Raw genomic sequence first — 124,542 nt, 5'->3', positions numbered from 1 at the left:
TCAACACTAACCAAACACAGATGGGAGTTATTGGCACATAGCTCCATGGTTAGCAGCAGTAGGGAGTCAGCCTTGGACCTAAAGATCCAAACTCAAATTTCCTACAGCTTGAACACTTAAATAAACTGCTCCCATGACAAGTTTATTTTAATTAAACGGCAAATGAAAGGTTTGGTGGTAGATATGATAGCTCAATCTGAGAAGACCACACAGATCTGCATCACTGAATCAAGACAATTAATGCTGCAAGGGAGATCAGGGCAGAAATATGAGAACAGGTCTTAGCATAACATCTACACACTCCCAGACAAAGCTCCTTCAGCTTTGTTTACTTTCCTTTATCACACTCATCATCATCCTGTTCCATCTGATGATGGTACCATCTGACTGCTACATGTGCTACATAAGAGAGAACACAAAATGACGCCCAAACACATGAAGAAGTTGACAACAAATGTTCTTTAGATGGACAGAGTTGGTTGATGTGAACTTACAGTAGAACTAGTTGAACTCTATGACCTGTCATTTTCTTCCAGGAGTATGTTTTTTCAATGAGGAGTAATGATCTTATGACTTTAAGATCAAGAACTTTGCTCTTTGGGTCAGCAAAGATTTTGACACAAAAACCAGAGAAATTAGCTAACAGTTTCTGGATGGAGAACCTTCCACACAGCAGGTGAAGCAAGTTTAATCTGCTTACAACTTATTATCATTTATTTATTATGTCTCTCTTATTAACAGATGCAGCTGAGTTTCCATTAAAGAAAAAATGCTATTAAAATCACACATGAAAAAGTTTGTTCATGCAATAAGTCATTAAAAAACAGACTCCAACTACTTCCTATTTTCTGCTTCATGGTTTCCGTCAGTAGTAACATCCTGTTGTTGATAGTGTGATCCTGTGATGCTGAAAAAAGTGTTTTTAGGGAACAAGCATGTTAAATACCCAAAATTTACTATGTTTTCCTAATATTGCTTTTTCCATCCATCCATTGTCTAAACACCCTTGTCCCTAATGGGGTCGAGAGGGTTGCTGGTGCCTATCCCCAGCTGCATTCCGGGTGAAAGACGGGGTACACCCTGGACAGTTCGCCAGTCTGTCTCATAATATTGCTTTTTTTGTCACCTATTTACAAATTACTGTTTGAAGCAAATCTAAAATATTCTAATGAAAATGGAGCTTGGTAAGCTAACATACCAAGGAGCGAAGCTAAGTCACATGCTATCAGTTAGCATCTGCAAACCAGCCAATCCAAGAGATCCTTCATTTTCTATGCAGCTGATTGGCTGTTCCCAAAGAGCAGCTTCTGCAGTAGTGCTAAGGTGGTTTCCACTGTGTGTATTACTGCATATTACCATATATTTGGTGTTTAACTATGAAAATACAGAGTAATAACCGTTTTAAAGGTGGATCTCGAGTATTTGCACAATTTAGATATTTGTGGATGGTTGTAGTCCTGCAATTACCAGAGATAAGTATTACAGACTAAAAGTGCGCCAAGAAAACTTCTCCTTCACCATTAAACCACAACCACCAGCCTGAACCGGTTTTGCAAGGAAGGGCGGATCCCTGCGTTCATTTTGTTTACGCCAAATCATAACATGTCCGTTTAAATGTGGCGGCTAAAATTGAGGCTCATGGGATGAGGCAGCTTTTTTCCAATCTGTTATTCTTCAATTTTGTCAAACTACATGAACTGTTAGTTCATGTTTGTCCATTTCACAACTTCTAAATACCTAAAAGCATTGAGTTGCTCCCATGTTGAGTCAACATTTGTGGTAATAAGAACAGAAGTACCTAATAAATCTAAGAAAGTATCCAGTCAGTGTTGTACCAGGAATATAAAAGTCAGATCTTGCATCCAAAATGTGATTTTGTAAACTCTGAAACTGTGAGAATGATTCCAGTTGAAAATATTTTGGACCTTTACAGCTTAGTGTTACTTTCCTGCTGGCTGCAGGTTTCCTTTGTTTTGTTTTTTGATGGAAACACAAGTTGCAACAACTCGAGTTTACCATGTGGGAATGGAGAGGAAAATAAAACATGGCCATGTTTAGACAAACAGGTACAGATTAGCAATCAAAGAGAAATCAATGAAAGCACGAAAAACATTATGTTTGGCTGTTTTAAATGTCAAACTCAATTTTCTTTGCTTGGATGAATCCTGATGTTTTGAAAGTCAATTAAAATATGTAATTCTTATGTTTTTATCAATTTTTATGTTTGTTTTTGCTTTGTGTATTAAGTAATTTATTGGATAATTTCATTTTTATACCCTGTGATAAACCATTCACATAATACAAAACACTATGTGTTTTGATCAGCATTGTTTTAAAACAACAACACAATTGTTTATGTGCTGCCACGTAAAATGGGACTTCAGATGAGGACACAGAAAGCAGAAGTGGGTAAACAAAAAGAAGAAATCAACTTGACTGTTTGTATTCAAAAAGGACTTCCAGCCAGTTAGATTCAAGAATGAGCGGGAAAAAAATAAAAAGAAAGAAAAGAGGAATGTCCAAATGATGGACAACAGTGGCCTCTGGCGGTGAAACGTGTAACTGCAATGTAAATAATTACATTTAACAAATTAAACAATTTTCACTCTCACTTCTTTCACGATTTTGATTATTTTCATAAAAATAGTTAAATTTTCCTTCCAATTATTTTAAAACCAAACATGTTTTACAATATGTTTTAGTTGTAAGATAAAAAAATAATGCCGGAATAACAGGTTAAATCATATACAACAGAGGCCAATATTTACATAACTGTTATATGTCTTTATTGAAGTCATATTTCAAAACTAAAACAATTTTTCCCCTGGTTGTCGGTCTGCGCAGATGGAGCGCTACTGCCCCCTGCTGTTTGTGAAACTAACTCTACACTACTATATAAAATACGGCTTAAGAATACACAGTAAACTGTGAGGATATTGTTAAAATGCATCTATATTTAAATATTCCAAAATGAAACATAAGTACAATAATTATGCACTGAATGCTACTAAATGGAGAAAATGCTAAAATAAGTACATAAATAAATAAATAATAATAAAATAAAAAAAATACTAAACATTTGTAATAACTAAGGCAGAAAAACAAGACATCAATGCGAGGGCAATGTAGTCCACACCTCGGGCAGATAGCCAGATCATCACAGGAAAAACACTGAGACACGTTCAGCTTCCTTATAGTGTTTAGTTTCATTTTTAAGAGTATCTAGAGACCCAATCATAATATGGAACCAAAAACGTGTAAATAGAAAAGATTTACTGAACCGGACTAAGTTTTAGTGACAGAAGGTTCCAGAAGGAAACACCAAAAGACTGCTCCAGGTGAGGCTCGAACTCACAACCTCGGCATTGCTCTGCAGTGTACTGACTTATAAGTACCGCGCGCTAACCGATTGCGCCACTGGAGCCTACAGTGAATGGTGGGCATTTGGGGATATAACCAGGCTACCCCTGATGACGTGTAGCTGTGTTGACACGTTTTTATGTAAAACGTTTTCTTTTCTTATTATTCTACCAACTTACATGTAAATACTACATCACACAAACGTTTAGAGTCCAGAGGAATGCGTCAACGGAAGATTTTTTCAGTTTTTTTCTGTACATTATCTGTTCGCGGGACGACATAAAACCCTCCAAAATGGGTATTAATACAAACAGAGCCGTGATTAAACTTAATATAAAAGAAATAAAGATTGCAGTTGGTCTCGATGAACCTCCAGTGTGCGTTTTTAACCACGTGGAAGTTCTCTGCGTGTTCACCAGTGGCGTGTTCTCCAAAAAAATGGACGTATGCTCTGAGAACGCGCACGTAAACGTGGTGCAACAAAACGTAGGATTTCTTCACTAAACTCGTCTTTAAAGTGAGTGAAAGTTGGATTAAACTGTATTTTCGGTATGTTTTGGAATAAAAATATTTACAAATAATAGTTACAAATGTACATTTTTACTAGATTTGCGTATTCAGGCCAATCTCCCCATAAAAATTATTAAAACATATATTTAATTCACCAATTCAACTCAAAAAAGTTATATGAATTCCTTAAAAAAATAAATATTAGTATATAAATACTTACTTTAGAATCCATTTAGTCTACTTAGATAATTGTATATTATTTCACCTTTCATCCTGGAGTTAAAATATTAAGTGTATATTATTTTTTGGAAGACTTTACACAACTATTTGTTTCAATTTATTTAGACTCTGATCCCAGTTTTTACAAATTGTGAGCTGTGATCAAATCAAAATACTTCAATTTGATAACATCATTTGGAAAGACTTCTGTATTTTATTGAATTCTGACTTTTGGGAATGATATACTCACAGGCTGTCATTCACAGAGGCAAATGGAAAGCTGGGAAACAACTTTCACTGAAAATAACTGTACTATTATTGGATAGCTGTATATTTGACAGAATATATTTATATTTATTTATTTCCAAAGCAAGAATAGCAGGATTAAATGGCTGTAATTATGTTCACCCTCTAGTGTAAAACCAGTAGACCAGTAGAGGTCCTCATTCTCCATTGTTTTGATGTGACATTTCTCACCAAGTACCAGTAAAACAGCTCCAAATTCTCAACAATTACCTAATCTAGTGAATGTCCTGATGCAAGAAACATAAATTTAGAAACTTGTTTGTGGTGTGTGCTGATAAAATAAAGGAGCTCTGGATGAGATTTCAGTGATCATGTTTATGTTGCAACATGTAACCATGGGTGTGCACATACAGAGGAATTGTGCATAACAAAGAAATAAAAATAATAATGCACAACAAGTCAGTTAAGAAACATTTATAGACTGTAGAGTCTTAGTTTTATTGCCAAAAAATAAACAAAATTACTCCTTAATATTCTTTCTTTTTTTCTAAAAACATTACATTCAAGAATAATTTCAGCGACTCAAGTGTTTATTTTCTTATAGCTCAGAAAGTTAGAACAAACAGCATATAAACAGTAAATAGACATGTACATTTTGATGCATTTATTCTTTAAAAACAATTTAAATCAAACACAACTGTAAGAAAATACTAAGTCCTGCAAGCCAAGTAAGTGCAAATTAAGTTTTTTTATTTTTTTTATTTTTTTATTTACTACTATTTTCTACTCTCTTGACCTCTTGTTTGACCTCTTTCCTGTTTAAAGGTACAGGCTGTTTTTGTGGAGTTTGCATGCTCTCTCCCTGTTCTTGCATACTTGTACTCTGGACGGAGATAAAACGTTTCAAACTCAACCTGAGTTGTTTTGTTAGCAGTGGTGGATCAAACTATTTAACTGAGTGGTTTGTCAGGGAATTTCTGTAGAGAAAATGTATATATATGTATATATTACAAGAATAAAGTCGTAGAGTCACGAGAATAAAGCTGCATGGGAAGTAAGTCTCACCATGTACCAAAACAGAGAATAAAGTAGAAATATTAGAATAAAGTCAGTAATGCAACTTTATTTTCATAATACTACAACTTTATTCCCATATTATTGTGACCTTCTTCTCATAACATTATGACTTCTTTCTTGTACAAGTTTATTTTAGTAATTTTATGACTTTATTCTTGTAATTTAATTTTTATTATTATTTGTATGGTCCTAATACTTTGTCATATTTCTGTAATGTGATACTCTCTGAAAATATATTAGTTTTATTTGAGATTAAAGACATTTTAAAAAAATTTTCCACAAATTTCAGTCAACTAAAATAGCACAGTAAACTATTTAACAAACAGAAGTAGAAAAACTAAAGGAAAAGAAAAGCAACTGGAAAAAAAGTCTAGCTAGCATTAGCCAATGAAAAGCTAGCATGTAGCTTTGCTACTCTGGTGTTATGTTCTGTTATTGCATGAAAAGGACGGAAGGGGGAGCTCTGGAGATGTATAATGCTGTATGTAGAGAAGAAGAGAGAAACGCGGGAGAGTAAAGAAAGAACTGAAGCTGAACTACGTCTGATGCTGCTTATTTCCTACCTTTTCAATATAGCAACACCACAACATTGGCGACGAGGATGTCTATTTCTGTGCCTTTACCTGTTCCGTTCATGCCATGCCCAGGTGAACCAGCATTGCCATTTCTAACATGGTTGAAAATGTTCGACAACTACATGCTGGTGATAGCTGCGTCGGGGGATGCCTGGCCTGATGCCAGAAAGCGCGCGGTCCTACTTCATGCCCTGGGTACAGAGGGCCAAAGGCTTTTCTACACCCTGCCGAATACCGGAGACACGTTTGCTACTGCTATTGCTGCCCTAAAAGAACATTTTGTGCCGAAGGTGAACGTTATTGCTGAACGTCACAAGTTTCGACAACGAGCGCAGAGACCGGATGAGACGGTAAATCAATTCTTAGCTTCTTTACGGGAGTTGGCTGCTACCTGTGATTTTGGGAACATGGAGGAACAAATGCTACGTGATCAACTGATCGAGCGTGTTGTTAATACTCGCATAAGAGACAGATTATTACTTGAACCGGACCTAACACTTGTTAAAGCTACTACATTGGCGTTGCAAATTGAAAGTGGATTAAGGGATGCTAACGTCCTTTCTGATGCTACTACTGCTAGCGCTTCCGCTCCAGTGAGGGCGCATAAAAGCAACCAAAGCCAAGCCGCCGTTGGGACACGAAGAAGAAGCCGCCGGATCCTGCTCCTGCCACGGCTCAAGCTGCTGGTAACCGTTCCTGCTTCCGCTGTGGATCTTTCAACCACCTTGCTAACAAACCTTCGTGCCCTGCTGCTAAAGTGTCATGCAATAAGTGTGGTAAAGTGGGACATTTTTCACGAGTGTGCCGTTCGACTCAAAAGGAGGTACGTGAAGTCATCGTTAATGAGCCCACAGTTCTTTACATGAACAATACAGTGCAAGACAAGATCCTCTGCACAGTTCAAGTGACTGTTAATGGACTATGCAAAGATGTTGAGCTGATTGTGGATACAGGCTCATCGGTGTCTATTATACCAGAGAACATTTACCACACCCACTTTTCAGAATGTGCGCTAACTGAACCTACCTTTGCTCTTGTTACCTATGCAAAAGAGAGAATTTCTGTAAAAGGGTGCTTAAAAGCTAACATTTCTCATGATAGTCATTCTACTGCAGGTACTCTTGTTGTTGTTGAGTCAGGCGCTGCTCTTCTTGGCTTAGATTTGTTTCAGGCATTACAAATGAAACTTGAAGGAAGAAAAATTGTTACTACTAGTACTCTTCCTACTCCCACAGTTCAAACTGCTGTGCCAGAGACTGTATCAGCACATGCTCCAGAAGTATCAGTTCAGGAAGTTGGCTATGCTAAAAACTTTATACATAAAGTACATATACTGCCAAATGCTGTTCCAGTGCATCAAAAACTCAGGAGACTTCCATTTTCAGTAAGACAAGCTGTTTCAGAGGAGCTCAAAGACCTCCAGGATAAGGGCATCATTGACGATTGATGCTTCTCCTTGGGTTTCTCCCATAGTCGTGACACAAAGGAGAGATGGGGGAAAGCCACGCATGTGTGTTGATTTAAGGGAGCCAAATAAAGTCATTGTTGCTGATTGCCATCCATTACCACACATGGATGAACTGTTCTCAAGTCTACGTGGGGCTACTGTTTTTTCCACGATTGATCTAGCCTCTGCCTACCACCAAATGCCTCTGCATCCTGAAAGTCGTGATATTACAGCGTTTATCACTCATGATGGACTTTTTCGTTTCTGCAGAGTTCCGTTTGGCTTAGCGTCTGCCCCATCAGCGTTTCAAAAAATGATGTCGATCATTCTTAAAGGTTTGCCAGGTGTACAAGCATACCTGGATGACATCATCTGCTATGGCTCTACACAAAGAGAACATGATGAAAATTTAAGCAAAGTGCTTCAAGCCTTGACGCCGACTCAAACTAAACATGCACAAATGCAAATTTAATCAACCTTCACTGAACTACCTGGGTCACACCATTTCAAAAGAAGGTCTTCAACCGGATCAGGATAGAATCACTGCTGTGATCCATGCTCCAGCTCCGCACGACACGTCTTCTCTGAGATCATTCCTTGGTCTTGCATCATGGTATAGTAAGTTCATTCCAGATTTTGCGACTGTCATTGAGCCACTACGTGCAGTGCTCAGAGACTCCACAGTTTAAGCTTCAAGTGGACAACAGAAGCACAGTTTAGTTTTGCTTCACTTAAAGAAATGATAGTCAACAGTCCTGCCTTAGCTCTGTATGACCCTGAGTTAACAACCTATGTTACTACTGATGCTTCAGATTATGGGCTGGGCGCGGTGTTAACTCAACTGCATTCGGATGACAGTGAGAGAGTTGTCGCTTTTGCATCCAGAACTCTTTCTTCTACAGAGCGCAAGTACTCCACGGTCGAGCGTGAAGCTCTTGCCTGCGTTTGGGCTGTGGAAAGGTGGAGAACCTACCTCTGGGGTCGTCGTTTTGTTCTTCGTACGGATCACCAAGCACTCACGACTTTACTCACCTCTAAAGGTTCTGGCCGTGCTGGACTAAGGATTGCCAGATGGTCCGCTCGACTTCTCTGCTTCACGTATGACATCACCTATCGTCCAGGACATCAAAACGTCACTGCTGACTGCCTGTCCAGACTACCACTAACTGCTGAAACCGAGGCAACAGAGGAACCTGACATGATTGCAGCTGTTTTTAAAGAGTCACTGTGTGCCATTTCTCTTCCAGAGTTCACTTCTGCCAGTGAAACCTGCCCAGAACTGTCTCTACTGCGCAACCAGATTGCAAAAGGTTGGCCTAAATGCAAAAAAGGTCTTCCGGAGAACCTTGCTCCATACTTTCAGATACGACATGAGTTGTCAGTTCATGGCTCACTGATATTGAGATTGACAGACCGACTAGTTGTCCCTGCTTCTCTGCGTACCAAAGTTGTTGATTTAGCACATGAAGGACATCAAGGCATTGTCCGTACCAAGCAGAGACTGCGTGAACTTTTCTGGTGGCCACAACTGGACAAATTTGTACATTCTGTCATTGCTTCTTGTGTTAACTGCCAGTACAGTGATAAGGTAGCCATAACTGCTCCTGCTCCACTTACTCCAGTTGAATTCCCTAGTAAACCATGGGAAAAAGTTGCAATAGACATTACAGGTCCATTTGAAAATGCCACATGGGACTGCCGTTATGCTATTGTACTTACAGATTACTACAGCAAATGGCCTGAGGTTGCATTCACTTCTACTGTTACTACAAATGTCGTCATTCGCTTTTTAGCCACTGTGTTCAGTAGAGAAGGTAATCCGATGTACCTTGTCTCAGATAACGGTTGTCAGTTTACTTCTCATGCATTTAGTAATTTTCTGAGAGAGAGAGAGATACAGCACTTAAGGTCCAGTGTATACTACCCTAAAGCAAATGGTGCTGTGGAAAGATTTAACAGAGTACTTAAGGACTGCATACAGACATCTGAAAGAAGTCACAGCTCATGGAAAGACGCTGTAACAGAATTCCTGCACAGTTACCGAGCTACTCCTCATGCAACCACACGAGTAACCCCATTTGAGCTACTGAGAAACAGAAAGATGCGCACAAAGTTAAACATACTCCCAGTAGAACTAAAATGCAAAACACATACCCAAATACAAAAGAGGGTGAAACAAAAGCAAAATAAAATGAAAGAATACACAGACAAGAAAATGAGAGCTAAAGTACCAACAGTCAAAGTGGGTGACACTGTTCGTGTCCGCAGACCAGAGCACGTTTCCAAAGGATCTTCAAGATTTACAGAACCACGGACTGTGATGAAGAAACTTGGGCAAAACACTTTCTTACTAAGCTTACAGACGCAAGTGGAATGCTTCAAAACTTGCACACTTCCCAAAACAAACCTTGGCTGGTTCAGAACAAAATAGCGATAATGTATTTGATACCTTTGCACTGCCAGAAAATATTAATGAATCTGCTGCTGCACTTAGAAGAAGTCAGAGATCTAGAAATCCACCAAGATGGTTGACAGGCTTTGTAAGATAAAGTGAAAATTTATGTAAATCACTACTGTTCAGACTGATATTAGCATTCTATAAGACAAGTAAAGATATACTACTCTTCTACTAAAGTAAATACAAAAAAAAATAATAGAGGTTTAAATGTTTATACTGTGATTCTCATCATTAACAGTGAAACTGCTAATTTTGTTCTAATGCTGACATTCATTTAATGTACTGTTGCTGCCTTTTCTTGTACAAGTTTATTTTAGTAATTTTATGACTTTATTCTTGTAATTTAATTTTTATTATTATTTGTATGGTCCTAATACTTTGTCATATTTCTGTAATGTGATACTCTCTGAAAATATATTAGTTTTATTTGAGATTGAAGACATTTTAAAAAATTGTTCCACAAATTTCAGTCAACTAAAATAGTACAGTAAACTATTTAACAAACAGAAGTAGAAAAACTAAAGGAAAAGAAAAGCAACTGGAAAAAAGTCTAGCTAGCATTAGCCAATGAAAAGCTAGCATGTAGCTTTGCTACTCTGGTCATGTTTGTAGGATCTTTGTTGTATTTTTAATTTTTGACAGGCCATATAAAGAAGACTTGTAGTTACTGAGTAGTCAGAATATCACCTGCGATAAACAACTCTTTTAATACCCTTGGATACAGAGAAATAAGATCAGATTGTTCCGACAACCAGGATGGAGGCACCGCACCGTCACTGTAGTTTTTAATGATCTTAATAAGACAAAAACTCCTCAATTTTCAGAAAAGTTTTCATTGTGGTTCATCTGTACACTGCTTGATAGATATTTAAACCACAGTCATGCTTGCTTTATGCAGTTATTTTAATAATATTTTTATGGTTATTTACATTAAAGACAGTGTTAGCATGTCTCCTGTAACAATTAGCTCTTTACACAAACTAGAAATCTAGCGATAAAAAAATAGGGAATGCAGAAATCTTAATATACTTCTATTGTTATATATGTAATTACTATTGTATTAGACAGTTCTCTGGTCAAATATGGTGAGAAGTTAACAAGTTTATTAGCACATGTAGCTTAGCATGTGTTTCAATTGAAAAAAGAGGTAAGGTGATTAAACTATTATGGCCTTCCTGTTTAGAAGTATAAACATTTATGAAATAATTGTCTTATCCAAATGTGTCAGTGGGTTAAAAATTTAGAAAAATAAAATTTTAGCTTAAAATTATAAAAGTTGTTTCATTTTAAAAGGTGTCTCGGAGTTGGTCTCCCTTTAGCAACATTTCCTTGAATTGCATGTCTCATCAAATTTATGTGGAAACTTTCAAGGGAAAAGCAAATCATGTATTATAAAAATTGCAGCATTGAGATCAACATCTTTTAGTTTATTAACACAGTGTGACAAGCTGTGACACAAACCGTCTTAGTTCTGCAGTTTTTTAAACTTCAGCAAATGTTCTTTTGTGGATCAGCCGTCATTTTTATTGGTTAATTTCTTATTAAAATATGTTGACAGTAAGTCACTCGCTTCAAAATATGTAGAAACAAATAATTTGGTTATTTAGAAAAATACGTCAAATCTTCAGGAAAATCAAGCATCAGACTAAAGTTTGAACTTTTACAAATACAGAGTAAAAATAAAACAATATTGAATGGTTTTCTGAGAATTTCTCCTTAGAATTAGCAACAGAGATTCTCAGCATTAATAGTTTTGTTGAAGAAATTGTCCAGCAAAAAGGTGGGAAATTCATAAATATATACTCTGCTAAATTAGCACACCAGAACAATCAGAACTACTTTTAATTCATCCCGTCTTAGCAGGTAAAAGTTGTTACCTACCAACTACTCATCATTCCACCTTAAAAATACCAGCTATGCTTTTACTAAAATACCACTAATTACAAAAGTAAATGCAGATTTTATGCATTGTACTATTACAAGATCATCAACAGTTTATCAGCAGTCTGTACTGCTGATAACATTCTTCCCGAGAATTACAACAACTAATATGTTTTATAGTGCATTGAGACGCTTGGAAGACACCAATCAATGACGCACTGTAAAACATCAGCACTAAAGAAAAAGTTCTGGTCTGGTCTGGTAGAAATCTGCTGGATTTGTTCTGTTCTGCCATGTTAAATTAAGTATTTTTTATGGGTAAGTTGTGAGTAAAAGTGGCTCTTAGGTATCCATGCTGCATGTAGATCTGAAATCCCACGAAGAAGAAGAAATCTGTTGTTTCCGTGGAATATGGCTGTGGAAAGAAATGAGGAAATCAGTAAATGAGTATTTTCTCTTTAGAAACACTTAACGTTAAAACCTATTGTCTGCACAAAGAAATATACTTTTCCCTCTTTGTCTGAAATGAAATCAAGCAACACATTTCCTGGTTTAGGCCAGTTTGGGCTTGTGACAATAATGACAGGGAAACATTTTTTAAGGTCAGACGTTGGGCAACACTGCCTCTTAACAAGTCTGATGATGTAATTGTTTTGTAAGGCTCCAGATTTTTGTTGAGCCACAACATCTGAGTAATCTGGGGGTATAATTGTGGGTATATTTTAAGACGGCAACAGTTTGTTTCTTTCTATGACATCATGGGGAAAACTGGTCAGGGTCTCAGGAAGAGAACAGTGGACGACGGGTTCATCAGATGCATGAAGGTGCCAAGTTTCTCTTCTCACCATTCTTGAATGAAATTGTTCTCTGTCTTTGAGATATGCTATAGTCATAGGATACGCTTTGGTAAAAGATGTGCGGATACATCATACAACAAAAAAGCAAAAGGCCCTTTGAAGGTTCTGGCTAAAGCTAGTCAGTGTCCTAAATGACAGTGAATCGAGACTAAAAATGAGTCTAAAGCATGATAAAAGTCAGATCGGAAATGCGCTCAGGGACGAAACCTTACTTTTTAGATTCTTTCTTTTGTCTCGTGACTCTGAAATTGATTTTTGTTTGTCCATAATGACCAACTTTACATTTAGCACAAAAAGAAGGAATTCAGCAAGCCATGCTAATTGTGGCATACATGCATAACATGAAGTGCTGCAGGAGGAACTGGTCCACTTCATATGATAGATATTGTTAAAAGGTGTGTTCCCATTACAAATGTGCACAAAAAGTGTCAATATTCCACTAATGTCAAAAAAGAAACAACTAAAATCACACGTGAATAAGATTGTCCATTTAATAACTCAATACAAACAGGCAGCACCATGATCCTCCAACTATTTCCTGTCTTTTTCTTCTTTGTTGTTTCTGTCAGTAGTAAAATCCAGTTGTTGGTCATGCGACTCGTGTGATGGAAAAAAAGTGTTTCCATTTCTGTTTTACAAAGTAAACAAATAAATCATCTCATCCCAGTATCAATATCTTTTTTCAAAACCAAGTTTTTTCATAATTGGAAAATAATCAGTATTATGTGGAAACACTGAAGCACTATCTCAAATACAAATACAATAATTTTTATAAACCTGACAGAAAAACAGAGGAAGTTTAGTCTGATTTATTGCATGTAAAAATCGGTTTCCGCTCTTTTCAATCAAACAAAACCTCGATTGTTATCGTCTTTACCTGTCAGCGGTTATAAGGTGCTGTCTTCGCTGATATTTCTCTTGCATTTGAAGGAGTTCTTCAGAATGTCATGAAAAACAGAGCTGGAGAAGAAATAGATGACGGGGTCCAAGGCGCTGTTGAGGTAGGTGAAGCCAATGCTCACCATGAAGAGATTGATCCATAACTTGTAGGTTTCACATTCTTCTGGGTGGAACATCTTTATGTAGTGCCCCACCAGGCCTGTGATGACGCCTGGCATGAAGCAGAGGATGAACACCATATTGATGACCATTACAGCTCGGATGGCGCGCTGCGCTCTCGCTTTCTCCATTTGAACCCTTCGTAGTTGGCAGGCGATCTTCACAGAGCAGAAAATGAGTAAAAACAAAGGCAGGAAGAACTCTAGGATGTAGGCTACATAGTGCATTTTTATTGCCGTAGGGAGGACTTCATAGGAGTGGAAGCTGCGACACATTTTCTTCTTTCCCACCGGATGGAGGAGGTCGATCGTCAACAACGGAATACGATACAAAATCACAATGAGCCATATCAGCGCTGACAGCTTGTGTGCCAGAGTGGAGGTCAGTCGACTGATGGGGTGATGCGGATGGACCACCTTCAGGTAGCGGTCGATTGCCACGGCCGTCATGAACGAAATGCTGGCAGATCGATTGACGGACAGCATGTACAGGTTAATGCGGCACCAAACCGACCCAAACTGCCAGTCGTCGCCTCGGAAGTGGGTGTCGATGCGGAAGGGCACGCTGAGGAAGAGCAGGAAGTCGGCCAGACAGAGGTTGAAGAGGAAGGTGACGTGGGATTTCCAGAACCTCATACGGCGACAGAAGATCCACAGCGCCAGGATGCTGCCTGGCAGTCCCACCAGAGTCTCGATAGTCAGGAAAATTATCACCAACACGTTCGCAACTTCACTGTTCCCAAGACGGCAGGTCATATTTCCTCCTGAATTCATTCTGGCAGAGTGTCTTTGGATCTTTCCACTCGCTGAGCAAGTATGTCCACAAGTGGGTTGACACTGCCAAGGAAAAGAATAAAAACTGATTAGAGTATTATTATATTGTAGGGGTGCCCAAAGTCAGTCCTCGAGTGCCGGCATCCTGCACATTTTAGTCTTATCACTGGTACTATCAACAACCTTTTCAACATGTCAACGTTCTTCTTAGGCCTTCTAAGGAGCCATCATTTGATCCAGGTGCGTTAAATCAGGGAGAGAACTAAAACATGCAGGATGCCGGCCCTCCAGGACCGACTTTGGGCAGTCCTGTTATATTGGAAACAGTGTGGAAGGGTTCAGATTATTTTAGGAATGACAAAACACTACACAATAAACTCATATACAAACATGTAAATGGGTGAATGATGTAGCAAAGAAACAACTTGACACAAAGACATAGAAAGGGTTGGCAAAGGCATTTAGAAGAGATGCGTAAGTGTTTCACACCAGATTGTCCGGTAGATTTGGACCAATTGAGGAGATAAATTGCAACATTTGTTGCATTTTCATCTGCTGCAGTTTGAATTTTCTCTGCACTGTGTCAAACCAACCAAATCGTTTGAAAAAACAGTTCCCCTCCTTGCCTATGGTGGCACTGCTCCAAGGACCACTGAAGGAAACAACATAAAAACCTCTGAAGAAGACACTGGGTGAACATCCTTCTTTACAAAATGTAAACAAAAATGAAGTGGTATCAGATTTTAGTGATTGAAGGATTTTTTTTTGTTCGTCTTTGGTAAAAAAAAGAAAAAAAATGCTCATTCTCTAGCAATAGACTTGTGCGTTTGCTTGTGTTTACCCAGAATGCCCTGCACTGTAGTCCACTAACTGCTTTTGGAGCAGTTTCTCGTCCACTTGGTGTTCACATATGCATTCAAACTGCACCAGAGTTCACTTGAATTGAACCAAGACTGAGGTTTTTAGACAAACCAGAGTTCGCATTTTTGGTCCATATTAGAGTTTGATTCCGCATTCACACCTCCCCAAACGAACCGGACTTTCTAGGCAAACAAAGTGAAGTTTGGTTAAAGCGCACCAAACATAGCTGATGTGAATGAACGCACATTACATGCTACAAACATTATGAATTTATTTGTATGAACCCTAATATTGTCTGTTGCTCTATGAAAGAAACTATGACCTAAATCAGTTCATCTGTGATCGGTCAAAGTGGGCAGAGGATGAACACTCACTGTGACAGCTGAAAGCTAGGTAAGATGATCCGACACGGCTTGGTTCCGATCAGGATTTCTCAACCATACCTGGATTTCTGATTTCTACTTTTATGGAGATTCTTTAGTTCATGTTTTGTTTTACAGAACTAGAACTGGTTCCATTGTTTGTTTCTACCATGTGAGACCATGGTGAGACCTTTCATAAATGCCACCTGATATTCAGTTCCCCTTTTATGTGCTTTCTACCTGTTTTTCTAGGTTTTTTTTTTTTTTGCTGATTCATTGTGTCAACAAAAACAAAATGAAGCATTTTTATTTACAATGGTTGGCGTTTTTATTTTCTCCACCTGGTTTCAATTTTAAGGCACTAAGAAGAGTGAAACAACCTTTTTTGGATCTAATCTTAACATTCAGCCATTGAGAGTAGTGGTTTCCAAAGTGTGGGGCGCGCCCCCTAGGGGGGGTGCCATGCCATTGCAGGAGGAACGCGGGAAGAGGTATGGATGAATGAAAAAAACAAAAAACAGTTACACAAAAGTGTTTCACTGTAAAGATGGTTTGCAGTGTGTTTTGTTGCAACCTGAAGTGTGAAATAAATTTCAGTGGCGTTTGAAAACAAAATATGTGCAAAGGTTTATGTCTGGTTGAACGATGTGTGTGCCCAGTTGATTTGGGAACCACTGATCTAGAGTATGTTTAGAAAAAAGTTTAAGATAATAGAAAGCCAACAGTAGTTCTTATTATTAGCCTCTTATTACAGCCAAGGTATGAGACTATAATAGAAACATATTTCATTGTCCTTTATTGTGGGGAAATTTCAGTGCAACAGATCGTTGAGGAAAATGTGGTTTTTCTCAACAACCTCTGTAGAGAGCTCGTTCTGTTCTGGGGAATATTTTGGAGATGATGGTGCAAATAAGAATTCTTCATAAAATAAAAAATAATTACAACAGAGTGTCTTCAATCAGAGGCTTCTTCAGAATTGCTGTTATACTGACTGCTACAGGAGATCATTCCTGCCCACAGCCATCCAAGAAACCCAATGAGTCTTGATAATATTTAATTTCATTTAAGGATTAATAAAGTTTTTTTTTAACTGAATTTGATTTATTTGACCATCATGAATGCAGAGTTTACTTGAATACATTTTTTTAAATGTACTTTTAGGAGTATTTTTGCTATGCTTCACTTTTTAATTTTACTTGAAGTATCGCTACTCTGCCAGCTGTGAGTAACTTCACTAAATGCTGAACCAGACTGTTTTAACCAAAATTTCAGCAAACACACTTATTTGTTTTTTTTTTTATTGAAATAAACAGATTTGGAAAAAAATATTTTGTTTAAATTCTAATTATGTTACTTATATGAATTATTTTCATTTTGGTCATTAGAAATACCCAAGTGTCCACAAAATTTTATAACACTTGATGATGTAATTTTTAAATATTCAATTATTAACATTTTAATTGGTTATTCGGTATACTTTTTCCAGTTTTTTTTACTCTTGAATAGTTTCTTTTTTTTATTTTTGGCATCCACCTCTGCTTAAGTGTAACCAACACTAAAAGCAAGCACAAATGTATATGTTGACACAACAACAAAAAACACAGATGTCAGCACTAAACTCAGAAAGTTGAAAAGATTATTTATAAGTAGAGAACATTTTTAGCCAATGGCCAATTTTCCCAAAAGTGCTCAGACTGACTGATGCTGAAAGAAATTGGATAAAAACCAAACAGCTTCTTCTCCGATTACACAAGATCCAGATTAAATTTAAAGTTTATGACATGAAAATTAGAAAAAAGAAAATGTCTGGCTTGTTTAAGGATCTTCACTAGAAAAAAAGTGAACACAAAAACAACACATCAGCTCAAAAACCTCATAAACTCTCAAAGCACGGTGGTGCACGGTTAATGATTTGGGCTTGTTTCACAGCCAATGTGCTCTAGAGTCAAATGTAAGATATTAGTTGGAGCAGCAGCTTACGCTAGTGTGTAATCATTTTCATAACAGTATAAACAGTAACAGCCTGCAGGTGCTAATAATATTTCTATATTTATTGTTTCTCTTCAAAGGAGACAAATGTAATAAAATTAATGCTTAATCTTCTTTATTAATTTTCTAATAAAGAAGATTAATTATTAATCTTCTTTATTACATTTTGCTTCACATTTTGCTTTGTTTTGCTTCACTGTTTAAGTAAGTGAAGCAAAACAAAGGGCTGCAGATGCCAAAAGTCTAAACAAAACACCAAAACTATTTCCAGAAACCAGACATGCCCATAAACACGTACACAGAAAAGGAGGAAAATGGAGTGAAAGGAAGAGCTGTTAGCACAGACACTGAAGTAGATAGTGACTCAGAGCGAGACAGGAGTCAGACAACCACAAAGATAACTGAGAAAAAACAAAACCAGAGCCAAGATGGCGGCAAATACACAGCCGAACACGAAACGTATCAAAGCAAGGGAGTTCAAACTTTCTGTCATGGGGGCCAAAATACAAGAAAATGTAAAAAAATAAATAAATATCGTACATATTTTGTAGGAAAGGGAAATTAGTTATTGCAAATCCGAAACTTAAAACGGATTTTGCTGTGTTAAAGCAAAGGCATCTACTTTTTTGGGAGCTCAATTAATCAACTTTATTCTTGTTTATTAAACAGGATTTGGGTCACTTTCTTTCAAAACGATAGCTACATTTAACCAGATTTAATAAATTAAACAAAAGCTGATTTGGGTCAGCTTCTCTGTAAAAATCTCCAGATAAACGTGATTCTACTGATTATAAAAGCTTCATTATAAAAAGAGAAATCCTTTGTGCCAAACTTTACATTTTCCATTGAAGTGGAAAATGCTTGGTAATATTTTCTTTCCACAACATCATTGTATGAAAATCAATTTGGATATAATTGTATCCTGATTACATATAAAATAGTCTCCATTTGCATCAACCATCAAATCTGTATAATTTTTGAATTGCACTAGGTGGGCCTTACCAAATTACTGACATGGCCACAAATGGCCTCCGTACTTCACTTTGGACACCAATGTCTTACAATCTTACAAGAAAAAACAACAACAACACAGTTCATGAATCTATGGAAGACTAATGGCATAGATTTATGCGGCGCTCCCAACCAAAACCGACCAATCAAAGCCAGGAGGCGGGTCTTAGCGCTGTCCATCAACATCATGTATGGGCTGATAAATGTACTAATGGCAGAGAAATTATTTAATTTTACAGGAAAACCATTTATGAATCGTTATTGTGGTCATGCTAACTAGCTTTAGCACTAGCTACAGGCTCTGCTAGCTGCAGGAAGGTGATTGACAGCGCTAAGACCCGCCTCCTGGCTCTAATTGGTCGTTTCTAGTTAGTACAAGGAGGAGGCAGAGGACCTCCAATTTTTCTGTCTCACATCCAACTGTCATAACACCATGACAGTTTCAACAAATGTGTATAAAAAATTTGTTTATATAAAAGTTACGTTACTGCAGCTTTAATGTTGTTTCCAAAACTTCCACTTTTATCTCATCAGTTTACAGAATAATTTTCAGCAGTCTTGATAATCGTCAATGTTTTTCAACATGAAATGTTTTCTTGGTCATCAGAAGTTTCTGCCTTGGAGGCCATTTTTACCCAATTTCTATTTTTCTGTTGTTGAATTGTGAAAATTCACTGAAGAAAGTTGGACCTGCAGAACTATGGCTGCTGCTCTGGGTTCCTGTGTTGATAAGGTCTTGAAGTGATTTTGGTGAATTGACCATTTCTGGGAAGGTTCACCACTTTCTCCAGCTTTCTCTGTTTATGGATATTGGCCTACTTCATGTTGTCAGACAGGTTCTGTTTAAGTAAGTGAAGCTGAAATCAGTGAAACTGAATAAAAAAACAATGTGATTAATCACCGGGTAGCTTAGATGTCTTTCCTCTTTCAGGCAATAAAATTATAATTTAAAATCAGCTTTTCATATCTACTCAGGTTCTTTCCAAAATACAGTAATCTGTAAAGATCCCAATATTTTTTCACTCTGGTGGCTTTATGATGAATCTACACTGCAAAAACACAAAATCTTATCAAGTTTTTGGTCTACTTTCTTGTGCAAACAACTTAGTTCACTTAAAATAAAACAAAACTAACTTACAAGTAACTTTACAGCAAGATATGGGAGCTTGTTTTAAGTCAATAATATCTTAAAATTTATTTTTAAAAAAAAGCATTAGTTATAAGTGAAATAATCTGCTTTTTTCTCCATATTATAAGTTAAAAGTTAGTTTTCTTTTATTTCCAGTGTGAACAATATTTGCAATAAAAAAATTGGTAAGATTTTATAGTTTTGCAGTGTATTTTATGGGTACTACCGTACAGAGACGAGGCAACATTTATTAGTTCAGAAATATGTTATGCAAGTAAAATAAGGTGAACTGCAGGCATTTGTGTTAATTTATGCTTTAGGAAGTGGGATTTAAAAAAACAGACAGCTATGAGGAAATATTTGCACCGATGGAAAAGGGAAAACCCGAATCAGAGAGGGCATGCCCAGAACTGCAGTCTTTGTTTACATAAAATTCTGCTGTGCCAGAGTTTTGTTAACAACTTCTTTATAAATATTTATGGTTCATTAACTTTAAATGCAATTAAAAACATTTAAAATTGAGTCATTATATGGGTAAAGTTAGAAGATTATTGTGTTTGCACGAGAAATTCCTGTAAGATCATGCAGAAAGGCTTTAACTGCACATTGACGTTACATTAAAACTATTTCAGTGCATAACAGTGCAAGTAAAAACCAAACTCAGCTTTATTAATCTGAATATTGCTAATTATAATTTATGTTTTATGAGAAAAGTGCTTTTATAAGTTGCACAACAGATTATAAAACAAGTATCATGAGGGAAAAATAGCAATTTCCTGCATGTTTGCTGCAAAAACACAAAATCTTACCAAGTACTTTTGATTTAGTTTCAAGTGCAAATATCTTAGTACTTTTGAAATAAGACAAAAACAACTTACAAGGAACTCTTCATCAATAAACACCAGCTTATTTTAAGTCAACAATTCCTTAATATTGATAAAAATTATTAGTTATAAGAGAAATAATTTGTCAGTGGAACACAACATTTTTTCCTATTATAAGTTCAAATGTCTTTAATCATTACTTCACTTATAACTATAACCTTTTTATTCAAATTAAGGACGTACTGACTTAAAACAACCTCATATTTCTAGCTTAAAAGTTGCTTTTAACTTAGTTTAATCTTAATTCAAGTTTACTAAGACAGTAGATCAAAAATACTTGGTAAGATTTTGCAGTGTATCAACATCTTCATCTATTTTTCTGCCGAATATTTTAGAGTTCACTTTAATTCAGCTTTTCCTCTTGTATTTATTGTCTTCTATGAAATGAATGCAACACATCTACTTCAAACTACAGAAAAAACCACATGCATCCATAAAAACTGGGTAAAAACATAAAGTTTTTTGTACTCACCAGCAGTAATGCGTTCAGTTGAAGACAGTGAAGCGCGTGGCGAGAGTGAAAGTGCACTACTGTGAATAGTGTGACAACTCTTCAAAAAAGAAGCAGGTTGTATGAGGGCTTGTCAAAACATGATTTTAGCAAAGATGTTTCCAGAGAAAACATTTGGCCACAAATTTTAGCACGAGAATTACTCATGACCCACTGATATTTCAAGATTTATACGGAAATCAAGAAAGGAAAAAAAAATACACTGTGTTGATATTTTTAGGTACTTCGCCAGGTGTCAAAATAATTTTTATCTATGATTAAGAACGCAGAAAAGATTCTGCTTTGAGTTTACTGTTGTGAAAGTGAAAATGGAAAACTGTTTCTGAAAAGCTAAGTACACACCATGACTGACTTTATGACCATGTGTCAAGTAACATCAAATTTTTTATGTTTTTTCCTCACTTTTATTCACAAGTCCTTAATATTATGTTTGTTTAACTTAAATGCTGCATCTCTTCTCCTGATTTTAGTTGGACTAAACTCCAACAGCAGTTACCTTCACTTCTTGGCTGCTGAACGTTTCCGTTGGTCTTTTCATTGTTGAAAACTTGTTAATTTCACTCTTGCTATGCAGCTTCAGCAGCAAAGCAGCTTGATAAATGTAACTGGCAGCTAACCAGAAAGATGAGAATTTCAAATAATTTTTACATTTTTAATAATATTTTATAGCAGATTAAATTAACGATTGAAAAGCAGATTAAATTCTATAGTAAAAAATATCTTTAAAATTTGTGACTACAAAATGAGATTAAATCTTTTTTATTTTTGCATTTTTTCCTGCTTTCTTGGGACCCTGGTCCACTGCAATAACTTATTTTCTTTTCTTTCAGCTGTTCTCTTTATGGATTTGCAAATAAATGACCCAGTTTTTGGTATCTGCCAAGCAGCTCGTCTCATTTGACTTCGGGAACTCGTGGTCATAAACTGCGTTACAAATACGCGCTAGTCGTGGTCGATACTCTGCTCATGTTGAAAAAGCACCATTTCGCCATTGCGGCGTTTACATTAAATAACAAATTAAATCAAAATCACACGTAAATAAGCTTGTTCACGCGGAAGTCATTATAAATCACGGCAGCGACGAATGTAAATAAACAGTTACGCGGCGTTTACATTAAATAACAAATTAAATCAAAATCACACGTAAATAAGCTTGTTCACGCGGAAGTCATTATAAATCACGGCAGCGACGAATGTAAATAAACAGTTACATTAAATATATTCGCTCATGGCTAACGTCAGAGGAGCCGTTAGCGTCGTATTCAGCCGTTGGACTGAAAAACGGCTACGTATGCGGCATTTATGGAAAATTATATTCGGCGCTTTTACAGAAGAGCGACTGATTCAACACGTTGGAATGATCCACAACTTTTTATGAGCTATGGGATTCTGTGAACCAGTACATTGTACATTGTCCGAAAAAACCCAAAAACAAACCACCATCCTTTCACTACTTCCTGATCTCTTCTTCGCTGGTTTCCAGCAGTAGTAACGTTTGGTTGCTGATTACGTGACTCATATGCCGCAAAAGAAGAAAAGTGTGAAAAACTTCATTATTCCAGCTCCAAAGCTGTTTCTTTGACGTATTTCCATTAATCAAAAATAATTTTTGTACTTTTGTAATTGCGCAATGTTATGGTTAATGGAAACAGAGCTACTGCAAGGAGTTCAAGCATCACCTTGAACAATTTCAGCATAAACCTGAGATGTTTATGCTGAAATCATATGTTATATCATGCTTAGTTGTGTCTTTAGTGTTACAGCATGATTTCACCTTTATTTACTGAGGGATCTGGTTGGTGATTTTATACATAGAAGGGTATGTACATTTGTATAGAACCTGGTAAAGACCAGGATCCCTTTTTTTAAAAAAAAAAAAAAACGTTGACATTGTTGGCCCTTTTTTACCGTAATTCAAAGCAAACATTACTTCCCATTTTTCCTAATCGCTGAGTCAGTTCCTCTCTGAATTATCACATTTTTTATTGCACTAAAATGAAAAGGCTGCAACTCAAATCTCACCAATATTTATCACCTGTTGGTTCTTGCATGCAGCAGAACTAAGCAACGCTGTAAAGGTTATAAATCTTGAATTTCCCTAAGTAATCTCTACAACAGGGCTTCTCACAACAGAACCTTGATAACTGTATGGTCACTGACTTCCTGACTGTGTGTTAAGCCCCGCCCACCGGCCTAGAGGTGTGTTTGCTAGAATCACTGGACTCTGATCCACAGGTCTACAACTCGATTTTATGACTGTATTCGCAGAATAAACACACAAGACCCGAAACTGGCACCACCAGGAGTAACATCTGTTCTGAGGGAATTTATGGCCACTTTGTGGGCAGCATGAGACCTGAACTGTGCTAGCAGAACCATACTGTTGCTTTTATGGCGTGTTTGTCTATTGGCTGCTTTCGTAGAGATAACTAACTTCCCTTGTGATATATTTAGACATGGAAGTAAATAATGTGATTATAGGGAGAAAGAATACAGTTTATGTCAAAAAATGTTCATCCATTGTCTATACTAAGGTTATTATAGCTAAACAAAACAAACAACTGAAATTGAGAAAACGGTAATTAATGGAGAAAAACTCTAATTAATTGGAACTATATTGTAAGTTATATAACTAAAACATACTGAAATCAGAGAATTGATACGCTCCATTTTCGTGTTTATGAATCTGTTTATTACCCTTTCAAAATGGTGCTTTTTCCCTACACAAGCCGGCATAATTTGCCGTCATCTGCACTCCATAATCCTCCTGGCGGGAATCACTAGTCCGCAAATTATTGTACTTACTTATTTGCACACAGCTTCTATATTTAAGTTTAATTTTTGTTGAATGTTGCGTTTTTTGCACTTTGAGTTAGTTTTCAATCATTTAATGTATTTTGTACAATTTATAGTACAATAATTTTTATTTAATGTCATCAGGTAAATATGAGAGAAAAACGCCTTGTTTCATTCTCTCAAAAACAATAATTTAATTAAATAAAATTTAGCTATTTAATTTTAAATAAATAGTAAAATTATTATTAATTATTTATTAACTGAATAAATAAAAATTATTGAATTTTTATCTAAATAATTTAATTGACAATATATTTAAAATTTTGTCAATATTTAATATATCAATTAAGTAACTAACCCTTATTTAATTATTGTTTAATGATTAATAATTAAATTAATTACTTAATTTTTTAGTTAGTAAAACAATTTATTTATTAAATAAATAAATGGATACAATTAATTTGGATAATAAAATGATCATGTTTAATCAATAAAATAATATTTTTATTAATAAATCAAATCAAATCAAACTTTATTTGTATAGCACATTTCAGCAGCAAAGCATTTCAAAGTGCTTTACATCAAATCAAACACAAAAATACAATGCAACATAGAATCAACAATAAAAACACAACACCAAGTCAGATTCCGTCAATGAATTTGCAATTGATTACGTTTCAAATACAACTCTAAATCATTCAATAAATGAATGATTTAATTTTATTAGATTATACAATATGGCAGAATATAAATTTTTAAAACGGATCTGTAAACATTTTCAATATTTTTGACTGAAATAAAAATAAGAATGGATCCCACCCGCCCAAAAAATCCAAGAAGAAGAAGCTGACGTCATCGCATGCGACACTTGCACCCGGTGAGTAGAAACCTGAATCTGTCAAATGTACTATAAAACAAACAAAAAAATAACTCCAAAGTGTTACGTTATAAAGTTGCTGACGGCAGTTTTAGGACTAAATGGTAGTAGGACTGTGTCGCAAATGGTTGAAGACATTTAGACACGTTTGTAACATTTCTATTTTTGCTGGAAGAAATACGCGGGATGCTAGCTACATTAGCCTCTTGTAGCCAATAAGGTGCAGCTGTATCTGTACTTAACACATTTAATTAGCCATGATAGAGTCACAGAGGTGTTAAAAAATAGAATAGACTCATCTTCGTTCCTAGATCATCAGTTTTTGGACACTTAGGTAGCGGTACAGCATTCAATGAGAAAACCCTTCTTGTGAATTATTGACGCGAAGGGGTTACCTGATGCGTCGCTCAAGAATCAATTTATGACGAGTTGGGAGTGAGAATGTGTTGGAATATAGGACGTCAACAAGTTTAATTAGAACACATTTAATAAAATAAGGAACGTTTTTTTTATATTATGTTTACAGAAACTCCGACCTTGCATTATGACTGCATGTTCTCTGAATGACATACATCGATAAGCATGTTTTCTATTGCTTCAGATAAGTGAATTTAATGTCAAGATGACCAGACAAACTAAAGAAAACTGGCACTTTATTCAACATCTAAAACATCAGCTAGTTCACATTCAAACTGATCTATTTATTACACCAGTTTCTCTGACACTCCCCTCTGCTGCAGCTCACTGATAACCCCTCTAGAGATGCTGAATTAAACAGAACTTTTTCGTGATGCAGACACTGCCAAGTTTGCCTTTGAGAAACCCATCAATAAACGTGTTTACACTCTTCCTCCATAGCTAAAAGCGAGCATTCATGCAGCCGTCAAGGGATCAATATTAACGTTAATGTGCCCTCCATGCAGTTTTTCCTCCTCAGGTTGGCCCGGGTTTCTCCTCCTCTCTTCATAACTGGACCCGGCCACAGAGACATCAGTGTCTGATAACATGGAGCGGCTTAATGTTTAGCCTAGAATCCACTCTCATGCGCACGTGCACACACAAAGGGAAGCAGAGGGATTATAAAGGCGCACAGATCTATACACCGGCCAGGGATGAAGGGCAGAAAAGTCGCAGTGGGAGGGAGAAGTGGTCGAGGTGAGAGTTATTACTTTTAATTGCATTTAATTAGCTTCACAAACTGAAATTTCAAGCCTCAAATAAAATTCCTCACCTTATTTTCACTTGAATTGATCTCAATTATGCGACTTTATTACTAATGTTTAAATTGATCAGAAGTAATACACACTTGTACGTGTCGTTGTGTTGATCATCTAAAGAGTTTATTCGCACAGAGTGAAGGCTTGTTGAAGATTAGCCGTGTCTTTAATTTGCTAAACAGGACTATTAGCTTGTTAATCCACATTAGAGGTGTGTCCTGTAAGCGGAAAACAAAGGAGGAGCATTATGCATGGAACAAAGTGCAGCAAAAACGATATTAATAAAACCTTATCATGTTTCAGAGTGTAATTTGTTACACACCTTCATTTTTCTCACGATAACAGAGAAAGGTTTCAGTAAGGTAGTTATATTTGTCACTACATACCCTCAAAATGAGTCATTGCTCTTCCAGGATGGAGTGAATAGATGACAAACTACTTTATTAAAAACAAAAATGGTGTACATATATTTAGTTAAATCTTTAAACAAGTTGCACCGATTTGTAAGCATTGGCAAGTGACTATTCAGTTTTTTATTCATTGCTCCATCCACTAACAGCAAGTCAGACCCGTGGAAAGATGCAGCCACCACTTTGCGTAGAGGTTGGGATTATTTTTTGGCTTGGCAGAATGACCATGACTTCTCCTTCAAATATCTATCTTGTAATCGTGAATAATTATTTTATCCTTTTGACCAATTTATCAAGTTTTCTTAAGAAGGAATTGGCCATACCCATTAAGGAAGCTTTTTTGGCAATAAGTCAATGTTTTTGGTGTCCAGAAAAATAGCAGTTTTAAAAACGTCCTAAATATTAAGGGATATTCGACGGGAAAAGTCCTGTTACCTAGCAACCCCAACAGAGGTCCGCTCGTCACCTAGCAACACAAGCTGAGTTCCAGCACATTTGGTCAGCTGGTTTTACTGCTGTATTCACTGTACAATGGCTGCTGGAAAATCTAATGGGATTTTTTTGTAGGTTTACTTGTTCTGAAACCACTTGCAGCATTCTTGTTGGTTGTGCAGGAGGCTCCACTCTGCTTTTCAAAGATGTAGAGTTGTATAATTGGGCATCTGTTTGCAGCCGTTTTCATTTGCGAGTGTGAATGTTGAGTTTGGGGGCGCGGCTAGCAGCAGTTTATTTTGATTTAAAGTGATCAAAGGTCCTAAAACAGCTCATGGGCAGAACTGAGCCGACTGAAATCTCATCATCTTAGAATCATTTTGTGCAAATGAAAATGTAATAAACCTGTTTTGTATAGGCCATAAACCTATTCTAACCTGATCAAGAAAGCATAATAAACCACTTTAATGGAAATTTGCTAATTGGAGACAAATAATGAGCTATTTGTTTGTAATTATAAGCTGAATGTTTGGAATAGAACCCATGAAATGGCTTTCAAGCTAAAAAAAAAAAAAAAAAAGAAATCACAGTAACAGTTAGGTAAAGCGGTGGCTGCATCATTCTGTGGGCCTGTCTTGCCAAGACCAGGCAAGAACATGTTTTTTACAGCCATTGTAAAACCTTTTGTTTTTACTTCCTGGCTAGCATCTTTAGACGTTGCTTCAATATTTCCTCATAATGTTCTGTCCTCATGACATTTGAGAACGCCTATTTAATTAAGTTGGTAAATTAAAGTGATTAAAATTTTGTTCCTGTTCCTAAAAAAGATATAGAAAAATTCACAATTTTAAAATATAACTTGCTGTTTTTCTTTTTAAATCAGGTAAACCTGATTCATGCAACGCTTGTCTACACAAATTTTTCTGCTTTACTTATTTTACTAAAATATTGTAAATATTTAATATTTGTTGCTTATTTAATAAGTAAAAATAAATAAAAAAATATTAGTTTTTGTTATTATAATTCAGAATTAAATATGAACAATTTTGTGGCCTTTATGCCAAGATGTTTGGTCACCATTAGTTAACTTAGTTCCAATAAATGACGTCAATCTGTAAAATAGGAAAGTTTAGGTTGTCCCACTAACTGAAAAAGCAGCTGTATTTTCTTTTTACCATAACCTTATATTAAAATATGACTCAGCAGACCAGGGTTGGGAGTGAAACTGCAGTTTTTACGAGCACCCATCAGTCATCCCGGTCCAGACGTCAGAGAAAAGCTGCAGTGTGTTTGCGTCAGGCTACTCGCTCGTTCAGACTGCACGTTCACCTGATGGGTTTACCTGAAAATCTTCATATTGAGTCTGAAAAACTTTGTAACTTCTCATAAGTTCAGTCAGTGGAAACTGGAGGAGGGCACAGCTTCAGGCTAAAGTAAAAGTCTTTCAGATAAAAATCCTCTTACGCTTTAGCTAATGTTGACTACTATGATGTAAAATTTACTCCTTACACTATTATATGTTTATATTTTTTTCATGCAATATAGAGGGATTTCTCTTTAATTAAGAAGTCAACACCTATTAATAGCAGTACAGTAATACTTCTGTGATGTATTCCACCTGACTTTAACCAGATAAAATTAAAATTCCATTTTATATCAATCTAATTCAAGAATTAAACCTTTTTTACATGAAATTACAAATAAAAAGTCACTCACCAGAGTAAATCAACAGAGAAGATGCACATCAATCTTTCATCTAGGCAAACTTTTCAAAAACTCTTTTGCCAAACTCTAATGAATGAACCCATGAATTAATTAATTTTCTGCTTTACAGTGTAAAATGTTTTGATGATTCGCAGTGATAAAACGTTCCTCTGTGACTCAGCTGTGGTCCCTGATGTTTGAGAAATTACAGCATCCTGTAGATCGTTGTCGTACATGTACAGTAGCAGAGGCCGGGTATTTCCTGCAGCTGTGAGAAACTGTACAGAGATATCAGTTCAGTATCAAGATCAACCTTTAAATCAAATCAGGGTTGTTTTTTTTTGTGTGGCACATTTCAGCAGCAAGGCATCTCAAGGTGCTTTATTTAATAAAAACACAAAAATATAAAGGCATAAAATACACAGTTACTTGATTAACATTTTTATGTGTGAAATAGCTATTTGCTAAACTGCATACATATTGGTTTCATCAAATGTAGCTTTCACAAACTAACACCCAGGCTGGTGATCTAAATACCATTCACAAACGTTTTTCTTGGCAGAACACAGTCAACTGATTTAATCCCTTCAGGCGACCTCAAAACCCATCAATCCTGTCTAGGTGCAGCTTTATTTTTAATGACTTTTACCTATTGCCTAATAGGATTGCATTTTAAGTATTTCATAACTTATGATATTTACAAATAAATAATAAACAATTCTGTGTTCTTGACTTACATCCACTGACTGGCTCCTCTTCTCAACTTGTAGCAGATATATTTAAATCATTTGAGTAATTTCTCAGCATTTAACTTCATTCCAAAATCTGGTTGATGTGTTTACATTATTCAACTAGAGTCAAGGTCAAGCTGAAGGACATTTTTTGCAGTGATCTGATCCTAACAGGTTCTGAAATACTTTAAAAAGCTTTACATATTCCACCCTGTTGTTTTTTTTTGTCAAGCACATTGTTACACTGAGGTGTGGTGTGGGAGGGAAACAAATCTGCAAACTTGACTGTACAACAATCAAAGCTGATTTATTGGGCCTCCAGCATCATAGCACAGTTCAAAATGGCAGCTTTCCCATCAGCCAGTCTCTGCTACAGCCAGCAGTCCACCTATATACTGGTTATCCCCACCTTCTCAATTTACCCCCAGCGAGAGACCACCTGCTGAGGGTGAGAAGGGAATTATATATTTATCTGATTAATATTGTAAATATCACCATATTTATGTTTATATTGTATATATTTCCTACATTGTTTGTACTGTTGGATCTGACTTTTAATCTAATTGTAAATGTGTACAGTGACAAACAATAAATTGAATTGAATTGAACCTTAGGAGGCTGCACAGTGGTGCAGTTGGTACAGCTGTTGTCTTGCAGCAAGAAGGTCCTGGGTTCGATTCCCGGCCTGGAGTCTTTCTGCACGGAGTTTGCATGGTGGGTTCTCCGGGTTCTCCACAGTCCAAAAACATGACTGTTAGGTTAATTGGTTTATCCAAGTTCTCCCTAGGTGTGTGTGTGTGTGTGTGTGGGCGTGTGTGTGTGTGTGTGTGTGTGTGTGTGTGAATGGTTGTTTGTCCCGTCTGTCTCTGTGTTTCCCTGCGACAGACAGGCGACCTGTCCAGGGTGAACCCCCCGCTTCTCGCCTGGAACGTTAGCTGAAGATAGACACCAGCAACCCTCCCAACCCCATTAGGGTCAAAGGGTGATTAGAAAATGGATGAACCCTTAGGGAGCAATAAAGTATATTCTATCCTGTTCTGAGCTCAGTCCATTTTCCAATTTACTATTTAAAAAGTGACTGAAAGTTCACAGCTGTCCTAAATTAAATCACATAAAACTTTCCATATAGACTTTCAAGACGAACTAGTTTCAGTTTGTGTGTGTGTGTGTGTGTGTTGCAGGGACTGTTGGAGACGAATCCCCAGCAGAGCCTGACAACCTCGGCCCCCTTCCTCCTCTCTCAACCTTGTTTCGTCTCTACGTTTACGCTCTGCACGGCTGCCTCTGCGAGGTGGCCTTCACCGCCGTGTACGACTGGTGCAGCACCCGAGACCAGAGGCTGCCGGGACACAGCAGCATCTGGGCGCTGCCCATGTACGGCTCCGCAATCTTCTGCATGGAGGCCCTGAGGGCCCGGCTGCTGGCCCAGAGGCGCTCCCTCCCTGTGAGGCTGGTAGTTTACACTTCATTCATTTACATGTGGGAGTTCAGCTGGGGCGTGGGGCTGAGCCTGCTGGGGGCCTGTCCGTGGGATTACTCAGCCCATCGCTACAATCTTCGAGGACTGGTGACTCTGGATTACGCCCCAGCCTGGGCTGTTGCTGGATTTATAGCAGAGCAGCATGTGATTAAGAATACGCTAAGGATAAGATTGAAAAACGGCTGATTTCATGGTTACATTAAGTTATGTCCTTACAAAATCACCCACGTGACATTTAATGTCATTTTTAGCTGGAACACAATGTTAGTGTATTTTTAACACTGTCATAATTTAAAATTTGAATATTTTTTTGAATCTTCAATGAATTTGTCAATGAAAAAATGACAAATTTCATGATTATCTTAAACAATGTCCTTCATAACATTTTATGTAATTTTTTTTTTTTGCAGAAACAACACAATCATATTGTATTTTTAACATTTAATAATTAAAAAGGTTGAGATTTTTAATCTCCAATTAACAATACACTAAAGATAACATTGAAAAACGGCTGATTTTATGATAATCTTAAACCATGTCCTTCCAAAATCTCCCAACTTTTAGTAAACATCAAGCAATCTCAGTTCCTGGTTGTGAACTGAAGTATAATAGAGTTAATTATGTATTTAACCTAAAATTACACGTATTCTACCATGTTGTCTTCCATGTTGCTGTTTTGTTTTTATTTAATTTCTAAACTAAAGTAAACCTACGTAACATTTGTTGTCTTTTTTCTTTTTTTTTTTTGAAGAAACAACAGAATTAAAACCTTTTTGTATTTTTCTGCTTCTGTCTGCCTCGTCTGGTCCTACTGGAGTAAAAAACTGTTTGGATTTTGTCCAGGGTGGTAATGTGTCTCAGCACGCCGCTTGGAAGAAAATGGACACATTTGCACGGTTGTTAATTTTCAATATTTTCTTTAAAAAAAAATCGAGATAGTTTGCACAATATTTGGAAAATGAGAACCTGGCAACTATCTCACTCAGGGTTTTGTTCCTGGTGCACATCGAAACGTGTGTTTTTGGATCTTTCTCGTTCATTTTTCTGTCACGTACATTTCTCCCTGAGGTTTGATGACGAAGATAGTTTTCAACACACTTCCAGTAGATGCCAAGAAAACAAGAACAGGCGGAAAAATTTATCTCATGTCATTTTATTCCGGTTAGCTTAAAAACTGACGGCGGTTTCAGAATCAAGTTCTTCTTTCATTATCCTTAACTTCACTAAATAATAAAACTAAAACAAATTGACATTATTTATTACCATTATACAAAGCAATTGAACAAGATATTGTTTTTCTTAGTAAACGTACTTCTATAAGGATGTTTGTACAAAATTCACCCCAGATGTCATTAACAACCCAAGTCCATGCATTAACTTAAGAAGAATTAAGTAAAATTATACATAGAAAATGTGTTGGGGTCCACAGAAAGTCAAGAAAAAAGCCCCAAAATCACCTTTTTTCAGGTCTGACCAATATAAATTTAAACATAATTTCCTCTGCAGTGATCGTCTATGAAACGTTTTCTCATTACTCAACAAACATGATGGGTCAAACCAAGAAGCTCTTAAGAACTTCACAACCTCATTTTTGCTAAACTTATTTCTCTGAAACTTAATTTCAAAGAAATATCCACTCAACTGCAATTGCATAACTTACTGTGCAAAACTCCACTATTAAAAAAAACCCATGATAAATATCTTTTAAGGTTTTCTACAGAGTATTTAGGGAATCCAATGAAATATCAAGAGAAGACAAGTTTGCAGGAGGATCTGGAGTGAATTTCACTCCTAAAACACCAAAGAACAAGAAGAAGTGAGGTTGGTTTTGAGCATAAAGTGCTAGGAAACATCAGATAACTAAAGGAACATGAAAATGTAGTTTTTCATTAAAGAGCTGAAGATGAAACCCACATGAAAACTCTTTCTTGGTTGCAGGGAAAGAAAAAAGCTGGAGGCTTTTCTACTAATGCTGATAAAATTCAGTAAGTATGTTATTACTTTCTCCTTGTATCATCAGAGTTGAAATAGTGGAATGATTTGTTTTTTTGTGTGTGGATTACTTGGTTTGCTACTGACCTCTGGTGTAAGTTTCATGTCAGTGTCGTTATTAAAAATACATGTTTTAATAAAAAAGTTCACACCTTTAACACTTCTATGTATTTAAGTGAATTTTGAAGGTGTGTAGTTGACAATTAGGTTCTCTTCCGCTCTGGATTTTGCACGACAGCCAAGGCCACAGTCCCCTCATTCCTCTGCCACTTGTACCTACAAAGGAAACCTGAATTACATGTTTGTACCAGAATTTCTACCAGAATCATACTAATTTTCCAAGAAGACAACATTAAATTGCACATGCTCTCATTTTGCCTGCCTGGGGCTTTCTGGTGTGTGCAGCATAACGCCAAGGAAACATCACAAATGCTCATATTAGCACATTTTCATACTCATCAGAGTCTGAGACGGTTCCAATGAATTTGTGGTTTGTCAGTGTGGTGAGAAATAATTTAAATTCTCAAGCACAAACAAATTGTGCTTGTTCTCAATTGTCTTCTCTTTAAAGGGTTGCCAGCAATGGGAACTGTTAATCCAATTCAATTTGGTATTTATTATTTATTGTAAAACAATAGACCTCAGCAGGTCTCGGGTCGCATACTAACTGTGAATGTATCTGAAAAATTAGAGGTGCTCCAATTTGTTCCTTCTGAAAAATCATCACCCTAGCTTACATAAAATCTCAAACTCAACAATGGAAAAAAAAATGTTTCTCACATTTTTCATAAAGGTTTAATGTAATGAAAGTCAATATCTTTGGAAAACAGCAAATTAGCACCAACACTTTCGCCGACTGCCAAGCGTAGTGCTGGAGGGGTGATGACTTGGGGTGATTTTCAATCCAAGGATGTGAATTTGAGGATATATTTGTTTTAATTTGTAGTATTACTACAGTCAAATTTAAAAGTTCTTTGATATTTCCAACATGCTCGTCTAAAACTGTGTTTTTCCATCTATTTGGTGAGTTAAAAATCTCTTGCGGAGGCTCTTGTAGGGATCAAGTGAACAGCGCTGCTTCAATTCATTCCAGTTTATCTGTTAAATCCATAGTTAGAGGTGCAAACAGACACAGCAAACAGCAGAGAAAATAGAAGCAAAACCCTACAATCAACAAAAGAAATACAAATGGAAAATAATATAACTGCAGGAAAAAGAAGCAAAACACACAAATGAGAGCAAGTGTAAAAAGCTGAAAACTTGCACCGCAAAAACAGAAGTCCTCCAGACCACTAGGGGGAGCCGTATGGTTTCAGGCCCCCAGTAGAGATTGTATGTCATAATTTAATAGGATTTACAGAAAAAAGTTGGAGGAAGAAAGAAAAAGTCTGTTATTCTTTATTCGTCTTTTACAATAATACAGAATTCATTTATGATGGTAATATTACTTACTCCAGACTCCCCCTAGTGGTCTGGAGGACTTCTGTTTTGTGGAGCGAGTTTTCAGCATTTTGTGCTTGTTGTTTTTGCTGTTTGTGACATTTTCTCATTTGCTTCCATCTCCTGTGGTTGCAGCACTTGTTTTGTTTATTGTAGGTTTTTGCTTTTGTTTTCTGTGAATCCAGCATATTTTTTGCAGTGTTTGTTTTTTGTTTTTTTTGTTACATTTGTTTTTTGTGTTTGTGTGGTTTACCGTTTGCATCATTCATGTTTGCAGAGTATTTTGCCATTTGCACTGCCTTTGTACCTGCTGGTAACCTTATAATACAGTTTAATCTGTGATTATGTACATATAACTTAGTAATATTTCTACAATATCCAGAGAGTTCAAAGTACAGTTTCTCATTTTTTGACCAAAGATTATTGTGTCAAAATCCCAGATACATCATACATCAACCATCAGCAGATGGCTGCTCAGAGTGTACCTGGTACTTCTGGAGGTTTATTCCTGTTAAAAAGTAGGCATTCCTTTCCACGGTCGTCACATACTTGATTGAACTGATGGAAAGTTGTTGATAGATAAGTTGTATACAAACTACCTGACTTGAAAATCTAGCTTAAAATCTGTTTCTGTGTTTTGTCCTAATTTCCACCCAATTAGCTAACATATTCTGTCAAAATCAGCATCAATATCCATTAAAAGTTGTATCTATGTATGTAATGTACCTGGAAAGCACCAGATAATTTGTATTTTTAATATTATCTCTTAAAATTGACTCACTGGCTCTGTTCGGGGATGAGCAAACTGTCTCCTGAAGTCAAACTAAATGGCTGCTCCGCCATGGTCACTGTTGAAGATCCCTCCTGGGAGAGACAGAGAGAAGATGTGTTGGTAGGATTAGCCGTTAGGAGCTTATGGTGGTTATTAGAGGAGTTGGGACAGGAAGTGTGTACGTGCCATTTGCCAAATCCACAAATCAGTTTGCTGGACTGAGGTCTCTGTAAGTCCAGGTCCAAACACCATTGCCTGTCAAAGACAAAGAAATAGAGAACCTTGTTTTAATCATTATTATTATTATTATTATTCTGTTTGTACAGATGCACTAGTCCAGACATTTTAGTTTGATGACCAGGAAGTCTAATACTTTGTTGTTATTGAGATAGGATTTGTTGTAATATAACCAACCAAACATAAAACAAAAACATGAGACTTTATTCTTAAATAAATAAAATTTCTGCTGGTTTGTTTAGGTGAATCCAATATTCAGACCTGCAGAAACATGCAACTTCTAGCACTCCCTCAAACATGCAGAGGAAGCACTAAAACTATAATTTGTCTGTAATTCAACACCTGCTTTTAACTTCTGAAAGTCAAGCTTTACCATGTAATAGGCAGCTTTCAACTTGCAGGGTTTATAGATGTGATGTGAGACAGAGAGAGCAGATTTAGTTTATGGGAAACTTCAAGGGGTGTGAATACTTTTGCAAGCCGTTTTATCAAAACTGTTATTAGAAGGGATAAGACAGGCTTACATTATGATTCTGGAATAGCTCAGTATATTGAAAATGTGTGCTAATCTGTGATTAAAAATCAGGCCTGAACCCAACTAATTTTAATGAAATATTACCAATTACCTACAAAAGTGTGATTGTATTTTAGGCCAGAAATATCTCAGAAGCTTGTTGAGGCTACAAAACCCAAGTAAGTGGGGTTCAGCTTGCTAAGAGACATTTAACCAAATAAGAATGAGGTTATTTGGATTTATTTGAGCTTATATGTGACAAAGATTCAAACTTTGTGAACTCAGTTCTTGTTTGTGTACGTATCCATTTTAATAAAACAATCTGTCTTTACAGGAAGCTCAAATATTTATGTTGTAGAGTGACACCTCCTACCTCTGTCTCAAACTGAGCTCCAAAGATGTTGATGGGCCTGCCGTTAGCCAAAGATGGCCTCTGTTTGTTAAGCCAGTCCTTGAGGGAAAATGGTGTCATCACATTCATGGTGTTCATCTGGAACGGAGGCTCTCGGAAAACTTCATCTGTTCACCCGAAAACAAAAATGGCAGCAGTTTACTCTTTAGAAATGTAGCAGTGTTCATATTAGACATGTGGAAGTAGAAAGCAGAAATCTCACTTGGATCCGGTTTTCCCGTCTTGGCCTGGTTTGATGCCATGAATCTGTGAGCGACAGATCAACCGACATCATAAGCTTCACTGAATCCTGATGAAATAAAAGTAGAAATGTGTCTCACTCTTTGATAATCGGAACCAGCTGTGTCCCCAGATTCTCGCAGTAGAACCATCTCTCGAACAGGATGTCGGTGGTGTTGTCCACGTAGTACCTACAAGAACCAACAGGTACTGGTGACTCTGACGCACTTAAAAACGCCCAAATCTGTGAAAAACTGTAGCTGCGACAGGATGTGCCAAGTTGAACAAGCACTGCAAAAACACAAAACCTTACTGAGTAATTTTAGTCTAGTTTCCAGTGCAAATATTTTATTGCTTTTGGAATAAGACAAACGTACAAGTAACTTCATACTGATGAAAATGTACTTGTTCTACTGGCAGATAAATTAATGTCTTGTTATTAGTTAAATAATCTATATCTTGCTAAAAAGTTACTTATGAGTTGGTCTTATTTCAAGTTTGCTAAAACTAGAAATTAGACCAAAATTACTTGGTAAGAGTTTGTGTTTTTTCAGTGTGCATACATATATTTGAGTGAAGTAATTTTGAGACTGTATTAGAAAAGGAGGAGTTGAAATGAGGGAAGAGGTGAGTAGAAGAAGAGAGGTGAACCTCAGGCAGTCAGTTTCAGTCAGCAGTCGCCTTCGCTCCACCACCAGTCCAACGGTGTTGGCTTTTCTCTGCGGAGAGTGGGGGATTCGAGCTGGGAGCAGAAACATCTAAAAGTGAATAAAAAAAATCATACAATGGTGCAAAGATTATAATTCAAGTGTGTTTTAATGCTCTACAAAGAGAAAAGACAGATTTCTGTTCCAGATGTTGGTCAAACGTCAGCGCTTACCTCTCCTTCTTTGATGTGAACGTCCTTGTGGAGGCCATTTTCAATCACCTTCAGACACATGTCTCCCTTCAGCTGGAAAAACAACTATTTCAAACAGAAAAAGACAGAAAATGGGTTAAATGTCGTCCTTTAAAGGCTGCAGTTGCCCAATCTGGAGATTGTGCGCTGAACATGAACGCATCAGATTTCACCTTTCACATGCAAGAACTGCTTTCCTTCCCCTTCCCTCAAAATGTCCTTTTAGCTTTAGCCACTTATTCAACATAACTGACAAGATATGAATGTTAGTATACAAAAGAAATATTTGGTCTGACGGTTTATCCATGCATACTACAGAAATCTTTAAAATATCCTAAATATTTATTGATTAAACTCTGTAAATCTCTATTTATTGGAATGATTGTACTCAATCATGAGGCCAGAGTAATAAATTATTGACATTTTTTATCTTTGAGAGTCAGAAGAATGTAAAATAATACATTTTTATTATTTACTGTCTAATGGGACATTTTCAATAGGTTTGGGCAATGTGGATTTTTTTCATGCCACATCCAATTTAAAAACAAAAAAGAAATTACAAATGAAAGAAAATATTTTCACAAAATGGTTTTATTTCAATTATCAGTTAACTGTAAGAATGTAGCAATACTATTAGCAGAATAAAGATGCAGTTTTACCAAAAGAAGATCTTAAAATTAAGAGAAAAATCAATGGAATAATTGGTTATTAAAATAACTGATAGTTTCATCTTTGCTGCAAACTTATCCTTCCAGGGTCATTGAGTGAAAAGTAGAGTACACCTTGGTTAGGTCACAGTCCATTGATAGACAACAACACAGAGACATAAGACAACCATTCACATTCTTAAGGACGATTTTGAGGGATGGATTAACCTAACAGTCATGTTTTTAGACTGGAGGAAGCTGGAGTACCCAGAGAGAACCCACACATACACAGAGAGAACATGCAAACTCTATGCAGAAAGGCCCCAGATCGGGATTTGATACCAGCTGCACCACTGCGCTAAATACAGCCAACCAATAGGGACTGTTGAAATTTTCCAGGCTTCTCCGAGTTGTTTTTGGAAAATGTTACAAATTACGAATGAGTAAGTTTGCAAGTCTAGACAGCAAAGGATGCCAACAACAAGAAGGACCCAGTTAAAGATTATTAGGGACACGGTGCCAAAATACACACTCAGCATTTCAGCGGCAAGGTGGAGTTTGCCCAGGTTCATGGAAGATAAGGCAATGATACGGGGAAAGGAGACGCTTAATCAGGCTGTGTGAAAACGGCTAAGGTTGTATTTATGTACTTTTTATTTCCTACCTCCTCCCCTTCCTCTATATGGTAATCCTTCCTGGTGTTAGGACCCCCAACAAACATGACGAGCAATTGGGAAAAGTGCCTGAGAAAAACAGAAATTGAAAGGAGTCATGTGGTTGCTGCATGTTCACACACATCTAACATGTCTGGTGTAAATGTCCCAAACAAATCAATCATTGAAACAGATTTCACTGGCTAAAAACAAACCATGTTACTCACATCAGCTTGTTGCACACTGGTGGTAGAAAAGCATCTTGGTTTTCCGCTATCCACTTTTCCACATTGACCAGAGGAACTTGGCTGCTCATTTTTTCTAAATGACAAGCTTTGGATCTTGCAGCAGGAAACTATTTGACTTCCTTTTCTTATAAATGTTTAAATGTGGCAATATGAACAGTGCAAAATGCAGAAGTGAGACAAGTGGGAGTTAGACAGTGGGGGAGGAGCTGTCCTGTTCTTTTTTTTTTGTTGTTGTTCACAGGTGAAAGTTCACCAGTACTTTCATAATCAGTAACACAATACTGCCTGCAGTAACTAAAGACACATAGAGGAAAACTTTCAAATTATTTTAATCAAATTTAAAGTTTTTCCCTGTCTTTTTGTATAAAACGTGCTATTTTTGATGTTTTTTGGTTTTTAACTATTGGCTTACACAAATAAAAACAGCATAACTTGGAATTTTTAAGACATGCTAGATCAACTGAGAATGCAAATAAAACTTTTTGCTTTCTCACATTATTATAACCTATTGCGATGATTATTTTATACTTTGTCATAGGAAGAGATCTGATTTGAAGCAGATTTGAAGATGTCTTGCAGATCTCAAAAAAGTTTGTCATTAAGGACCAGGATCACCTTAGTGAGTTAAAAGTCTAGATAAATAGATATATCTTTATGTATTTATTTTTAATAGTGTCTTCGGAAAAAAAAAAAACGTGTGAGAGCGTTTCACAATATTTTGCACACATATTGTTCAATTGTGGTGAAACGTTTCGGCTGAAATTATTTCTCCACTGTCTCCACTAGAGGAAGCTGTTTCATACGGTATGCTTTACTTCAGAGGCTTTTGTGAAAAACTTATTAAATATAAGGATGGATGGAAATAACAGTTTTATTCATAGACAATTACTGATATTACAAGACAGAAAAAATTGTAGACAAAGTTCTACAATGAGAATACTACAGATAATAACCCACTTTCTTTTTTTTTTTAGAGTAAATTAAAACAACGGAACATATGTTACACGGATTGCTGTCGATTAAATCTCCAGAAGCAATGAATTAATGTAGTTATTTCTGTTCAATCGTTTAAATCACGGTTTGTTTCACTTTTAAAATGTAAATCTTTAGGTGAAAGTGAAAACTTTGGAGCCATGGAACAAATCTGTTTATCGGTAAAAAAAAAAAAAAAAAAAAAAAAAAAAAACCACAACAACTTAAATTTGTTTACACAAAAAACGACACTATTATTCAATAAATGACCGTTACGAGGGTTAAAATAGAGCTTAAAAGGCGTTTTCAAGAAAACAAAAATATGCTAGTTACGTAATAGCGTCAGTCCTGACGTGATCACGTGATCTCTGGCCCTCGGTGAGGCGGTGCCTCTTGACGGTGGTTGTTCAGCGTGGTGCACGCAGACGTCGGGCAACAAGCACCGTTACATTTGTAGTTTGGGATCTAAAAATAACCCACAACAGCACTTAAACGTGTGCTTGGCTCACTACCATTTGTCAAAACTCTGCTTGGGGTTGGAGGATAAATTAGATATGAATGTTCCTGCGGGATTTCGTGCGGATTCGTTAGCTCCCAAGTAGTGATTCCGGTTCAGTGGGAAGGTTTGAACTGTTCTCTGGAAAGTGACCATTGTTGAAATCAGGTCGAAGCTGTTTTCATCCCCACTGGCTGGCTTTCTTAGCTTCTTTTTTTACGGATTTAAAACAAAAAACAGTGCAAGCTTTTTAGTGTCATGAAAGAAATGTCAAGGTAAGTCATATATGCGGGACGGTTTGTACTTTGTGAGCGGGTTTTCTGCTCGCGTTCATGAAGAATAGGCTAAAAGCTAATGTTAGCCAGCTGTCACAACAAGGCCTGCAGCCGCCGTTTGCTGCTTAGCTTCTTTGTTGTTTCTAAACTTTTGCAAAAAATTAATACATACACGTTAATGGTTTTTGTTTAAGTAAATGTAAAATATTAATGACTTTAACCGGAAAGAGGGTAATTAGTTAAAGCATCGCTTCCGTATCGGCCAGCAAAAACTTGCCAACCTGCTAAATTAGCTAATTTGTTAGCTCTTCCAACCTGTTTGTAGCCTCTCAGCTAGCAGCCTGACTGAGGTTCAGATTGAAACTTTTTGTACCATTATTTTTGTTAAATCACTCTCAAACTTTTGAAATGCACAAAAATGTAATAGTTTAAGCTTGTTGGTGAAGTAATACTAATTACCCTCATTGCTGTCAGTGAAGAGTTTGGAGTTTTCCCGGCAATAAATCTCAAACTGATCAACTTAAAATGCTAGCACCTTCCAAACGGGAGACATTCAATAAGTTCTAAATTGAAATAGTATGCCAAAACAAGCAACAGCTCTAAATTATTACAATTTTTAAATCAATTGTTATGTAAACTAAAGGAGTTTTGTATCAAAACAAACTATTTCATTACAAAGTGCGTTAAAGTGCTTTGTAAATGATGCCAAAATCATGTATGCAGGTTACAATTAAAACAGTTGTCTTTTAAAAATATAAAATTCTGAGTTTATCAGTGTTTTTGAAATTTGAGCTGTTATGTCATGAAAGTGTTCATTAAAAATTGAGAAAAAAAATTATTCTCAATGTTTTCAGCAAATTATCTTTTAATCTATTCACTTTACACTGACTATGACAAATACAAGTTAAAAGCAATTTGAAAAATTATATTTTAACAATTGAAAATTGAAGCCAAAAACATCCTGCCATTAAATTAGAAAGTATTTATCCTCAACCACAGACATGGCTGAAGAACCCAAACTTTTACAAGTGTTGTATCATGACATTAAATGTTTAATGTCATGATTGCCAATATGCGGAAAATCCAAATATTGTGAATAGCAAATTCTTGTAGTTGTATGTCAAAACATCATTTTAAGTATTAAAATGTCTTTCATTATTTCATATTGGGGGGATTTATGTAGGCTAAAAAAAACCATTTGCACCATTTTCTAATTTTAACTTCTGGGATGATTAATGTCACTCAACTTACACTGATATCAAAAATTGGGAAAATTAGTTAATTCAGTTGTAATGTTTCTTTATTCACATTTAGGTCAAGTTTGCTGCATTATATTATTACAGTTCAAATATTATAGAGAGCTTCCGAAAACATTGTGTGTAGTTTTTGCCAAAGTAAATTCTGAAAATTAGGATATACTATATGTATTTTTTTGATACCATACTTTGCTTGGGCTAGAAAAGCACATTCTCACATCTTTATTCAGTTGATTGTTTTTTTTACATAGATGTTTATTTGTATGGCACATTTATTTGTAAGCACTATGGCAATTAAAAGTTCTCCTCATAATGAAAGTATAGTGAAAATCTGAAGGGATTTCAGTGGCATAAATAAGGAAAGCAAGAGCTTTCAGATGGGCTCTAATTTTTCAATTTTAGTGAGTAAGCGAGCAGCAGCGTTTTGGATCTGATTATTATTTTTTTTATTTGTTTTTTTAAGGCAGACCTGTAAGAACACTATTACAGTTATCAATGCGACTAATGATAAACTCATGTATGAGTTTCTCTAGATCTTGCTGAGGCATTAGTGCTTTAATCCTGGAAATGTGCTGATAGAAGATCGACTTTGTAACTGCCTTTATGTAGTTCTTAAGGTTCGAGTCTGAGTGCATCATCACTGAGTAATCAAATCTACTCTTCTTCCTCACCCTTAAGCTGTAATGACATAGATAAGTTGGTAAATAATTTTCAGTCTAAAGTTTCAGACATCATTGATTCCATTGCCCCAATTAAAATGAAGGTTTAATTGGGGCCTTCTGGTAAGAAGAAATCTCCATGGAGAAATGCACAAACAGTTAGATCTGCAAGACAACTCTGCCGTAGGGCTGAACGAAAATGGCGTAAAACTCAACTTCACGTTCATTATGACATCTATAAAGAAAAACTACGTTACTATCATTTGACACTCAAACATGCAAGACAGGCCTTCTTTGCAGATGTCATAAACAAACATTAACAATGCTCAAGCTTTATTTGCAACAGCTGACAGGCTCACAAACCCTCCTATCACGTTACCACCTGAATTTCAGTCTATTGCCGCCTGCAACCAGTTCTCCGGTTTCTTTTCAGAGAAAATTCAAAATATCAGAGGATTAATCTGCACATCCACTATAAAGTCAGTACCAACGCTCTGCCCAAACAAAACAAATACAGGGAAAATGACCCAATTTCAACCACTTAATTATAAAACCCTAAAGGAAATTCTAAGTCAACTAAGCTCCAGTTCCTGCTGTCTGGATGTCCTACCCTCACATTACTTTAAGAAAGTCCTGCCTATTGTTGTTACTGATCTGATCAAAATAGTAAACTCATCACTCTCATCAGGGCGTTTTCCCCCAGGCTTTGAAAACGGCAGTAATCAAACCACTGATAAAACAGAACAATCTAGACAAATCACTACTGCAGAATTACAGGCCGACCTCTGACCTCCCATTCATCAGTAAAGTTATTGAAAAAGTTTTGTGTAAACAGTTAAATAGCTTCCTAACGATAACCAACTGCTTTGACTATTTCAAGTCTGGTTTCCAGTCTCACCACAGCACAGAAACTGCCCTCATAAAAGTGTTCAATGACATCCATATAAATACAGACTGTGGGAGAACCACAGTGCTGGTTCTGTTGGACCTCAGTGCAGCTTTTGACACTGTTGACCATGACATATTACTGAATCAACTGGAGAGTTGGGTTGGACTCTCCGGTCCAGTGCTTAACTGGTTTGAATCTTACATAAAGAACAGGGATTTCGTTGTTTCAATTGGAAACTTCTCATCAAAGAGGTCAAAGGTCACATGTGGGGTACCCCAAGGTTCAATCCTAGGACCCCTTTTATTCAATATTCATATGCTCCCACTAGCTCAGGTTATAACAGGAAATAATATTAGCTACCATAACTATGCAGATGACACACAGCTCTACATTACGACGTCACCAGGTGACCTTTGACCCCATCCAATCACTGAACAGATGCTTAGAACAAATAAATGTTTGGATGTGCCAAAACTTCCTCCAGCTGAACAAAAACAAAACTGAAGTTATTATTTTTGGACCTAAAGAGGAACGATCTAGAGTCAGTGCACAGCTTCAGTTATTACAACTAAAAACCAGTGATCAGCCCGAAATCTGGGAGTAGTGATGGACTCTGACCTGAACCTTCAGAGCCACATGAAGACAGTCACAAAGTCGGCCTTCTATCACCTGAAGAACATTTCCAGGATTAAAGGACTAATGTCTCAGCCAGATGTAGAGAAACTCATCCATGCGTTTATCTTCAGTCGTATTGATTATTGTAACAGCGTCTTCACAGGTCTGTCCAACAAATCAATCAAACAGCTGCAGCTGATCCAGAATGCTGCTGCTCGCGTTCTCACTAAAACCAGGAAGATAGAGCACATAACACCAGTTTTAAAGTCCCTCCACTGGCTCCCTGTAGCTCAAAGAATAGACTTTAAAATACTGTTGTTAGTTTATAAATCACTGAATGGTTTAGCACCACAATTATTAAAGATCTGCTGCTGTTGTATCAACCTTCCAGAACTCTCAGGTTCTGATTCTGGTCTGCTCTGCATCCCCAGAACCAAATGAGGAGAAGTGGCATTTAGCATCTATGCACCAAAAATCTGGAACAAACTTCCAGAAAATTGTAAAACAGCTGAAACACTGACTTCCTTTAAATCTCAACTAAAAACACACTTTTTAGAATTGTATTTGAAACGTAATCAATTGCAAATTTGACGGAATCTGACTATGTTGTGTTTTTACTGTTGATTCTATGTTTCAATATGTTTTTGTGTTTGATTTGATGTAAAGCACTTTGAAATGCCTTGCTGCTGAAATGTGGTATACAAATAAAGTTTGATTGATTGATCACACAGAGTTTGAGCCTGATATCTAGTTTCTAGATGTAATTACTGAAGCTGTGATTGTTACTCTGTAGATCCAAAATTAATAAATATAGTTCAAACTTTCAGCAAACCATTTAGTTCATTAAAACATTAAATTCAGCAGCAGGTTCACTGATGGTAAAAAAAAAAAAAAAAAACCCCGGCTATGCTTACCACATTTCTCATCGTCTTGTCTTGATCAAAAACAATTCTTAGGAATCAAAACTATTCTCCAAATAATGTCTAGAAGGTCTCACATTTAGTAAGTTTTTCCCTGTTGGCAAATATCAGCACTTCACTAAATGTCTCAAAACTCCTTTGTAAAATAATAGTAACAGCCACTATTATCACTTTTTTTTGGATAAAATAAAAAATGATTTTTATTTTATTTTCTGAACACTGACTTTCCATCAATTATTGTTTTTCATTCACATCTCTTCGCTGGGAAAACAAACTAAAGCCAACTAAAATCCCTTATTGTTGCTGTTATCTCGTGTTTCTTTTCTACAGACAGGAAAAATCTGTTCTGCGCAAATTAAAGTTTTATAGAAATCTCTTCTAAAAGATGAAATTTGGTCGAATCGTTGCCATGGTGCAAGTGAAGCGTGTCAGAATCTCAAATGTTCATAACAAAATGTCTTAATTTTCTCATTGCATCTTTATTGTTTTGTTCAAGCTGTGTAAACCTGATTAAAGAGTGCTAGTTTACTGTGTGTGTTTTTATTTTTTCTCTCTCGCAGCTCCATGCCTGGTGGGCAGCAGCCTCAGAAACACTATGGCATCACCTCCGCCATCAGCCTGGCTCCCCCACGAGAAATAGACCATTTGTACACCAAGAAACTCTGTGATGCTATGAAGCCTTTCGGTGTTTTTGAGGACGAAGAGGAGCTGAACCACAGGTTGTTACTTTACACCACATTAATCCATTCTTAAGTCTAGTCCTGTCACAATTAATCAATTAGAAGTTGATTGTTTTCATTCTAATTTTGTTAAATATTTCACAATCTATTTTATTTATGGTCTTCGGTTGTGTGTAGGTTTGTATTTTTATTTTATTTGTTGTTTTTGGGTTGTTATATTTAGGCCTGTCACCATTAAAAAATTTGCTGGACGATAAATTGTCATAAAAACTATCGCGTTAACAATAATGTTATTTTTAGACCATTTTCAAGTAATATATCAAGGATTGCATAGTAATGCATGTTTACTCTCAAAAATCAGTAAACTTTAATTTTCTGAAGAATAAATCTTCTTATAACCAAACTTTTGTTTTGTACTGAAAAGCCATGTTTTTTGCACTCAAATCGGCTTTTAATTTATTAAATAAATTAATTGATATTTAATTTATTAAATAAATTAATTGATATTTAATTTATTAAATTAATTAATTGATATTTAATTTATTTATTTATGTAATTTATTTCTTCAGCTTAGCCTATAATCATTTAAAAATTATTTGCATCTACAATAAAAAATATTCCCTTTTCAAAAAAATTGGGATACTTTATTTGCTTGATTTAATTTTGTATTTTTTTCTTGGCCCATGAGAATTTTTGACTTGGCAAAACGTTTGGACGCCCCTGCATTATGATGTCTCTGTAATCAATATTAATTAGAATGGAAATCATCAAGCTCATTTGTAAATTTTTATGTGATTAATTGCTTATTGCAACAGGCTTAGTTGTGTTTTTTATATGTTTAAAATATCTTTGACTTGAGTGTTTTTTACAAAATTAAACTTGATTGATCCTTAAGAAAGTGAACTTGCATTATTATGTCATCAAATAATTACTTGAAATTGGTCTCAAAACAACATTATTACTTATTGCAATAATTACCGGTGCAATTTATCGTTTAACAATATTTGTTTTTGTAAAAAAAAAAAATAGTCACACGTAAAAATGGCAATTCTACAGATTTTTCATTTAACAATTTAAGTCTTTTTTTATGCAGTATTAGAAATACATTAAAGGATGCAAATAACTAAATCATTCATTTTTTAAATAACAAATTAAAATATTTTATACTCTAAATTTCAATAGTGTAGCATAAAACTAAAACTATACCACTTGATTTTTGGCTCAAACGTATTTGTGTCAATGTCAAATTACACTTAAAACAGCAGTTCACCACAGTGCGTCACAATTTACATTGTCATAAAATAAGACAAATATTAGAGCTATAAAAATAAAATACAGAAATATTAAACATAAAACGGAAAACAAATTGAATAAAAGTGTAAATAAAAACAGCAACTCAAGCTGACAAAATTTACAAAGGTTTTATTTTATCTTTAATGCAAAATGTATATTTATTGTGTACAGTTTTGGTTTATTTATTGCTTTGAATGTTTATTTTTTTCCACCAAATGCCTTTTTGTCCAGAGTCTTCATACTCCATTTAGCGATTAATCGTTTACCAAATTAGTTGACGATTATTCTGGTAACCGATTAATCGTTTCAGCAGTCGCTGCATCGCTGCTTATCAACACATCATTTGAGTTCTGCTTTGCCTAGAGTTGGGTTGTGAAGGTAACCGGTCCTGTAGGGAAACCCGGATATATATACATATATACACACATATATATATATATCTTTCTCAACTCTCTGCCACTCATATCTGGGAGAGCTACGGGTGATTTCAGGTCGGCAGAAATTTAAAATCTGTCTGCTCTGGGGTCTCTTTCCTGTGTGACCTGCTTGGGAAACTCCCAGGAGGCTTTGCAGGAGGAGTGGCTCCACTCTGAGCAGGGATGGAAATAATTTTAGTAATAGAATATTCTGACGATTAATTGATTAAACAGATTTAAAATATTCACATTCTGGAGAATTTTCACTTAACAATTTGACACAATATTAGAAGTACATTAAAAATACAAATATTAGCTTTTTTATATGAGAAAATTTAAATTTTATCAGATTAACTTAGCAGTTTAGTGAATGCTTTAGTATTTGTAGCAAATGATTCAGGTAAAAATACTTTTAACATGAACAATAAAGCTCAGCTTACATTTTTTATTGTTGGTAATTTTCTACATTTTGAATGTCCTCCCTTTCACCTCAACACATTTGGATAAATTAGCCTTATTTCTGAGACGGCTTGTGGCAATAAATTGATTAATTGCCACAATTTCTGATTAATTGTTCAGAAATTGCAATTAATCAATCGATTGATTAATTGCCACAATTAATCAGTTTATTGCGGCAATTCAATAATTAAAACCAACTCAATAATTTCAATTTGTATAGTTTATTGTTTTTCTCTTTTCTCTCTTTCTACCAAAAACTGGTTGGTAAAAGTCTTCATTGATTCCATTGCCCCAATTAAAATGAAGGTTGTGTCTGGTAAGAAGAAATCTCCATGGAGAAATGCACAAACAGTTAGATCTGCAAGACAACTCTGCCGTAGGGCAGAACGAAAATGGCGTAAAACTCAACTTCACGTTCATTATGACATCTATAAAGAAAAACTACGTTACTATCATTTAACACTCAAACATGCAAGACAGGGCTTCTTTGCAGATGTCATAAACAAAAACATTAACAATTGTTGAGGAAAGATGATTATTTTTAGTGCTTAATACAGTTAATCTTATGGCATGTGTAAAAGGTATATTGAACATTCTTATTTGAATAAATTTCTTAATTTTGAACAGGCTTGTGGTAAGTATTCAAAATATAGGAACCAAATGCAGATCAAAGGGGATCTCTCTTTCAGTGAGGCTCCTGCTGTGTTATTAGGGGACAGGAGGCCATAAAATTAGCATCTCCTGGAGGGCAGTACCACTTGAGCCTGGAGGAGAGAAGCCTGTTTGGTTCACAGAAGATCAAAAGTTTTCCAGAACCAACATCTGGGATGGTGTAAAACTAAATACAACATAGAATGTTAAAACCACTAACATTTAATTTCTAAAACATTTTTCTGAGTACTAATAGCAGGTTTTTAACTAAAAGGGTATTATCTAATTTTAGAACTACTAGTCTAGTAAATGATGAATGTATTTGAAAATTGTACTATCTGGGACAATATCTGAATCAAATGGAAACTGTTTGAATGAAAATGTTTTGTTTAGTATTAGAAAATTGCTCAGGATTTAAGCTAGAAGGGATTTTGGAAAATGATTGTGTTAACAATGCTTAGGATTGAATGTTATGTTTCATAGGTTAGAAAAAGGAATTGCACCTCATTTTGTTCTGTTGATTTTATGTGTTATTTTTTTTGGTTTAAGGCAAAGATTTAAATCTTTTGAGATGTTGAGTGCAGATGAGCAAAACTGGGTTTGGTGAAGGTAACCTTTCCTTGAACCAAATTACTGGATTTAGCTTTGTTAAGGAGAGATAACGGGAGACACTCTGAATTCCACAGGTATCTGTGAAGTCTTGTTTTATGCTTTTATTTGCCCAAATGGCCCTAGAAACCAGAAAACCAGGATGCAGCTGCTTGCTCCGTTGTTCTACCAAGGAGCAAATGGCTTTTGATCTTTGGCGTAAATTAGGGGGAGTTCTAAGTTCTTCTGAGTGTTTAGGGTAGCTTCTGGTTGGTCAACCAGAGGTACGCCTTAATTGAATATATTAAAGGGAAAGACACACCTTCAGTATAAGAGTTTGTGCACAGGAATAATAAGGCAGATAGCTGTTCCTATTTTGCCTTTTTGCACCAGCTCTCTCCAAAGACGCGTCTTTGCCTTTTCTATCTCTATCTTTTTGTCTCAGGTAACGAATCTGCATCTCTGTTGTTCTGCAGTTTTATTGTTAATTCTTACGTTGTTTTGTATTTGGATTAAACTCTGTAATTCTGTGACGTCAACACGCATTGTTGTTTTCCTTGTGGCCACACGTCGCCCGCTGAGAGGACCTGGGATTCAGAGGAAGAGAGAGCCAAACCTTTTCCAAATTTAATTAATTTTAAAATATTCTTTCTTAAGACAATGCTCAAGCTTTATTTGCAACAGTTGACAGGCTCACAAACCCTCCTATCACGTTACCACCTGAATTTCAGTCTATTGCCGCCTGCAACCAGTTCTACAGTTTCTTTTCAGAGAAAATTCAAAAAATCTGAGGATTAATCTGCACATCCACTATAAAGTCAGTACCAACGCTCTGCCCAAACAAAACAAATACAGGGAAAATTACCCAATTTCAACTACTTAATTATAAAACCCTAAAGGAAATTATAAGTCAACTAAGCTCCAGTTCCTGCTGTCTGGATGTCCTACCCTCATATTACTTTAAGAAAGTCCTGCCTATTGTTGCTACTGATCTGATCAAAATAGTAAACTCATCACTCTCATCAGGGCGTTTTCCCCCAGGCTTTGAAAACGGCAGTAATCAAACCACTTATAAAACAGAACAATCTAGACAAATCACTACTGCAGAATTACAGGCCGACCTCTGACCTCCCATTCATCAGTAAAGTTATTGAAAAAGCTGTTTAAACAGTTAAATAGCTTCCTAACGATAACCAACTGCTTTGACTATTTCCAGTCTGGTTTCCAGTCTCACCACAGCACAGAAACTGCCCTCGTAAAAGTGTTCAATGACATCCATATAAATACAGACTGTGGGAGAACCACAGTGCTGGTTCTGTTGGACCTCAGTGCAGCTTTTGACACTGTTGACCATGACATATTACTGAATCAACTGGAGAGTTGGGTCGGACTCTCCGGTCCAGTGCTTAACTGGTTTGAATCTTACATAAAGAACAGGTATTTCTTTGTTTCAATTGGAAACTCATCAAAGAGGTCAAAGGTCACATGTGGGATACCCCAAGGTTCAATCCTAGGACCCCTATTATCCAATATTTATATGCTCCCACTAGCTCAGGTTATAACAGGAAATAATATCAGCTACCATAACTATGCAGATGACACACAGCTCTACATTACGACGTCACCAGGTGACCTTTGACCCCATCCAATCACTGAACAGATGCTTAGAACAAGTAAATGTTTGGATGTGCCAAAACTTCCTCCAGCTGAACAAAAACAAAACTGAAGTTATTATTTTTGGACCTAAAGAGGAACGATCTAGAGTTATAGATTTTGAGTTATAGATTTCGAGTTATAGATCTCGAGTTATAGATCTAGAGTTATAGATCTAGAGTCAGTGCACAGCTTCAAGTCTGTCCAACAAATCAATCAAACAGCTGCAGCTGATCCAGAATGCTGCTGCTCACGTTCTAACTAAAACCAGGAAGATAGAGCACATAACACCAGTTTTAAAGTCCCTCCACTGGCTCCCTGTAGCTCAAAGAATAGACTTTAAAATACTGTTGTTAGTTTATAAATCACTGAATGGTTTAGCACCACAATACATTAAAGATTTGTTGTTGTTGTATCAACCTTCCAGACTTCTCAGGTTCTGGTTCTGGTTCTGCTCTGCATCCCCAGAACCAGAACCAAACGAGGAGAAGCAGCATTTAGCATCTATGCACCAAAAATCTGGAACAAACTTCCAGAAAACTGTAAAACAGCTGAAACACTGACTTCCTTTAAATCTCAACTAAAAACCCACTTGTTTAGAATTGTATTTGAAACGTAATCAATTGCAAATTTATTGACGGAATCTGACTCGGTGTTCTGTTTTTATTGTTGATTCTATGTTGCATTGTGTTTTTGTGTTTGATTTGGTGTAAAGCACTTTGAAATGCCTTGCTGCTGAACTGTGCTATACAAATAAAATTTGATTGAAATTTGATTGATTGATTGATTCAGTCTGGTGCTTTTGTCTTAACTAGCCCCATTTTTAAAAGGATCATTTTATTTACAGAAACTTTGTAATTAATTTTATGTGCTTCTCTTTTTTTTTTTTTTTATTAAATTTACTTTAGATATTTAAAATGTCTTCCAGTTCTGTTGTTAAATGTTCATTAAAATTTAAAGTTTATTGATCTTGGACTGTTTTCTTGCATCATATTATTTGAAAATGGTTTCAAAACAACAATATTGCTGTTTATTGCAATAACCTCTGGGACAGTTTATGGTCTGAGATTTGTTATTGTGACAGGCCTCTTTCTGAGTAACATTTCTTTTTTTTTTTTTTTTTATTACATGAAAATGTTGTCCTACTATACAGTGATTCATCCCTGTGTTGCTGCTTGCAGTTGTAACAATTTGCACCCTGTTAAATTCACTTTAAAATGCTAATTTATTCCCATCTACATGTTTGATAAAATAGCTGATTTTGTAAAGATGCCCATGCTGAACCTCTGTTTCTCCTTCCAGACTCGCTGTTCTTGGGAAGTTGAATAACTTAGTTAAAGAATGGATCGCAGAGATCAGTGAATTAAAGGTACGTCTGTCTGTTTCTTGGATGCTGGTACCGCGAGCTCTGCCATCGTTTTCTCTCACTAATCACTATTTCTGTCCAGCAGAACCTTCCACCGTCTGCTATTAGTTGTGTTGGAGGAAAGATTTTTACATTTGGTTCATACAGACTTGGAGTTCACACAAAAGGTAGGTCATTATTGTTGTAGCATAATTAAAGCTAAAGCTTTGGGGGACTGCGTTGCTTAGTTCACAGGTGCCAAACTCGAGGCCCGTGGGCCAGATCCGGCCCGCATAGCTTTTTATGTTTCCCTCTAGATTCTAGACTAAACTAAATCAAAATCAATTCAGTTTGTACTGCCAAATTATATCAGCCAGTCCCTCCTATTTCCTGAGAATTATCGTGGAAATTCACACAGAAATAAACAAATCCCCGCACCTTTTTGAGCGAATACATAATTTTGAGTTTATTGCAGTTTTCTCTAATTATTAAAAACTTTCTTACTTGTAGTAAACGGCTGCCTCAGCCTTAATTGATGTCACATTATAGGCCATGATCTACACAGCGAGTAATAAAAAGTCGCATTTACTGTCATAAGTAAGCGCAAATATTTCCAAATTAATACCACAAACATTTTGATTTTTATTGCAAAAAATCACTAAAAGAATCACCAAATCCTGAATGGACTGAAAAGATGTTCAACATTATTTAATTTTAAGAATTTATTGATATTTTAACAGGTTTTATCAATACATTCTGGCTCAACCAGTTCTTTAAGTGCCTTCATGATCAAAACAAAAATGAGTTTGACACCGTTGCACATTAATTTATATTCTATTTTATATTATATTTATCTCCTGCAGAACCTGAGGAGGCGGTTAATTCTTTGAAATCAAAAAGTATTTAAAACACAAGAGCTGAAGTCGAACACAATGCTGTGATGTTTTTGTGCCATCAAAGCAGATATTTTAGCTCGAAAGTATGAGAACAAGATCAAAGTGCTCATCTGTTATCGGTTCTTTTTGACTTTGCGGTGAAAAGGGACGGAGCATTCAGCCAGAGTTATAAGCAGGCGTCTGACTCCATTGTGTTTTTAAAAGCTCAGTTTGTCGGCTCATTAGAAGCTCCGGCCGCTTTGTTTGAGTCTTTTGTTCTTGTGTTTTTGTGGTCGGTGAGGACTAAACTGTTTGTGTCCATCGCTCAGAAAAACAACGCAATCAACTGCAAAACGTCAAATATATGCTTGTAAAACTCACCTACAGCTCTGGAAAAAATAAAGAGCCCACTGCAGTGAAACCCATTGAAAACGTCCTGGTTATTCCACCAAATATTGATTTATTTTTTATTTTTATTTTTTATTTTTACTCTTCCCGAGTTAAAACATTAATATTGTTGTTTCTAAATGAATGCCAACTTGTTTTCTTTGCGTTATTGGAGATCTGAAAGCTCTGCATCTTTTTTGTTAACTTAACCATTTCTCATTTCCTGTTACTAAATTTTTGCTTGGTATTTTAGGAGACATGTTGTCAGTAGTTCTTAGAATAAAAGAACAATGTTCATTTTATTCAAACATAAACCTATAAAAAGTAAAATCAGATAAATTGATCATTTTAAGTAGTCTTTTAATTTTTCCAGGGCTATATAATGGGGGAAATATATTTATTTATAAAATATTATCTTTTAAGAATACTACTCAGGGATCTCATTTATAAAAGATTGATATTTGTACGTCCACCAAAATATCAAATATGTCCTAAATATTTTTTAGATGCATCATAGTGGTATTTTTGTCTTAAAGCTGCAATATGTGACTTCTATAACATGAAATATATTTGTTATGCATATTTGCTGAATCGGTCTCCATGCCATGGTGAGATATAAATTTAGTAAATTAGCACTAATTTAATAAATTTATAAAAAATTATGAATTTCATAAATATTAATGTATTAAATTAATCTTAATTTACTTAGTAAACTAATTGATTTATTTAATATGGTATCAGCTAACCCGTTAAACAATCAAGCTCCTCTGCCTTCTCCCAGTAGAAAGAACCAATCAGAACCAGGAGGCGGGTCTTAGCGCTGCTGGTCACCCTGTCTCCATTGATCTCTGTTTCACTGCAGCTAGCATAGCTTGTTGTGAATGCTAAGGCTAGTTAGCACAGCTGCAGATGACACTTGTTGTTTCTCTGACATTAGCACATTTAGCAGCAAGTTTATAAGGTTGATTGGCAGCGCTACCTGATTGGTTGATTTTGCTCACAGATGCATTTTTCAGAGGAAATTGATCTTTTAACAGAATGTCTCATAAAAAACTGTCACAACATGTTGAGCGTTTCAACAAACAAGTAAAGTTTGTTGTTTTTTATGAAGTTATGTACTGCAGCTTTAAATCTTTGGATAAATTATTTTTTTGTACGTTTTTGTAGAATATTCATCTGTCTTGATGATAAACCAATACTTAGAAATGTTTACACTGTTGAGGCAGCGTGTTGGCCAGTAGGTGTCCTCTGATAACATTCCTTATTTTTGATTTCACTTGTTGGAGATTATTATCTCGGCTCTTCAATGTCAAAGGCTTTAAAAGTGTTTTAACTATTGAATTTGATAACATTTAAGTGACGTTTATCGTTATTTGGACCCGTTGCAGGAGCTGATATTGATGCCTTGTGTGTGGCGCCGCGGCACGTAGAGAGAATTGACTTTTTCCAGTCTTTCTTTGAGAAATTGAAACAGCATGAAGAGATCAAAGACCTCAGGGTCAGTATTTAAACAACCTTTGTGTGTTTTTAAAAGTGAAAGTTTTTATATTATGTTTTTATCTGCTTCTCTTTTCCTCAAGGCTGTTGAAGACGCTTTTGTACCGGTGATAAAATTCAATTTTGATGGGATTGAGGTGAGCCATAAAATCACAGCCACAGTTACCTTTTTATTTTTTAATATTTGCATTGTTTTTACAGAAGGATCACAAAATATCACCGTAAAACGCCATACTGGTTATTGTTTGCAGATTGACCTGCTTTTTGCCAGATTGGCCTTACAGTCCATTCCAGACAACCTGGACCTGAGGGGCGACTCCATCCTGAAGAACTTGGACATTCGATGCATCCGAAGCCTCAACGGTACGCAGCGCAGCTCGGATTGCGTTGAGATGGAGTCCTGGTGCTTTGAGTTTATTAATTAGACTTTATTGTTGCAGGTTGTCGAGTAACGGATGAAATTTTATACCTTGTGCCAAACAAAGAGAACTTCAGGTTGACGTTGAGAGCCATCAAACTCTGGGCGAAACGTAAGTAAATCCACACCTGATTAGGCCTGTCGCGATAAACGAGAAATCGATTAATCGTACGATAAATTAAAACTATCTACGTCATTTTAATTATCGCCGTTATCGTCTCTTCCAGCCTTTTTCTCTTTCTGTTGATGACGCTAAATGAAAAAAGGCTCAACTCTGGTGCTTTCCACTGATCCTCCCTTCCTCATTTCCTTAGTGTAATGTCCAGCGCACACGACACCATCTTAGTGCTGTCGGTCGATTGTCGGCCCATTTTCAAAATCTGAGATCACACATTAGCCAACAGAAATCCTAGGTATAACGGTTCCATCGGGTTCGATGTGCCGTGTGATGTCCAACAGTGGACACAACATAATGGCTACAAGTCCAGCTAACTAATTTTAAAACCAGGCATTAATCAATGCTTTACTACAATCTACCTGCAACGCATGTGGCTCTAGTGTCAGCGTAACGTCCTGACTGAATGAAAATAATTAGAACCTATTTATGTCACGTTAACGAAGAACAGCTGAAAAGTTACCGGGTTCATCAACGTAGCGATTTCGTTCCAACTCCTCCCCTCGTCATTTCTATATTCTTTGTACAAAATGTTTTATAAACATTAATGTTGTTTCCACATATTATCTCCAATGTCCGCTGGATTTGGGTTGCGCCGTTTCAGCTGTTTGGGATTCCCCTCTGTAATTTCCCCTCAGAAAGCAGGAGAATCTGCGCTTTCTGATTGGCTACCTGTCACATTCAACAGGCTGCGTTAACAATCCCAGCGGGGAAAACCCCTGATTTAGATCGGAGCGCCACAACGATCTAGCGTAACACACCACACACTACAGGATGGTCACAAGCCACAATCTTAGAAAGATCAAAGTTTTATTGCATCAGGTAGTCGATGTGCCCATCTTCTCTATTTAAATCTAATGATTACTGAAGGGCAATATGGTAAACAGACTTTATAATCTGCACTCTTTTGGTTGAATGCAGTATTTATTTACACTTTGGCTTTATGTTATTTCGTTTTTATTCAAGTACATTTTTGTTAATGGAGACTGAGAATCAATTTTATTTTTATTTTTGGTTGTTTTGTTTATTTTTTTTATAAGTTCCAGTGTTGGGTGTTCTTTTGAAAATAAAGTGTATCTATCTTTGGCAGGAAATCGCATGCATTATTACATCATTTCCATTAAATTTGTGTAAAAAGGTCTTCAAACAATACTATCGTCTATCGCAATAGTTTTTTGAGACAATTAATCGTTCAGCAAAATTTGGTATCGTGACAGGCCTACGCCTGATAAAATGTTTAAGGCCTATTCAGAGCTGGGTAATAACCCAGTTACATTTAGTTGAGTAATGTTTTTGAAATAAATGTACTTTTAGGAGTGTTTTTACTACAGTGTACTTTTTTACTTTAACTTGAGTCATTTTATTATCAAGTGTTTCTGCTCTTACTTGAGTAAAGTTTTTGGATTTTCTACCCACTGAATGAAAAACAAACATATTGTTCACCAAAGACTCACACTGGCAGCTTCTGTTAAAGTTTTAAAAAAATTTTATTGAAAGAAACTGATTTGGGAAATTTTTTTTTTCTTTTGCCAGATTTTATTATTTTTTGTTGATTATATGAATTATTGTCATTTTGGTAATAAAAATACCAAAATTTCCACTTTATTTTACATTTCTATCTACTTGATGATGTAATTTTTAAATATTAAATGATTATAATAATAAATAAATTATTTATTTATATATAATATTACTAAATAACGATAATCATCAGTGATTATCATAAATTAATAATCAAATATGATCATTTGATTGATTTAATATCAAATGATCATTTAATCATCACACATACTTGAGTACTCAAAAGTAGTTTACTACTCAAGACTTGGGTACTTCAGTCCTTGAGTTTAAGTACTCAAGTACTGAGTAGAGTACTTTCAAATAGTACTGAAGGACTCGCACTCAAGTGAGGAGTAGATTTTTCTTTGTACCAAATACTTTTTTACCTTTGTGTGAGTAAGAGTATGTTGAAGTAGTGATGCTCTTCCTTGAATGCAGTTTTGGGATATTGCAACCAAACTTTTGGTTGTAAATTGGATCTTTGTGGCTGCAGGTCGAGGGATCTACTCCAACATCCTGGGTTTTCTGGGTGGAGTTTCGTGGGCCATGCTGGTGGCCCGGACCTGCCAGCTCTACCCCAACGCCGTAGCCGCCACACTCGTCCATAAGTTCTTCCTGGTTTTCTCAAAATGGTGAGTTCAGAGGTTCACCGGACCTCTGGTTAATTTCAGTTCTCCGGCGTTTATTTACTGTTTTTGTAAATTCTCCCCGCTGCAGGGAATGGCCGAATCCTGTGCTACTGAAACAACCTGAGGACAGTAATCTCAATTTACCTGTTTGGGACCCCAGAGTGAGTATGAGCGGTGGTTTGTTTCTGGATGGGTTTTAAGGAGAAGCTCCTGTTGTGAGCATTTTATTCTGCTAGGCAAAACGCAACCTTGGCCAGTCAATAAAAATAAACAAGATCTCCAGAAAAGATTTATTTCAGTTCAAAAAGTGAAACTTGGTATAATGATATATTACAAGCTTTTATTCCTGCAGCGTTTTATAAATAGGCCTCACTGAACATTCACGTTCTCTGGAAAATATTATACGAACTCTTTTTATCATTTTGAACAAGTAAATACGTAGAAGCTGGCTGTTTCAGAGTGCTGCAGCCAACAATTGTGGTGGAAAGTTGAGTGGAAGGAAAAAGTGCACAAGTAACAGATATAACTGCAAAAATCATGATGAAGAGTTTTTGCGATTCACTGCGGCTTCAACATACAGATGTATCCAGAATATATTTTTATTAGTGTCCTGTAATTATTATTATTTTTATTTATTAATTCTTTTTAAAACTCAAGTTTAGGGATTTATTGGCTGAAACATTTCAGTCTGTGTAACAAATCTATATTAATTTTTACTTTTTATTAAGGAGTTATTACGATTGAACAACCTGTAAAATTCAAATTCACAAAGTTGCATCTGTACTTTTGTAAAGTAGATTTAATGTAGACATGCTAATGTTAAAAGCTCTTCTTTATTTGGCCCAGTTTGATTTTGACTTACTTGTATTCAATAGATTTCTACACCAGGGGGCGCTGCAGCATATTTTATCTCTCAACCAGGGTGTGAGCTGGTACTTCTGTTAAAAAGAAATAAATGTTTATTTGCTCATAAATCATTCTGCTACCTAAAATAAACTCACTTCTTCAAACATTTGTGTACAGTTTTGTGTTCCTTCAGCAATAAATGCGTTTGAATAATTTGTCTGTCTTATTTTAATTTAGTCCAAATGAATGAAAAGTCATGGAAAACATTTCTAAAATATGCAAAAGCTTTTTGGGCAGATGAAGACTTGGAGAAATTAATTAAAGACGTAAACAAAATTGTAATACTTTGATCTTTTTGTTGTTGTTATTGTAATGTATGTAATGTTTAAATAAACAATAAATATCCAAGTGTAGTTCTGACCTGTAAATGATTATTTAGTCCCCATTTGTTTATTTTTTGCTTATATTTAAATGTCTTTTATAAATACAACTGAACTGACTATTAAGACATTTTATAGCATTACACAGTTTATTAGAACTAACTCAGTTCTGTTGCGGCGTTAAAGTTTATAAAGTTCTCTAATTTCTGCACATGAAGGAGGACATGCAGTAAAAACATGGAAGTGGTCATAAATTAGTTTATCCAGCAGCGTGGGTGTGTTTGTGTTTAAGTTCTCGTCTGTAAAGAGAAACTAACTCCTGTTCCTTTTTTTTTGTTTGTTTTTTTTAAGGTGAACCCGTCTGACAGATACCACCTGATGCCCATCATCACGCCCGCGTACCCCCAGCAGAACTCCACCTACAACGTTTCCACGTCGACACGCACCATTATGACGGAGGAGTTCAAACACGGTAACGCTGCTTTGTTTTCCCGGAGACATTGAATCTGTCGCAACTCAAGTAATGGCCAGGTGTGAGTTTGTTGTTGTTTACGTAAACAATCCGAACGCATTCGCTCTGGATGTATGGCAATAACACGTCCTCTCTTATTAAACTCCTTAGTTTACTGTTTTTTTGTTGCTTGATTTAGACAAAATGTGTGTATTTTCTCCAAGTATTTTGTTGGAACAATAAGTAGACAAAATTTTATTACAGTAAATTCAATTTCAATCATTGAGCTGTTGTTTTTTAAAAACATTTTTAGACTTGCCAGTTGTGATAAATCCAATAAAACTGATGTTTAATCTTTACTAAAATGTGTCACTTTATTAAATAAAACTGAACAACCAAAAGCAGAATTCAGATAAGCTGAGAGATCATTGTGTGTTGTGCTGCATTATTAATTTTGTTATACATGTTACTGTGCAATGACAATAAATCTAATCTAATATTCAAATAGCGATCTCGACTTTATTTTAACACTAAAGCCGGCGGCCAAAACTATTTAAATATTTCATAGTGTTAGAAAAACTGCAAACATTGTAAATTTAGGTGAAGATTGTGCTAAATGATTATTTGTAAATTAAATTTAAAATATTAACATGTTACTGAAGAGCCAATTTAATTCAGGAGTTTTATCCTAAAGTGAAACACACAGTGAAAACTGTGAAAACATAAGATTTAAAATGAGAAAATAACATAAAACCATTGCAATGTATATATTTTTAGAAACAAAAACTTGGGATTAATGAAAAGTATGTTTAAAGGGGCATTGCTTGGTATTTCTAAGGCACATAATGACACATTACAGGAAAATCAAGTAACTGTTTCCTTCAGTTGTTGTTAAAAACAAACGTGACTTAAAAGAAATTGGGCGTCTGTCTCTTTAAGAAAGTCATCACGATAATGCTCCTCCATGAAGCCGTTTAGTACCGTTCTTAGGACTGATATGACGAGCTTTTCCACCAGGTATTTGCTAATAGCTGCTGCCGCTAGTCTGTAGGAGCTGAGTGAGTGTTTGGCTCTCGAGGATCGGACTCGGAGACTCGTCCCTTAGTTTGACCTTGAGTCACTCGTCTGTTTGTCATGAACAGGTCTCAGCGTCACAGACGAGATTCTGCAAGGCAAAGCAGAATGGCCGAAGCTCTTCGAACCACCCAACTTTTTCCAAAAGTACAAGTATGTCTTCATTGTTTATTTTTGTTCAGATGTATCTTACACAACCAGAACCGCCTCCAGCGCTTGAGGAAGAAGTTTCCTTTACTCAAAAATATTCAAACGCAATGAAAAAAAGTTGCTACAACCACAGAATTAAATGTAGACGGCCTACATAACGGATCAAATCGAGTTCATGAGGCTTAACTCTTTACATCCCATCATTTGACAGATCACTGATAATTTAAAATGCTCTAAGGTTTCTCTAAACGCGTTTTGTCCCGACAGGCATTACATTGTTCTTACTGCCAGTGCATCCACAGAAGAAAACCACTTAGAATGGTAAGTGTTACTGGTGATCCTCATTTCTACTCTCTGATCTCAACTCACCCAGAAACAAACATGTTTCACTCTGTCGTCTAATTTAAGAGAAAATTAGCTAACTTTCAGTAGAAACATGAATTAGTAGGAAATGGCAGCTGCTTCGCTCTTAGCTGGAAAATGTGCATTAAAAAATTAGAAGATTTTTGTTTCAAGTCTTGATTTACAGCTCTGGAAAAAATGGAGCCCACTGCACTGAAATGTCGTGGTTATTCCACCAAATACTGGTTTCTGAGTTAAAACATTAGTATTGTTGTTTCTAAATCAATATAAACTTGCTTTCTCTTCATTATTTGAGGTCTAAAAGGACTGCATCTATTTTATTTTGATAATTTCTCATTTTCTGCTAATAAATACAAACTCTATGCTTGTACTTTCGGAGACATGTTGTCAGTAGTTCATAGAATAAAAGAAAAATTTTCATTTTACTCAAACATAAACCTATAAAGAGTAAAATCAGAAAAACAGATCATTTTAAATTGTCTCTTACTTTTTTCCAGAGCTCCATATGCATCCATCTGGGCTTTGATTAGGCCACTGCAACACCTATTTTTGCAGATGTTTTGTTTCCATTTTGCAAACCTAGAATCTGTTGTTAGGGTTCATTGTTAACATAAATTAGAGGTGGGAGAAACATTTTTTTATTTAAACAAATTTTCTGTTTTTTTTCTTTTTAGATTTAATTATTGGAAAATCTGTATTTTTTATTATATTGTTTCCTTATTTCACAGTAGAGCTACTGTCTTGTTTGACAATATTATTTTTCTTTTGACTTTTAAATCAGGTCAGCTCTCAGAGGGGAAGGTTGAAACAAAATGTTTTCTGTCATTTGTAATTTCTTTTTAAAGAAAATAAAATCTGATTTCATTTTTAAGCCACATCGTCCAGCGTTGGCATAAAGGTTCCTGCAGACCAGAGTTAATCTGTTAAATTTTAAAGAAGACGAATCTCACCCTTCATCAACGCTTCTCCACAGGATCGGCCTCGTAGAGTCAAAGATCCGCGTTCTGGTGGGGAACCTGGAGAGGAATGAGTACATCACGCTGGCTCACGTCAACCCGCAGTCTTTCCCCGGCTCCAAAGAGAACCGCAACGAGTGAGTCCCCGCGCTAACGAGAAGTCCAGGTTGGGTCCTGAAAGCGATTAAAATGAGTATTTTTCTGCCGCAGAAACGACTTTGTCTCCATGTGGTTTATTGGAATCATATTCAAGAAGGTGGAGAACGCAGAGAGCGTGAACATCGACCTTACGTTTGACATCCAGTCCTTCACAGACACGGGTACGGCCTCCAGACGCTAGCGTAGATTAGCATAGATCAGTGGTTTACATGCATTGATCATGATTATCAATGGGTCACTGATTCTGGGTTTTTTATTGATCTATTTAAAATATTGATGGTACAAAGTAAAAAATTGGAATCACAAATCTAAATCAGTTTTTGTAGGTGGGCAGAGACTCCAAAAATTGTACTTGAGTAAAAGTAGCACTACTTCAACATATTTTCACTCAAGTAAAAGTATCAAGTAGCCGTCCAAAAAGAAAAGAATAAAAAGGTATTTGGTAAAAGGTTTACTCAAGTACTGATCAAATTATCAATCATTTAATGTTTAAATATTACAGATGAACCAAAATATAAAGTTAAAGTGGACATTTTGGTATTTTAAACACCAAAATGACAGTAACTCGTTTAAGTAACAAAATCAAGCAAATAATTTTTTAAAAATTGATTTGATAATAAAAAACTTATGAAACTTTCTAAAAAATTGAATCCTTCCATTGCTAATTACATGTTTCCTTGTAGTGTACAGACAAGCTAATAACATCAACATGCTGAAAGATGGGATGAAAATCGAGGCGACGCACGTGAAGAAGAAACAACTCCATCAGTATCTCCCCCCCGAACTGGTGCAGAAGAAGAAAAGGGTTTGTTGTTTTTGCTTCATTTTGTCGTTTGGCTCGTCTGTTTCTTGTTCCGTTTATTCTTTGGTTCTCCTCCGCAGAGCATAGCGGAGCTGAACCGAAACTCGAACGGTGGAAGTTCGAAGCGGATCTCCCTGGACAGCAGCCACCTGGACAGCTCCAGAGACACCGACTCGGGGACGCCCTTCAGCTCCCCGAGCAGCAAAGCCCTCAAACCAGCGCCGGACGCAGACGAAGGGTGCGCTTACTTTTTAAACGCTTCGTTCTGTTCCTCCAGGAAGTCGAGATCGGCGACTGTCGATGCAAATTCACTCATTATTCGCAAGTTTTATGCAATCTCCTTAACGTCTCTTTTTCTTCTTCTGTGGAGTTCAACTGCAGCTTTTATGCACAAATCTGTGACCACCAGAGCAGCTCTACCTCAACATGTTTTTACTCAAGTAAAAGTAAAAAGTAGCCATCCAAGAAATTACTCAAGAGTAAAAAAAAGTATTTGATAAAAGGTTTACTGATCAAATTATCATTTAATATTTAAAAATTACATCATCAGATGAACCAAAACATAAAGATAAGTGGAGATTTTGGTATTTTAAGGATGAAAATTACAATTATTCATATAAGTAACAACAAATTTTTCCAATTCGGTGTCTTTCAATGAAAAACTTTCACAGGAACTGCAGGTGTGTGTCTGTCTGGTGAATATTTGGTTAAAACATTTTACTGAAGTAAAAGTAGAGATGCTCCTAAAAGTACTTTTTTATTTAAAGAAAGAAAAAGTAAATGTAAGTAGTTACTACCAAACTCTGAAAAAGGTTCTGTTTTAAAAAAGTACTTTGAAATGTTATTTGCTTTATATATATTTATTAAAAATCCTCTTTTTGCAGAAATGTTAATGTTTTTGTCAAACCATGTTATGGCAAAAATAAACTTAAAAAAAAAAAGTTAAACTTTAACTGCAACTTTTTGAAGGAGATGCAGCAATAAAAAAATGAAAAAGTCAACATCCTGGAGGACTGATTGTTTTTGTTTTTACTGTTTTTGGTGTTGACTTTGTTCCCTTCCTGTTCGCAGAGCGAGTCCACCAAAGCAGCTTTTCCTGGAGACGTCTCCAGCGCCGAGCGCAGCCGCCGCCACGCCTCAGGCCAGTGCGGCGGCGGCGGCGGCCGTGTCATCGAGTGCAGCAGCGGCGGAACCGGCTGCATCCGCTGCAGCTACAGAGCAAGGTGAGTTCATCTGATTTTGGTTTGACGTCAGAGCATCAGCAGCTTATCTGAGAAACTGACATTTCCAGTTGAACCTGAATGCATCACAACTTCTCTCAATCAATTTATCCTTCCTTCTTTCTTCCCTTCCTTTTTCTCTCCTTTCTTCCCTTTTTGTAATAATCCATCTGTCCTTCCTTCCAAAAATCTGTCGATCCTTCCTTCCTTCCTCCCTGATGTCACAGGTTTCCTCACTGCATCATTTCCTGTGTTCAGTTCTTCATCTTCTGTATAACTGATATTTCCCAGTGTACCCTGAACGCATCGCTCCCTCTCCTCTCGATGCAGACGCCGCTCGCTGCTCGCCGCCGGCCGAATCGTCCATCAGCGGCGTCCTGAGTGACGCGGTGAAGCCCAGCGCCGCCAGCAGCCCCAAGGAGGAGCCCAACGGCCTGGAGGAGCCCCCCGCCGCCGCCACCAAGAGGCCGCACTCGCCCACGCAGGACGACCTCGCCAAGAGGAACAAGGACGCGGATGTAAGTCTTTGGTTCTGAACCGGTTCAGAGTTCTGATGCATGGGAAGCTAACTGGTGAAGCTAACTGGTTCCTGTGTTTGGCTGCAGGCAGCGCCCAGCGACGACTCGACGTTCAAGGAGCCGTACCCGCCGTCGTCGGACTGCAGCCCTCACGGCGAGGCGCCCAGCACCGTGAGTCGTCCTCCATTTTGTTTTCTGCTGCATCTGGATTTTAATTTAGGGTTGGAAAAGTTTGGAAAGAAGGTCTGGAATTCAAGACTCAATTTTCATTTCTTACAGCCTTTTCCTCCAAACAAAAACACTTCTTCTCTTCCTTTCAATCCTTCCTTTCTATAGTCATTTTGCTACTGTTCTCCTTCCCTCCTCTCCTTCTTTCCTTATTGTCTTCTTTTCTCTTTCCTCTCTTCTCTTCCTTCCTTCATTCCTTTCTAAACTTCCTTCCTTCATTCCTTTCTAAACTTCCTTCCTTCATTCCTTTCTAATCTTCCTTCCATCGTGTCTTTCCTCCATCTTTCCTTCCTTTTCATCCTTTTTCTCTGTCCTTTTCTTTCTTTCTCCTTCCTTTCTTTCCGTCCTTCCCTCTTTTGATTCCTTCCTACTTTTCCATCCTTTTTTCCTTTCTTTCTTATTTCTTCCTTTCTTTCTTTTCTTATCATCTTTCTTTTTCTCCTCTCTTCCATCCTTCCTTCCTTCCAGAAACTCATCTGCTCGTCGTTTTTGTTGAATCTGTGATATTGATAAATTATCTGAAGTAAATTCAGGGTGAATTTAACCTTTGAACTGATCGTTTTTCAGGCGCTTCCAGATAAAATCTCAATGTTTTGGAATCAAACCGCCGTCTGATCTTTTAAAGTCGTGTTGATGAACACAACGTTTCTTCTTCTTCTTCTTCTCTCCTCCAGCCGCCTCACTCTGGATCAAAGGCCAAACCCATTCCAACCATCGATACCTCGAGAACGCAGGTATTTAACTCGGTTTTATTAAACGTTTTGGTCCATTTTTATCTTTTAAATGTTCCTGTTGCCGTTTTCAGAGACTTCCCAGCATGGAGCTGCCTGACGCCTCGTCGCCGCTGCCGGCCAGCAACAGCTGCCGCGTCGTGAAAAACTCCATCAAGCTTGCGCTCAACCGTCACAAGTAACAGATTTAACCCGTCTGAACGTTTCTGGTTGTCGGGGCGACGCCGCTGAGGTTCTGTTTGTGTCTGAGCAGCGTCACGCCGCCCAAGCCGCCGGTGTTTGAGGAAACGCTCAGCCCAGACGCTCCGGCCGCCGGTGAAGAGAAGGGCATGTCCATTCCCGTCATCGGATCAAGTGAGTCCAACTCTCATCCTCACAGGAAAATGTAAAATAAGAGCTTAAAAATATGAAAACGCAAATTATTACCTAGTACTTTTGTCTAGTTTCTAGTGCAAATATCTTGTTAGACTTTAAATAAGACAAAAAGTAACTTAAAATTAATTTTTCTGTTAAATATAAGAGCTTGTTTTAAGTAAATAATTCCCTAATATTAGTAAAAAAATTGCTTCCCCCTTAAATGACAGAATTTTACACACAAATGTTTTTGTTTGGATATAAAAGGATGTAATTTGACGCAGTGTGGAATCTTATACAACTGTTTTAAATGTTTAAACCATTTAAATAGAAAAATTGGTTTCGGAATTGAAAATTGTTGGAATCGGAAACGATGTCCGAGTCAAAAACATTTCCAAAACATCCGAATCCAAGATGTTCTGGAAATTGTTTTTGATTTGAAATTTATTTCTTAGTTAAAATACTTTCAAATAAATATTGTTTCTGAATTGAAAATTGTTTCTGGATGCAGAATTTTGATTATTTTAAACTTGTTTCAAAATTTTCTGGTTCAAAAATTGTTTCAAAATCAAATTTCTTTCTGAATTGACAATTGTTTGATTTAGAAATAACTTTCAATTCAAGAACAATTTTAAAAAAATTTTCTGAATCTGAAACTTTCTCATACAAAAATTAATTTTAAATTAAAAATTGTTTGTGATTTAAATTTTTTCCAAATCGAATCGTGACCCTAAACATTTTAATTGAACCGCCAGCTGTGCTAATGTTTAATATATTTCTTGAATATCTATTTTACTATTTTCTAACATCTTTTAGATCTTCTTTCCTCGGTAGAACATGCGGCCCCTAAGCACACAGCGCCCCCTGTTGGCAGCTCCATCCCCACCCTGGTCAGCCGAGTCGCCGACCCCCTGAACGGCGCGACCTCTAAACGACCCCACTCCCCTTCGGTGGAGGAGCAGGCGAAGCGGCTGAAGGAAACAGAGAAAGCCCGGATTCACATAGCCTGAACGGACCGCATGTGAACCGCGCCGCCGCAGTGGGCGGAGCCTCCACAGTCGAGCCAAACGGCGACATTTCGGCTCATCTTCAGGTCAGTCTGTGTGAACCGTGACGCAGCAGGACGGGAACGTCGGCGCAGACGTTTCGGGTTTTCTTCCGGCGGTCGGCGCTGACCCGCTCAGAGACACGAGAACTACAGCAGCAGTTTTTTACTCCGTCTCCTCTTCCTTTTCCATCTGTGTTTCACAAACATAGTCATGGGAGATGAGCTGTTCTTTATGTCAGATTCCTTTTTTTTCTTTCTTTCCTTTTCAGATGATGTTTTAATAATAATAACTATAATAATAATAAAAAAAATAGCCGCTTCTTCTTATTCACTCTGCTGGAGAGAGAGAGCTCATGTTTGGTCATTCTCCCACATTTTCTTCACACCCGTACTGTAAATGTTGATGTACATAACTTCTTGTCTTTAAAAAAAAAAAAACACACAAAAACAAAAGATCATCAAGTCTTTTGATTATTCTATTGTAGTTTTATCTAAAAAGAAAAAGTTTAAAAAATTTATTTTTGTTTTTGTTTTTTTTCTTTATCGCTTGTACCAACAAATCGTCTCCATCCCTGGAATATTTCCTTTTGTTTTCTTATTTTTTAGCCGCTGTAGGAGTTCGGTAAGAACAAACAGAAGCAGCCTTTACGACAGGAATGGAGAAATGTTTTGTTGTGTTTTCGTTTTGTTTTGTTTTGTTGTTTTTATCCTTGTCGCATCACAGAACGATCAGCCACAACGCTGCGTACCGTGTCTCTGTCCCGTGTTTCGGTGAGTTCTCCGCATAAACATCAGCAGGTAAGCGCTACCAGAATGTGTTTAATACCAATTTGGCTTTTTTCCCACCTGATTGGCAGAAAGTCGGGAGAACTGGATCCACCACATCTGTCCTGTTACGACGGATTTTAGGGCCACGCTAAGAAAACGCAAATAATAAAATTACAAGAATAAAGTCGCAAAATTGAGAGGATTAACTGGTAGTCATTAGGGGAATAGTAATATAAAGCCATTACTTTATAACTGAAGTAATATTGTGAGAATAAAGTTGCAGGACTATGATTTTATTCTGGTAATATTACAACTTTATTCTTACTATTCTCAAAATGTTGACTTTATTCTCATATTATTATTGTGATACGACTTTATTCTCGTATAATTTTGCCTTTATTCTCTTAATATGAGTTTATTCTGGTAATATTACAACTTTATTCCAACTTTTCTTGAAATGTTGGCTTTATTTTCATATTATTTCGGTTTTATTCTGGTATAATTTCAACTTTATTCTTGTAATATTACGACTTTATTCTCTTTATCTTTGTAATTTTGTTCTTTTATTTTGTCATTTTTCATTGCGTGGCCCTAATGCTCCGTCGATACACTGTTTCTCTCCAACCTCTGACTGTAAAGACTCTTTCGGATCAAACCGAACCTCGTCTTGGTGATTTGTTTTTTGTTTAGTTTTTTGTAGTTTAAGAAAATCTTTATTTTGTTTTGGATGACTGGCTGGCTGTGTGCAAACGTTTAACGATGGCTGTGTTGACGTGTAAGAGAGAGAATATTCCCTTTGTTTCGGGTGCTAACCCTCTGCGCCTCCTGTGGAGGTTCTTAGAAGGCATCTTGTGGGTCCACAGGTTGAGTGGGGTGTCAGTGGGGGTGGGTGGAGATGCGTCCACTCCCCCCCCACCCTGACCCGCCCTGTAGACGCCGAGTGGCTTTGTGTTTGATGTACGTGTCGAGTGATGCTACTACTGACGCTCTTTCTTCATTAATGCTTCTTTTTTTTTTTTTCCAGAATCAGTTTCCCAAATTAAAATGTACAGAGGGCCGTTTTTTTTTTCTTTCTTTTTTCCAAAAAGGCATCTTTTGTCATTATTGGGGGTTTTCTTATCACATTATTTATATATGCATATTTGTACCATGTGATCTTTTTGTTTTAATAGCATTCATAGCAGCTAGGTCTTTTTTTTTTTGGAATATCTGCACCACTCTGTTTCAGACGACTCATTTCTGCTGTTCAGAAACATTTAACACAAGTCATTTAGATGTTTGTTTCTAAAATGTATTGAAAGGGTATTTTTGTATGTGTTTACCACTTCCTTTAAATGAATCATACATCCATTAAACCCCTTAAAAAAACAAAACCGTCTGCCTTTATTCATTCATTTGATGTTACAGCTGTTAAATATTTACCTTATTAAAATATTTATCCTAAAGCGAAATTAAATGTTGAACTATCTTCAAAGAGTCGCCGTGGGAACAACGGATCTCCAGTAGCAGTCTGTTTCGCAGTGATTCTGAAGAGGACTCTGACTGAAGACTGTTGCTTTATGACACTCGTGACATGCTAACCGCTCAATAGCCGTTAAACGGATGATTCGCTGTCACATTATGTATGTTTTTATTTGAGCTTTTCTGCTGCTAATCAGCTGTTCCCAGTTATAAAAACAATACCTTGTTGTCATGGTTACGCATCATAACAATCCGACAGCAGAAAACTGAAAAAAATCCTTCCAGCTGCACTGCATCCAAAAACGTCTCAACCAAACATTAAGTAAAAATATAAGTGAATCAGAGCCAGAGTTATAATCGTTTGGAGGTTTTATTTCATATTAACTTTTTGTCTAATTCAGTTTTAGATTTTAGAATGCGTTTACTAATAAAGTATTGTGACTGTTTACATCAATGAACAGGAGACACTTTTTAAAAACGTTTTCAATTATTCTTGAACAACCAACTGACTGTTGTTTTATTCCAACTGCCGCCATTTTGTGGACTAGCGTTGGCCAGGTGGAGGATGGGAACAACTGACGTAAAAAAAGAAAGAAAGAGAGTGATAGGTTTGTAAACACAAAAAATTGAAAATTTGTAATTTCAAAATGTTTTATTTTAATAAACACATTAGAGTTTATCTGTCAGTTTTTCCCAATTATTTCGGTTAACAAAAATGTTTTCTCAATTTTACTTTTCGTTATTTCATCTGATTTAACTATAGTCACCTTGATCAAAACATTCATTCCGGATCAATGGAAATGCATATTACTAATTTTATCTGAACTTTCGTTTTTTTTCTCTACTTTTTGGTTTTTGGGATTGAGGTTTTTCTTTAGTCCAAGCTAATTAGCAAGCATGGTGGTGGTGTCATGCTATGGGATTGTTTTACTGTTGGAGGATGACATGAAGTGGATGAAATAAAGAAATAATTTAAAATACTTAAACATGACCAAGTCAATAATGATTACTTTTATTTTACAAGAGACATTAAAACTGCTGTGGTGTTAAACAATTTTTTTCAAAAAATATTCTCAGAATATTTGCTGGTCAAATACAACGTCAAGACAGATTTCAATAAAAGAAGGGAAAAAAAACGTATCGGTAATCAATGACCTTATGATTTCATAATTTTTCTACTTCACTAACTAATTAGCTGACTGGTTGCTCTCTATTTTAATTTGGGATATAAACTTTACTGGAAGGCTAAATACAAATATTTACATTATTTTTTCCACACTGCCCTCTTTACATAATTTATTTTTAAAACCATTTGCATAAAGGTACATATTTAATCATAATAAATTAGAATATGCATTCACTGAAGACCATTTATCTTGAAAAATCACATTTAAACAGGTTCTTAATCTTCTTTTGATTTCTGTATTTTTATTGTTAGCATGATGCAATATTCTAATTTTAAATCTGTTTTTAAAATCATATCCACCTGTACGTTGTTAAGCTATATAATGTGTTTCACTTAGTGATACAGTTTCTGAAATAAGTGTACTTTTTAATAATATTTTAACTTATTTAAAATTGTGAGTTTTATATACGTATACGTACTCTTTTAATATGATAATCCGGACACTTTTAGGATCGGGGGTGTTTCAAAGCCTTTCGTCACGCTACTCAGTGATGCGGAAGTGCTAGCAAGCCAGCTATAGCATCCTGCACTATGGCGAGGCCCCGCCTCTCCAGAGGCTTCTGATTGGTCCAGAACTGTGACGGAGGGGGGGAATTCCCCCTACTGGACCTCTTGGTGAAAAACATAAACTGGTTGATCTCACTCATTCAGTCCGCGTCTTTCCGACGGAGCACAACCCGGAGAACACGATTCAAAGTAGGAAACTAGTTCGCACCATGGACGGTGAGTAGCGCCAGTGTTTATTCACTATAATGAGAAGAACTTGTAGAATGGGCGGTTAGGATGTAGAAACATGGCGAAATGAGCGCAACTAATTAATAGCAAAAACTGAAATACATACTAACTGGAAAAGTTGAATGTGTCTCACCTGAAGTAGTAAATACTTTTTTGCAGTATTTCAGCTGCTGCTTTGCTGCAGTCTGTTTATTTTATTTAAGCTAACAAAATCTGCACTCTACTTCGGACTGAATCAAATGTTATTGCTGCTACTTTTTAAATATATGACCCTAAATCTCGCATTTTCCCTCCTCAGTTCTAATTCCCTCCATTCTAGAGGGTGATCCACACCTCAGTAAGTCCATTTTATTTAAATGTATCATTGCTTTTTATTCTTTTTATCTTTAATAGCTGCTATTTTTCTCCCACCAACAAGTGTTAAAAAAGCAATCTATATTTATGTGCTGTGTCATTTCACTTCCTCTTTTGTTTTACTGGTAGGGATTACTTTTTTCAGACTCTGCTTGTTTTTTGTGATGGACAGTGCTTCTCTTTCACTGCTTATCTTCACATTTCATGCATTTATGTTTGGTTTGGCGGGTTTAAGCTACAGGATCAGCTGTGTACCTGTTGAAAAAGCTGGTTTTTTCATGCAAAGCTAAAAATGTTTCTTTATTTGTTGATGTGCTGGTTTGAAAAGCATCTGTTTCCTTTTGGTGGAAAGAGCCGCTCAGCTGTCATCTCAAGCTGGATTTTTAAAGTCTTAGAATGGTTGTAACAGTGTAATATGTGAAGAACAAAAAAAGCTTCTCAGATCAGTTTTGGTTCCTCTCTCACACGGGTGTCATGTGCAGTCAGTTTTGTTTCAAGCAGAGGAATAAAAAAAAAAAAAGCCTTTTCTTTTCAACACGGATGAGGTTTGACTTGTTAGTGAGCTCCGGTTTTTTGATTTGCCGCTGCAAAGAAGCATGTTTGCTCAGTTTAGTTGTGCAAAAATGGTGGTGACTGTATCTAAATCCGTCCAGAATTGCAAAAACCAAAGAGTTTAATAATGCTTTTTCTTATCTTTAATCAAACCTGGCATAAAAACGCATCTGTGACAACCTGCAAGCTGTGATTCGAACCCTGAAACTAAAGCAGCTAAAAGGAATCCATATTGTGTGCAGCTGTGTTTTTCTTGTTGTGACGTGTCACAATATGTAAAATACAACATTTGAGTTTAAACTTTCAAGTTAAGATCTTCAAATTCAATCAAAATGTAACTTTGTTTTAAAAACAAACAGCTAAAAAATACACATCTATCCAAAAGGGAAGTTAAAGATTGTCTTAATCCTTTCAAAGCATCTTCAAAGAGTCGTTGTGGATGGTGATGATGCTCCAGTAGCAGTCAGTCCGGCCTCTGACTGAAGATTGTTGCTGTTTGAAATGCTAACAGCTCAGTATCTTTACAACAGACACGATATTCCACAGTACCATGTCCTGGAGGACGCCATCACTGCTAATCCACCTCATTTGCAGTTTCTTTTTAAGTCTCTATCAGTTGCTATGGTTAGACAGAGAGATGTTGGAGTAGGGGATGTGATTATTATCCATCATGATTAATGGATTAGATGGTTTAATCTGTTGTAGTTGGGGTTTTTGAGAAGAGTTTTTTTTTCACAATATCAGTGTGTGCAATCACCAAGCAGTTCTTGGTCAAAAAATCCAGTATTTTAGGGAAAGATGTTTCCCTAAAATACAAAAACAAATCTTCTATTCTCATATTTGTACTGTTGTCCATCTGTCTACCCATCTAATAATCAGCTACAAAAGTTTGGAAAATTTGTATAAATTAGATCAATTCCAACCTACATCTTCAGAATGAGGTGCAGTCTTAGGGTTCATTCACACCAACTTTATTTAGTTCACTTTAAATCAAACTGTAGTTCATTTGCATAAAAAGTTTAGTTCGTTTGGGGAATTGGACTTTGGGCCAAACAATCTAACTCTGGTCCACCTACAAAGCAAGGTTTCAGTTCGGTTTAAGTGGATTCTGGTGCTGTTCAAAACCATATATGAACACCAAGCGAACCAGAGACCGCTCTAAAAGCAGGTAGTGGACTGCAACGCAGGGCATTCTGGGTAAATACAACCAGAACAATTGGTGAAATGGGTCGAAATCCTACAACTGCTAAAATCTGACGCTTTTGAAGTTGCGCTCAGTGTCTTAGTATTGTTTCCTTCTGCAGTTATTGGTGCAGCGCCACCTCAGGCGAGGAGGTGAACAGGTTTTTCAAACTGCTCAGTGTGAAACTGAACCGCACCAGAAAATGGAACAAATGTTGCAATTTTTGTTCCCAATCAAGCTGAATATAATGCAGAGTCAGTTCCTCCAACAGGAGAGAAAAAAGTCACTCAGATTTCTTCCTCTTGCCTCATTTCAGTGGCTGAGCCAACAGTCCAGATCTTTGAGCAACCCAAGCAGAGGGGGATGCGCTTCCGGTACAAATGCGAGGGTCGCTCTGCCGGGAGCATCCCCGGCGAAAAGAGCTCCGACAACAACAGGACTTACCCCAGCCTGCAGGTCAGCCACAAAATCCACTGCTCTGCACCAGAGTTTCTCTAAAAATCACTCGCAGATCCCAGGAAACTTAGATTTTTTTCTGCAGATCCTGAACTACTGCGGTAAGGGGAAGGTCCGCGTCTACCTGGTGACGAAGAACGAGCCATACCGTCCGCATCCGCACGACCTGGTGGGGAAGGACTGCAAGGACGGGTTCTACGAGGCCGAGTTCGGCCCCGACCGCAGAGTGATAGCGTGAGTCCACCTCCGGCTTCAGTCTCGCTCTTCATCAGCACTCAGTCGCAGAAACAATCACTTTCTCTTTGGCGCCGGGTAAACACATCGCCACATTCCAGATTTTCTCCCGTTCAGCAGCATTTGGTTTGTTAATCGGTTTCAAAACGGCTCGGTGTGCAAACCGAAGACCTCCTGGCTGCATCAAAACAAACCCGTACAGCAGATTTACACAGCAAACTCGCATTTCGACACACACACAAAGCATATTTATCAAACCCATGTCTGTGATGAAGATGGCAATATGGGAATTCCCCGAGTGACATCATCCTTATTTGCCGTGCTTCAGAGAGAGAAAACAAAGTTTGTGTGCGAGTACTGGAGCGTGTGAGAGTGTGAATGAGTCAGGATGTCTTAGTGCATGAAGTTTATAAATCCCTCTCAGAGTTCATTTTATAAATAAATTCACAACTTCTGCCCGTTATGTTGTAATGACTCCAAATCCCTGATTAATATTTGAATGCGTGTGGAATATTTATTGGAACATGACACACCGAGTCAACCGGACGGGTGAGACGATTTGCGTCATCGGTTTGACTTTCAAACACGACCGTATTGTTGTGTTTACTCGTTTGTTTTTTTTGAAAATCTTGCATCACTCAGGTGTGGTCCAATCAGCCTTGTCTATTTTAAATTCAAGATGTTGCAGCAACTGTTTCTTAATCGTTGTGTTTTTGACAGTTTCCAGAATCTGGGCATCCAGTGCGTGAGGAGAAGGGAAGTGAAGGACGCCATCCTGCAGAGGATCACCAGAGGGATCAACCCCTTCAACGGTGAGTCGTGTTTCCACGCTGAATGTTTGCTTTTCTCTGCAGAAACTGACACAATTACACAAATGGAGCAATGCACAGATTTTAAACATTTAGTATTTATCAAAAATTGATTTGTTTACAAGAGTTAAATTCAGCTCTGGGAAAAATATTAAGAGCCCCATTAAAAAACTCCTGGTTATTCCACCAAGCATCGGTTTCTGAACACTTCCTGAGTTAAAACATTAATAACCATTTCATAAATTAATGTGAATTTGTTTGAGGTTTGAAAGCTCTGCATCTTTTTTGTTATTTTGACCATTACTCATTTTCTGCAAATAAACACTGAATTTTTGTTTGTTTGTTTAGAATTTCAGACATGTTGTCAGTAGCTCATAGTATAAAAAAACAATGTTCATTTTACTCAAACATATAAAATATAAAAAGTAAAATCAGAGAAATCATTTTGAAATGGTCTCTGTTGTATTTTCCACTATCTAATTTTGTAATATTATTTAACAATGAATCAACAAACATGAAAACTAACACTAATTAAATAGACGTTTCTATTTCTAATAAATCTCAGAATATTGAAAGTCTTTTATAAAGTATTTATTAAAAAAGTGAGTTTAAATCTTTGTAAGACATATAGATGCCTTTAAAAACAGTTTTTCTGTTTCTAAAACAGGAGAAGAAGAAAAGGAACACCTTACCGTTGTCCGGATCTCTAGAGATCTCTGGATGTTTTTGTAGATTCTCACACACAAATTGGAAGAAAAACGATACAAAGTTAAACTGATGCGCCTCTGCTCTATCTGTGCATGTTGAGAAAATACGAAACCTCTGCAGAAAATTCAGAGTGTAATCAGTTGGGCGAAGCTTGTTTTTTCTGTTTCCTGTTTGTTATTGTTTTGGGAACATGTCACCAGGCCTGATCACAAATGAGTCTTTTTTTGGTCAGGCTCCAATAGCAAGCCAAAAGAAATTAGCTAGAGACTTGATAGAACCAGTATAATGTGGGCCAAAGGTCAATCTGAGGTGTTGCCTGTTTATACCAACCATAATAGATCTTGTTATGTTGTGCTTAGAGATCCATTATTGTCCAGAAAGTCTGAAAGAAAAACCCTTCTGTCAGAACTCACTTCTGAGAATCAACTGGATCGTAATCCTCTCCTGAAAATAGCTCTATGAAAATCTCCTTTGCACTTCTTAGTTTTTCAAGAACTTACAGTAACCAGTCCGTCCTTTATTCTCCACGAGTCACGTCATTGAAGGAACTTGGTTTTGAAGTAAGAGGAGTCGATACGACTCTAGTTATAATCTTCACTGACCTGTTTTCAGCAGTAAACGTTTGTCACAAAAGAATCTGAAAACAGGATTTGGTTGTTAGCTTGTGGTCGGTCGGTGTGACCTTTTCTCAAATAACTGCTAAGAGATTTTTCTGGTGTAATCGCAGGAATTGTAAAACTACATACTCCATTTGTTGTTGGAAATAATTTGATTTTCAAGCTTGAAAATTAACTGGAGGCAAACTAAAGGCATAATTCAGTTGCTATTGCTATTGCTAGAGTTGCTAACAGTAGTTAGCTTGGTCATTTCGCTAAAACAAACCAGTTCTTCTAACCATTAGCTCAACAGTGTAGTTTGAGATCGTTTTTCAGATGCAGCTCCAACTTCAGAGCTCTCTCTTCGCGCTGAGAGTCCGAATTTATAAAGAGTTAACGGCCGAGCTAGCTTAAAATTTGTTGCTCTTTGTGTGACATGATGCATTCTGAAATTTATCAAATCTTAAGTGTTGCAAGGTTGAGTATTAAGTTTTCTTTATCCTCTGTTTTGATTATGAGCTTGAAACCCAGATCTTTCATGGGTCAGAAATAAAAGGCTAACTGCTTTAGCTGTTAGCTATTTAACTTTTACCAACAAATCAAACGTTTAGAAAAATGTACTTTCAACAACACAAAATAGAGAAATTGTTTTACAAAGTACTAACAGAGCTTGAATGATACAAACTATAAATGTTTCATCAATCTAACACTAAAATCAAGACTCATGCTAAGCTACGCTATCCAAAACTTTGCAATTTTCTTCATCTTTTTTATATTAGAAAAAGAAAATGAATATTACATCACGTCTACCTGTTAGGTCCTATTTTTAAGCATTCAAAACATGACTTTATCCAAAACTGTTAGTGTTTTATCTGCTGTTGTTGTGGCTAATGTTGGCTAACAGACGTAGTCGTGTTTGAAAAGCTTGTAAAAGTTTTACATGCAAGAACATAATAAAACCGACCTCTTTTTTTTAATTATCAGACTCGGAATATTCAAATGTAACCAAAAAGCTTACAAAAACAAGGAAAAAATTTGAATATTTATGTAATTAAAAAAAAGGCTTTGTGTGGGAAGTTACTTTTGCATTTCCAAACAATATGAAGGAAGTTAGCAGCCAGCCGCTGCTGAACAAATTAATATTTGCAAACCTGAACTGACTGAAGGGTTATTGTTGGTAAAAGTAGTTCTACAAGGTTTGGATCATTCTCCAATCAACAAATACTAGATCCACTTGCAGATTTTTTTCACCTATAATAAGAAATATTTCAATGTAATAAGTGAAAAAAAAATTGTCATCAATATTGAGGGCTTATTTACTTAAAGCAAACTCCTATAAATTGTTGAAAAGTTTTGTCGTATTTCAAGTGTACTAAGATATTTGCACTAGAAACAACACTGTGTTTTTGCAGTGGTTTAATGGTTTAAGCTGGTTTAAAGTAATGTTTCCTCCCCATTGTAGAATCCACAGCCTTTTATCTACTAAATTAAAAGTGAATCTTTGAGCTCTTCTGGTCATTGCCTCTGGTTTTCCTGCTTTTGCTACCGAGTAAGGTGTTTCAAAACAATTCGCAAGAAATGTTTTCAAACGTTGGTTGACCCAGTTCTCAGGCAACAGAGCAGATTTTCCTGCCATCGAGTAGAAAATCCGCTGCCTTGCCACCGCCGCGCTATCTACACTGTAGCCGTTTCCTTTATGTGCTTCTTTCATTCTGCGGTCCTCCCGAACAGACACGCAGCAGTTCTCGTGTACAAACAGGCGTCGAGCTACTTCCCCATTCTTGGTCACAGTTGCTCAATTCAGATCAGTGCAGGAGGCCACGTGAGAGCTGGGAATGCAGGATTCATTAAAAGAGGGAGGGCTGAAGCGAGGGGCTTCCCCAGCTCTCAGAGATGATGATAAATGTCGGGTAGGGAGCTTTACAGGTCTGTAAAACACGACTGGTAAATAGGAGGTTTGTGTTCAGCTTTAATTTAGACATATACGCTTTAAACCTTTTGGTTTTTGTCATCAGAGTTGGGTAGTAACGTGTTACATTTACTCAATTGCATTTTAGCTTTTTTTTAAATAAATTTACTTTTACTTTACTGTACTTTTTACTTTTACTTGAGTAATTTTATTATGAAGTATTTCTACTCTTACTTGAGTAAAAATTCAGGATTTTTCTACCCACTGAATGAAAAACAAACAAACAAACAAACATATTTTGTTTGTTTGTTCGTGTCTTTAATTGGTGTCTTTAATTCACCGATTAAAGACACACACCTGCAGCTTTTGTTAAAGTTTTCTAAGTTTTTTATTGAAAGAAACTGATTTGAAATTTTTTTTCTTTCGCCTCATTTTGTTATTTTTTGTTACTTTTATTAACTATTGTCATTTTGGTCTTTATAATACAAAAATGTCCACTAAACTTTATATTTTGATCTGTCTGATGATGTAATTTTTTAAATATTAAATGATTAATAATTTGATCATACTTGAGTAGACATTTTACTACATACTCCTTAAAAACATGTTGAAGTATCACTACTCTTACTTGAGTACATTTTTTGGCTCCTCTTCCCAGCTCTGTTTGTTACAAATGTTAGATATGTGTAATACTTCTATATGTAGTTTCAACTAAAGTACACATTTACTAAGTGCTTTTGGTTTGTTCTCTGGCTTTGATTCATTGTGTCTATATCTGTAATAATCCTCATACCTAATGTCTGATGACTTTCACAGCTCCTGAACATATGAAACCGTGACACATGTCGCTGTAATATAAATGAAACCTTCATTAGCATTTAGCCTGTAGCTGACTGTAACTTCCTCTAACAGGTTATTATTTCCATGATCCAGTAATCCAACTGTTTACTTGTGGAAACTGCTGTAGTTTATCTTTTTTCATACAATGCAACAGTAGCATCAGCCCCTCAGCATAATTCTTCCCCCACTATGGTTAGATTTGAAAACCTTGCATTGACTCCTCCAAGCAGTTCTTGCCATTGTGGCTAAAAGATCAGAATAATTTTGTTATGTTGTAAATTTACTAAAATAAACCTAATCTGAACATGAATATGAATTTAAAGTGTTGCTGTTGTCACGAAATGGCTCCAAAATAATTTCACAATTTATGCAAATACCTTTTTAGGCATCCTGCCTCCACCACGCTCAACAGTAAACACAGTGTTGTTGGGATCAACAATTTATAATTTCTTGATTTTTAAAAGCTCGTTGTAACTCTACGTTGAATAAAATCTTTGCTGGTGTTTATTGGGTCTTGGTTTTCTTTACAACTTGAAGCTTGTACTCGACACATGCGTAGCTGCAGCAGAGCGTAACGGGCAGCTGGACGTCAAAGACCTGCTACTCAAAGCAAAGCACTTCTCCTTTGAAACTCAGCTGCTTCCTGTGTCGAGGGAAGATATGACGGTCCCGCTCCCTCATAACCAACACATTTGTTTTACCATCTTTACTCTCGTACACAAACCTGCTGACCCCTTCAGCCGCTGATTACCCACAGGGTTTTGCTTTATTTCGCTTCTGTACGTTAAATCTGAACTTTCATAGCTCTCACATAGAAAAATTTATTCAGTTAGTTCTTATTTTCATCCGTAAATCATATTTTTGTGATGAGTTCTCCTGCAGTGTGACGTGTGTTCATATTTCAAAACACTCAAAAGAACGCCATCAAAGATGGGGTTCTTTTTCCGCCATCTTTGTTTATATATCTGGCTCCACTTTAGGATAACTAGCGGCGCCCCCTGCTGGATGGAGGCCAAACTGCAATACTTAAAAAATGGTCTAACCAAGCATAATTAGTTAATCAATTTGGAACTAATTTTAAATTAATAAATGATTAATCACTAATTAATTGTTTGAATCCCTAGTTGTATTTTATAAACTTGGATCACCACCTGTTCAGTAGATGACACATGACTTACAATGACACCTGTGTTGCTGTGACACAGTAATTTGTTTCTGTCTTGCTTTCTGAGTGTCTCTTCAGTTCATTGTGGTTGTGTGGTGGCGCACCTGCCAATACTCACTCCTGTAGCACAAGACAGGAATGAGCCTTCAAGGAAAGTTCTTAGTTATTGACACTAATGCATGTGGTTACAATCACGAAATGTTTCAATTATTGAAAAAACAAACATCTGATAGGCTTGATGAAGGGTGGTCTGCTGCTGTAGTCTGATGTTTTACCAAAGATGCTTATAGATTTACGTACTTTGAGATTTTTGTGATTTTATTTGAGTAATTTTTTTAGGGTGGAATAGTAGTACAACATACAACTGTTGGGATTTTTAAGGAACAAGACCCGAGTGCAAAAGTTATTGTAAACGAGGTCAGAATTACCCTAATAACACCGTCAACTGTCAAGCATGGTGAGGGCAGCATCATGATGTGGGGCTGTTTCTTGCTCTTAATTTTTGGATCAATCAGTTAATTCAAAAATAATCACTAGATCAACCCTACTCTGTATTGATGTTAAGTCAAGCAGAAAGGTCTGAGCTTTTCACATGTTGATCTTAAAAGTATCCTAATAGCTGCAAATGCATCCTTTGCTACAAATAATCAAACATTTACTAAAGGAATGCTCTGTTATTGAATTTCAGGCAATAAAATCTTATTGTGTAAAGAGGAATGGAAATATTGGTTTGTTTAATCCATTTTTATGCAATAACTGAAAGGCAAATAATCAGAATTCACCAATTTATTTATTCGATTGACCATCAGAATAATCAATAGATTAATCAATTACTAAAATATTAATTATCTGTAACCCTAGGGGAAATAATGAACAAGGACTTATTCTAAATTTGTTTTGTTTGAAATCTGTCTGTGCCAGGAATCTAACCTACTGAATTTAAATATGCAACCAGAATTAGTCCATGGTGCATTTTGCTAAGGAAACCATGAAACAGACCCACAGCATGATCCTGCCACCATTATTCTTGACAGTTAATACCATGTTCTTAAGGTAACTTTGATTCTGGTAAAAAAAAAAAAAAAAAAGCAGTTAATCTTACTCTCACAAGGCTGTTTTTGCATATTAAGGCAATAAAAACAAAAAATGAAATTATATACAAGTTGTTTGATAAACCTAGAAACTACTTTGTGCCTCGTAAAACTGCTAGAAATGTGCACAGCATCGACTCTGCAGCTATGAGAACAAGGTGCGTTATCGTGGCTGAAAAATGTTCCATGGTGGCATTTGGGTAACGACGAGGAGGCCAAACAGAAACCACTCTAAGGGAATCTCTGTTTTGCTGTCAGATATGGTAGAGGAGGCTACCCTACTTTGACTTAATGACGTCTGCCTGACATGTTTCTGAATTCATCTATCCTGTGCAGACATCAGGAGGATGGTGCAACATTGCAACACTGCCTGAAGTTATCACGTGAAACTAAGACACGGATGCTGGTGGAAAGTGTTTCCCCTTTTTCATTTCTCTTCATTATTAATCATCCCCACAATACTTTCCTCTATATGTTTGGACTGTGACTATGTTCACACAGCAGGCATATGTAACCCAAATCCGCAGATTTTTCACTGCAAATTCCAATCTTTTGACGAATAAAAATCCGTCCTGTCTGTGCCACTCCCATAGGTGGTACTCATTTGGATACATATCTGATAGTTTTCAGAACCTCTGTAGTCTAAACAATGCTGCATTTTATCCTCCTTTTACGTCATTGATGTGACGTCTTCTGCGACAGAAAAGGCCAGATTCGGTAAATTGGGACATAAATAATGGCTGAAAGTTATGATTATGAATTTATGAAAGAGATCTGTGTCACTGAAGCGCATCACATCACCACCCCTCCGAATAGTTCCGATTATGGATCCAAATTTACTTCGCTACAAAAATGTCTGTCAATTCTCCACCGTTGTAATTAGTTATGCTTTCTTTTTATTAGTTCCCTTCGTCTTGCTGTGATTTAGTGTCCGTTCTGTCAGCTCCATTGCTGATTAAACTTTAAAAATCGATCCATAAACGACTCCGTCCATTATTACTTCCGTAAACAGTTCGCTGCTGCGTGACGTCAACGTTCTTCTTCTGCGCATGCGGGGCGCGTTGCCTACGTAAACCGTTCGTTGACGCACTTTCTCATTGCGGTCGGGTTTTATTAGTTGTATGAAATGACCGCACAAAAATAAAATAAAAATAAATAATTTTAGCAACAAAAAAGGGCGGAGAAATCGAGGATTATAAGACCTTTTGTGTGAACATTTGGTGATACAGCTATTGCACATGTCCTAGTAACGGTTACTTCAGCGCCAGAGACACAGAGACACAATGTTGCAAATCCTAAAAGGTGGAGAAATTGTGAGTCACGCAGTGGAGACACTTTGTGGTGAGACCTGGCACCTGCCTACACTTCTTTTTCGCTCTCACACACGTCTCCCACAGTCACGCTAACCACTTGTGCCCCACAGCAAACTAACACCCGCCCCTATCCGCGTTGCCCCCCGTTCCTCCCCCGGCAACACCATCTCCGTACAACCTGGCTGAAAACTTAATGCAACCCAGGACGCCGGCTGATCGCGGCCCCGCTTTCTTTTCCACCACACACACACCAACACTCCCCACTGCAGCCACCTACGACCCACTTTCGTGCACCTGTCCAGCGGCTTCCTCAATCAGCGCACTACACCAACACTTTTGCGAGTAGCGATCAGCCCAGCTTGTTCCGTCTGTAGTTCCATCTCCGTTTAATTTCTCCCTCCTTCAGTTTCTCCACTCTGTGTTTGTGTGTGTCTGCCACCTACAAGCACTCGAACTTGATGACCCGACATAAATCTGAGTAAGAGCAGAGCTGATGCTGCTGCACACTGCGGTGCACCTGTAAGTTAATGTTATAGGCATCCAGGAAATAAACATATGCGTGTGCAGCTTTGCATTTGGAAAACCTTCCCTTTGTCTGAGTATAACTGATCGTTATTCTTTTACACATTTAGCAGATAGATTCATGTTTTTGACTACTGGAAGAAAACAGTTGCTTTTGAGGAGCATAATAATCTGAATCCAAAAGGGAATGTAGTCAATTTTTTTAATCGTCAAACTAAAACAGATGCATGTCCTCTAAAAGAACACCTGTAAGATTTTTTCAAAATGTCCGATTCATCTGGGAATACAATCCAAACTGCTTTATTTGCCCAAATGCGACCTATATTCAACTTTTTCACAACTGTTTTCAAAGCGTACTATCATGTTTTAAACACAAAATGGTTCCAAGTATTTTTGGTCCAGTTTCTAGTGCAAATATCTAAGTACATTTGAAATATGACAAAACTAATTTACAAGTAATGTTTCAGCATAATCTAGGAGCTTGTTTCAAGTCAATATTTTTTAAATATTGACTAAAGAGTGCTAGTAACAAGAGAAATAATCTCCCAGTGGAATAAGACATTTTAACATACAACATACTGGGTGTTGGCTCAAACCGGGTCAAATACAGCAGCAAATCTGTGACAAAATCCCTAAAAAATTAAAGAATCATTGAGTTACAACTCAAATATCTTACATCTATTTTAAGTAGTTGCTGCCAAACAGGGTTCGATGAGCTGTTGGATTTTGGGTTTGGGACAGCCTGAGAGTCTGTTAACCAAACAGCTTTAATCAAAAGGTTAAATCTTCACTTCAACCTCAAAAAGTATTGATGTTCGATTGTAACTGAGGACGCCTGATTGCCAGGAGAGACATTTTCTCAGTTCTTCTTTTTCTCTCTGCAAACAGATCAACGTTGAGATAAGCAAAACACAACAGGCCTGAGAAAGCCGGAGCTCAGGTTTTGCAGAGCGTCAGTGAAGTGTTTAACTGTTAGATAGCCGCAGGAATCTTCAAAAACTTTGCAGCCAAAACGCACGAAAAAGGCGCCATGAAAGTCTTAGAAGACGTGTCCCACCACTTTCACACACGTCAACAGCCACCGTGGTCACTCCGTGCAGGGAGCCTCATCTTTTGCTCACCGTCTCACGCAGACTCTTCTTTTCCACTCTGAGGTGACGTCGTGCGGCGTCACCGTGGTGACAGGTTGTAGGCGGGGATGGCCTCGCTGTGAGCGCAGGAGATAGAAATTGAGAGGTGGAGGAAGAGAAAGTAGGCAGATGTGAAAGCCTGATGTCGGTGTCGCTGCGTGGGCGTCTCTCAGTGAGAGCTCTCCCTTCAAGGTGTGTGTGTTTGTGTGTGTTGATGGTGAGGCGGGATGTGTGACGCTCGCGTGTAGATGTGTGTGTCTGAGTGCAGACTCCGATGTACGTGAGATGTTTTTACAGTATTACCGCTCTGACATCATGCAGGATTATTATTATTATTATTATTATTATTATTATTATTATTATTACAAGTCATAAAGATAATTAGTCCTTAGAATAATCACTTTTCCTTGAACTTTAATGTTTCTTTCACAGAACCTTTTCGAAGTTTCAAGTCATTTTCTTGTATTTTAGTCATAATCTACCGATTTTTTCCCCAGAACATATTCTACAGGTTACTAATCGCAATTAATCGATCATTTAAATAACCATCAACTAATTTAGTAATGAATTAGTCAATCAGGTTGCACATTCAGAAAAAAAGCAGCAATTAAGCCAGAACTGTCCAAATAATATATACATTTTGCATTTAAGATAAAAAAAAAATTAAACACATTGTCTGTAAATATGTTCTACTCAAAACCACTTACCTGTTTCAAATTCTCTTATAAAAACTTCTATTAAACACCATCAACTATCCAGTCATTAGTTGCTTAATGTAAAAAATTGTTCAGATTTAGGTAATTCAAGCAGAAAGGGCTGAACTTTTCACATGTTGATCTTAGAAGTATTTTTTTTAGCTACAGATGCATCTTTTGCTGAAAATGATCACAAAAGAAATGCTACGCTATTGCATTTTAGGCAATAAAAGGAATTTTGTTATTTGTTCATTTCCTTATCTTAATGTTCTTTGTTTTTTAAAGATTTTGCAGAATGTACCAATTTTTAAAGATTAATCATCAGAACATGCTTAATAAAATAACAAATTTCTAAAATTATTGTTTGCTGTTACTTTACCAGAAATTCAAGTTTTACTTTCCAAAACCTACAGATTCATGTTTAGGGCGTTACTTGCTGCTTTTCCGTCCAAACCCAGAACTTAAAATTTACTTTCATTGAAACTTAAAGGTTGAAATGCAGAGAACCATCCGATGTTTGGCGCAGATCATTAACGACTGTCGGTTACATGTTTGTGTTTGTCTGTGTCGCCTCAGTGCCCAAAGAGCATCTGATGCAGACGGAGGAGTACGACCTGAACGTCGTCCGCCTGTGCATCCAAGTTTTCCTGCAGGACGAAACCGGCCACTACACCCGAAGACTCAACCCCATCGTCACCAACCCCATCTACGACAACAGTGAGTGCGCTGAGCTCAAACTCTATCAAACACACCAAAAATAATGCTAGCTGGTTAGAAGCTATGAAAAACAGCGCTGAGTGGCCATGAAGTTGGTTTTAGGGAAATGCAAAATGGTGTACATGTCAGGTTTGACATTAAAGCAGTGTTTCTCAGTTCGGTCCTCAGGCCCCCTGCCCTGCATGTTTTAGGTGTTTCCCTTCTGCCACACACCTGGATTGAATATGTGGGTGATTTACAGGCTTCTGCAGCACCTGATGGTCATGCAATCATTTGAATCAGCTGCTCAGGAGTAGAGGTACATCTAAAACATGCAGAGCAGGGGGGCCTGAGGACTGGAATTGAGAAGCGCTGCATTAAAGCAAGATATTATATAAATTCATAAACTTCACCCAATGTCTAAATTTACAACCACAAACGTTGAGCCTGGCAAAAAGCTGCACATAAAGTGTGTCAAAACCTTTGTGCATGTCTCCAGTCTATTTTTTCTCAACATGGTTTCACATACAGAAAGAGGAAGTTCTTTATACACACCAACCCTCAAACAACACCGTTGCCATGGAGCACTTCCTCTTCCCCAAGCACACATGTGACTTTACTTGCTTAGATCTCAGCTGTCAACCATCACTGCTTTCACCTCAAAGCCGAGGTGCAAATTTCAACAGCTTCAATAAAGTCGACAAGAAAAATCAACTGATAAATAGTTGCTAGAGCTTTCTGTATGGACATGGTATATTTTCATGTTTCTGTGTGATTAGGAGCTCCAAACACAGCTGAGCTGAGGATTTGCCGGGTCAACAGGAACAGTGGAAGTGTTAAAGGAGGTGACGAGATCTTCCTCCTGTGTGACAAAGTACAAAAAGGTACAAACTGCCACCGACCTGAACAGTTTATCTTAACCATTGGCTGCATTTCTAATGTTTCTGCTCTGTTTGCATCTTTTTTCTCCACATTCATCTCTCAAATCCACTGATTCATTTTGCTCTTCGTTGCCATTTGTGCCCATCTCTTTGCATTTGATTCTGGTTTTCAGTAGCAATACATAACAGCCTGAACTCACTGGACCGATAGGTTGCTTTCTAGAAACTCGCAGGTTATTTTATATTACACATCTTACACTTTGGGAACTTTCTAGTTATTTTCCTCAATGTACATGTTACTTTCTGGAAACGTAATAGTTATTTTCAGGACTTTATTGTCAGGGAGCTTTCTAGTTCTTTAACTGAACTTATAAATGACTTTCTGGAAACTTACTCAATCTTTTCCTGAACTTATGATACTTTATGGGAACTTGCTAGCTGTTTTCACAAACTTACTTTTATAGAACTTAGTAGTTCTTTCCTCAATCTTACATATTACTAGTTATTTCCTTGAACTTATATATTACTTTCTGAAAACTTACTATTTATTTAACTAAACTTACATGTTACTTTCTGGGAACTTGCCAGTTTTTTTCAGTAGCTTACATGTTCCGTTGAACTTGCATGTTTCTGAGAACTTATTAGTTCTTTAATTGAACTTACATGTTTCTAGTTCTAATTTGTATATTACCTTCTGGAAACTTGAGAAATTAACAGTTTTTTTTCTGGAAATTTAAAGTTAATTTGATCTTGTATGTTCTTAAGTACTTACTAGTTCTTCCCCTGAACTTAGAGCTTACTTTCCACAACTTAGCTTGAACCTGACAAGTTATAATAACTAGACTTACTAAAGTTACCTTTTTCCAAATGTACCTTCAGTTTGCATGTTCTTCCTTCCAGAAAATATTTAGATATTTAAATATTTACGTAGCTATATTTAACTTACCTAAATACACAGGCTACTTTCTCGTATCTCACAGAACGTACCATGAATCTAATGGTTATGTTTACAGAACCAGCGTGTTGCTCTCAAAATCTCAATGAATGCAAAATTAGAGGCTACATTAAAAATGCAAAAGTTTTGTTTCAGAAACTTAATTGTTACTTTCCTGAACTTACCCAGAACCTTTCTGGATCTTACTCATACTCTGCAGATTGGCTTCAGGGAACATACTTACTAACTAGTTTCCAAAACTTACCTAGAAATTAGATGTTGCTTTTGCAGAATTTCCACATAACTTTTGGGAAAGTTTCAGAAAGTAAACTTTAGGTTTTGTGAAAGAACAGAGTGGATTATGTATTGCTACCATCATCCCATCATCTCTTTTCCCAACAGATGACATCGAGGTGAGATTTTTCTCCTCCAACGGATGGGAGGCCAGAGGTTCTTTTTCCCAAGCCGACGTTCATCGTCAAGTGGCGATCGTGTTCAAGACGCCGCCGTACTTCAACACCAACATAACCGAGTCGGTCACCGTGCACATGCAGCTGCGCCGGCCCTCCGACCAGGAAGTCAGCGAACCGATGGATTTCAGATATCTGCCCGAAAACAAAGGTGATAAGAAACTCCCGTCACGTTGTTTCTGTTAAACAAGACTCCATTATTCATGAAAACCTCTGTCTCCTCTTTAGACCCCTACGGCTACAATGAGAAAAAACGCAAAATAGAGGATTTGTTTAAGAGATCGGGACTCACAGGTATGAACTGTGATCATGTGTATTCTGCTGCAGGGATTTCACTCCAGTTAAATTCATGAATAATCATGTTTCTCGCTTTCTCTGCCATCTTTAGGTGGTTCTTTGGCTGGTTTTCAGATGCCCAGGCCAAAGGCTGTGCCTCACAGCCCAATGGCTCACATGAGGAAAGGTGACTAGTTTTATATTCAGTGTTCATACTGAGGCTTGAATTTCATTTAGGTGGATTCTGGGTTTGGAAAGTGTTTCATTTCTGTATAGAGTACCAGAAAGTGACTGATATTCAAACTGCACTATTTTGTAGTAAACTACAATCTAACATTTCATTAAAAGCTTCAACAAAACAAAACGTTACAGTTGAAACCAGATATTTTTAAACACCTAATCAAAAGAGACAATTCTTTTTCTCATGATCTGAAGTTAAATCAGACTAAACGTCTCGTGTTTTAGGTCAGTTAGAATTACAGAAATTATTAGAAAACTTAGCCAGAGTTATTTATTTATTTATTTATTTGTGTTTAAGTATTTAATTTTGAGGAGGAAGGTCATTTACTTTAACATGATTTGCTTAGATTGTTTCATTGTAATGAATATTTATTATTCTTAATTACTCCATCACTTATTGATTGTCTTATTTTTCTTTTACGTTGAACTACATCAGAGTATTTGGGCCACATTAATTAAATAAAAAATAAGTTTACAAGAATAAAGTCATAGTATTAGTAAATAGTATTTTATTCATAAGCAGTAAATAGTATTACTTTTTATTACTAATTCATAATATTAGAACTTTTTTCTGGTACAAATTTATTCTCGTTACTTTATTTTATTCTTAGTGTGACCTTAGTTCTCCATCATATTAAACAAAATCCCTAAAATTACAAGATTTTTTTTGTTAAATTAGCGTTTTGTTCTCAGACCAGGCTATGAGAGGAATTTCAAAACATGAAATTTTGCTTTATTTTAGTTTATCTTGTCCCTTCTGTTGACTGTACAATACTACCACAAAACATATTGAAATTAAATTATATCATATAACAGTGAATTAAAACGTTTTTAGTTTATTTGTATTGTTTTCACTGCAAAGTTACCTTGAAAATGCTTGAAAATGTTACTGTGATAAAAGTTTACAAACCCCGTCTCTTATTTAGGGGAATAAAAGACGAACATCCACTAAAATCTGTTTTTTCTTTCTGCCCAGACCACGGTGCCATGTACCTGAGGCAGACCGCGGCGCCCATGACCCAGCAGACTCCAGTATTTAACCAGTCCTACCAAACGCCACCCCAGGCCACCGGCGCCATGATGACATCACAGGCTCATAACGTACAGCTCAGTAATCTGTGGACCAATCCGGCCTCCCCCATGATGGAAACAGTCACCATTAACCCATCGGTATCCATTGGCAACCACCCAAACAGCAGCAGGCAGCACCAGCCGAGTCGTGGAACTGGTTACCAGCACAAACTGGACCCGGGCAGCTGTGAGAACAATGCCCTCCCTCAGCTCTCCATGAGGGATCTGCAGTGTTTGGACACGGTCGTTCCGGGGAATATGATGAACCCGTCCGAATCCCAGCTGCTGTACCAGCAGCAGCATCAAAGAGACGATCTGAACTCTGATTCCCAGAACCAAATGGCCAACCAGAGTCAAGGTCTCCAGAACATGTGGCAAAACTTCGGTACCGTCACACACGCCCACAACAACACCAGCAACTATAACGGATCGGTACCGGCAGACGGGTCCCAAGGCCTGGGCTCTTTCCCCTTCCTAGAGGGAATGGCGGGTGACGATTTCCTGAAGGGTCTTGCTGCAGGGCATGTCTTCCAGTGTAAGCAGGAACCTCATGTTTCTGTCGGACAAGATGGCGGCAGCCCTCTGATGCAATCCCAAAGAGAGAGCCAGGGAAATACGTACACCAACCTGCTGCCTCGCCCCATGAGCAACGGAGCCAACGTGGATCCGAGGCGGCAGGACGTCGGCGGCGTCACTCAGCCTCTCGCGAATCTCCCTTTTGGGATGGTGCCGGAGGTCCGCTACGCAAATCTGGCCGACTGGGCCAAATCTTCTCCGCAGGGTAAATAAGTAAAAAAGAAATGGTTAGTTTTTATCAGGAGAATCTGTTTAGCCTTGGAAAGCTGGTTTGCACTGGCCTCGTGAGGCTCGCCTGGCGTCGGTCTGGGTTGGTACTCTACCGGCTTCGGCAGCCAGTTGGACCAGAACCAGATATTATTTGAAAAAACGGTAAATTTTATCGTTTTAGAAGAGCTTTCCCACCAAAAAAAGGTATTTTTTTTTCTACGTGAATCAAGTAAGACATCTTGATTCCTGATTTAACTTTTGATAATTTGTGACGCTGGAGGAGATGCAGAAAGTGTCCTTGCAGCTTGTTGTAGCTGACTGGAACTGAAACTGGTCAGTTTAAGTTGGCTAACGTGGATTTAGCTGGTTTCTGTAAGGACAAACCATTCTTTAGACTGGTACTGGTGAGTTGATAAAACAGCTGGATAACGTCTTCCAGGACAAAGTTAAAATATTTGAAGAAGTGAATGTACTGTCTTTCTTTTTGTTCGTTACTCAAAGTTGAATTCACTGTCAGCACATCGAATACTGAATGTTATAAGAGTTATAGTCTGTTAAAAACACACAAATATGTATATAAAAGCAGCATAATTTCACTTTTAATTTCTTTGGATGTTACTGAAAGTACTTCCCTGCTTCTTGTTTAGATTTTTGTTGCAGAGCATTGCTGTTAGGTGCACTCTGTGCATGCATGTTAGCCATAGTTGAGAGTAAAAGCAGTAATCGTGCTTAAACACTCAAGAACTGGCAAGGTACTGAAATTTCCATTGAGGAAGTCGAGGAAGGCACATTGAGTGGTGTCTCTCCTTTGTAATGACTATGTCATGTCAGTGATTGCTTGTGTTATCCAGAGTTCTCAGAGCATTTCTAACATATGTTTTGTACTTTCAAATGCCTTTTATATGATTTATTGTTTTGTTTATTTAGCTGACTGTTTGGGGATGTTTCCTTAATTGGATATATATATATGATTATGGACCAACACTGGCACTGGTCAGCGTTTATATTTTCTTACTTGTTGCCTTACAGGGTTTTGGGGGCTTAAATAAACGTGTCTGTTTTGATGAATATTGTACAAGGTTTGATAATTAACTGATTTGTGTTTTTTCTTTTTTTTGGTAAAATTTTTATTTCCTAATAAATAATAAATTGGTCTTTTCTATGTCGTTTTTTTTATTATTTTTACACCATCACAGTCTTGATAGAAAGAAAGTTAAAATGTTCTTATTGATTTTTATTGAATTTATTAAAACAAAGATACAATCGAAGAGCAGCATTTATTTACCTTGGTGCTAGTGGTCTGAACCCCAAAGTGTTTCCCCTATGCTTATTAATGAATATCTATTTTAATAGGCAGTTATAAACAGATACAGAGAAGAATCTTGAGTAGTTTAGCTATTTGTGGGTGTTTGCAGTCCTGCTAATACTGGGGGAATAAAAAGTAAAGATTATACTGAATCCATGTAAACAGCAGAAACACCACCAGATATTTGCAAGAAGATTCTAGATGTGTATGAGAAACATCTGAATGGTTCTGAACCATTCAGATGTTCAGATGTTTTTTTGCTTTTGGGCAGTTGCTATGAGTCGTAAATGTAGAGGCATTGTTTTACAGTAGAGCTGCTGGTTAGTATCTCAAAAGCTCAAAAATACCTGAACTATTACCCCAAATCCCAGAGGAGGCTTCAGTGATGCAGAACAGGAACAGAGAGAAAAGTGAGAGAAGAAGGAAGTTCAAACAGCAACAGTCTTCAGTCAGAGGCTTCTTCAGATTTGTTGGAGGACTGACTGCTAATGGATAACCTTCACCATCCACAACAGCTCTTTGAAGATACTTGTATAAATTGCCTTTGGGATAAATTAAGTATTTTTGAATTGAATTGATAATATGTAGAAAACTCAAATTTTACAGTGTTATTTAAAGTATTAGTGAGAATGCCTTCCCCTCAATGACTAGACAACAGTGTATTTAGGTGAATCCTCTTGACTTTGCACTTTCATTTTAAGTTGTCTTCGACCCCAAACCAAAATGTTCATCACAAATTTGGTGGTAAGCTAGACATTCACTTCTCTGTTTAAGCACAGCAGAACTATATCAATGATCAAAGTCTACCACTTAAAAAGTGAAACCAGACTTCAAGCTCAACTGAAACTATTGACTATTTATTGTGGTGATGTCTGGTCACTTTAAAAATCACTAAGCAAAGAGAAAATAAAACGGATGGAAGATGCACAAATTTGCATCTGTGAGTTACAGCGATGTATGGCTACACCTCGCATAGCGCTAATGCTATTAAATACAGGGGGTTTTTTTTATCCAGTTTTTAAAGTATACTGTATGTACCACAACTTCTGTTGAGGTTTTAGCTGTATGACTTTAGCTAGCCTACGAGCCCTAAGCTACAAAACAAACATGGCTACTAAGCACACAAAATGTGTAGCTACAAAGTCAAAACATTTATTAGCAGTAGATGTTTCAAAATTAGTCTCACGCAATGTGGTAAAGAATTTCTGAAAGGGGATATATTACTGAAAAACTTACATAAAACATAATATGGTAGAAAGAAGCAGAGAGATTTACTAACAGTCGCCCTCAGTTACCAGGCTAACCGATGTTGCTAGCTTACTAAGGCTAACGGTCTTTTTAAATGCACTTTACTGTTTTTATGTGATTATTTACTTTTGAGATGGCAGTTTTCTTTGCATTGGTGTTTTAATACCAGGTGGTGTTTATCTAAATTTAATTTATAAAACACCTTATTAATCCTAAATTGAATTTAAATATTGCACTACCTAAGTTTCTTCAGAGAATTCCCACTAGCAGTCGGTATTACAGTGGTACTCAAAACGCCTCTGACTGAAGACTTGTATTACAGTCTACTGAAGAGGATGTTTTTCATTTATTAAATAGAGGAGTAGGTAGTATAGCCTGTTGAGGTAAGAATGAAAGTGAGGTGCAGAAGTTAATTGGACTGTAAATAACTACTTCGCATATGGCCCTGCTCCAACCCTATTACTCACACATGTTGGGAGATTTATACTTGACTCACTCAGTTGTTACAGTAAGCAACACAATGGACCCGGAAGATAATAAACAAAAGATAAAAGCAGGAAAGATTACTCTGCAAGATTTGTAATGTTATGTTGAAAACGGAGAAAGAGTCCTATTTAATTCAGATCCTTTTCTCCCACCATGTTTGAATACTGAAAGAAAAATAATCTGAAATGTCATTAATTCCTTGTATTTTTCCAAGATCTCTGTAATGAACAAGTCAAAATACCAGATAGGAAAACAGACCAGGACTTTTCTAAAGTTTGTATTTGCTTTTATTTCCTGCTTTCACACCAAATCAGTTACATAAAACAAAGAAGTTCTTCTGGAATCTAGACATTTCTCACAGTCACTTTATGTAAAATGATGCCAAAGAGGGAAAAACATTTGAGAAACACAGAGCTCTTCTGAAATGTCATGTTTTTCATGTGATATTATGGGATTGACAAGCCACCTGTTGCATAATAAAGGAAATGTTGCAGTTGTTGAGCAAGGTCGTTTGAACTTTTAGTTTCAACTCCAACTGAACAGCAAACAGAAAATTTTTTATTTTTGATGTTTTATTTCTCAGTGTAGCTTTGATTGATTTAATTATGAGTAACTTTTTAAATAAGGCTCTGCACGCATTACAAAAGATTCTACAGACTTTTGTAAAAATTTGCTAATGAAAACCTCATAATCCTGTTTGTTTCACTTTGATGTAAATGAAGAAACTGATGAGATTAATGATAATGAATCTGTCTATGTCATCGTCTGAAATATATGTAACATAATGAGTCAGACGATGTGGTGTCCTGTCACATTTGAAACTAAACGTTACCTCAGTAATCCGGTTCCAAGCATAAGAATCTCCACAGTGTTTAATTTGCAGTGACGTTAGCGGCGCAGCATCAACGTCTCAAACTGAGGGACGTTCAGGATAGTTCGTTTTTAAATCATCACACAGGAACTTAATCTGCACTTGCAGCTCCGACTTGTCAGGACACGGTCAGAGAATATTCGGGGTTTTCCAGGTGATTCCATTTCTGAGTTGATTTGGCTGTTTTGGATCATAATGAACACCAACGTTTCAATTATCTGAAAAACTCAACCGCATTATGTCTAAAAAATGTCTTTCCAGCAATGTTTTTGGTTCATTATGAAGCAAACAGGCCCACATCATGACACATCCTCCACCGTTTTTAACAGTGGGCAAAAAGCAATTTTCAGAAATATTAATCCTCTGTTTGATGCCAGATATTTTTTTTAATAAGTCTTTGATTCATCAGAGGTTAATTTTAACTAATTCTACGTGCTTTTGTTTGGGATGGTTGGGTTGAAATTATTTTTTTCCTGGCTTGTAGATGGCATCTAATTGTTTTTGTAGGAGTTGGTAATCTCACAGATTAGAAAGAATTTATAGGCAAAGAGTTAGTAATTATTCTGATGTTGTATTTAGAATTGTCATTATTACTTTTGTTATTATTATTATTATGTATCTGTAGACTTTCTTGTCTTCTTATGAGAGTTAGTTTGTAACCATTGTGTCTATGTTATATAATTTATTAGTTGCCTCTTTAGCACAGTATATTGAACAGGCACATGGTTTTAATTACAAATGTTTGGTAATTATTGAGTCATAAAGTACAGTATATATGTTTTATTAAATTTCTTAGTTATGTATGCACAAGAGAACACCAGATGTTCTCTTCTCTTTCCTGTTTTGAAAAGTGGTTAAAAGAAGGAATGTAGAAGGTAAAGGTCATAAACAACCTTGAAGGTGAAGCAGTAAAAAAAGTTTTGTTACATTTATTTTATAAAACCACTTTGACAAGTATTGTGAGAAAGTTGCATTTTGTCTTCACTGCAAAAAACACAAAATCTTACAAAGTACTTTTGGTGTAGTTTATAGCACAATTATTTTATTATACTTGAAATAAAACAAAACCAGCTTACAAATAACTTTTCAGCAAAATATAGAAGTACAACAGATTAATAAAATATTAAATATTAATAAAACCAACATTCCAGTTCCATTTCACTTATAACATGGGAAACGTTTCTTGGTGTAAGTGAAAAAAATTTGCCAGTGAAATAATAAAAAAAAATATTAAGAAATGATTGAAGCAAAACAAGCTCATCTTGCTGAAAAGTTATTTGTAAACTAGTTTTGTTTTATTTCAAGTATAGTAAGATATTTGTAGTAAAGACTACACTAAAAATACTTTGTGTTTTTGCAGTTTGTATTTTCCTCTTTTCTCAGTGAGGCTTATTGATACTTATTTTGTAAATTGATATGAATTGGAGGTTATAGAAGTGGTGGTGCTTTAAAATAGATATTTTTTTAGAAAATATAATATTCCATTGTTCAACCTTGACTTTGTCCAGAAAACCTTGGAGATGGGAACAATGATAACACCTGATTTGAGTTTATTTCTGCTCCTGAAAACTCAGTTATGATCTTATGAAGTTGAGGTTACGCAACACATCAGCAAAATGAAATCCAGCAGGTTTGACCACATGGCTTCTTGTCATCTGCTCACACTCAAACCTGAAACTCACGGGATTCCACGTTGTTGAAATTCATCGCCTCGTCTGGTTCTGATGAACAGGATTAAGACTTAATTTTCTGAGCATACTTATAAGAAAAAGTGCAGTTTTTCTTATTCAGAACAATGTAATGAACATTGATAGGGAATAAATCGACACTCTGATTCCAATCTTATTTCTTGAAATCTTCTTGCAGTTACAATCAACGTAAAGCGTCATTACCAAGGAACCCAGGATGTGCTGCACTGGAGATGTTTGTTTCTCTTGTATTAGGAGACTGAAAAGAAATGCTGCATGTAGCTTCCTTCCTGTCTCGTTGTGTAGAACCACAGTGAACCCTGATTTAACCTCGCCACACAAGGTACCGGCAGCAGTCTGCTTTTCAGTTATTATCAGGGTTAGTTCACGAGTACCAAAGGGTATTTTTAGGCTGACCTGAACATTTACGGACAATTTAGCCTAAAAGCCACTCTTACGAACTGGTACGCTCTGCCAGTAGCTCATCTTTGGTCTGATTTTTGTGCAGCTTTTTGCTTTTTGCAGTTTTATATCTAAAAGAGCAAAAAGACCCAATTGAATCTCCAAATATGCATGCAATAAATCTAAATCCTTAAGCTGAAATGACTTCAACAAGCCAAATACTTGAGTTTCTCATTCTCAAATGTGGAGTGTGGAAAAGAAAATCTAAAAAAAATTGATGCCAGTTTTCACTGACAGAGTGTGGCTAAATGTAATCTGAATTACTTACAAAACATTTCCAGCCAACTGACTGTGATTCAAAACTGAATTTCCGCTGAGAAGTAGTGGAACTAAACAACCAATCGTGTGTTGTTGCTAGGGAAAAATAACAAGCATTTGACCAATTTAATGTATTTGTGACGCTGGAAATTGCCACAGAAAATGAAGGAAGGTTTTGGATCGCTATGGTTATGCAGTGACACTGCTTTGGAAAAGGTTTTTATACATTTACAATTTCTGTGTACAAGTCACAATTAAATATTTGTCATAGTTGATCACAACACACTGATTAAAGGAATGAAAAAGTGGGTGGAAACAGCTCTTACTTGACAAACCAACACAATTATAAGTTGATGCAAACAAAAATTACTTGTGGCGTTCCTCAAGGCACCATCCTCGGGTCACTTTTAAACAACATTCGCAAACAACTTTACTTAACCAGACTCGATGGAGGCAAAAGGCAGAGTTTGTCTTCTGTCTTAAAGTGAATTAATCTCCCTCTTTAAGTATGGTACATTCATGAAAAAACGGTAGTTGTACTTTGTTTATGCAGAAAAAAAATTATTTTAGGCTGACAGGAAGGGGGAAAGACATGCAACAAATGTCACCGGGTCTGGGAGTCGAACCCGCGCCGGCCACATCGAGGACTAAAGGCCTCCAAATGTGGGTTGCGCTATCCCCTACGCCACCACAGCACGACCAAATATATAGTACTTTATACATTTTCTTAGGATTTAATTTGATTTTTGATATAAATTCCAGAGATGTGTAGAAACTCTTTGTTAAACATATTAATGGTTTTTAAATGTCAATTTCTTCACCTCTTTTGCTTAATTTTTTTATACAAATAAACATAACACCATGACAAGGTGTAATAAAGCAGCCTCCTTCTAACAAAATGCAGTAACTTTGAGTTGTTTTTTGTTTAGCTGAACTTAAACAATATGTGTTTAACTATTGCAAATTACCTTCAAAAATGAACCGGGGGATGAAATAATGTATTGCCTAAATTTTTGGTTAATAAGAAGAGGACAGACAGTCCTCAGGTCCTGCAGTGATCAGTTTCATCATGGCATTTCACTTCTGCAGGTGAATGTATTTATCTGACGTCTATGCAGGGAGTTTTCACAATGCCTCACTTCTGGGGCACGTGCACGTTCAGGGTGTTGTGTCTATGTGTGTAGACTTACTCTGCTTTCACAGTGACAGTTTGTTACAGTGCCTCATTGCAACGTATATCATTGAATATTTCCTACCCATATCCTGGAAAAGGCGAGCTAGACCAGTTTAGCCACTTATTGCCAGTAAGGCCCCTCCTCTGCTGCTCTGTCTCCTCCCTCCTTCGACGCCCTCCCTTCCTTTTTGCAAACTGCAACCACTCTGTGACAACATCAGCTTTTTTCACCTGAATGAACGTTCTGTTATCTCAGCAATTTAGAAAGGAGCTACTACGTGACTGCAAACCTCGTCGTCATTTGCATGACATAGTAGTGCTATATTGACGTAGCATTTAAAAAGATATCTGCCTCTGTAGTATTTCTTTTTTATATATATATCTAATAACCTGAAAGGTAATATTTCGTGTCTGAATACAAATTATGACAGTTTCCCCCAAAAAAAGATGATTTATGCTCAAAAAACGCTAAACTTCAAGTATCTTTGTTCGTTTTTCCAACCCAGACAGGACTTTCTACTGAAATATGAATAATAGTTATTGCTTGTATGCTTAGCTCCTCCAATTTTTTGCAAACTTCCTGCTGCACATTTTAATTATAGGTATCCTTCGCTATGCATAGCTAAAACAGCTCCCCATGCAAGACCTAACTCATATTCGAGTTCAGGGAAAATCCCACAAAGCTCTTCGAAAAACTTGTCACTGTTTATGTGTGTGGTGTTCGGCAGGATGTTTTATAGCTATACATTCTGCCTTAAGGTGAATAAATATTTTTCTCTTTTTAAGTATACCATCTGCATAAAGGAAATAGTGGTTGTTTAACTTTATTTAACTCAATTTCAAAGATGAGTTTATTTTTTGCCTTTTAAGTATACAGAATTGACATTTTTGCCCCCAAGATATTTTTTTTGTTTATTTTAATTGTTTATTTTAACTTATTGAAAATAGTATTCAAAACAAAGTGTATTTTATACAATTAGGATATAATTTAATGAATATCATAATGTTTTTCTTGACTCCCATGTAAACAAACTACTGGTGCTACTGTATTTTTGTGATTTGATAATTTATGATTTGCTAGCTAAGCTTCAGTTAAAACTAAAGCTAATTTTAAAAATATTGTCTTCTTTCTTACATTTAAGTCCGTAAGTCATAAGCGTGCCAGATACATTTTTAATGAATATAATAAATAAAGAGTTTTTTTCTGGATGAATTATGCTGTACACCGACATACTACTTCTAATACTGTATTTTTTGCTGTGTGATTAGTTATGCCTAGCTAGCTAAGCTTCAGTCAGAACTATGCAAGTAATAGCTAATTTTCAGACTTCCCATATAATGTATTCTTTTTTTACATTTAAGTCCATCTAAGTCCCTAAGTTATAAGAGTACCAGATATATTTTTGGTGACTGTAATAAATAAAGACTTTTTCTGGATGAATCGTGTTGCACTCCCATGAAGACGAACTCTTTCCGCTACTGTATTTTTGCAATTTGATTAGTTATGCCTAGCTAGCTATAGTAAGTTTCAGTCAAAACCAAGTTTAACTTTCTAGCTCCCATGCTTGTAATATATGTGTTTTGACATTTAAGTTATAATGTACCACATAAATATTTGATGAATATAGTAAATAAAGTATTTTTTAAATGAAATTTCTATAAAGACAAACAACTCGCGCTACTTTATTTTTATTTGGTCTGTTATGGCTAGCTAGCTATCGCCTAAGCATCCATCCCAACTAAAGCTAACTTATTGACTTCATATCATTTGTGTCACTAACTTATAATGTAAGTAAAATCTAATATATATACTTGATGAATATTTATTGTCATGGCCAGAAAATAAAGATAAAGCTGTGTTTGGAAAATATATAGAACGTAAGCTAGGCAAATTAGCTCCACTAACCTAGCTTACTCTTTTGTTATCCAAACAAAAAAAATAATGTAAAATGAAATACAAAGTTATTATGTTTTAAACGGTGAGCAGATGACAAGAACGGTGTAGTTTCTTTTCTTGTTTTGTTAATTACTATTTTGCAACCTCTGTGTTAGAGCCTTGTTCAATTACGTTTGCTGCTGTTTGTTTTTACTGACATTGCTGGAGTGGTCTCTATGCATCTAAGTCAGCGTTCACACATGGAAGCTCTGTATCTTCCAGCAACATTTTTCTCTCAGTAGTTCCACTTTTGTAAATGCTTACATCTAACTGACCGGCCTATGCAGAGCGCTCACACACACACACACACACACACACACACACACACACACACACACACACACACACACACACACACACACACACACACACACACACAAAGAGGAAGGTGGAACTAGAAAGTAAAAAGCACCCATGTCACTCTCAGGCAAGTCCTGCGTGCTGCCCGTCAAAAGCACAGCAGGAAGGCTGGAACTTCAGCACAACACAATGTTTGCCAAGTTGGGGTGAAATCACCAGCCTGGCCAAACCGGCGAGCATTATCTGACCTCAAGAATAGAAAGAGATGTGACAGATTGAGGACCTTGGGAAAAAACTCAGGGATTCTTTAATTCAGTTTACAATCCTTTCTGGTTATAATTCATTCTGGTTGTGCAAACAGAGGAATATACATGGTGGGCATGTGACTTCCCCAGAAATGTCCATCTTTCTTGAAGTGTAAGAATGAGTTAATCATTGTCTGCAAATGAAAATATCTCACCAACCTTGGAAAGAACAAACGGTTGTCTTACCAGAGTGGTCGGACAAAATCAAGAATGCTCTTACATTCACTAAAACCTTATAAAAAGGCCTGATAATGTCTTGACTCTAGGTGGTACTTTGTCTTTGCCAGCATAAAAAAGACACTGCAAAAACATAAAGTTTTACCAAATATTTCTTACTACATTTGAAATTAGACAAAACTAACTTACAAGTAATCTTTCAGCAAGAAATATGAACTTGTTTTGAGTGAATAATTTCTTTATGTTGATGAAGATGTTCTAATTCCATTGTCAGATTATTTCATTTATAACAGGCAGAAAATGTTTTGTTATAAGTTAAATAATCTAATAATGGAACAAGCACTTTTTCATTAATATTAAGGAATTACTTACTGAAAACAAGATCCTGTATCTCACTGAAAAGTTACTTGCAAGTTAGTTTTGTCTTATTTTAAGTGAATATTTGCAGTAGAAACCAGACTGAAAATACTTGGCAAGATTTTGCAGCGAATTTGTTGAAAAGAGATTGTTGGATCACTAAACAACATCTGCCACAAAATCTGAATCTCTCAGCTGATAGAAGCTGGGAAACACAAAAAAAGAGAAGTCATAAACACATACAGTCACCAACAGAGTAACCAGGAACAAACATTACACTTTTTGTTAAGTGTCATAATTAAAATCATCAATACGCATCAAATATGTTGGTCAAAAGGTCCAGTGATAATGAGTTGGAAGCAACTCTAAACAGGTGGCTTTTAGGCTGGATTTAAAGGAGCTCAGTGTTTTGGCTGTTTTGTGGGATTACGTAGAAAATCAAAGGCCAGGATTTAAAAAAAAACAGCAAACAGAAAACATTTTAATGACGTTAATAATTTACTTAAGGGGTTTAACTTTAAATCCTTTAGAATTTGCATCTCTCCTCTCCAGAGCTGCTGAATGTTCACCATTTTCTGACCCCTGATCTTATCTTGTAACAGTACGAAAGGTTAGAATCACAAAGCGCAAACCCCCAAATACCAGGAGGACGAGACACCAGCTCAAACATCTGCCCACAGTCGGCGTCAGCAGGAGGGTGACACTTCGGATTCCCACCTGTGGCTCGGGATCCCTAACACCATCAGGCCACAAACTAACAACAGCAGCAGCTTTGTGCACCTACACCGGGGGATGACACAGGCAAACTCTGTCATGCTAGCTCTGGAGAATCTAGAGCGACAGCTCTGCACACACACCCTCCCACGCCTCGCGACAACACTTGACATCACAGGACTCCCTCCTGAAACCACAGCGAACGCCCCCGCTGTAGCTAGCATGAAGAGCAGCCTCCCTCTCACACATGTCAGCCACTAGCAGCCCCCTGCATGTTTACTGACGTTAGTGAGAGCATTATTTACATATCTGATCTCAGTGGTATTGAAGTAGTATTACTTATCTGTTCTTTCAGACATAAAGAAGGCTGTAGTGACATAATCTACTGTTGATAGTGATAGTTTTTGAAATTGTCGTTATATGTTTTAGTGTTAAATTTTCAAAATAAAATGATAATGATAGTTTAAGCTGTTTTTGTGTTCATTCTTTTTTGTAAAGGTTTGATGGGATTTTTTTTTTGCCCTGAAATCTACTTTGTTTGTAACATCAAGAAAATTGAAAATTATGAGCCATCCTCTCCGTGAGACTGTCTTGGGAAAACAGATTGTTTTCAGTCAGAGGCTTCTTTAAATTCACTGTAATACAAACTGCTACAGGATATCTTTTTTACCAACAACCATCACTATCTACAATAACTCTGAACAATTTAAATTAATGAATTACAACAAAAATAATTTTCCCTTTTGGATCAATAAAATATTTTTGAATTATAATTTCATTTAAATAATTAAAGTAAGTAAGTAAGAAATAAAGACACAGAGAAGGAAAAAAGGAAAGAAAAAAACAAACAATTTAATTTAGCCATAAAATAAGCACATTTTTTATCTAATTTGTTTGTTTATTTGTTTAATTCATTTACAGTTTAAAAGGGTCAGATGTTGACATAAACCAAAAATTTGAATAAAAAGCAGTTGGGAGAAAAACATTTTTGTATAGTCTGCCCCTTCTCTCAAAAGTCAGTTAAGTTATTAAGCATCAATCCACTCTCACTAATGTCAGTAAACCATTCATATCAGTACTGCGTATGTATAAAAATAACAATAAGTGTTTTAAAAAAAAAACTTCTGATGGGTTGGCTTGGACAAATTATCTCTAAATACATTTTTGTGTTAGCTGACTGGCTGTATGTACCTCTTTATTATCTCAAAACACATTTACAAGAGTACAAAATAGAGTAATCCAAAGTGTAGCTGTCAAATTTTCCCAGCTTCATTAATTTAAATACATATTACTATTACATTCCAACATATATGTAAAGAGACTTTGAACAAGTCAGTGTAATAATAATGACTGAATTATTATTATTATTATTATTATTATTATTATTATTATTATTATTATTATTATTATTATTATTATTATTATTATTATTATTATTATTTTATTTATTTTTGTTGTTGCTTTTTTTGTTGAGTTAATATGATTTGCAAATTGAGGGATTTTCCCTCTACAACTTCTGTTGGTACTTTTTATGTACGTTGATGACTCACTTTTTTGATGTGCTACAGCACCCTCTGGTGGCCAATATTTAAAGAAGAACGTAACCTGGGAGCAGGCTCTACTAATCGCACAGGCGGTATGTTTTGTTAGGATGGATGGTAGATAGTAACCAGTTTTTTTTTTTTGTTTTTTTTTTTACTTGTGTAACCTTTTTGTGGAAAGAAATTAACTTTTAGTAGTAGTTTTACTGCAACATACTTTTTATATTATTTTTCTGACGATTTTATGTGTTTAATCAGATATTAAATTAGAGTAACTAATTTTATAAAATACTTTTTTACTCTTGAGTAATTTCTTCTACAGCTACTTTTTATTTTTGCTTGAGAAAATATGTGGAAGTGGTGGTACTCTTACTTGAGTAATTTTTTACGGTTATTTTCTCCCAAGGTAAAACTCAAAAAAACTCAGACGCAACAATCGTCTATCTATTAGTTTGGTCTGACTGTGAGTTATGTTTGGTGACAGTGGGGCTTTTCGGGTGTAACAATAATTCCTAAATAGTTTAATAACAAATAATGCAGATATGTAATTAATTTATCATAATGAATTTATTCTATGTTCCTTAGAGGCGTATTGGGGCATTTTGTGAACACAGGTCGTGGAAATATAGGGTTTATTTTGGAATTATGAAAATTACGAGGTGCACTGCAAGGGAGCATTTAAAAAACGGGTCAGCGGACTGGGCACATACTTCGATGTGTGTGTGTTTTTAAAGTTGTTTGTTTAATATTTTACGATGGATTCACATCCTCCACCAAAGCCTTGGGAAAGGCGGATTCCAGGAGCTATTAGCGCACCTTTAAATTACAGGTAAACAAAGACTTACTTGGTTTATTTTGTCGGTCTTTGCTGCTAGCTTAAAATAGCATTTGCTAATGTTGTTAGCTAGTTGATGGTGAAGTTGCTAAACCTGGGATCCAAACATTTAACAGTGTTTTTGCAGAATAATTTGACACGATGAGTTTAACAGTGCGCAATTCATCAGTTGCATGTTTTAGATCAATTAGTAAACGGCAACAAATTAATTAAAATTAGTAACTCTTCTCCTGCCTGCGGCCTGCTATTTACTTTATAGTCCTACGGCTGAATTTTAGTTTTATTATTAAATATCATCGCAACAGTAGGGTGTACAAGTTTCTGTTTTTATGTTGAGTGTTTAACTGGGCTATTGCTGCTAAAGATTGTCCTAAAAGCTGTTGTATAACGGAGGGCGCACTGTGTTATAATGTTTATTTAATAGCCAATGACGGGGAATCTTTTGGATAGCAAAAGGTGGTTAATAGAAGATTTTGGATTTTACACAATTTAAACAAGTTGAAGCTAAAACCTTGCCACTGGAAAGAACATATTAACAGATAAAAGTTTGTTTTTCTTTTCTTAAATGCAAATGTATATGTTTGTGTACATGTTTGGCTTAATTACTGCTCTGAGAATGTTGTTCTTCAAGTAAATTGCCCTTTTTGAGTCTATTCATTAGGGCTGAAACGATTAATGAAAATAATCGATGATTCAAATAATCATTAACCAATTTGATCAACCAAATTGATCATAAACTAGAGTATACAGAGACAAAGAAAGCACATTCTCTTAAAAATCTACATATTTATTGGAGCAAATAAATCTGAACTGTACAGTATATGTATATATATTTATACATTTAAGATAAAAAGATCTTTTGTAAAAATATTTTGTGCGAAACTCCTCAAATGGGATAGTTTTAGTTTTTCGCAGTTCAAATTCACTAAAAGACTGCTGTGTTATTTTTGCTTTAGGCCATAATTTTTTTAAATATTGTACAAAAAGGCTTAAGTAGTTAAATGAAAACTTTGCACAACCCTGTGCAGCCCTAGCATGCGCCAGTTAACAATCAAATCCTAAATTACTTGACAATTACTTTAATAATCAGTTAACGACAATTAACTGAATAATTTGATAAATCTAATTAATCAATTCCGCCCTTATTGTAACAAATAGTTCTTAGTTTAGCAATCTCTTTGAACCCTTTTCCCAGAAAGCTCCTTCTTTACTGTCTAAATTATTGCATGTTTGCTTCTTTTCTCACTGAACAGATCTGCAGACTTTGGTCCGGCAGGTGTGGGGCCCTCCACGCCGGCAGGCCCTCCTGTTTTGACCAGAATGGCTCCTCCAGTGCCTCCCCGCCCCATGCAGCAATCCTACCGTCCATCCTACAACTCTTTCACCTCAGCCTACAGTCCCTACGGGAGCTCCATCTATGGTGGCTACAACCACTATAGCTACGGCGGCGGCGGCGGCTACGGCCTGGGAGGCTATAACCGCTTCCCTCACGCAGAAGAAGTCGCCCCCAGCCGGTTCGTGCAACAGGCGGAGGAGAGCAGCCGCGGCGCCTTCCAGTCGATTGAAAGCATCGTCCAGGCCTTCGCTTCTGTCAGCATGATGCTGGACGCCACCTTCTCAGCCGTCTACAACAGCTTCCGCGCTGTTCTGGACGTAGCCAACCACCTAACGAGGTTGCGCGCTCACCTCACAAGGGTTCTGTCGGCGTTCGCTTTGGTGCGAACGCTGCGCTACCTCTACCGACGGCTGAAGCGGCTGCTGGGGAGAGGGACGGACACTGACGTGGAGGACTTGTGGGCCGACAGCACGACCGACGCCCTGGCTCCAGCTTCGTCCAGGGCGTTTGGAGCGGCAGCAGAGGAGCAGAGCGTGAAGTCCTGGCCGATCTTCCTCTTTTTCGCTGTAGTTCTTGGTGGACCCTATCTCATCTGGAAGCTGCTGAGCTCCACTGCTGGTTCTGAAGAAAGTGGTAAGGCTTAATTCTGATTTATCTCTAAATTTAAAAATATTCAGCCTCGCAATGCTTGGTGTAGAAACTTGTTCTTAGTCAAAGAAAACCAAATGAACTGAAGCCACTGGAAGGGGCAACTGTTGATGCGCAGAGTATCCAAAAAATTTATTCAAGTAAGAGTAAAAATGTATTTGGTAAAAGTCTACTCAAGTACTGAGTAACTGATCAAATTCTCATTTAATATTCAAAAATTACATAATCAGACAGACCAAAATATAAATTTATGTAGAAAGTTTGGTATTTAAATGACAATAATTCATATAAATAAAAAGAAACAAAATCAGGCAGAAGAACATTTTTCCAAATCTGTTTCTTCCAATAAAAAACTTTAGCAAAACCTGCAGGTGTGTGTCTGGTGGATCTTTGGTTAAAAAAATTAAATAAATAAAAAAATAAATAAATGTCCAATGCAAAAATGTTTAGTTTTGCATTGGACATGAGTTAAGTACATTTGTAGATTATGGATAGTTTGGAGCCACTTACACTTGAACTCAAAGGTGTTCAACTGCACATTGTACTTTGCCCTCACTTTTAATCATGTTATAGCTAGGCCTGTCCCAATAAACAATAAATCAGTTAATCGCATAATAAATTAAAGGGAAATCAATAATTTCCATTTGTATAATTTATTGTTTCTCTTTTCTCTCTTTCTACCAAAAACTGCAGGACAAAATTTTCAGTCTGGTGCTTCGGTTTCATTGTGCACTACTTTGTGTTGATCTAAAATACATGGAAGTGCTTTTTTGTAGATTGTGTCATGAATACTTTTAAAAGTGTGTTTTTGTTTTGTTAATGAAAATGTTCTGCTTGTGTTCAGCCACCAACTGGGCCAGCGGGGAGGATGACCATGTTGTTGCCAGAGCAGAATACGATTTTACAGCTTCCTCAGAGGAGGAAGTTTCTCTGCGGGCCGGAGACATGCTTAACCTGGCTCCTAAAGGTGAGAACTCGTTAACATCTTTATGCAATATACTGAAGGAATACCTGCTCCTCCAAAATATATATATATATATATATATATACACACACAGTATTATTTCTGCTGGCTGATGAAATAGAAAATGTATTTTCCTTGCAGTCAGTTGGTAGTTTCTGTGATGGAGAATTAGGACTGTAATAAGAAAATAAAAAATAAAATAAAATTACACGAGCAAATTCACACGACTTTTAATATTAAGAGAATGAAGTCTTAATATCAAGAGATTAAGCTTGTACGAGAATAAAGTCATAGTATTACGAGACTTTATTACTTTGTGACTGATTGCTAGAATAAGCCACAATATTACTAGAATAAATTCAGAATTTTATGACTTTATTCTGGAGATATTAAAACTTTATAATAGTAATATTACACCTTTATCCATGAAACATTGACTTTATCTCAAAATGTTGACTATTCTTGAAATATTCCGAGTTTTTTCTCATATTAGTTCAACTTTATTCTCATATAACATTACTCTTAGTATTATGACTAATTTTGCAATATTAACACTTTATTCTTGTAATATTATGATTTGAAACGCTTTATTGTAAAAATATTGACTATTGTTGAAATATTAAGAATTTATCCTTGTACAACTTTAATGTTTTTCTATTTAAATTTTTTTCTTATTACGTCTTACTATGGCGTATTAAGAGCTTGTTTAATACGGGATAAGTTTCCAGTGTTAGTTTAAAATCCTTGCTGTGTGCTCCTCCTTGTCATGTTCAGAGCTACAGCCGCGGGTGCGTGGATGGCTGCTGGCCAGCGTGGACGGTCAGACCACGGGACTCGTCCCCGCCAACTACGTCAAGATCCTGGGGAAACGGAGAGGCCGAAAGCACGCCGAGATGGAGAGGCTCGCTCAGGTGAAGCAACAGAGCGCCCAGACAGCCTCGCCTGTGCAGCCGCAGCCTGTTATAACCCGAGGTTTCACCCCTGACCTCACCGCGCTGTCCAACGCTGCGCCTGCAGAGCTGCTGCTGGAGTCTGCATACAGAGAAACTCCAGCTTCCTGCAGTCTGAGCACTTCAACCTCTGAGACGCCGTCCAACACTTTGCTGAACATTCCTGAAAAAAACGACCTCTGATGATGATGCCTTTGTGTGTAGGGGGTTATAATTAATTAGCTTGATCATTTCTTGTTTGCAGTCTTTAACTCTGGAAATAGACTAATACTTGACAGCAGCAGTATGACAATGGACCTCATCAGAAATTTTCTAGAGTACTTTCTGATTCAGATCATTAGTCTGAATTGAAGGTTACTAATGGAAAATAGTTTTTAAACAAATGCAAGGTTTTCTCTCCTCATTCAGAGGTTGCTTAATAAACTTTTGTGGAATTTTGTTTTGTAAGGAAATTAGGTAAACTGGTACGTTGTCATTTTAAAGGACGGAGGTGTTAAGAACGTGATCATGTTAAGTTTGGGCGCTCTCGGTTGACAGGCGCCTGGTTTTCTGTGTTGTCCTTTGTCTGGAACAAATAGGATTGTTGTCAGAGCTGGAGAGGTGTAAGATGCAAATTTTCATCATTTTATTTGTCACAAAGTAATTTGTAAATATTTAATATAAATATTTCCAAAAACAGTTTGTTTTTGTTTTTTTTGGTTTCTGGTAAATATATAAATGTCAAATTACTATGACTTCTTCAGCAAGATGTAGTCCACTGTACAACTAAAACCCAAAACAGTCCCAATTATAGTTTAAAAATTAAATTTAGAAGAAAAGGTGGACTCAGACTTGTGTTTAACCCATGGCCCCAAAATTACTAAGATCACCTCTGATACAGTTCCAACCATAGCCTAGAAACTCCTGAAATTCTGCTATGGCTTTTAATTTTAAAGTGCCATATCAGTATTATTAGAGTCCGCCATCTGGGCACCTCTAACAAGACTCTTCGTTTTATATATCGTGTCAATTCAACCAAAAAATACCTTACTTATCACAAAGGGAAGTTAAATGTAACTGATATGAGTCATTTAATATTAAAATTAAGTTTGAAAACTACAACGTCAAAACACAGGCACATTATTCCCCGCTTAGTTTCATGTTAATTAGCACTTAATTGACCCGCCAATTGTTTTATTTTTTCCTTTCTGTTTGAAAGGTTAACGAAGCAGTTTACGACATATATACCGCATTTACGACCGCCGTCTCATGGTAACAGGACGCTTATGTTGCTGCAGTGCGACAACTGGGACGACTTTACAAACTAACGAGCTATTAATGCGTATTAACAGCTTTGTTTAGTCAGGTGTTTGGTTTGTTTTTAAACGGAATGGCATGTGAATACTATTTTATACCGCAAACGAGGACGTAAATTTAACGAACGCCTTCGTTGATGGTTAGCGTTCATGCTAACTAGTGAAGGCTTGTGCTGCCTTCAGGGACTATCGAAAACCATGTATTTAGGGAATAAGTTCCACTTATTGACCTGATTTTTACAATCAAAAAGTGTAAGGCAAAAAACGGTGTCTTTTTTGCTAAAGTTTATTTGATTTCTACAGTATCTTTCACTTGTAAAAAAAAAAAAAAAAAAAAAATCACAAACTGTTTCCCAAAGCGCACATGAGATAAATTGTGATAGAAGTGCAAACAAATTTATTAATAATTTAAATAATATATTAAAACAATATCGAAGATATTTCCCGACATTAAAGTACATACTGATACTAATTTTAAAACTGAAACCTGAGTTGAGTGAAAGTGAGATTCTGAAGTTCAAATTTCGGTGGTTACCTGAAGGCAGCAAACAGTCCGGTCCCGCAAAGTTAGCTAGTCAGGTAGTTAGCCGTTGGACCGCAGCATCAGCACCATTATCATCACCACAATGGCAGAAAGGATTCCGCTGCTGCCTTGACTCTGCTGGAAGACGGTAAGCGGCAACCACGGTATCATTTTTCTGTACCAGTTTTTTCGTTTTTAGTGTTTTGGTGGCTTAAAAATGGATTTGATTTGACCCGAAGCGCTTGATGAATTAGGAGGAGTTACTGGAGGCTCGGCCTGCGGTAGCACCACTTCCCACTGCGACGTCCCATTTTTATTATCACGCAATTCAAATGCATGTTCCTATGTGCACTTTCTCGACTTGCTTGTATTGCTTAAATTGGAAACTGATTGATATATCTTCTTAATGTTGTTATGATATAAACATAGCTTTAGTGAATATTTAAAAAAAATTAAAGATATTTTTCACCTCTAAGGTGACACGTATCCAGTACAATTTAGGTGAAAAATATATAATATGTTTTAGATTTACTGTACTTCTGGACTCTTGCTAGGTGATTTTAAAACTTTAACTTCAAATCAAAAGTGATAAGTATTTGAAATTCAGGAAGTTTAACCCCACAGCATGATTCTGCCACTACTATGTTTCACTGGGAGTTTGGTGTTCATTTGGCAATGCAGAGTTGATTTGTAAAATTTAAACCCAAAACTCACTTTTTGGTTTCATCTAGGTCTATACGTTAAATCGATTTTAACAATTCATTAAATGTCCTGTTTATGAAGACTACATTTTTGGAAAATGTAGACTTTTCTTAACAAAAAAGATAAAATAATATCTTAACAAAAGGAGGCTTCATGGATGCAGAACAGAACTAAAGAGCAGAGAGAGAAGAAGAAAGTTCACGCCATTTCTTCCATCGATCATAATATCCTCAACTCCAACATCTCTCTGCATGGACTCTCTCTGCTTTCTAACCAGAAGGCCAAACAGAGATTTAAAAAGAAGCAGCAACAGCAAAAGAGGTGGATTAGCAGTGCTTGTCAACACCTGATTGTGTCATCCAGAACATTACTTTGGAATATCGTTTCTGCTGCCCTGAAATTGAGCTGTTAGCATGTTATACAGCAACCGTCTTCAGTCAGAGGCCACTTCACATTCATTGCGAGACTGACTGCTACTGGAGATCCTTCCCACGGCATCACAAATCCCAACAACTGTTGGTGTGATGAGTTAAGACAACATTTAGTTTCCCTTTGGAATAAGTAAAGTTGGTTTTTTTAACGTCCTGATTGTTTCTGTGTCTTTCTACAATATTTTTTTAGATTTGTTTAAATATACTTAATTAATATTATTTATTTATTTGCACTACCGTTGAGAGTCTCTATTTTTTTTATTAGTTGTGCTTTCTTGCACAATGACAATGAAGTAATTCTGATTCTGATTTTTCCTTCATGATTTTATTTTATTTTATTGCACGCAATAAAATAATGTACTAATGCAGTCGGAAATGCTAAATATTCTATTTAAATTCAAACAGAAATGTTTAACTTCAAGAAAATCAGGCTTTTTCAGCTCTTTTTGCTGTTGCTATATCATTGAAAAACTGGCTGTTTCAACTAAATACAATATCTGTGTTGGAAAGATATAAAATAAATTTAAAAAGTGACTGTAGCTTTATAAAATCTAATCTGATTCCTAAAATGCAGTTTTGTTGTTGTTGACTGAATGCATCGTGTTTGTTTGTTGACCGTCTGTCTGTGTAGAGATGAGTCGCTTCTGTTCGGACAACAATAATTTCCCCTACGACAACAATGTCCTGGTTCTGGACATGGTGCTGGGATCTCTGTGGGGGGTTCCTCAGCCCATAAACTGGGAGAATGTGGCCAGACTGGTGCCAGGCTTCACTCCTAAGGAGGTAACTGCAGTGCTGCTGGGTAACTATGAATGCCTCCATCATCCATCTCCTCTTCATTTAATCCACCATTTCCATCTTCTGCTCCATCGTTTATCAACAATAAGAGTAAATGAGAGGAAATCAGCAGCTTTGATGTGGTTTCACAGTGCGCCCGTCGATTTGAGGAGCTGAAGGCCACAGCGGGGTTTCCCCAGGTGGATTATCAGTGTAATGACCTAACAGGAGGAAGTGGGTCGCAGTCTGACAGCCTGTCTGCCCTGCTGGAAGCTGGAGATGTGGTCAAGAGAGAAGGGGGCAGTCAAAGCTGCAGCAAAGTCGCAGGTCAGTTAACGCTGCCTCAAATACTCACAGATAAAACATTCAGTTCACATTCGATTTAGACCAAATCTGAATCTGTGTAGGGCCTAGAAGGCATTTCTCATTATGCCTTTATCTGTACAAACCCATCTTTGTTCTGAATCAGCCACAAATCTCTTCACAGTACGATAACGCTTCAGTTTTTGTTAAATATCTAATGTTTTCATACGGCACTACACTATCAAATGATTTTTGTCAGAAAAGAGATCCTTTCTCTTTTCCATATTGCTTGAAACCTGTGGCCTGCTTAATAATGTGGAACATCCTTCTTAAGTAGATTTCCTTTAATTGAGCTCACCAGACAAACTAATTAAACCAGCTCTCTGAAATTAATTATAGTGATTCAAAGAGCCGTGACACACAATACTATCTATAAATTTAACAGCACAAGAAAGAATTTAATCTTTATGACAGTTAAATCTAATTTGCATAATAATTTGGAACACGGTGTATTTGGATTTAGAGTGAAAAGAGTCCCTAAGACATCTTGAACTGAGCAGACTAAAACCTCATTATCTCAGAATTATTTTGTGCCAAAAGTCTACTAAACATGTTTTGTACAGACCATTGAGGTATGTTAACCTGCTCAAGGTTAAGCGTAATAGGTGAGCAGCTGTATTTATGACCTAATCTCAGCTGTACTGAGATTAGATTACACACAGGTGGACTCTATTTAGTCATTAATAGTCATCAGGCAATTTCTGAAGGCAACTGGTTGTACTCAGAGAAAAGAGAAAATTATATAATTTGTATACCACTTTGTGTTGGTCTTTCATGTTAAATTCCAATAAAATATATTCATGTTTGCAGTTGTAATGCAACTAAATATATAAACGTTCAGGGGGTATGAATACTTTTGTAAGCCACTGTAATAGTGAATTAAACCTACATATTTTTAGTTCTTTTGTATTGTTTTTATCTCCATAGTGTGGTGCTGGAAAATTTTAAAATTTACCGTGAAAGTGCGGTGGGAAAAGTTTACCAAACCTGGATAAATTACATTGACGTTTGCAGTTCCAACGAGACAAAATGTGAAAAATTTCAAGATGTTTTGCTGTATTTTTTTCTCCTGACGTCTGCAGGCTCCAAGTCGCTCCCTGCTGGAAGCAGAGGAACGGTGGAGAAGAAGGAGACGCAAGTTTCAGTGGAAGAGGATGAAAAACCTCAAAAACCCCGGGAGTAAGTTGTATCTGTAGACCAGTCTCTCTAAAACTAGTGGTACGCGATCGCCCCCTGGTGGTTAGCAAGGTACTTCACGTAAACGACAGTAAATGACGTCACGGTCAACTCAAAGTGCGACGCCACAGCTAGCTTACCGAGGATCGTGTTTAAAAACAACGAATACGTGGCTTGAAACCGGGTCACTTAAAGAAAACTGAAGATACAAGTGGAAAGAAAGAAAACGTCAGGAATACTTATGATCGGAGGAAGTTAAATTATGAGAGTAATTATGTGTCGTTCACGAGCGATTCGATTCTTTTGAACGACTACTCCGTGAACGTCAGGACTCAAGACTCGTTTAATGAGAACTGTTATTTGTTTTTATTTAATTTTTTACGACTTTGCTTGCTTATAAGCATAGCTATTGCTATTTATTTAAAAGTAATTTAAGAAGTAAATAAATACAATTGGTAGAGATGGGTGGATCATTTTTCATGCCGGATGACGATTTTTGTTTCTGACAAAGCAACTCAAATCTATTTTTCTCTTATTGTGCTTCTAAATTACAAAATAGCCATAAGATTATGTTTATTTCCATAAACACTTTCAGAATATGTAAATAACTCAAAATTTCCTGAGTAAACATTGTTGTGGTTTTGTCAAGGCCAGTCACATTTACAAAACAATTCCACCCTTTCACAATAAGATGAACAATAAGTGAGTTAAGGGACTAATATTTTCATGTCAGGTTGTATTACCATGTTGTGTTATTGTGGGGCAATTTCAAATTAGGTGGTCCTGACAGAGTTTGAGAAACACGGCTGTAAATAACACTTTGCTTCACGTTTTGTATTCCAAGCAATAAATATGACCCCTGTTCTCCAGTCTCAGCATGGTGATCCACGTCTGTGATGAGACCAAGAACCTTAAACAGGATTTCACCTGCCCCAGAGATCTTCTAGTCAAAGAGATGCGCTACTTCGCTGAGTATCTATCCGTGGACCAGCAGAGGTGGGAAGAGGTGGACATCTCGGTCCACTGCGACGTCCAGATCTTCGACTGGCTCATGAACTACGTCAGGAGGAACTCGGCAGGAGAGGGGAACAAGGACAAACCCCGGCTGGGTAAATTAGAAACAAAAGCACAGCAACATCTCACGTTTACTTTTATGCTCGTTCACCTTCTCCACCTGCTTGTTGTGAACCGTGGGTGGCGTTTGGTTTGTATGTTTGGTGTCTGTCGGTTTCAGAGCCCAGCAACGTGATCTCCATCCTGATCTCCTCTGAGTTCTTGAAGATGGATACGTTAGTAAGTGTTGTGGAGTTTATATTTACAATTCTGGGAAATTAAGAGGCCACTGCAAAATGATCGATTCTCTGACTTTACTTTATAGGTTTATGTTTTGAGTAATATGAACATTGTTCTCTTGTTTCTGAAATTCGTAGCAAAAATTTTGTATTTCTTTGCAGAAAATGAGAAGTGGTCAAAATAATGAAAAAGATGCAGTACTTTCAGTCCAGAGGTTCATATTCATTTAGAGCAATAATACTAAAATTTTAACTCAGGAAGAGTCAAAACATTAGGTTTTTAATGGGTTCAGTGCAGTGATGTCTTCATTTTTCCAGAATTGGGTTGCAACTAGTTAGAATTACTTGAGTAATGTTTTGGTCCCTCTGATGATGTTATTTTTAAATTATTTGACCTGTTACCCGGTACCTGTGTTGCCTTTTTACCAAATACTTTTTTTACTTTTACTTGAGTATAATATGTTAAAGTAGTTTTACTCTTACTTGACTACAATTTGTAGGTCCTCTACCAAACTCTGTCTATATGTTAGAGATGGGCATTTATCGTTTTGTTTATCATTTATCGTGATAAATGTCTATTTATGATAGAAATTTAGATTTATTGTCACCATCTATTCCAAGTAATGCTGTTTAAAACTCTCCAAAACTATCCCTATTGTCAGGATGATAATTTTTTTTTTTGGGGAATTTAAAATCAGCCAAACTTCTACTTTTTTAAATTTCAAATAGTTCTCAAACTACATTTCTATTCATCTTAGTGGAAAATGAAGCTACTACAACCAAAGAAGTTCTTTTTAACGCTTTTTACACGTTTTTACCATCAGTGTGACAGGAGTTATGCTCCACAGAAGCAGCTTCAGACAGTTATTTAATATTGATTTGTTTATCAAAAACCTGCAGGAGTTTTGAATATCTTCGTCTGTGATCAGGTGGAGGAATGCATCCAGTACTGCCATAAACACATGAGCGCCATCGTTGCCACTCCCTGCAACATGAACTGCATCAACAGCAACCTGGCAACACGGATTGCCGAGCTCTTCAACCACAACGAGGCCGACGACATCCGCGACAAAAAAGATAAATTCAAGAGGTAGGAAGTTTAAAGCAGCCCGCGTGTCAACAGGCGGCTAATTTAGAAGCTAACGCTGCTTTCCTCTTCTTCTTCTGCTGCGTCAAAGCAAACTGTTTCAGAAGAAAATCGAGCGACTGTTTGATCCAAACCACCGGAACAAAGATTCACCAGGAAACGCCTCGACTCTCTACAGGTTGGTTCAGCCTCTTTGCTTCTGCGGGTTTTTTTTTCTTTGTTGGAGAGTTTCTGAAATTGTGCTGCTGTTTCGTTTCTTCCCCATAATGCAGGTGCGGTTTGTGCCGCAAGCTGCTGACCAAAGACACGGAGAGGAAGATTTCCTGCGTTCCAGGGAAAATCAACGTTGACGTCCGAGGACAGATCATCTACACACACACAAGGTACACAAATGTAAAATAAATAAAAATAAATGTAACAAAGGCTAGAGATTTTAACTATTAATCACTTTATTACTATTGTAATAGTAATAAAGTGAACTCAGGCTGCACCTAATTCGGGTTCACTTCAATTGTTAAATTATTTCCACACATTTACATATATGTGTGTGAGTGTGTAAATGAAACTCTACAACAAAGAAATACATTTTCTTAGTTGTATTGTGACACTGTTCTTCATTAAGAGGTTATTTAATGTTGTTCTTAATGTGGTTTGGGTTCACAGACAGAAGAGCTGGGATGTGCATGAATACACCACAGCTTTATATGAGGAGCTCAAGTCCTGGGTTCACGTTTACTGGAGAATCTGGGGAACCATCAACTACCTCACCTGCTCCCGCTGTCAGCAGGTCAGAGTCTCCTGACTCGACCCCAGAGTTGGGAGAAAACGATAGTTAGTGGGGATAATTATTATGTTTGGAATAATAAACTCCAGCCTTACCTCCAAACCTCCTTCAACCATAATTTTACTCTCTTCTTCTGCAATTTTCACTCAAAACGTTGAGCTTGCAGCATTCACACTGCTTATTTTTCTAAGAGTTTTCTGTGATGAGCTATTCTCTAAAACCCGTCTGTGTGTTTTTGTGCAGGTGTTTGTTTGTGCAGAGCTGACCCAATGCAAATACCACCCAGACAGCGTGTTGTACCCCGGCATGGGCGCAGAGAAAGGCTGGCATGGGGCAGGAATATACCCCTGCTGCAACCAGAGGGTTCTCCGCTTTGACCCCACTGGGATACCAAAGGTTTCCACATTAAGATATTTACACTAAAACCAGATACTTGGGAATATTTTGGGTTTTTGCAGTTTATATAAAAGGCCAAAGATTTGCTCCTACATTTCTCAAAATATGGGAATCAATTTAGAATTTAGCAACAAGAATCACAAACAGTTTTGTGTTGGAAAATTCAAAACTTTCTAAGACCAGAGAGATCAGGCTGAGTGGTTAAGGTGTGTGTGTGTGTGTGCGTGTGTGTGCGTGTGTGTGTGTGTGTGTGTGTGTGTGTGTGTGTGTGTGTGTGTGCCTGCTTGTGTGTGTTTGTGTGTTCGTGTTTGTTCAGGGCTGTAAGATGCGGGATCACATCGTGAACGTACCGGATGAGGAGAAATGCGACGAGGCGACGGCAGCTCAGACCAGAGTCCTTAACGACCTGCTGCTGCACAGAGACGCCGTGTGTTTGTCCAACGCATCGCCGGCAGAGAGGTCAGCGTAAAGGTCATCGCCATGGCGATTTTTGCCTGGTTTCTGATAAAAGTTAAACGCCCTGCTTGTGCTCGTCAGCTCTGAGGAGAGTCCGCCCGGAGCAGAGAAAGTCCCAGACTGCAACGCTCTCCTGGAGCCGACGCTCCTTGGACGTCTGAGAGGAGACGGCAGCTCTGTACGGATCTTTAAAACAATTTTTAATTTCTTTTTCTACAGATTCACATTCAATCTCCTTTCTGTTTTTCTCTCAGTTTTCCCTTCTCAAGAACTGGACTCTTCAGCTGGTAGGACGCTTCGTCGTTTTCCGAGACTCTGGTGACGGTTGTTGTGTCAGAAACTAAAACTCTGCTCTTCCAGAGGCAGCAGTCTCTCCTGTCGGAGGACGAGGAGTACACCACGGGGTCAGAGGTCACCGAAGACGAGGTCGGGGACGAAGAAGAGCTGTCGAAGAAACAAGGTGAGAGTCTGGCAGAAAAGTCGGATTGCGATGTTTAATCTGGTAGCAAGATATTTTTTGTTCAACACAAAACAAAAGTGAGGAGCTCAAATATAGTTATTTAACAATAACTTTATCTGTTATTGTTAAAAATAACAAATAAGCTCATTACTGTCATTTCACTAAAACCTTCTGCTCCGGTCAGAATCACCAGAGGTGTAAAAAATACAAATATATTTACATATTAATCTGAAATTTTTTTAGACTTTTCCATCAAATTTCTGACTTTTCAAACTTGGAAGTTTTCATGTTTTTTCTAGAAAATTTCCGAGGTTAATTTGAACATTTCAGAGATTTTTTAAAATATGTTTTTGCTTTTCAAACTCAGAGGTTTCCTTGTCTTAAAAAGAAAAAAAGATTTAAATTAATCTCAAAACTTCATAATTTTTTCTAGAAAGTTTTTAACTGAAGTTTTCAAGTTTTTTCAAGAAAATTTCTGAGATTAATCTCAAGATTTCAGATTTTTATGGAGCAAATATTCAACATGTCAAACTCAGAAATTTCCAAGTTTTTCCTAGAAAACTTCTGAGATTAATCTCAAAAGTTTTTGAAATTTACTCCTCGCTTTTTTCTTTAAAAAAAATGTTGTTGAAAACATTTATTAGTTTTTGATTTTATCCAATTAATTAATTGTACCCTGCATCAATCTCAATTTAAATTTTTTTAATCGAGTCCCATTATTATTTGTAACTGAAACTGGAAGATATTTTATCTGTACAAAATGAAAAAATAGCTAAATAAAACTGAAATCTAAATATATAAATGGTTATGTCTCTGTAAACAAAATCGCCTTTCAATAAATACTAATAATCAGAATTGAAAGTGTCAAACTCATTTTAATAATTGATTAATTGCGATAACTTTGATGAATATTCAGGTGTTTTTTTGCTTCTCCAGCTTTATTTATGCAGTTCCTGTTTCAAGCCAGCAGGTGGCGACTGATGCATTCTGTTTATTCCTCTTATCTGGTTTTTCCAGCTGCTAAGAAGGCGAAGAAAATCCACAGACCTCTGAAGAAACAGCTTTCCTCTCCGAACTTCCAGCGCAAAGACAAATCTGAGAAGGTAAGTCGCTGGTTTCATGGATTTATCTCTTCTTCTCCTTTATGGATCTTTTCCAACTGACTGTTCATTATGGTGCTTGAAATCCTTGAATTTCAATCAGTTGTTTTGTAATAAAGTGCGATCTAAGGTTTGATTTAAAGCTTAAATCTAGTAAATTTACAGTTGCAACCAGATATTTTCATACATCTAATAAAAAAAAATGTCTGAAGTTAAATCAAACTAAACTTTTATTGTTTTGGAAAATTCACAATTACCAAAGTTATTTTCTAAAAGCCGGAAAACTTTGTGAGAAAAGTTTTTGGAGTTTTTAAAAAAATTATTTTCTTTGTATATTTTGTGTTTAGCATTTAATTTGAGCAGGAAGGTCATTGACCTTAACACAATTTGTTTGGATTTTAATGTAATAAATATTTATTGTTCTTAATTTCTCAATTACTTATTGATAATTTTATATTTTACACTTTAAACGACGTCAATGAATTGGATTTTTTTTTGTTAAATTAATGTTTTCTCAGATTTGAGAGATTTAAAAACATAAAACTTTGTAATATTTTAGTTCATCTTCTCTTTACTGTAGAATGTAAAATACTATCACAAAACATTATTAATAACATTTATCGTATCATTAATCATTTATTGTGATAATTTTTTCCCATAATGAGAATAATGTCACGTATTGTTGGAATTGCCAGTTTTAATATTTTCTCTCCTGTTTGTTCAATAATAGTACCAGTAAATGTCAATAAACCTAAAAAAATATGATTAAATATTACAGTTACTGTGGTCAGCTTAGTGATAAAATCTCACTTTTTAATGTTAAGCATATAGAAAATTGTTTTTCCAAGAGCAGTATTTGTGTTTGTGGGGCCATGATTGCAGTTATCTAAAAAAAGGAATAATAAATACTATTTATTTTCACTTTTATAGTCCCACAAAATATCATAATAGAACTTTAACTCTATATCCTCCACCCCTACGTTTAACAGTAATAAATTGTATCATATAATAGTGAATTTAAACTGACTTTTTAGTTCATTTAACTCCAAAAATGTTTGAAAACTTACCTTGAAATGCTTAAATTTGACCCCAAACTAAAACTTTATCTGCTGTTTCTCATATTTTACTCTAAGCTGTTTCTTTTTTTCCTTAGCCACAGTCCAGAGACAGCACACCTTTCACGTAAGTCTCACCTGAACACCAAACACATTTCTAAACCGAAGCTAAGCTAACCAGTGTGTGTGTGTGTGTCTGTGTGTGTGTGTTGTAGCGTGAGCCTCCAGAAGAGTAAGTGGGACAGTTCTCGCTCGCTGCGCTACAACCAGGACGCTCAGAGAGAGGAAGGTAAAGCAGGACGCGTCAGACGCTGCTGACCTGGGAGGTAAACGGCGTCAAACCGGGTTTGTTCTGCTCGTTTCAGACCAGCGCCGCATGGCGGAGCTCGTCGGCCACCTGACCAAGATGAGGTTCGGAGACCAGGAGCCGAGTAAATCCAAGGACACCAAAGAGGTGAGTGAGTCTACACTGCAAAAACACTAAACCCTACCTAGAATTTATTTTAATACAATTGAAATAAAACAAAACTAACTTACAAGTAACTTTTCAGCTTTTTTTCCAAGTAAAAAATTCATTAATATTGATTGAAAACGTTCTAGATATAAGTGAAATAATCTGACAGTAGAACAAAACATTTATCCCACATTATAAGTTAAAATAAGTGAGATCATTTCATTTATATTAGTAGTACTTTTTAAATCAGTACTAAATATCATCTTATTTACTCAAAATAAGCTGAAAAGTCACTTGTAAGTCAGTTTTGTCTTATTTAAGTGTACTATCATATTATTTCCTGCAGGAACTAGAATAAAAACACTTGGTTAGGTTTTGATTTTGCCGTGAACAGAGACGTATCCGGTTCCTCTTCCCCTCAACAGAACAAAATAAAACTCGAAATGTTGCATGACTTTTAGAAAAAAATGTAATTTCTAATTTTTGATAATCGTTTACTATTTTGTTTTAAAATATAGCATAAAAATCTTGCAAAAATGAAACAAAAGATTGGATACATTTTATTCGATTATTAAAATTATCAACTAATTTAATAATCACTTTAATAGAGTAGGGTTTCAAAAGAACAACACAGTCAGAGCAGTAATTAACCCAAAATTGTGTAAGAAAAAAAAATTGCATTTAATATAAAAAAAAACTTAATTTTTAGGCAATAAATTTTTTATTTCCTTATTTGAAAAGGGATTGAATTTATTATTTTTGCATGTTTTAATGCACTTCTAATGTATAAAATGTCATAAATCCAAAATCTGCAAAATGTGTCCATTTTTTAAAATCCAACTATTGAATTAATCTGAATTATCAACAGATTAATCAATTACTAAAATAATCATTAGTTGTAGCCCAAGAAAAGTTAGAGTAAAAAATGACCGTCATTAATTTATTTGGCCTGTCATCATATTGTCACATTTAAAGAAAATAAAACATAAAAATAGTGTTATTCATACATTAATAAATGTCACGATTTCAGAACAAAATATTAGAAAATAAAACTAAACCTGAGGACAAGAAAAATAGATAGAAAATATTTCTGACTCGTTCTAAATTTAACTCAGTTATTCCAAGAAACGGTTTGAAAACGGTTTGAAACCGGCGTTTATAAACGTCCGTTTGTTCTCCATGATTTCTACCAAAGTTTGGAGTTGCAGATTCCTGCTCCGTCTGAACTGGTGTTGGGTTGTTTCCAAACTGGTTTCTGTTTCTGCTGGTTCAGCCGGCCGGTGGGATCTACGCCCGGCTGGAGCTGCAGTTCAGAGGCGGCGCTCCGACCAGACCGACAGCAGAGAAAGCCCCCAGGTACGTTTGTTTTTAAAGATTTCATTTTTACTACTGTATCAAATGTCAAGCATGGCAGTGGCTGCATCATGCTGTGGGTTGCTCAGCTGCTTCACAGTAGATTATAGATACATAAACTCCATTAATATGAGTCCATTTCTCTAATCTAGTCTAATTTTCTATCGTAATTCTGCCTGGATTATTGATGATTCTTCCTGGATTAATTGCAGTTTGTAATCAAATAATCGGTTATTCTGGTGATTAATCGAATAATCTTTAGTAGCTACTTAAACTGGTAAGAAAATATGAAGATTCCATTTCTTTGTTTAGATGAGAAAACATTTTATTGCTTAAATGGAAAATGATTAAACTTTTAGTCTAAAGTTTGAAATATGGAAAAACATTTTTTTAAAGTGTAAAAACTGATGCAAAATAAAATCGGCTTTAAAAATTTAAAAGCAAACTTAAATGGAGGCATTTGTAAATACTGCTTTTTATGTTGCACTTCACTTTCCTTATCAGGTTTGAAGTATGAAAAAATTTCTGTAAAATATATATTTATAATCTATTGATTGATCAGTAAGTACATGCAGTGTCAGCTAAACCGTATTTCTACATAGTTATATAACATGACAGATTCTGTACTGTGAGTAGTTAAAGGGAAGAAAAATATTAGAAATATATAAAAAAAAATTACAAATAATAAATATTTAAAATAAGAAAATAAACATTTTATTGCCTAAAATGCAATAACTTTTGATTATTCTGATTAATTGTTTCAGCCCTAATTTGAACATCATCTTCTCTACTATGTTCTTCCTCAGATCCAAGTCGCGTTACGCTCAGATCCGAACTACTTAACGATCCCGAAGTGATGACAGATCGACAGAAACCGTCTCTAGACGAGGGACAGGCAGGTGTGGACTTCCTGCTCTTCGCCGTCTCCGTACATGTGGACCTCCATCGGCCGCGCTGCGTGTTTGTGCAGCTGTGGCCGTTCCTCAATAAACAAGGCGAACCCCCATCGCTGCTTCATGAGCGCAGCAGGACCTCAAACGCCACAAAACGTCGGCCATGTTGTTTTTCTGAGAGATTCCTACAGCTTCCTCCTTACCGGATCTGATTTGAAATTTCTCTCGGTTCTGGCCAAAATGCTTTCATCTGTAACTGTATTCAACTAATAACATCTATAAACACTGAAAAAAGATTAACACGTTACGTCTTTTGTCCACTAGGTGGCAGCATACAACCTTGGCAGAGGTTTTAAGTGATCAACTTTGCCCCAGTTTTACCCAGAACAAGTCACCTTTAGTCCCAACGCTTGGCCAGGTGATGCCAACAATGTGACCAAAGGGCTTTACTTCTTGGTGTGGATGAAGCGTCCAATCAGCTGCCGGCACCTTCTTGTTTAGGTCAGAGAGCTGGTCCGCTGCACTGGGTGGAGGGTCAGGCCAGAGAGGTTCTGGTCGGTATTAATAACCCAGCTGCACACCAGGGCATAAGGGGACATGAAGAGGCAGTGTGGGCTGGGTTCTTCTCCCAATGCCCCTCATTGTGGGTGGGTAGGTGGGTGGGGGCTATCCCAGCTGTCCCTTCTTCTCCTCAACAACAGATGCCGAGAATGGCCGAGGATCTGTGGATGTGGGTCAGGAGGTCTGGTTACAGCAGGACTGAATTATGGGCCCACGGAGAGAACCGGACGTAAGCACATCAAAGAAAACCAGGGGGGAGGCAAAAATGTCCCCAAAACAAACGCCAACGTAGATTTAAGAGTGCAATCTGAAACGATTAATCGTGATTAATCGTTTCAGTAATTGTCAGCTAATTTAATAACTGGTTAATCATTAACTGGAGGATACAGACTCAAAAAAGGCAATTTGCTGAAAGAATAATATATTTCTAAACCTCTGGAATCTTTTTTTTTTTTTATCCCAGATATATTAAGGCTGACTTGATTAATCATGATTAATTGATTATTAAAATACTTAACTATTTTAGTGACCAATTAATCATTAAAAAGCAACTTCTTGAGCTGTAATTAAGCCAAAACTGTACAAAAATATATACATCTTATATTTAAGATAAAAGAAAACACTGTAGCTCTGTTCTACTATAAAAACTCCTCAAGTGGTGTAAGTTTCGTTTCACCTGGTTCAGATTTGTTAAGAAAATCTATTAAGGCCTTTCGCTAATCCAAAAAATAATCCAGATATTAATAAGTCAAACAGAAATGCCTGAACTTTTCACATGTTGATGTTAGAAGTATTTCTTTTAGCTGCAGATGCATCATTTACTACAAATCCTCAAACGTACGCTAAAGAAAAACCGTTTAGGGAATAAAATGTTTGTCATTTTGAAAAGAAATATACTTGTTTGTTTGCATCTTTTAATGCATTTATATTATTGTATACATAAGGCTCAAATGAAAAGAACTGCAGAATGTGGCAATTTTTTAATTAGCTGAAAAATCATCAGAATAATTGCTAATATAATCATTAATAGCAACTCTAAGAGTGACTTAAATAAACTATCTGCAAGTGACATTTGAAGTTATATTACTTATAAAAACTTGAGCAGCACTGATGAATGATTAATCAGAGTAGGGCTGAAACAATTAATAATCATTTAGTAATCAATAACTGGAACATACAGACAAAAAAAGGCCATTTGCTGAAAGACCTCACTCAATATTAATCAGAAATCTGAAATTATTATTTTTTTCCGAAGAAGCTTCATGAATGATCCTGAAACACTTTGCACTAATTTTATGGTTGAAAAACTTAACAGATAAAACAATAAATATCTTTGTTGTTAAGCTTACACGTCTATTTATTTAACAATTTAACAGCAAAAGGATTTTTGAATTGAAATGTTGCTCATTTCCAACATTTTCAATGTTGTTGAAAACATTTATTGGTTTTTGATTTAATCCAATTAATTAATTAAACCATGCATCTATCTCAATTAAATTTTTTTAATGGAGTCCCATTATTATTTGTAACCTTTAAAGAATAAACCAATGGTCCCAGAGCATGATGCATCCACTTTCATGCATTTCTCATCCCCTGATTGAGCTTGATTTCAGTCGCCTAGTCAAATCCTTCCCTGTGTCGTCCATTTTGAAATTTTCTTACCAAGGGTATTGGTGGGAAGGTTAAAATGGTTTTCTCTCCAAATTAAATTTAAATCTAAATCTAGTTGCATCAGAGCCGAAGGCATGGCGGCGAGATGAACGTTTCGTCTTTCGCCGGCGGAGTGTCACCATCGGCTTTGGTGCAATACTAGTATGTTAACAGGGATTAGCGGCCGGGTCGGTTTACACAGCAGCGAGCGCGGCCAAATGTGAGCGAGCGGAAGCGGTCG

The 124,542-nt window shown here is 36.6% G+C and overlaps 7 protein-coding genes and 1 non-coding gene across 12 annotated transcripts; 5 read left to right on the top strand and 3 right to left on the bottom strand.

The window, feature by feature from the left end:
* Nucleotides 1–3,330: 3,330 nt before the first annotated feature.
* trnai-uau lies at nt 3,331–3,424 on the bottom strand. Its single transcript has 2 exons — nt 3,387–3,424; nt 3,331–3,366 (listed from the first exon to the last, which is right to left on the bottom strand). It is a non-coding gene; the product is annotated as a tRNA-Ile (tRNA).
* Nucleotides 3,425–10,209: 6,785 nt separating this feature from the next.
* On the bottom strand, nt 10,210–21,815 carry hcar1-3 (hydroxycarboxylic acid receptor 1-3). Its single transcript, XM_044135836.1, has 3 exons — nt 21,706–21,815; nt 13,508–14,525; nt 10,210–12,188 (listed from the first exon to the last, which is right to left on the bottom strand). The coding sequence occupies exons 1-2, from the start codon at nt 21,745–21,747 to the stop codon at nt 13,518–13,520; spliced, it is 1,050 nt and encodes a 349-aa protein (XP_043991771.1). The 5' UTR covers nt 21,748–21,815; the 3' UTR covers nt 10,210–12,188; nt 13,508–13,517.
* A 4,171-nt stretch (nt 21,816–25,986) lies between these two features.
* On the top strand, nt 25,987–31,861 carry LOC122842191 (transmembrane protein 229b-like). Its single transcript, XM_044135834.1, has 2 exons — nt 25,987–26,037; nt 30,558–31,861. Exons 1-2 carry the CDS (start codon nt 25,995–25,997, stop codon nt 31,040–31,042), a joined length of 528 nt encoding a protein of 175 aa, XP_043991769.1. The 5' UTR covers nt 25,987–25,994; the 3' UTR covers nt 31,043–31,861.
* Nucleotides 31,862–31,993: 132 nt separating this feature from the next.
* On the bottom strand, nt 31,994–39,770 carry haao (3-hydroxyanthranilate 3,4-dioxygenase). Its single transcript, XM_044135833.1, has 10 exons — nt 38,868–39,770; nt 38,652–38,730; nt 37,323–37,406; nt 37,094–37,200; nt 36,544–36,633; nt 36,426–36,469; nt 36,185–36,330; nt 35,247–35,315; nt 35,070–35,152; nt 31,994–33,124 (listed from the first exon to the last, which is right to left on the bottom strand). The coding sequence occupies exons 1-10, from the start codon at nt 38,954–38,956 to the stop codon at nt 33,052–33,054; spliced, it is 864 nt and encodes a 287-aa protein (XP_043991768.1). The 5' UTR covers nt 38,957–39,770; the 3' UTR covers nt 31,994–33,051.
* Nucleotides 39,771–40,134: 364 nt separating this feature from the next.
* On the top strand, nt 40,135–69,017 carry papolg (poly(A) polymerase gamma). Of its 2 annotated transcripts, none has more exons than XM_044135831.1 (24): nt 40,135–40,631; nt 45,531–45,689; nt 52,013–52,079; nt 52,162–52,243; nt 54,706–54,815; nt 54,898–54,951; nt 55,066–55,177; nt 55,255–55,344; nt 57,461–57,599; nt 57,685–57,757; nt 59,174–59,294; nt 60,416–60,500; nt 60,765–60,818; nt 61,834–61,953; nt 62,027–62,136; nt 62,659–62,780; nt 62,858–63,015; nt 63,849–64,000; nt 64,328–64,515; nt 64,603–64,686; nt 65,418–65,477; nt 65,549–65,652; nt 65,728–65,828; nt 66,645–69,017. In XM_044135831.1, the coding sequence occupies exons 1-24, from the start codon at nt 40,615–40,617 to the stop codon at nt 66,836–66,838; spliced, it is 2,556 nt and encodes an 851-aa protein (XP_043991766.1). In that variant the 5' UTR covers nt 40,135–40,614; the 3' UTR covers nt 66,839–69,017. The 2 variants fall into 2 exon arrangements, with proteins under 2 accessions (XP_043991766.1, XP_043991767.1); XM_044135832.1 differs by having other exon boundaries at nt 40,137–40,631; nt 66,663–69,017.
* Nucleotides 69,018–70,906: 1,889 nt separating this feature from the next.
* On the top strand, nt 70,907–91,099 carry rel (v-rel avian reticuloendotheliosis viral oncogene homolog). Of its 2 annotated transcripts, XM_044135829.1 has the most exons (11): nt 70,907–71,014; nt 71,325–71,363; nt 73,432–73,571; nt 73,657–73,805; nt 74,526–74,617; nt 85,160–85,300; nt 86,059–86,163; nt 87,497–87,715; nt 87,793–87,858; nt 87,953–88,027; nt 89,057–91,099. In XM_044135829.1, exons 1-11 carry the CDS (start codon nt 71,008–71,010, stop codon nt 89,938–89,940), a joined length of 1,917 nt encoding a protein of 638 aa, XP_043991764.1. In that variant the 5' UTR covers nt 70,907–71,007; the 3' UTR covers nt 89,941–91,099. The 2 variants fall into 2 exon arrangements, with proteins under 2 accessions (XP_043991764.1, XP_043991765.1); XM_044135830.1 differs by lacking the exons at nt 70,907–71,014; nt 71,325–71,363; nt 73,432–73,571; nt 73,657–73,805; nt 74,526–74,617 and adding an exon at nt 79,441–82,264.
* Nucleotides 91,100–103,422: 12,323 nt separating this feature from the next.
* Nucleotides 103,423–108,171, top strand: pex13 (peroxisomal biogenesis factor 13). Its single transcript, XM_044135828.1, has 4 exons — nt 103,423–103,589; nt 104,849–105,564; nt 106,424–106,546; nt 107,318–108,171. The coding sequence occupies exons 1-4, from the start codon at nt 103,516–103,518 to the stop codon at nt 107,674–107,676; spliced, it is 1,272 nt and encodes a 423-aa protein (XP_043991763.1). The 5' UTR covers nt 103,423–103,515; the 3' UTR covers nt 107,677–108,171.
* Nucleotides 108,172–108,275: 104 nt separating this feature from the next.
* Nucleotides 108,276–122,386, top strand: sanbr (SANT and BTB domain regulator of CSR). Of its 3 annotated transcripts, XM_044135824.1 has the most exons (21): nt 108,276–109,459; nt 111,076–111,227; nt 111,374–111,548; nt 112,667–112,763; nt 113,631–113,869; nt 113,995–114,053; nt 114,982–115,142; nt 115,231–115,317; nt 115,412–115,522; nt 115,803–115,926; nt 116,167–116,319; nt 116,636–116,778; nt 116,857–116,953; nt 117,030–117,062; nt 117,136–117,235; nt 118,253–118,338; nt 119,489–119,517; nt 119,606–119,679; nt 119,756–119,844; nt 121,118–121,200; nt 122,004–122,386. In XM_044135824.1, exons 2-21 carry the CDS (start codon nt 111,078–111,080, stop codon nt 122,038–122,040), a joined length of 2,127 nt encoding a protein of 708 aa, XP_043991759.1. In that variant the 5' UTR covers nt 108,276–109,459; nt 111,076–111,077; the 3' UTR covers nt 122,041–122,386. The 3 variants fall into 3 exon arrangements, with proteins under 3 accessions (XP_043991759.1, XP_043991760.1, XP_043991762.1); XM_044135825.1 differs by lacking the exon at nt 122,004–122,386 and having other exon boundaries at nt 121,040–121,170; XM_044135827.1 differs by lacking the exons at nt 108,276–109,459; nt 111,076–111,227; nt 111,374–111,548; nt 112,667–112,763 and adding an exon at nt 112,890–112,988.
* Nucleotides 122,387–124,542: the final 2,156 nt, after the last annotated feature.

This window comes from Gambusia affinis, linkage group LG13, assembly GCF_019740435.1.
Source record: "Gambusia affinis linkage group LG13, SWU_Gaff_1.0, whole genome shotgun sequence".
Classification (NCBI taxonomy): domain Eukaryota; kingdom Metazoa; phylum Chordata; class Actinopteri; order Cyprinodontiformes; family Poeciliidae; genus Gambusia; species Gambusia affinis.
The sequence above is the reverse complement of the archived record's forward strand: the minus strand, read 5'-3'. Positions and strand labels throughout refer to the sequence as shown.

Excerpts from the sequence above, each read along its gene's own strand:
- rel (XM_044135829.1), top strand. Across the intron at positions 85,301-86,058 it reads CAACCCCATCTACGACAACA|GAGCTCCAAACACAGCTGAG; the intron begins GTGAGTGCGCTG and ends CTGTGTGATTAG. Across the intron at positions 86,164-87,496 it reads GTGTGACAAAGTACAAAAAG|ATGACATCGAGGTGAGATTT; the intron begins GTACAAACTGCC and ends TTTTCCCAACAG.
- pex13 (XM_044135828.1), top strand. The coding sequence starts at position 103,516 with ATGGATTCACATCCTCCACCAAAGCCTTGGGAAAGGCGGATTCCAGGA. Across the intron at positions 103,590-104,848 it reads AGCGCACCTTTAAATTACAG|ATCTGCAGACTTTGGTCCGG; the intron begins GTAAACAAAGAC and ends CTCACTGAACAG. Across the intron at positions 106,547-107,317 it reads GCTTAACCTGGCTCCTAAAG|AGCTACAGCCGCGGGTGCGT; the intron begins GTGAGAACTCGT and ends TGTCATGTTCAG.
- hcar1-3 (XM_044135836.1), bottom strand. The coding sequence starts at position 21,747 with ATGAAAAGACCAACGGAAACGTTCAGCAGCCAAGAAGTGAAG. Across the intron at positions 14,526-21,705 it reads TCAGCAGCCAAGAAGTGAAG|TGTCAACCCACTTGTGGACA; the intron begins GTAACTGCTGTT and ends TTTCCTTGGCAG.
- papolg (XM_044135831.1), top strand. Across the intron at positions 55,345-57,460 it reads CATCAAACTCTGGGCGAAAC|GTCGAGGGATCTACTCCAAC; the intron begins GTAAGTAAATCC and ends TTGTGGCTGCAG. Across the intron at positions 64,516-64,602 it reads AGAGGAACAAGGACGCGGAT|GCAGCGCCCAGCGACGACTC; the intron begins GTAAGTCTTTGG and ends GTTTGGCTGCAG.
- haao (XM_044135833.1), bottom strand. The coding sequence starts at position 38,956 with ATGAGCAGCCAAGTTCCTCTGGTCAATGTGGAAAAGTGGATAGCGGAA. Across the intron at positions 37,201-37,322 it reads TTCACATCAAAGAAGGAGAG|ATGTTTCTGCTCCCAGCTCG; the intron begins GTAAGCGCTGAC and ends ATTCACTTTTAG. Across the intron at positions 35,316-36,184 it reads GAGCTCAGTTTGAGACAGAG|GCAATGGTGTTTGGACCTGG; the intron begins GTAGGAGGTGTC and ends TGTCTTTGACAG.
- LOC122842191 (XM_044135834.1), top strand. The coding sequence starts at position 25,995 with ATGAAGGGCAGAAAAGTCGCAGTGGGAGGGAGAAGTGGTCGAG. Across the intron at positions 26,038-30,557 it reads GGGAGGGAGAAGTGGTCGAG|GGACTGTTGGAGACGAATCC; the intron begins GTGAGAGTTATT and ends TGTGTGTTGCAG.
- sanbr (XM_044135824.1), top strand. The coding sequence starts at position 111,078 with ATGAGTCGCTTCTGTTCGGACAACAATAATTTCCCCTACGACAACAAT. Across the intron at positions 115,523-115,802 it reads ATCATCTACACACACACAAG|ACAGAAGAGCTGGGATGTGC; the intron begins GTACACAAATGT and ends TTGGGTTCACAG. Across the intron at positions 116,779-116,856 it reads AACGCATCGCCGGCAGAGAG|CTCTGAGGAGAGTCCGCCCG; the intron begins GTCAGCGTAAAG and ends TGTGCTCGTCAG.